The 144,179-nt window shown below is 40.7% G+C and overlaps 6 protein-coding genes across 7 annotated transcripts; all 6 read left to right on the forward strand.

Moving 5' to 3' along the window:
* The first annotated feature begins 325 nt into the window (after nt 1-325).
* LOC119397655 (uncharacterized) lies at nt 326-10,501 on the forward strand. Its single transcript, XM_049416643.1, has 13 exons — nt 326-412; nt 1,803-1,940; nt 4,197-4,307; nt 5,422-5,563; nt 5,926-6,054; nt 6,909-7,031; nt 7,124-7,341; nt 7,962-8,059; nt 8,178-8,286; nt 8,551-8,697; nt 8,820-8,933; nt 10,045-10,186; nt 10,494-10,501. Exons 1-13 carry the CDS (start codon nt 326-328, stop codon nt 10,499-10,501), a joined length of 1,566 nt encoding a protein of 521 aa, XP_049272600.1.
* A 6,892-nt stretch (nt 10,502-17,393) lies between these two features.
* Nucleotides 17,394-48,348, forward strand: LOC119396849 (uncharacterized). The gene is made up of 27 exons (XM_049416644.1): nt 17,394-17,578; nt 17,663-17,766; nt 17,964-18,066; nt 19,001-19,140; nt 19,667-19,780; nt 20,081-20,222; nt 20,375-20,434; nt 22,170-22,295; nt 23,315-23,535; nt 23,995-24,092; nt 25,438-25,546; nt 26,082-26,222; nt 27,112-27,225; nt 27,593-27,734; nt 28,386-28,865; nt 34,006-34,131; nt 34,586-34,821; nt 36,715-36,818; nt 36,890-36,998; nt 37,165-37,296; nt 38,185-38,292; nt 40,688-40,826; nt 40,935-40,964; nt 42,724-42,852; nt 44,080-44,300; nt 48,120-48,247; nt 48,342-48,348. The coding sequence occupies exons 5-27, from the start codon at nt 19,745-19,747 to the stop codon at nt 48,346-48,348; spliced, it is 3,138 nt and encodes a 1,045-aa protein (XP_049272601.1). The 5' UTR covers nt 17,394-17,578; nt 17,663-17,766; nt 17,964-18,066; nt 19,001-19,140; nt 19,667-19,744.
* Nucleotides 42,723-52,305, forward strand: LOC125756268 (threonine-rich protein-like). The gene is made up of 13 exons (XM_049416645.1): nt 42,723-42,852; nt 44,080-44,300; nt 46,596-46,699; nt 47,472-47,583; nt 48,120-48,247; nt 49,156-49,257; nt 49,994-50,129; nt 50,769-50,822; nt 51,508-51,555; nt 51,661-51,714; nt 51,965-52,012; nt 52,118-52,171; nt 52,286-52,305. Exons 7-13 carry the CDS (start codon nt 50,024-50,026, stop codon nt 52,303-52,305), a joined length of 384 nt encoding a protein of 127 aa, XP_049272602.1. The 5' UTR covers nt 42,723-42,852; nt 44,080-44,300; nt 46,596-46,699; nt 47,472-47,583; nt 48,120-48,247; nt 49,156-49,257; nt 49,994-50,023.
* A 1,694-nt stretch (nt 52,306-53,999) lies between these two features.
* LOC119397656 (uncharacterized) lies at nt 54,000-67,814 on the forward strand. The gene is made up of 12 exons (XM_049416646.1): nt 54,000-54,003; nt 54,074-54,115; nt 59,019-59,057; nt 59,329-59,361; nt 59,914-59,949; nt 60,667-60,702; nt 60,998-61,036; nt 63,209-63,241; nt 64,615-64,650; nt 65,088-65,153; nt 65,575-65,634; nt 67,789-67,814. The coding sequence occupies exons 1-12, from the start codon at nt 54,000-54,002 to the stop codon at nt 67,812-67,814; spliced, it is 450 nt and encodes a 149-aa protein (XP_049272603.1).
* Nucleotides 67,815-70,369: 2,555 nt separating this feature from the next.
* Nucleotides 70,370-93,268, forward strand: LOC119396850 (uncharacterized). The gene is made up of 28 exons (XM_037664192.2): nt 70,370-70,576; nt 73,119-73,225; nt 73,738-73,846; nt 74,235-74,372; nt 75,122-75,229; nt 75,837-75,975; nt 77,332-77,364; nt 77,464-77,502; nt 77,793-77,921; nt 78,798-79,015; nt 81,556-81,659; nt 81,722-81,827; nt 82,255-82,389; nt 83,947-84,063; nt 84,154-84,307; nt 84,685-84,750; nt 84,875-85,000; nt 85,655-85,875; nt 86,797-86,900; nt 87,380-87,485; nt 87,649-87,786; nt 88,490-88,597; nt 88,999-89,143; nt 89,443-89,511; nt 89,918-89,980; nt 92,185-92,253; nt 92,325-92,450; nt 93,047-93,268. The coding sequence occupies exons 1-28, from the start codon at nt 70,442-70,444 to the stop codon at nt 93,142-93,144; spliced, it is 3,210 nt and encodes a 1,069-aa protein (XP_037520120.1). The 5' UTR covers nt 70,370-70,441; the 3' UTR covers nt 93,145-93,268.
* Nucleotides 93,269-103,737: 10,469 nt separating this feature from the next.
* Nucleotides 103,738-116,286, forward strand: LOC119396851 (uncharacterized). 2 transcript variants are annotated; one of them, XM_037664194.2, is made up of 11 exons: nt 103,738-103,851; nt 105,154-105,303; nt 106,754-106,780; nt 106,843-106,872; nt 108,909-109,037; nt 109,704-109,927; nt 110,239-110,448; nt 110,950-111,087; nt 115,212-115,325; nt 115,815-115,953; nt 116,012-116,286. In XM_037664194.2, exons 2-11 carry the CDS (start codon nt 105,279-105,281, stop codon nt 116,029-116,031), a joined length of 1,056 nt encoding a protein of 351 aa, XP_037520122.1. In that variant the 5' UTR covers nt 103,738-103,851; nt 105,154-105,278; the 3' UTR covers nt 116,032-116,286. The 2 variants fall into 2 exon arrangements, with proteins under 2 accessions (XP_037520122.1, XP_037520123.1); XM_037664195.2 differs by lacking the exons at nt 103,738-103,851; nt 106,754-106,780 and having other exon boundaries at nt 105,243-105,303; nt 116,012-116,147.
* Nucleotides 116,287-144,179: the final 27,893 nt, after the last annotated feature.

The following is a 144,179-nucleotide window of genomic DNA, read 5'->3' on the forward strand; positions in this document are numbered from 1 at the left end:
CATGGCATTATTTTCTACAGCACAGACTCAAATGGAGCTTCTCGTTAAGTTTTTCACTGTAAGTCACGTCTGTATGGCACTGTGGTACATGATATGTTTTACTGAAGACATTTACACACTTACACACTTGTTTTCTTTTTATAATAGGACGTGAAGGCAGATCTGCATAAAAATAATATTAAGAAAATTCTCCTGGCGGGGCTTTCATATAGCCATGCTGCAGCTTACTTCAGCCGCTTACAGGGGTAGGGACTGCCACATTTCTTATTGATGATGGGTTTCTCACTGAATTTTATCTTTCAGAACATGCGAGATCATTGTCTTTATGACGCACCAATACACAATTCCAGAGAATTGTCAGATTTCTGAACCAAATCCATACATGCTCACTTCCAACGACATCTTGCAAATGGTAAGAATTTTGTCTTTATTTGAGCAGTTCTTAAAGACACTGATTTAGTGCGCCTTTAGGGTGTCCTTTCAGCACAAAGCAGTCATGGGCAGCAACTAGTTACTAGTGGCACATTACTGATAATTATTTCTTAGGGTAACTTTTAACTGTAACTTGTTACTTCTTTACTCAGGCAACTTGTAACCTTTAACACGGTCACTTTTTACATGATAATGGCAATTTTGTTCTGTAAAAATTACTAAAACACGTATGTTCTAGTAGTTATATGTTTAATAATCACATTACAAATAATCGCATTTCAGGGATGACAAAAAGTCCATAACTTTCAGACCGCTTTTCTCATTCTCTTTCAATTGTGCTTCATCTTGCGTTCTTAACATACATAATTGTACCCATCATCTGTCCTGTACCCATCTACCCATCTTCTTAATTGTTGATCAAATAAAATATATCATTGACATTTATGACATTTCTATTGCTTTTCTTACAGTAATACAGATATCATGGCATTACTTGTTCACTGTAACTGAAATAAGTTACCTTGTTGAAACCTTAAACATTACAGGGCTACTTTTCTGCTCCAGGTATCTCTAACGTTAATGCTGATACATTTTGCTGGTAGTAATGTGCATGACTGCCGCTAAGATGCAATAAATGGACATATGTAAGTCCTAATTGTGATAATGCGGTAATCATGGCAATAATGGTGGCAATATGGTAATGTTTGGCAGTAATAACGATGGCAGTATGGTAACATTGGAGGTTGTTTCCAAGACTTTTCACTAGAAAGCCAGTGAGATGCACTCTCATGACTCAGCTGTTTCATATTAGGTTGTTGATGTGATATGAAGGGAGTGCTACATGTACTGATGACACTGGTAGATACTGTAATGAACAAATTATTAATCATTAGTAAAGGTATCAACAGTTTTGTGGGTGTGCTTGCAAGTGTTGTGATGAAGCGGTTTCACCTGCTTTCAAACTTGGGATGTATAAATAGTTTTGAAACTGATGCTTTAACTGTCAGAGCAATTAATAGGCAGGGGCATGAGCACTAGTTGTCTGGATTGAATTGTATAACTAAGGGAGTGAGATAAGGGTGAGCAAAGATATGCATACATGAAATTATCGATCTGCAGCTATTAAGAAACATAATATGGGGGTAGTTCGAAAGAGGCTTCATGGGTCATACTTCCGCATCTTCAGTGAAGTCAACCTTTTTTATAATATGAAATAGCAGGCAGACTCTGTAAGGACAATGTTCATTTCCACTATTCACTTTGTGACCTTGCACCTTATCGCTCACAAACACTTTGGCAATTGGGACCATGAACAATTTGAGAAAAACAGTCTACTAATATCTTTTTTTGTGTTCAATTACTGCTTGCAGAAAAATTCAGCTGAGCCAGCCAATGGTATGACAACGACGTGTGTTTCAATCAGCCTAGCAGTGCGGTCATTCAAAATAGCAGACAAGAATGAAGTAGGCGATGCTTGCAAACGGGAAACATGGTCCAACTATGCTCAGGTAATTGGTGCAGTGAAAGAATTGGGGCATTTCACTGTTGAACATTCTTCTGGGGGCTAAACATCGTGACAACATTGCATTATAACATAGAGATTCTCATTTCAGTGCCTTAATTTTACACTTGTTGTCACTGTAAAATAAAGAAAAAAAGGTAATAGTAATAGCATTAAGTTGTTGAAAAGCAGATAAGTATACTTATGGTACATTGTTTGCCTTCTGTACCTGGATTCCACCCATCATCCTGATGTGTATTATTCCTGCACTTTTCATTTATTTATTTATTTATTTATTTATTTATTTATTTATTTATTTATTTATGACACCTTACAGGGCGATATTGGGACCAATTAGGCCCTGTAACATAGAGATTCTCATTTCTCTGAAACTTTCATCTACCTCATCACAAAGGTCTGGCCAGGCTGTACACTCAAGTCAACTCTCATTAGTAACCCTGTGCAGTGTGTGCATTGTAAAAAATTCGTGATGCCCTGAAAGCTTCTCAGCTCTTAAGTGTTCCTGTGCAAAGAGCATTACCTTGCAATAAAAATAAATAAAGGTGTAATATTGTGGCATAATTTTTACTATAACATTGTTGCAGAGTTAGTGTAACAAGTCCTACTGCTCTATTTTATGCAATCCATAAATATTAAATCACGAATGCTTACTTTGCATATGGTTGGCACTATATGAAAAGCGAGAATTCATTTTTGAAATAAGTACCTAAACTGCATTGAATTCATTTGAGCTCAAGTGCAGGGTCCCTTCTAGATTTGCATCACTAAATATATCTCCTGTTAAGGAGATATATACGTGCGGCCGCTGTATGGCGCAAAAACTGTTGCCAAATGCAAGGAACATTCAGTGTGCCGGAGTCTCTCCAAAGGTCTCTAGGCATGAACATGGCGAGACTTGCCCAAGTGCACGTGCTGTTGTGTGTGTTGGCATATTGTGTTTGTGAACAATGTGGAACCTGGTCGCCTTAAAGGGAAGCTGAAGCACTTTTTTTTTTCATATGACCTTAGTGTGGATATTCAGTTCGATTGCTGCTGAATTTGAAAACCGATGTCGGGGTTCTCAAAAGTTAACGCAAATAGCATTTTTCGGCAAAAAACATCGGCTGCAGATGCAAGGCTGCTTGAGATGCTGAGCAAAATCAGTGACGTTGTCCTCAGCATGACACGTCATCTGCAAAAGCAGCATTGTTAAAGTGTGGCCTCCGTCAATGGCGCACAAGCAGAGTTAGTCACAGAGGCCATGGTTGAAGGTACAAGACGAGACGCTTGTACACATTGTGCTCGGTTGTTTGTCGTTATGGCAAATATTGTAATCCAGCTGCAGAGCTTTCAGTGGCTCTATACTTACTTGACACTCGGGTACATAATTATGTAGTGCACTCACAGTTCAGATCAGTGAGTGGCGGGAACTTTCCGTCGGAGTGCAGCACGGCTCTGCCAAAGGTACCGAACATGACGTAGTTTGTTTCCACGCTCACATTTTCGGTGCACTCGCATGGGCAGAGCAAGACAAACTTTTCTTTCGCGTATTCCTGCTGCAACAACCGTGCAAAAAATTACAACATCGTCGACATTAATATCCGTTTTTGTTAACCACGAAGTTTTACTGAATTCTAAAACCACTTCAGCTTCCCTTTAAGACGCTCGCCCCTCACTCAAGGGCGAATGATAGCGGTGCCAGTGTGGCATGGACAAGTTGGTGCGAGTGTCACCAAGAAGGCAAGAAGACAACATGTAATCCAGCAGATGGACCTCCTTGCCCTTAATGTGGCTGCCTTTCTGGAGGCTATTTAAGGCAAGGCACTTCGCCACTGTAGATCACCCTTACTTGCTTTTGCATCATGTTAGAAGCTTGCAAATGCTCTTATGTAACTCATTGGAGCTCACCACTCTGCCACAGTTGTGTATTAAATTTCTGTTGTTTGTCCTACGATGTCATCTTCCTGCTGTGCCATTTGCACTGATCTGTTCGACCAAGCTCGCAGTGTGGCTGCGTGTGTTTATTCACCTCATGACACCATCTGAACTCATAACCTCAACGTTACTCCCACATTCATCAGCTGCCACTTTTGTAAATGGCAAACTAGTTGTACTCTTCCAGGTGCCAAGTTTATGCAAGTGTAGCCATACCGCAGCTTAGTGTGTATGCCTTCGATTTCAATGCATGGAGAGGTAACCTTTTTTTATCCACACACTATATTCTGCTAATACTAATGACCTCGGTGTTCTCTGTTAATTGTAGGTCTGCCCGGCAAAGGACACTACCTTTCACAACTTGGGAAACATGTCTGTCTCTTGGAGAAACAACACTTACATGTTTACATTCGAGAATGAAGGCACTTTGACTGAAAAGGTATGTACACACTTTTTTTATTTTGCATAAATAAGCTGATTCAGCTGGTTGCTTGCCAACCGATTCAGTTACTGTACATTTGTAGTGTTTGCACTATATCCATTCAAATCTAGGCCATCCTCAATTCTAAGTCAATTCTCAGAGAAAAAAAATAGCAACAAAAACGCAAAGATCTTTAAATATATGCTGGCTAAAAAGAGTATGATTAGTACAAATCTTTGAGAGCACCAAGCGTATAGGTAAACCTGTGAGCTCCGATTGGTTTCCTCATCTTTAACACTTAACTATATATGTTGGCAGACTAGCTTGAATTGCCAACTAATTGTATCACTTTTCAGTGACCCTATTGGGAGTGCCTTCTCTGAGACATAAATATTTGCTGTTCACTTCATAGAGGATCCAGACATGAGTAATCACAGCCGTGTAACGATATCTTGTATGCAAGATGTTCTTCAACATTATAACGTTGCCCTACTCCCCAGCACACAAATTCAGCTAGTTTTCAGCATTGCTGCGAATGTTTCCTAAATAATCAGTGTAAGTTGAGCAAGAGAATTCAAAAAGCACTTGTCAGAGTATACATAAACATGGTGTGAAGCGCAGCAGAGGACACAGTAAAATAGCCAGGCCTGTGTGTTTTATTTCCTGTATTTCTATAATGTAAATACAAGTTGGGAGGAAAGTAATGGAGCAGCAACTTATTTCTCTTTTTCAGTAATTTCCCAATTACTTTCTTAGGGCAGTAATTGTTAACTAAACAATTACATTTTAATGAATTTCTAATTATTTTTTCTGCAACATGTGCACGCCTGGTTTGTGTGCAATGCATGGGTGTGCACGCACACACGTATGTGTATGCGCATGCGTGTGTGTTGTTTTATATGCAGTCTATGTGAAATATCACATTTAGTGAAGATTCATGGGTAGGATTTATTCTAATGCAACTTGGTGGACATTTTTAGACAATATGACATGGAATAAATGACCACACATACAAGGCACAGGAGTGCTTGGCCCATGTCTCACATGTGGGGATCATCTGTTCTGAGCTAAACTTATTCTTAATGTATGAAAACGGATGTATACAGTGCTGTTTCCTTTTAAAATGCCCCAGGTCTCTCACTTTTTGGCCTTGCATCCTGAAGGCTGTGTGCTTCTGTTCGAGGCTGACAAAGATGATATTGATGGACAATGTTCCTCATGGGAACCTGCTCCACGAATCAAGGTTGTCAGCCGGCTGCTTTTCTATGTGCCAAGTGAGCAACCATTTCAAAGTGTACATTGTATAGTCAGAACATTTGAACTACTCCTTAATGCCATAATTCTTGCTGTAATTGTATGGTGACAATAACAAAGAAAGTCCAAACATTTGTCAGAATGCCACAATTGTTACTGTAATCGTATGGTGGCAATAACAAAGAAACTAAGAACTGTGAGCTTCTAGGTGTTAGCGCTGCATGACATAAGCTTTTTTTTTCAATTTTGCTTGCTGCTTGAGACCTTAATTTTTTAGAATATCTAGATTTTTTTTTTGTTTTAAACAAAAACACTAGCTTAACCGTTATATGTTTGGGATTAGCAAAATAAGTTGCCTTGTTTTTTTTGCCCATTTTTCAAGCAGCGTCAAGAGAGAAAACCAACCATTCTGTGGTGGCAGTGGAGGATGGGACAGGACCAAGTGGATCGGAAGGCCCCAAAGAACGTAGTGGAAGGTTCCGCAAACATTTCGCAAAGTCTGCTACTGAAGGTAGGTTTGCGAGATCACCTTGCTCATTGCGCTGCTCTGCACATTATACTACACTCAAACCTGATTATAACAAAGTCACATCTGCCACGAAAATAACTTCGTTATCTCCGAAAATTTGTTACAAAAGGTTATTTGTAACACTGTATCTATGACAACAATATTATTCATTTATGTCTTTATAATCAATAATTCATTATATCAGTGTTCGTTATATTGAGGTTTGAGTCTAATACTGTCAATTGTGTTTTGAATGACTCATATGGTGATGCATATTGTAGAACTTCAGGGGAAGATAAAAGCTTGAAGAGATGAAAAATTCTGCAGCAACACCCGTGTTCAAGAATTTTTCATCCCGTATGGTGATGAGTGTTCACGTCCTTTCTGGTTCTGCCATAATACTTCTAAAATTTTGCTACCATATATACCATGGTTTGTTGGGGGTTTCTCCAGCATGCTTTCACGAGCATGCATTTGCTCCTCTTTCTACATTTACGATGAAGTTGTATAATTGTTTATTGCAGTGGCTTGAGTGTTTGTGCAGTCTTCGTTTTGATTAAGTACATTTTAGTGGTTGTTTTTTCAATCAAACATTTAATGAAGTAATGTCTTCGCTTCTAAGGTGGCTTATTGACGATGACATTCCACTGCTGAGCGCTAGATTCCGGCCTTGGTTCCCAGTGGCTGCATTGCATTGAGAATGAAATGCAAACAAAGAACCCCAGCCGTCCAAAGTTTGGGGCTTTCTATACTATTGTGTCTCTCACTTGTGCTGCCTTGGGATGCTAAGCACAATAAGATATAGTTATTTAACGTAGTGGTGTGCATGCATGCATAAAACTCGTCTGTTCTTGCAGCTGTGCTTATCTGCGCATTCAAGTCGGATCTAGTAGCCCTAAAGGTTGCACAGGAGCAATGCACGCACTTGGTGTACATGGATGTTGAGTATAATGATCAAGGTCAACTGTCTGTAAAGAACCGTAAGTTAGACCACGCCTTTCCTCTTGTAAATCGGGCTTCATATAACATATGAGCCATTTTAGCGACTAAAAACCTTCATTTATTCAAACAGGTACATCATTTGAAGACTTCCTTTTGTCTAAGTCGACCATGAGGCAGCTGCTTTTTGTAGGCCTGCCTCCAGTTTTGATTGATAGTCTTAACACGGAGGACAAAATTAATTCATTTGTTGCACATGGGACAGCATTCCTCGATGACAATGCACTTGATGGCATTATGCTATTCACTTCTGCATCCACAGAGCCTGCAATGCTGCAGCAAGTGGCACAAGTAAGTGAAACTCTTACAGAGCTGTATTGCAGGGCCGGTATTTAGTAGCAATGCATTATGCTTTGTTCTATGCTATTCTTATAATTTGCCGCTCATGGCCGGCTGATCCCGTTGAGAACGCAGGCAAACTGTCACTCTGACCAAGGGTCAAGTGCGAAGAGCATGAAAAAGCGTTAGCAGCGGAATGGCATCGCTACAAAATATTGGCCCAGGAGTGTCCATTGTAAGTGCTTTTACAGCAAAGCAGTGCAGGGGAACTTGACTGCAGTTTTCATGCATTGATGGTGGGGAAGGCTCTGTATGGCCTCTTTAGTGGTTGTACATAACCAGGGCATTGGCAAGAATATATTGCCTAATAATGCAAGGATTAGTGATTAGCTCTGTGATGCAGGCTGCCAATAATGAAAATTCAAAGATTTTATCAGAATTCTGTGTCACCTCTGTGGCATGTGCTACACAGCTTCGCTGGTCATTCACCTTCACAGAGTGGAATGGCTCATGAATTTTTAAAATTTTGTATGATTCAGGCTGTCTTAGTGTGTGTGGAACAATTGATGCAGTTACATAACGCAACCATACCAACTTGAACGATCTGAATGTTTTCACTCACATGTCTACAGGCTACAGTGAAACAGTTCAGGGAGCACAGCCGTCCTCCGCACCTCTTGCTCCTCGCTGTACATGTTGGGATTGCCGTAGACTTCGAGCGCCTTAGGAAGTGAGTTCGTCAATCAATATTTTGTTTCAGATTGCATGCATTTTGTTTCTTTTTGCTGATAAGTTGATAACAACTTATTGGGATGGTAATAGTGTTTTTTCGTGACTGAATTTTGTAGGGTTTCGGACATCCTGGTTTTGTTAGCACACACGTACGAGCCTCCAAAGGACTGCACAGTCGAGTACCCCTCTGAGACTACGTCAACTGAAAAAATGTTTCAGCTTCTGGTAAGGTGCCTTGGTTAAACCATAATGTAATAGGACTTTTTGGAGGCCTAGCTGGTGCATATTGACAAAAGTTACTTAGTGCAATACAAACACGGCACACAAGGAAGGTACACATGAGACAAGTGCTTGTCCCTTGTGTACCTTCCTTGTGTGCCGTTTTTGTATTGCGCTAAGTAATTTTTGTTTTTGTAAACTATAATGGTTTCTTTTATCATTGCACATTTAGATACTTGGTCGCGTTAATTCAATTTAAATCATTTTCAGGAAAAATTGTTGGCAGGGGCCAAAGAAAAGCATACATTAGCAGCCTGTATGTCAATCAACTTGGCTGTGCGATACTTTGAACTAGAGCCTGGGAATGAAGCGCCAGGCAGCAAGTGCAAATTGGAACGCTGGGAGAATTATGCTCAGGTTTGTGCTTTATAATCATCCTCCATATATATAATTCACACTATCACATTAAAGCATATGTTGAATTATTCCCTGGACTGCAAAATGATAGTATGCCTTATCTTTTCTTCAACTTTCTGCAGACCTGCCCAAACTTGAAAATTTACACTCAGAGAGGCAGCCAAAATGTTGCTGCATACCGAAAAAATGGTTCTAGTTTTCTGACGTTTGAAGATGAAGAAACGGTTTCAATAAAGGTAAGGTCAATTCCTTTTTAAAGGGAGTACAGGCAGCCAGTTAAGGCAGGTTTCAATATTTCCAGGTAAATAAGGGAGTAGTATAAGCAGCTGTTAAATTAATGTTGTTTTCTTGGTACATTAGCAGATAATTATGTATATCAAATACCTGTATGAATGTGACCTATAAAATCTAATATTATCACATGTTCACTTAAATTAGGCAGCCTACAAGCATACATATAGTAAACACATAATCACCAAAGTGAAACAGAAGTTTTTGGAGCAGCCTTTCAAAATAGTTATGCACAATCTGTCAAGTTTTTAAGACCACATCAACAGAATTTGTCGATGGCACCAATGTGACAAATTTATGCACAACACAACAGAGATGTTATCCTCATGAACCACTGTGTTGTTGTAAGCTGAGAAAGAAACCTAACATTGATGTGCCATTATTATGGTGATACGCAAGTATGCATAACACTACTATTGTGCGTGCTGCCAGTGCTTATACACATGGTCTGCACTTAAACTCTCAGTACACAACCTCTGGATCATGCCAGTGCCTTTTATTCCATAGGTTTCACTCTCTTGTGGAATTACATACAGTACTGAATGGGAAGGTGCCGTCTACTGGCCCTATTCGGGAATATTTGTAGTAATATTTGTAGTAAAAATATATAACCTTTAGCCTCATGAAATCCCCAGTTTAACAAAGCTGTTACTGCCAATACAACTTCATTGCATCCCTATTCAGCTGTATAACATTTCTTAGTTTCTATTACTCTACATTCCTTATTTTTCTGTTGCATTTATTTTTTTGCACACTGTTGTGAAAAAAGGGGCATATCGTAATCTGTGAAAGATGGTCAAGCAGTATGCAATGACTGAATGTTTAATAAAAAAATTGGAATTACAAATTAACCTCCGTGTATTCCACTGTGATCCTTATTTATCACGCCATAATAATGGAGTTTGTACTAAGACTTGGATGGATAGGAATGGATAGTGGATATTATGTGGTAGTTTGTATGTATAGCATTCCGTTTAGATGTAGTACACATGGGCCCTTTCCTTTTATTCATACATACATTTGTTTAAGGTCACCGAGTGAAGGTAAACTGCGCAGGTGCTTCGCTACTTGCATGGCAACCCAGCACCCTGCATAGTTGCTTTCCGAGTGGATGCTGAAGACTCGTGTGGAGCATGTGCAGCACGTGAAAAGGCTTCACGGCTCATGGCAATTTCAAGGCTTCTCTCTCCTTCTGCTGGTAAGCTGTTCAGTTCATCCGAGCATTATGTGCAAATGTTCATTATATGCAATTAAATCGACTGCTCTTTTTAACAGAGTGCACGTCAACCACCAATGGGATGCATACAGGTATGCACACTGGTTTTTATATTTGACCATTTTTTTACTGATACACAGTTCAAAATTGCCTTGGGTAAATTTGTTACGAGTGAGCAGTACATAGCAATGAAGCTCCAAGATGTTTCAGCGCCCCCTTATCTCAGTTGTCATGCTGAAGTGCCATGCATTTTATGATATGGGTGACTCTTGTCATGTGTCACACCCAGAAACATAGTGACAGTATATCTTTTTCTAATTTTGATATCAAAACAGTTGCGTACTGCAAGCTTTTTGTAATGCATCTGTTCATAGTTCAAAAGCAAGATTTTGCTTGGTGGCTGCTTTATGTCTATACTACCTAAAATACCTCTTATGCAGTTTAAAATATTGCTGTGGTTGGTCTTTAATAATGGTGTTATAACAGCAACCTAGAGTTGGGAAAATGTCTTTTTTGCTCTTGTAAGTGGGGTATGTGAAACATCAATGAGGTTATGGGTTTACTTTAAGAGCTGGAGCAGCTCTTAAATGGGCACAGTCAAGAAGCTGAGGTTGTCAGAACATGGCTAATCACCCTCAGCATAGTTTATCAATGTAAAACTCTCATCAGTTATTTTTGTTATTTCATTATAATCAATATTTGTTGCATTTCTGGTGTCTAGAGCTGACAGATAATTGAATATATCTGCTGTGTCTGCACTGAGTAGCTGACAAAGATACAAGTACTGGCAAAACTCTCAGATATTTCAAAATTATATCTCTTGCTTGCTTGCTCTCTCGTATTTTTGTACACTGCTTTGCCATATCACTTGCATGCTTAGTCATTTCAATGAAATCATTTGATCACAAAACTGGGTTATCAGTGGCATTGCCTATGCAATGAGCCCATTTAAACTTGATTGTTGAGCAAGGCACTGTGACGAGTCATGAAAGGAAAGTGCTGAGAAGCATGAAAGCGCAAGATTGGATGTTCAACAGAGAGCCCTTGGACATATTAGTCACAGGAAGTGAGTTTTCATTTTCGTGTTTAGAATTTGGGCACCCTCTCAATTCAAGAAAAAAATATTGAGTTTACTCTCTATGTGCAATAAAATTAAGATGTAAAAGGCGACTACAAAGAATAAAAATAGTAGCAAACGTGTCCATAAGATGCAGGCAAGAATACATTTGATGTTGAAGCTTGTCAGTCATGCAACTCACTATGTTACATTCCTTCTAGTATAGCTCTTCCATCTGTCGCAACCAAATCAGATCAAACAGCTGAGAGTAAACGCTCGTCAGTAAGTCCTATGGATACTTCACCATAGGACTTACTGCACCACAGGTGAGCTTTCGTCATAGAGATAAGAATTTCCAAAAGATTCATAAGTTTGGCGCCACAGTATCTAGTGCAGAAAATGAACTTTAAGAAACTAGAGAAAAGAACAGTGGAAGTGCACAGACTGTTCATTCAAGATAAAAAGAATTAGTGACCAAAAAAACTATCACACAATTATCAATAATTCTAATAGGCACATTGCCTATTACAAGTAATCTTTTGTTCTTGGACTTACCGTTTGTCATTATCCCGACACAAGAGAAATAAAAGAAAAATTTTTAAGTTGTATGCTGAGTTCAGATGATTGAGATTACAAAGAAAAGATGAACTTTAAAAAAACATCAGGCCTATGTGGAACATGCAGCACAGTCGCAGCGAAAGCTGTAGGAGCAGCCTTTCTAGAGCCCGTTGTAAACTTTCTTTTAAGAAACTACTGCAAGTACACTTGCAAGGTACCCACTACGCTATAAATCATCACAGTTTTTGCGAAGTAGGGAAGCGTGCACTTTACCATTATTCATTCATTCTGCAGAAAAGGGAAGTACCCACTACACATCTGTAAAGCATTATGTGCACTTTGTTGATGCTGTGGCTCATGACGATGAATTATGGCTGAGCCCTCTGTAATGAGTGGGAAGCTTTAAACAACTACTTGTTATGCTGTTTGCATTGTGTGATGCCTAGTTGTTATTTTACTCTTCTACCACACTATATTACATCTGTTAACGCGATTCCTTGCCCAACATGACGCCTGCATAGGGTCTTTTTGCAAAGGAGTTTCAAGCACCGACATGGCGCTGCATTAGAATACTCATCTGGCACACAGAGGGCCTGATGAAATATCCATGATTAAGTTCAGATTGCACTCAATGATGGATATTTTTTTCACATTTCGCGCGATAGCGGTTGCGGACACCTGCAGCAGCAGTGGACAATTACGCCACCAAAATTGCCTATTGTGAGCTCATAACAGCTTTCCCTGTAAAATGCAAGCAGATGTATTGTCACGGGTTCAAGCTTCTCAGCCATGTGCATAAATGTTATTTCTCTTCAACAGGGCCACCTTCTGCAGCAACCAAATCGGATAAAACATCTAACAATGGAGGTTCATCCACAAGTGTTGTGGTAACTTCGGCCACAGCAGGTGAGTGTAGAATCACATATAGGTGGGCGAGTTGGTCTGGATTCATAATGAAGGGAAGAGGGGGCAGCGCTAGAACTAATACAAAGGACGAGATGGAAGACAGGACATTTGCTGTACTCACAACTGGAGTTTTTTTTATTGAAAATCGTCCCATATATGCAACCAGCGTCGTCGCACAAATTGTCACAAAAGGTGCAAAGCGAACAACATCATGACAACAGCAGGGACACAGCCTCTTTGAAAAACATATACAGCAAAAAACTACATGTGATATGTCACTGTACTGTACACGTGTAAATGAGGTAGTCAAACTCTTTAAATCAGAGGGTGACAGAGGGCTGGCTGAGGCATTTGTCTTTTAATCTGGTGATGTGAAATGCTTCAGTTAATTCTCTTGTTGTTTTATTATGATGTTGTGACAGGATGGCGGTGTCAATAAAATGGGGATTACAGATGGTAGGAGGTGGGATTAGATGAGGAGAGCGAGCGTCGGTGTTCTTGCAACCTTGTGTTGGAGGCACCTCCCACTCTGTCGTAGGTATACTTTACGTCACAATAAAGGAATTGTACAAATGCAGCTTAGCTTACAAGGTACATACTTATTGGCATGATTAGCTTTGCATCCAGATTTTACAGACGGACCCGATTTTTTTAAGATAAGGGGGCAAATCCTTCCAAATTTCTGAGGGGCTACAAACTTTCTTTAAAAACAGTGTTCAGTTTTGTCCTGCAATCTTGAATTTAACAATTTATATCACTCACATAACATACATGTGGTTAATGAAACTTGTATGCGTGTAGTACATAGAATATTAGGTGCAGTAGTCCCTTCAGTAGAAAAGATGTAGTGCAGCCTACAGAAAACACCCATTTTCTCTGCGGGACGGAAAGAGTTAATGCCATTGGCATGCACAGAAATGTAGAAAAAGTGATTGCGTTAGCTGAATAATGTTGTGCTCAATTAGAGCCGAACAAAGGGAACACTTACATTGGCATATGCTGAGACTTCTCTGGTCACTAGGAATAAAATTAACTTAATTTTTGAGTGAGGGAGTACAAACTTATGGAAGGAGCAACATTTAGCATTGATGCCCAGTGCAAACTTGACTTCTAGGTTGTTGGGTGTAGCTCACTGGAAAAATAAATTGTGTGCTATGTTTATTGTAGTAGAAGCAGTAAGAAATTGTTATGCTGTTCCATTAATAAGTCCCATGTGCCTTGTTTCAGACCACACTACCACAGTGAAAAAGCCCAGCCCATCTTCACAAGGCCCCACATTAATCACTCACGGGCCTTCATTTCATCGTCGAGAAAGTAAGAACGCCCGTAGAAGTGCTTCTTGTGGATCTAGTTGAGGCAATGTAGCTATAAAATGAAGGGCACCAATTCAGACATATGCAGGCAAAGGAGACTAGCAGCCAATGGCTGTTGGGCCCATCTTGTGCACCTCATTTAAAGCTGAGCGAACACAGTTTATCACAGCAGAGGTAGTTAGGACAGTAATGTAAACTGAAGGAACAAAGAATTTCAAATAATTAATACACATGTGTCTTGACATCGGTTTAACTTCACTTGTAATGTTCTGCTGCTTACCAAAACCTTAGTCGCTTCTTCCTGTGCCATAGCAGCTGTACCACTGATGTTGATCTATCTCTGGAACATGTGTCCTTGTCAGTTGTTAAATTAATGTTATAGTACTGCTACGAACTTCTACAGTTGTGGCAGGTTACAGGTGAAACTGCATGCTTTGAATTCGCTGAAGCATTATTGTAATCACTTCGATTTCATCAGTATGAGCATGGCATGCAAGTCACAGGAATAGAGCTTAAAATAAAGAGCACTTGAGGGCAACTGAGTGCACCAGAATATAAAAACAATTTGTTTTGTTGATGTGATTTCATTTTTAGTAACTGCAAATTCGTATAGCCTGATAGTTGCTTGTTAAAACTCATAACCTTGCTTCTTGTAGCGACTGATAACTTAGTGGCCCTGCTTGTATATATATAATGAAAGGCTTCAAAGAAAAATTTTTCTACTTATCATCTTTAGGGGCTCTTCTGTGCATTTCTGCAACACCACCATCCAACAGTGAGCTCCTTGTACGTCTCTGTACTCACATTGTTGTGGTGCAACCAGACAAGCTTTTGATGAAGGCAGCCCGCAGCTTGAGAGATGGTAAGCATTTTTTATCATCATCATGTGCAAGTAAAATAATGCCTGTAAATTATTTGATGTGTGCTTAATGTATATATGAATACTATACTTGCTTGATCTTCACCGTGTAGCACGTGCAAAGCATATTTGTAGACTGCAGCTGTTGCGTTTGGAAATGGCTTCTTAGACTTTGGCTTGATGGTGCCAATTTCCAAGCTGTCTGGTGGTCGGTGACTGCGAGCCCAGCTATAAATTAATGTTCTTGGGGAAATGTGCAGTCATGTTTTTCCTGTTTAAAGTACAGTTACTAATGCCCACAAATTCACTAATCATGTATTTCACTGAAATTGGCAAACAGCCCCTTTCGACAAGCCATATAGCAAGCTTATTGAACAATTTAGTTCACAGCAATATATGTATAGGCTGTTGCTTCGCATGCTGGCGTCATTCTATGTATATGTTTTCGTTGACTAAAATGTAAGTTTTTAACAGCTACAATCGCTGCAAGGTACTATGCAGTTTGATTTCACCAATGCCATCTGAATGCTGGGGGGGAAAAAAAGCTCTAAAGACTGTGTCTAGGTTGTTGCCTTTGCAAAATTTTCTAATGAGCAATGCTTCATGAACATTGTCAGTTCACTTGCACAAGTAAAAGAACACTCCCAAGTTTAAATGCACATATATATATACTAGAGCTGTGCGAATAGCAAAAATTTGGGTGCGAAGCGAATTCGAATATTGAAGTGTGAGTGCGAATCGAATCGAATATTTTTCGAATATTTCTCGAATATTTCTAGAGTGTTTCTCGAATACTTCGAAGTGGAATTGCAGAAAAAAAGTTGGAGAGGATTCCTAAGCATATTCTTATGAGATAGCAACATGAAAGTGTTTCTTTTTGCTAGGTTGATGAAGCACTGGTGGGGTGGTGTTTCATAGCTGTCTTATCAAGAATGAGGCAATGTAGAGGCCGAATTGTATTTATGTGCATGACTTGGTGCAACCAAAGTGTTGCTGACAACACTTTACACGTGATAGGCAAAGATGCCATTTCCTCAGCCTGTCCTCCTCTTTCAACTTCTGTGGAAGCCCAACTGATGTGGCGGACAAGGGTGTGCTCCCTTCAAGCCCAGATTTCCGAATCTGCCTCATAGACGTCGAATATAAGAACCTCTAAAATTTTGGATACTAAAAAGCTTCGGCGTCCGATTTTTCGGACTTCCTGCCCAAATTTCAGGTCCAAAACAGCATTAATTGAGCCCCCACCCACCTCTGCCACATCTTTCATCTTCATGTTGGAACCAGTGTTTTTCTGAGTTAATACATTTGCGACCGTAGCAGAGCTTGAAAGGCAGCTTTCCCGCAATAGCGGGTTGTGGTGAGGTGAAGCATATTCAAAATCTAGGGACCACTTCCAATCGGACGTTGACTGTCTCTTGGCAAAGTTCGACCGTAACAGAGCTTGAAAGGCAGCTTTGCCGCAACACCGGGGTGTGATGAGGTGAAGCATATTGACAATCTAGGAGCCAATTCCAATCGGACGTTGACAGTGTCTTGGCAAAGTTCAACCATAACGGAGCCTGAGAGGTAGCTTCGCCGCAATACAAGAGTGTACTGAGGTGAAGCATACTGAAAATCTGAAGGGGTCACTTTCAATCTGACAATGGCAGTATTTGTTTTTGGGAAGTTCGAATAGTTCGAATAGTAAAATTCCAGTGCGAATCGAATTGAATAGCAAACACTATTCGAAAAATATTCGAAATTTCGAATATTCGTTCACCCCTAATATATACCCCATAAAGTGGACGGGAGGATGACCACCGCCGTAGCTCAGTTGGTAGAGCATCGGACGCGTTATTCGAAGGTCGCAGGTTTGGTCTCTGCCGGCGGCAAGTTATCTTTTTGTCCACTTTACTTTATTCACATTTACATCATAATTACTAGAAATAACATCTCCTATGCTTTCCTTGGCTTTCTTGTCTGTTAGTTCTAATTGATGTTGTGTCTAGCAAAAGAAAAACAAGCCCTTAAAGTTCCCCTTCTCTCGTTACTTTCGGTCTGTAGCATTCATAGAAAGAAACGCTTAGGGTTGTTGTTTTTCTGCTTTTCTCGAAGATTTAAGTTGTTGACTAGCTGGGAAACCAGTCTATATTTCTGCAGTAGCTTGCTTACTAATGACAAGGTGGATGTATTGTGTTGGTCTCTTTTTTGTGAGTGAACTGTGTTAACAAGAATGCTTGAAGTTTTATAGAATATTTTTTTCCTGCTAAATTTAGCTGAAACCAAAGGAATGATAAGCTCAAAGCTTTATACCAGCCACTGTATAAGTTTTGAGCATTAGAGTGGCAAGAATGATATGTGGTTTTTCATTGAAGTGCATCTTCATTTTTCTGCATTAACAACAGCATCTAATCAATATCTTGTATGTTTCATTTGTTTACTTCTGGCTGATTTTTATTTATTTATTTATTACTTGTTCAAAATAAAGTTGACTTGAATCGTTGCCTTTGGCAGGTGATCAAGGCTTTCCTTCTGGCAATACCGAGCTGCTGCTTTCAAGAGGTGTGGCTCATAGCATTTCCAGATATGACTCTGGTTTTAGCAAAGTGGTGCTGAGGGCACTCACCACCATGAATATGGATGGTTATGCACTGTTTGTCAGCCCAAATACAAGTGCTGATATTCTGTTGAAGACTGCAATGGTATGCATAATATCCATCTGCTGTAAATAAAATTTCTGGCTATATTTAGGGAGGTTTCTATACATGAATGGTATCTCCACACAGGAAATGTGGAAGTTGTTCAAAGAGAATGACAAGCGAAAGAAATTTACTTTGGTAACTGGAGCACAGCACTCAACACTGAACAAAGTTATATCTGAGCTTGGAAAGTGAGTTGATTTGCCTGTACTTCTCTCATTTTTCTAGCGATTTGATCAATGATGGCTTTTACATTAGGATTGAAATAGTTCCCAAACATAACGTAAAACTGAATTGCAAATCAATTCAAATCAAATGTGGATGTAGCAAGTTTTAGTTGAAACATTGTATTGGGAAGGTGATTCGAATATTGCCTTTCTTATTGCAGGTGCTCGGACTATGTGGTTGTTCTTCCCGACAGTCTTGAAAAACACTCCAAGTGCTTGATTAACAGTTCGTTGTACTTCAAGTACGATAATCCCATGTTGCTGGTAAGCAGTGAATATACTCCACAGTAAACTTAACTCTTCCAGAGAAGTTTACATTAAACCGTTATTTTTCCAACTCTTTCCGACAGTGTAGAAAAACAATGCAGAGCTTTATAGAATACTATATAACATTCAAACACCAGTAGTAACCGCTGGTATCACGAACGGAGCAAGTTGGTGCACATTATAGTGCAATTTGTGCAGCACTCGTGAAAATGGGGAAACAAAGGAAAGGCAATACACAGGACAGTGCTCCTTGATTTGCAACTGTGTGGTAGACACATAAAAGTTGACATGATTTAATTGAGAGCACAGAAGGACACAGAACAGCAGGAAAAGGAGTAGCCATGGGACAAACACTTGCCTTTTGTTAACCCTCTTTCTTTCATGTTGTGTCTTCATTTTGCATACCTAAATCATGTCATACGTGCACCAAGAAGGCCTTAAAAAATCATTTCAAGTCGCACATGAAAGCCTACAGTAATTCCACATGGCAACTCTTTCCATGCTGCAGTGTTGCCATATTGCAATTTGAATGATACAACAGAATATTTTACTGAACAAAGTATTCCTTATGTTTCTATGGAAGGTTGATTGGGCTGTATGTTGAAAGGTTAGTTCGGTGAAGCGTGTGATGGCCTTTCATTGTAGGAACTTCTATGCAGTGCTGCTCCATGATACCAGTTCTTGCAATCTTATAGTTTTGTTCATGAAGTGCAGCCAGGCAAGTGAGTAAGAAAAAGTAATATCAAAGAGAGAAACCACCGTATATATGAATTAATATTTTTGTATTAAGCATGTGTGTACAAACACTTCACCGGGATTGTAAATAAGTTACACATTTGCAGTGTGTGTGAAGTTGTTAATTTTATGTTTTCTTTTGGGATGTAGGCGCTATGCGCACATAAATAAGCATGCAACCTTTCTTGGTCCACAGGATGAGTTAATGAAAGGCAGTGGGGCCACTGCAATGCTGGCTGTATCAGTGTTTCTTCCTGTGATCACTTATGACATTTCCAAAGGCACAGTGATCCTGGTGATTCCTGCATTGAAGAAGACTGGCATGGCTATGCAGTGGTTTGTGTAGATTTTTCTGCTTTTTTATGTTAGCTTTAGCGACATTGAAACTTATACTTTGTTAGTATTTATGTGCGACTTAACATTGTATGCATTTTATGGTTTAATACAGGTTTCACAGTTTACCAATATGTGGATTTCTGTATGTGTTCTATGGAAAACACCAGTGCTCTGTCACCTCTTGTGTAGCAGGTACACATAACGTACTTGGCACACGCAGTTTTCACTGCAGCCATGAGCCAGTAATTGAATTGTTTCTGTTGTGAGCATTTCGTATACTCAAGGACTCCTCCTGTGCCACAATTTGACACGGTCGTACTATCGACTAGTGCACCTACTTTTACTCTTGCATTCGAAATCGAAAATCAAGCTTACTCTTAAACGTGTCTTATAGCATTGAGTGGCCAATGGTCCTTGGTCTCCTTTACCTCATTTAATTTCACAGATCTTTTCCTACCATCTGCCTTTATCTTACTCTTGGGCCTTTTTATTACTGTTATTTCTGTTCTCTTATTCTCTAAACAAGACATGCTTTGGCTATGGATTCAGCAAAGAAGAAAGGGCATTACATGGACCTGTTAGCCTCTATAACCCCACCGAGCTCATGGTATATGAAGATGAAATGACCATTGCAGAACGTGTAAGTGCAAACCTTACTTGTGTTCTATTTTTACTACAAAGAACTGAATATTTCATAGTCAAAAGGCACATTGTAAAACTTAAATTGGTTTCTATGTTCCTGACTTCTGTGTTTGTTGATATTTTGCATTATAAGTGCTCCAGCTTTTCATGAAAAGAACATGGGGTCTCTGTGTTCTAAAAATGCTTCCGATAGTGATTCTACTGTCGAAGCCAATGTGCATACATAGGAAGTTAGCTTGACTATACCTTTTCTTTTTCTGCAGCACAGCAAGTGATGATTCTAAATTTTTTTTTCCAGATCTCTAGCATCTCAATAACAAACCCATACATTTCTGTAGCGGCATTTTATGTTGACGCTGAGGACCAGGTTGGGAGTTGTGCGAACAGGGCACCAGCATCCAGATTGGCTCATCTCTCTCAACTCATCACCAACAAATCTGGTCTGTACAAGTCATGGGCTCATTTTTCAATTTGCAAAACTATATAGCATGAGTAATCTGTTTTGTCAAATGTCTAGGACAGAAAAAAGTTTTTTTACCAGTTGTTTTTTTACATTTATAATAAAACTCTTTTGCTATGTTTTACTGCTCAGCAAATGTGCCATCCACAACACGCAGTCCACGAGTCAAGCATAGGACAACGGGTCCTCCAGGTATGTGCAAAGAAATGATTCTCTTGAGGGTAAATATGTGCATAAGCAATGTATACAAAGGACTGGGATAATGTAACTATTGTATTCCAATGTTACCATTCATTTTCATGCTTTTCCAGTTGTCATAGTGGTGTTTTGGCAGCATTGCCGTGTGGGTTAGCTTAGCAAATGATGAGTAACATGGAACTGAGTGAAAGGAATCTCAATTCCTAGTGTTACTTCTTCGTTTCTCTTATGGTGAGGCTAGGCATAGTGTTGCTTTTGTATTGGTGGATGACACGATGATTGGTTACACACCTTTGTCTGATATTCTCAAGGACCGCTGTGACTTTAGTTACCAATTCAAGTGTGTCAGCAGAACAATAAGTAACCACTCCCCTTTCCTAGCTTCATTCCTTCAACCACTGAGCACTTCTGACGCCCATTGGGGTCCTTGCGTAGTTATAGCTATGGGCAGAAATGACACCCAATTGAAATGAATGCCCATTGCGAGAGTGTTCACTGTGCAGTAATATCCAATTGTTGGTCCTTATCGCATGTGTTTATATGTTGTTGAAGAGGTGTAATTTTATTGCTTAAAAGCAAATAAACAGATAAATAAAAGTGTAACTAATGATCAAATTAAGGCCTAGTCCTCAGGAAACCAGCACTATGTTTAATGCTGTGGCTGATTTTGGGTCTGTCACTTGTTTACAGAAGCTCAGAGCGATCAGTAAACTTAATATTTTTATCCCATGGTAGAATGAATTATTTAGTCTGTTCATTCCAGCCATGCCCACTGGTGGATGTGGCTAAAATGAATTTGCAGGTGACATCAACCATCTGTCATAGCACACGTTATGGGCCTGGCTAATGAGAAAGTTGTTTTTCACGTAGGCCAGCTTTTCAAGAGTTGGCGACCAAAGCAACATGAGGGAGCTGGGGGAAACGTGGACGCCATGGGGGCATAGTTATCTCTTCTGCATGACAAATACGAAAGAAGGGGAATTGTTCGAGGAGCTAGTTTCTTTGTTAGACACAACTAATGAAACCAACAGACAATTAAGCCAAGGAAAGTATAATTGGTAGAGCATTGGACAAGTAATTCGAAAGTTGTGGGTTCAGATCCCACCGACGGAAAGGGTTATTTTTTGTGCTCTCTAATTCCTTTCAATTGAGGTCAAAATCATTACACTAAAGTTAAAAAAAAAAAAAACAAATAATGTTCCCTATATTTTCCTTGGCTGAATTGTCTGTCGGTTTCATTAGCTCTGCATGACAAATAGTTCATATTACCAGACCAAAATCCTAAATCTCTCCATGTGCCTCCACACTGGAAAGTCAATTTTGCTACTGAAAATAGTAATTATGATGCAGTTGGTAGACGCTGAAGATACCATGCAACTACAGCAATAAAGATGAGGTTTCTGGGCTCTTGGTGTACGAGTATGGCCGATGGGCCTGCTTTTGTAAGTACCCCCCACAAAACAAAATCCTGGCTACACCCCCTCATGCAGTATGTATGCTTGTAATGAATATCTAATGATGACAGACATTTTTGTGTCATGTGTGACTTTCTCACAACACAATTCAGATTGGTATGCTGTAGAAGCATACTTAGATCAGAAATTAGGTGTACACACCCCACCAATGACTTTTTCAGGCCATGTATGCGTTTGCAATGTTTTGTTAACTAAAGTAGAAAACTGGGGATGTGGTGAGCTACTAAATAATACAGATTTTTTTTTATTTGCAGACTCTCTGATCTGCGTTTATACAAGGGAAATCAGGTTTCCAGATCTTTTGACCCAAATGTGCGATTATGTTGTCTACATGAACATTGCACTGACTGAAGATACCAAAGAAGTGCAAGTTCGGCTTGGTGAGTCTGTTTTGTTATTTGTTTTTCTTTTAAAGAGTGCTTGATGCGTGCTTGTGCATAACAGGTACTGTCACTTCCAAAAAATAAGTATTCCACTGAAATTCTGGCAGCAGCATCTGTCATCCTTTCAATGGCACTGAAGTAATCGAACCCGGCCTGCTCTCATATTAAGAAAATTGAGTAGGCTCTACAGGAATCTACTGCTTGAAATGAGGTGCAGTTGCAGCAATGTCACAATAGCATGCACCTTGTTGTACCACTTTCATAATCAGCAAAATTTTCAGGGAAGATTGTATACATACAGGATTTCACCTGAGCTGGCTTGTGCAATACACAGCTCATCACAGCCACACGATGTATGCATGTTTTTATTGTATATGACTGCTAACTGAGCAAATTATTTCATTACTTTTGCCCAGCAACAAGGGTAACATTGTGCATTTTACTAAGGTGTGTTTTACTGAGTGATTGTGTTGATTTATTTGTGAGCTTTACTGCACTGTACATACACTTTGGCGTGAATATTTGGCAACTTTCTTGAGAGGTTTATACTTACTCATCGTGGGAGAAAAAAAAAAGGTTGATCCTTCTTTCATTGGAATCTGCAACAACATGAAAGTTTCGTGCAATGCTCTGGTGTGCCCGACACGACACATCTTACTAGGCCTGTTATACCTACTTTATGTGACGGGGTATGATGTCCTCAACATCTATGCTCCTTTCTGACCGAACTTGTCTAAGAGGCATTCAAATGCACATTGCAAGTGAACGAAGACGCTGGAAGTGGAAATAGACATCTTGTGCTGATGCTAGAAAACCAGCATGCTCTTTTGTTGTCATCACATGTGATGTTTGAGGAGCACATAGTAAAACTCTTGCATTTTAAAATTACGATTATGGCAGTGAAGCACACTGCAATATTCAACCTGGCAATGTGCTCATAATGTGGTGTCGAACCAGCAGTTGCAACTGGCTGAATAAATAATGCCTCACCTACTATACCGCTTTCTTACCTTTAGATCTGGGTTATGACCAGCTTGTGGCTCTGGACAGAGACTGGGTGAAAGGATTACTGCTGGCACCAGAGCCTCGTGTTGTCGAGACCCTTATGCACTTTGAAGATTCTAAACTCAAAGATCACCTTCAGTTATGGGGAAACAAAATAAAGTTGGCCAAAATATCTGGGCTGGCCTTCTTCTTCACCGATGTCCCAATGAAAGACGCTTATGGTCTGCATGAGGTAAGAGATTTATTTGCGGAAAAATTTTTAATATTGGCTACAAGACATTTTTTTACCCTTAGACATAATACGTTCTTGCTTATACAACATAAGTATTTAAGTGTGTACAACATGTGCAGCAGTCTGCACACTATTTTTTTAGAATTTTTTTACCCAAATACATTATAAATTATGTAACAACGAGCTCTCTATTATATTTCCTTCGAAACTCTTGATGCCTATTTTGAGTGTTTCCATTCTTTCTTGTATCTTATTCTTCATAATTATTTGTTTAATAAGACCCATGTTAAATTGGAGCATAGTCAAGGTTATATACTATGTATACTGCATTCTGACATTTTATTTAGTGCTGAATTGTACATTCATTGACATATTGTCTAATGTACCTAGTTAAACTTATTGTAACTTCAGTATATTTTCTAGAAATTAAGGTATTCCTGTCTCCCTTCTTTTACGCAGAAAGTATGGCAGTTCTTCAGTCAAGCTGAGGATCAAGTCGTTCTCCTTGTCGGGTTGACAAGTGTGAGTGACTTGCAGCAGCTGCTGAAATTCGCAGGGTGAGTTTTCGTACATGTGCTCTTGCTCACCTAAGCAAAAAAGTGTTGTGGGTCTGCCTGTCCTTCTATCAATTCTGTTTTCACATGTACAGTACAGTCCACTGTTAAAGGGAACACTCAAATGAGCACCCTTCATATTGCTGGCCCCCTAAAGGCAAGTGGATAGGGAAACTTTCTTCGTGCATGGCACTGTTCTGTCAAAAGGAGTCGCAACTGTCAACCACCAGTAGTCTTATGCAAATCTAAGCCACTGTGCTTTTGCAAGAGAGCAAAATTTGAACATGCCCTGCACACAAGTGTTCCCTTTAACAGTGGACCCGTCTGTACCTTTGTGTTGTAACAAAAGTATGGCTTTGTCAGCAAACAGGGGACATATTCTCAGTCAATCATTTCTGGTGGCACTTACACTTTTGTGTGACTCAGTGTCCAGTATCATGCCTCATAGGAGTGATCAGCATCGTGTTTCCTGTCTTATTTAACAAAAGCACACTGAAAGGGATCTCTCGTACATGTTCTCGTAAGAATGTAGCACCTGACCTGGTAGCTTCGTCTTGCATGACATCAGTGTGAAAAAAATATATAGCCTGCCAGAAAAATAATAACATGAAGCATGAAGTACTTTACAAAAATATGCATTCATGCAGCTTTGAAATAAGCCAGAGCCAGGAATATTGCAAGACAAGAACATCGAAGGTGTTTAGTGGAGTCTTATGAAGAGTACAGTAAGATGTTGCTACTGCACCAAGCTTGTTGTGACGGCTTATCATGCGATGTGCTCTCACTTGTTCTGAATTATGGAATGCCTGCAGACTCTTCATACAGAAAGCTAAGCCAGTTGGAACTAGCTGGAACTTGAGGCATTCTTGTGCATAGGGGGAAGAGGAACACTGTAGTAGACACAACATGGGGACTGGAGATGGACTATGAAGTGCTTTCAACTTTGTGCCCATGAGCCACAGTTGCTCATAATCCCTTTTTATTATTTTTAGTATTATCACCTTCATTATCAGTCTGTCTCCCAGCAATGTACAATTACTCTTATCTTTGCCAGCTGACTCCATCTTACACCTGCAACCTTCTTTATTTCATCACACCATCTAGTTATCTGCCATCCTCAGCTGTATTTTTTACTGCTAGTCCTGGCACATACAAACAAACTGGAAGTATTTGGCCACTATCTTTATGATGGGTCTTGTAATTAAACCCTGGTTGCCTGTACCAACTAACAATTTAATGCCGTACTTATGCGCATGTAACCTGGAATTGTACAGTGAAGTGAGATGTTCTCTTATCAAGTTCTATACTACTTGGACATTTATGTTCTCCTCATTTCTCTCTATTTAAGGAAATGTGATATACTGGTCCTTGTGAAGCACCATTACTCTATGCCATCGAAATGTGTCATCACAGATCCCTTTTTGACACCAGTGGTAGAACAAGATTACAAAAATTTGGTAAGCTATGGCTACTGAACCAGAGTACTCATTCTCTTCTGTGAATGAATCTTTCATTAGCTTTAATTTTTCAAGGCTGAGTGGCTAAATGCTGACAAATCTGCTGCTACAATGCTGTTGTAGTATAACAATTGGTTACTAAATTTTTTTCTTAATAATAGCATTTCATTCTTTATTCAAAAAATCAAGTTCTACGCCTAATACTTTTTAGGAATTATGAAGAGTCTGAGCGAGAATTTCCTTTTATGGAAAATATTATCTTTGGTTATTGCGTTTTCTTTTTCCCCTTACAGAATGTAAAATGTTTCGCTTGATGCTGTCTTAATTTTTGGTCACAGTGATGCATCATAGTGAAAAGCTATTCGTTTACATCTTCAAAAGCCAAAAATTTAATTATTCTTTGTGTATGTGTAAACCCTCACCTGAGCGCCTAATTAAACTGGCAGAAATGTAAGCTGACTTGTAAATACTGCAAATTTCTTGGCATGTGAAATCTGAAATAGTTGCGTGCATTGGAACTTGAACTGCATTGCAGGCAGCGCTGGTGCAGGAATCTGGCTTTAAGACTGCAGTAGGTCTGTCTCTGCCTATGGTTGTGACTGAGTACCACCTGAGCAGCACTGAATACACCAACAGTTCTTCTTGTGACAAGGAACACTGGGTCAACTATGTCGATGTGAGTGCCTTTTTTTTTTCCTATCTTTTTCTCATCTAAAGCTTCATCCCTGTTATAACAAAGTGCTCAAGGTCTTCAAAATACTTGGTTATTCTGGTCACTTCACTGTATAAATCATGCACTGAAATGTTAGCAGTACGGCCAATACGTAAAGACGTTCATTATTCAAGTCATTTCTTTGTAGAGGCATTCGGCTGCACAGTAAAACCTTTCATAAGTGAACATCGCTTGAATGAACCTACAGTTCAATGAGGTCGTGGAAATTGGCTGTGTGTGGTTTGGCAGTATGTAAATAAACTTATTAAACATTAAACTACAAGCTTTTTCACAACCTGGCAGTACATACCTGTATGTACCTATTCGCCACATTTGTTTATAAAGTTGTGTGCATTGGCAGTCCTTTGAACTCAGTGATGGAACAACAGGCCAATCGTTACTTATTAGCTTGCATGAAGAACCTATGTCGCTGTTAACATGCCAGTCTTGATACTACAATATTGTTTGCCCAAACCTAGGTATATATACATAAATATATTCTCTCTTCTCATGGGCTATTAATAATAGCATTGCCAAAGCCACTTGTAACAAATGAACATGATTACCCATCTTCTAGATCACAACTGCTGTTCACATGAAGGAAAGCCATTTCACAACTTTTAACATTTTATGGAGTCAGTCTTCTGCATGCCCTTTCTACATCTTGCGATCATAGCAGTACAACGTACAGGCTGTAACGTGCCTGTGTTTTGGCACTAACTCTGCTTTTTCTTGCTTATTGTGCTGTGCAAGCATTCAACAGCCTTTTTTTTTCTTTTTAATAGTTTTAAAATTGAAGAGCTGTTGACTGTTCCTGAATTATCTTCATTCCAAGTGGCTTACTCCTTTCCAGACGTGTCCAAATCCAAAAAGACAGACAGAATATGACGACAACCTGACAAAATCAGTACAGAAAAATGGCTCTATAATATACTCATTTCAAGATGAAAGAGTCATGCACCAACAGGTAAGTTAATTGCTGTACCATTTTAAATATTGTTTGCACATAGTTAAAAACTTTTTTAAAGGCTCAATCTGTGGTGTCGAGTGTACAAGGCAGTCTGCATTCAAAAGTAAACTTTGTATATTACAGTATTTGCCCTCTTATGTGGTAAAGTACATACCTTGTTAACTAAATGTGTTTTGGCCACACTAATAAACTGAACTCTGTTTTATTTGGAGCTCATGTTTAGTCCTGTATGCATGAAGCGAAGAATATTGAGTTATCTTGTATTGAAGAGTAATTTATATAAGGTACAAAAAAGAAAAAATTGAGCCTAATCCACCTTTTGCAGCTGCAAAGCAATGTATTCAATGTTCTTTCCGATATTTAGATGTCCCTGTTTATCAGTAAACTCAAGCGGGGCTGCATCACTGCTTTCTATGTGGAGTATGAAGACTGGATGGGAGACTGCAACGCAAGACAGTCTATCACAAGACTTAAAATGATATCTTCACAGCTCAACAGGACAGAAGGTGATTTTTGTTTGTTAGCATACCAACCTTTTCTGGATTGCCTTTGCATAATATGGTATATTTCAAAATAAGCTGTTTTTGCTAACAGAAAATTTAGTAACGCTTACCCGAAACCATATAAACGAAGAATAAAACGGTGCTTAAGACGGGACGAGATGAAGACACAGACACGGCGCTGAGCTAACAACCTGGTGGTAACAACATGGTTGTTAGTTCAGCGCCGTGTCTGTGTATTCATCTCGTCCAGTCTTAAGCGCTGTTTTATCCTTCTTCTACTATGCATCAACCAGCCCAATCAAGCACACTGACCATATAAGCATTGTCTGGACAAATTTGTGTCAAGCAAGGTGTGTCTTTCCTTCAGTGAGTCTGTAAAATCTATTATGAAAGGTGTAGAGCATAATATTCAAGTGTTATCAGGACACTTTTCCCACATACAATAAGTTTATGGATGCCCCTTTTTATCACAGACTAATTGGCATTCAAATGCTGCCGATTCAACAGGCTCATGGCCTTCCCCTCATTTGCATTATGTATAATACACCCATATCTGTGCACTGTACCAGCATGAATGAGGCCCTCTATTTTCCACCAATGATTCTACTCTGCAAGCTGTATGAATGAAGCAACTTTCTCTTTCCTCATGTGTAGATATCACAGAGCCTGCCAGAACCACACCAGTCCATGTGGAAAGTACAACCACACCAGTCCATGTGCAGAGCACAACCACACCATTCCACATGAAGAGCACAACCACACCAGTCCACGTGAAGAGCACAACCGCACCAGTCCACGTGAAGAGCACGACCACGCCAGTCCATGTGAAGAGCACGACAACACCAGTCCATGTAACAAGCACAACCACACCAGTCCATGTAGCAAGCACAACCACACCAGCGCACGTGAAGAGCACAACCACACCAGTCCCCGTGAAGAGCACGACCACGACAGTCCATGTGAAGAGCACAACCACACCAGTCCATGTAACAAGCACAAGCACACCAGTCCATGTAACAAGCACAACCACACCAGTGCACGTGAAGAGCACAACCACACCAGTCCACGTGGAGAGCACAACCACACCAGTCCATGTGGAGAGCACAACCTCACCAGCGCCAGTGGAGCACACAGGTAGCTCTCATTTTTGCTATCACTACTGCTGTTAGTTAGGAAAGCTATAGTTGAAGGGACCATTGTCACTGTATCTTTTTCTTTTCATGTTTCGAACGAATGAAGCTTTATTTCTCATTGAGCAAAGGAGGAAGGTGAGAAAAAAAGCTATAGAGAGATGGCTTGAGGCCTTTTACACCCCCTTACAAGATATCGCTATGAGACAAGTTGGAAAAACATGCAATAGTGAATCTTGGGGACATGAACATGAAAAATGTACTTTTCTTGCTGAGTAACCTACATTGCATAGATCTTATATTACACTTAAGTTCCACTGATATTGTGACAGCTAATGACACTGAACTACATTTGCTAAGCAGTAACATTAAAAAATTACATTTTCTTAGCTAAAACTATTTAGATTGCCTTGATATCTATGGAAGCTCATGCTGGCTTATAACATTAAGTGAAAAGCTTCTATCTACCTTCACAAAAGGTTCATAAAAAAAATGGCTGGCTCTCCCATAATCGAGAGTAGCTGTAAGCATGAAATGTCTACTGGCAAAGCAGATTGGTTGGAGATTATACTAGCCATAATCTTTTGCATGTTCGCAAGTGCAAACCCTTGCGAACATGCATAAACTACACCACAGTGAACTGTGCACTCGTCCATATCAATACCATTATTTGCTGTAACTTCACGAGATAAATCTTGGGCTTTGCCTAGCTTATGCGGCCGTTGAGGAGGTCACAATGTGACAGCAGGCTGGCACTCCACACACACTATGGTGCCATCTATCAAAGAATGCGAGAACTCGCGTCGTGAAACTGCCATCTCTGGCAGTGCGCTGTACTTACCCACCACTGGCATTCAAAAGAGCAGAGGCTGGACGCTGGTATTCAATGCACTATCTGCCTTTGGAGCATCACTGTTGTAATAGGTAAATAAGGGTTCAGCGTACTAGAAGTTACAGATTCAGTAGTAGTGTGAACAAACACTATAAGAAGAACTGGTAAAGCAGTATATTTTCTAACTTGTTTGGACCACTACCAGGGCATGTAATGCGGTCCTGTAAGTGAAAGGGTGACTGCCAAAGACCGCACTTTTTAAAAGTTTTAGGCTGATTGTTGGATGTCTCATTGACGATACCTGGACGACCTCGTCTGAATGTCGGTATGTTCTTGTTGAGAACCCTGGATGTCTTGTTTGAAGTGCCCGGATAACGGCACTGGCATTTGGCTCAAGGTCACTTGAAGGCCACCAACAACGGGAGCTAAAAGCATTTCATGCTTGAAGTTGACCAACTCTCTTCCACATCTTACAGGTGTGTGAACTAAAACCAGTAGGTTTGAATAAATTTCTAAGCAATAGCACAGGCTTTAAAAAGGAGCAGTGGGAGTCGCATCTTGCCAGCTTGGACCCGGAGACTCAATTCATGCTTCTAGGCCATGTCCGTTGGGCTGCGAAAGCCAGTGGAGCCCTGAGCCTGGGGCACCACCGAGTTAGCTCTTGAATTCCCCTTTATCCCCCATCACTAAAATAGTTTTGTTCTTTTTCTCCATAAAAAAAAAAAGTAAAGAAGTGTTCCAAAGTATCCAAATTTATTTTCATTTCTTAGATATAGAAGTAGTATGAAGAGGGGCATGTACGCACACAAACATACACCTGCATGAGTACGCATGAAATGCATGCAGCATAATGGTATCAAATTTAGTGAGAAATGTGAGGGCAAGAACAGTTACTGTAGGCTTGTGTGAATAGTAAATTTTAGTTTCAAAGTTAATTCGAAGCTAATAGTGATTTGGTTGAATAATTTCGAATCTAATTCGAATTGTATATATCACATATTATAAAGAAAAATGAGCATATTTGTCATGACCTAACTAACCTGCACAATATTGTTTTTTTTAAATTGAAACAAGGCATGTGCAAATGCCATTCTTTTTGGTTCAAAGGAAGTGGAAGCAACCGAATAGTAGCAGGATTTGACTTTCGGTAGAATGCAAGTGATAACCTGTAAAATATGTTACGTTTAAAGTTTAATGTACTTGGAGCATGTAAGCTGGTATAACAAGCTTTTAAACTTCAAAAATGATGAATCGATGTGAGGGTAATATGTTCATGGGAGTCTTCACCTGAAAGCTTTTTAAAAATGCTTTACCAATTATAATGAAACTTGCTGAGTTTATGCATATTTGCATGCGGATTTAAAATGTGCAATTTTTTTCCTAGTGCAGTGTGCAGTTTTTAAATTCCAAGTGCCATTTTGAGAGCCATAGTCTGCCTAAACTGAGAGTTTCAAAGTAATTAAGCACATTAGAATGACCTGGAATGAATACGGAGTGCAAGAAAACAGGAATGGATGTTCTAAGCCCATTTGAACAAAAGTTGTGGTATGTTAAATACTTGTGGCTGAAATCCCAGCTCGGCGTAGGCTCGTTTGGAATGTTCATCTCATAACATTTGTTCAGATGGGTTTAGAACATCCATTCTTGTTTTCTTGCATTCTGTACTCATTCCTGGTCATTGTGATGTGCTTAATTACTTTGCAACTCTGTTTAGGCAAACTGGGGCTCCCAAAAAGCATATTAAATGTTTGATATTTTAAAAAGCACATGCTATACTAAACAAATAATTGCATATTTGAAATCTGCAGGCAAATATACATAAACTCGGCAAGTTTCATCTTAATAGATAAAGAATTTTTAAAAAATCACACCATCTCCCGCTAAAGGGGACCATGAGGCGATGCGAAGCAGCGTTTCGGCATGTCGAGCCCGCGTTTCAGAGTGTAAGGGAAGAGAGGGAAGGGGGAAAAAGGAAGTGGAGAGGGGAAGGGGAGAGAGGGGAGTGGAGAGGTTTTGTGCATGCGCAGTAAGGGTAGTCACGCCACACACCACCAATTTGAACTCCGCCATAAGATGCTTCGCATCTAAAAAATTCAGGACTGTCCCCTCTTAACTTTGAAGAGGGGCTTCGCGGCAGTGCGGATTTTCCCTGGAAAAATGTATTCATGGTATAGCACTCCTCTGCTGCAGTGAAACCGCCGTTACAGGGGGTTACATGCGGACTGATATATGCCTATTCATTCATTTCGAATACGAAATTTCCGATAATTTAAATTCGAATTGAAGCGAATTCGAATATTCGAAGTGCTCGAATATGCACAAACCTAGTTTACAGTATTGCACTTGACGTATTACCCGCACTTATGTGGGGCAGAAACTTGGAGGATAACAAAGAAACTTGATGGGAAGTTGAGGACCACACAGCATGCAATGGAACAGAAAATTATAGGCCTAACATTATTAAGAAATAGGAACAGAACAGAGGGGACCATAGAACAAACAGGGGGAGGACATTGGCATGCTACATTATGCATCAGACTACTAACCAGTGGTCAGTTATAGCAGCGGAATGGTTATCAAGGTACATGCGGCCGAGCACAGCAGAGTGTTAGATGGAGTGATAAAATTGAGAAATTCACAGGCATGTAATGGGATTGGCTCACACAAGGCAGGGTAAATTGGAGATCATTGAGAGAGGCTGGCCTTCATCTGCAGTGGATTTAGGTTGATGATGATAATTGTGAGGTAAAGGGAAATGAAAGTGGGCTGAAAAGCAGCTTGCCACCATTGAGAGCCAACCCACAACCTCTGCATTATGTGTCTGGTGCTTATTGAGTACTGCTTTCGTAGCAACTGCTTCCCTGTTTGCTTTCTAGGGTACCTGTGTAACCCTGCGAATGTTAGCCAATGTTACTAATGGCCACGCTCGTGAACGTCTGATGGCATCATATAGCAAGTAAACTTTATGAGCAGGCAGCTAACAGACTCTCGTATGCTGGAATCGAGAAGCCATGGTGGTTTCCAACAATAATGGGCCCTACAATTAATTGCTGTTTATAAGTATTTTCATGATGGATGCAGCTTTGTTATGATGAGGTTTGACTGTATAACATGTGTTAGGAATACAGTAAAAGCTCGTTAATTCGACCCCCGTTAATTTGGAAAATTGGATAATTCGGACGTGTTCTCTAGTTCTGGAGATCAAACTCTCGTTAATTTGGTCATATTTGGCCACAACTTAGTTAATTCGGATTACCTTTGGAGCACGCCAAGCACGAAGCGTCACAAATGTGCAAAGCACAGGAGCAAAAATGGTGTTTGTGAACAACCGAAACTGCTGCTGCCCTTCAGAAAGGCATAGTCGCCATCCACAATCTTACCACAATTACTTTGTTGGCGACCGAGGCTTCATCGGCTGCGGCAAACTTGTTTCGTTTTCTATTTTACTCAGCCCACACAAACTGCGTAGGTGCTATATGATAACATCGATAGCGACGGGGGTCAAAGCTGCGACAAGCAGTAGTTTCATTTCTGCTGCATGCCTTCAGAATTGCATAGTCGCTATCCATGATTGTGCATTAGCTAGCCAGGTTTATTCAGCAGCAGATGCAGTGCTCAGCAGTTTGGTTTCTAATCTGGAAGCATGCTGCACGCGCACCTTCAGAACTGCGTGGATGTTATGATTGTCTCTTTAGCGTCCATAGTTTCGTCCATAGCGGATGCGACACTCAGTAGCTTTGTTTTGATTTCGGGCAATGTGCGCACAATGTCACGAAGCTCAAACATAGTGGAAGCTGTTGAAGAGGAAGAGCTTCAGCTGCAGTCCGCGTGCTGCAATAAAACTCGCCTGCTATATATATTGTGATGGATGAACGATCAGTTGGCAGCCAATTTTCTGGCGAAAAAAATTATTGTCATGTGTGCGTGGTGGTGGTGCATTAGAAGGGAGGAGTGCAGAGCACGTTTCCGGCTAATTAAGACACTGGGCTGTCTTCCGCCACTGTCACATTGTAAATGAAGTTGCGAATGACAAATTGTGGCTTTTACACTGCTCTTATGCAAAATAAGTACTGAATTTATGTATTCATTAAGAAAATTGAAGTACACTGATGCAAGAGACACTTTGTTTATTCTTTTCTTGATACTTTCGATAATTTGGCATTCGGTTAATTTAGACATTTTTTCCAGTCCCGTGAAATCCAAATTAACGAGGTTTTACTGTATTTTCCATCCATGTAATTTCTTGTTCAAATTATCGAGCAGCAAATGCTAAAGAATAGTAACCTAACATCAGTCTTCCTGTCCTTTTCAGCACCTGTCATCTGTCTGTTCTCTCGTCGGCTCCCCAACTTGCCCCTTGCAGCTCAACTGTGCCCCTACATGGCTTACATGGGCCTCATGCATCATGCCAGCAATGATCGCTTCTACATAAATGATGGTAACCATGACATATCGGTGTACCATTTTCTGCAATGTTTAAGATTAATTATACATAATGTTTTTACTTGAAGTGCTAATGAGGAAAGATAAGGTCATATTTAATCATAAATTTCACCTACGCTATTTTCATTAAAGACATGGAGGTGTACTAACATGCATGTGCTTAGACTGTTAAGTGTATCTAATTTGTGGTGTGGTTACATGTACATTGTCTCTAATAAAGAGCTGTATTTTTAGATGGCAGCATGGTTGGATTCCTTAATTTTTTTTAATACCTTAGCGGCATTACGGGCAGATTGCACTGCTATGGCAGGCAGATTGCATTAAAGTGGCATTGCAGTGTGGTGCCTATAGATATGCTAGGGATTTGTGTTGTGTTTTCATGCTGAAACTGTTTTTTTACATTTGCATAGCCACGGACCTTAATGCAGCTTGCCGCTTTCTTTACTTAGACGCTGGCCTGTACCAGTTCCTGGCTCTCAGGCAGCACAATGTCCAGCACCTCATTATTGCAACTGCACCCATGCACTCACACTTGCTGACACAGCTGCGCGAGACCTTTTTACATGATGGTGTGTCTCGCCTGATGTACAGCATCTCAAGGGATCAGCCCCTTGAGACCCTTCATGGAGTGATGGTGCTTGCCACATCAGTGGTCGACTTGGATAATCTGCATAAAGTATCATCAGTAAGTTGTCATTGAGGGTCAGCATTCGTCAGTTAGTGGGGTTTTTTTGAGGAGGTACACTGCTTTTTAATGTTCCTTAAAAATTCTTGATTGATTTTGATGAAGCTTTCTGAGTTTGTATATGTTACGTAGTTTTTAAAATATGAAACATTCCACATGCTTTTTTGTGAGAAAAATTTTTCCTAAACATAGGGAGTTGCAAAGTATATCAGCCTATCACATTAGTCGAGAATTAAAACTATATAATATAACAAGAGTGGATGTTCTAAACCCATTTGAACAGTAGTTAAGGGTGTGTTGAACATTCGCAAGTGAGTGATTGTCGAGCTGGGATTTTGGCTGTGAAAGTTCAATACACCATAACTTCTGTTCAAGTGGGTCTAGAACACGTATTCTTGTTTCGCTACATGAACAAAAGAAGGGAATTTCAAGGGCTCATTTCCTTGTTTGATACAACCTTAATGAAGACCAACAGATAATGGAGCTAAGGAAGATATAGGTGACGTTAATTGTACAGTTTAAACTGTATTATAGTAATTATGATATAAATGTGAAGAAAGTAAAGTGGATGAAAAGAAAACATGCCGCTGGCAGAAACCGAACCTGCAACCTTCGGAAATGCGCCCAATGCTCTACCAATTCAGCTACGGCGGTGGTCGTCCTCTTTACACTATATCGCGTATTTATGTGCATGCAAACCTGGGAGTGTTTGCACCGCTCGTGGCCATGACAGTAAATGTCGAACACTTTTTTAGGAGCGAAGCTCCTTAGCTCACACCCCGCTGTCGCCGTTGAAGCTCTCTTCTCTTAAGCATTGCTTCGGGTTGCAGTGGCCAGTGATTTAAGAGGAAATGTTTAGGCCTTGAGTGGTTTGGTTCTAGCGCACCATAAATTCGAGGTTAAAAGAAATAAGCTCTGTACACAACTGGTTATAATGGTCGCCTTCACTTTCACCACCTTTATCGTGGATTGGGAAATGAGAACCATCATTCTAGCGCACTACGGGTGCTTTGTCGAAGGTAGTGGCAGGCACTCTCCCCACCTGGTGCCAGTGCAAAAAGACAATGAGCGCGCACGGCGTACCATATTAACAAAAATGGAGCGAAGTGCATCATCCAGCTTTCTATCTCATTAAGCGATAAAGAAATTGAATTCTTGAATGTCACGCACAGGCGGTAAATAGGTTGGGGTACCTCTCGTGTTCTTCTCTTTTGCTCGTAATCAATTTTCTTTGCGCATGCGAGTGCATGTTTACGCCTGTATTGTTTGCAATAAACCTTCAGTTGAGAGTCAGCGCTGTCCGTGCATGCTTCTTCGTCTTTCGTCTTGTATTCTGCGCTGTACGATTCACTTCGTTATGAATCAAGACCAACTAGCCTGGCTGTCCGTTCTGCGTTACTTTTTTCCCACATTTATCATAATTACTACAATACAGTTAAAACTGTACAATTAACATCCCCTATACCTTCCTTGGTTTTAATATCTGTTGTTTTACTACATACAGTTCTTTTTCCAGATTTTTATGATATGCCGATTTATTTTCTAATTTCCTCAGTTGAGGAAAAATAATGCTCTCTAAAAGGTGCATCAAATGTTTCCTATTTTAAAAACTATGTATTTTACTAGAAAAATAATTGCATATTTGAAATCAGCACAGAAATATACATAAGCTCAGCAAGTTTTATCAAACTCTATCGAGAATTTTTTTTTTTAATTTTAAAGTGCAGTATACCGTACTTAAAGGGCATGCCTACATCCTATATGTAGTTGTACGTTACCTGCAAAATTGTTACTTTGACATGTGCTATGAAGCATACGAAATTGAAGTGATGAAGCAGAAACCAGCTAAGTGCAGATGCCGGTTAAGCTGATGATGGACATACTGCATTGCAGGACATTCGAAGCTACCTTCACACAAAGATGCGTTTGAAACTATATCTTGCTGTCCAGACTGTGGGATATAACACAAGCTTTCATCCACTGCTCAAGTTGAAAAGGTATGTCAATGTTTCTTTCCCAGTGATCATCAAATAACTAAGTAACTTGCTGAAAAACTTTTTTTTTTCAGCTCATGTGACCAGCTAATACTATACACCAATCCTTTTGTACCTTCTCCTCACTGCAAAATAATGCCAATCATCTATCAAGATCTGGATGTACTAGACAAGACAATCTTTGTGAGTGCAATTTTGAACAGTTGCCCAAAATCATACCTTTTTACTAGCTAAGTACATTTTTTTAATATATATTGTGATACTAGAAACATTCAGCGAACTTGAGACTTTGATGCAATACTTTGAAACCAAATGGTGATGGTATTCTTTTTTTCTCTATCTGATATAGAAAAGTGAAAAGAAGGGGGAGTCTGTTCCGTGCATTACACTTAATTTGGCTGTTCGCCGATATCAGCTAGCGGACGGGAAATCAGATTTTAATGAAGACTGTGCCAAGGAATACTGGGAAAAGTATTCAGCAGTAAGTAATGTTTTGTTTAGTTCTGTTTTTGCAGAGCGATAATGTTTTCCACATTCTGAGCATAAACAGTTTCAATTTAATTTGATTTTTATGTAATTTAATTTATCCAGGAATTATTGCAATGTAAAGAGGAAGGGAAAAACAAAAAATAAACACTAAAATCCTACCAGAGCATTTAGAAAAACTGAAGATACAGAAAATTCATAAATCTTACAACTACGGTCATTTTGAAATACAAGTCATTGTTCTACATATGCGTCAAATCAAATGGACTAGGTTAAGGCCTCACAGGATGTGTCAGGGTTTGTAATACTAGTGGTTGATATGGACAGGTGATTCCATTCATTGCATGTTTTCAGAGGGAAGGATTGGGAAAAGGTTAAGGCGTTACTTGGAGGAATATGTACTTCGTTGCAACAATCTAGGTGAGATTCTATGAAAGATGCGGGCTGTATTAAATGAAATCTTGGTACATGATTGTGATTATGTATTTTTTTTTAAAGATGCAGAGGTGAGCTAATTTTCCTGGGCACGGCGGGCGAAGTGAGGATAAGGCTATCTTTCATGACAGTTGCACTGCATGTTCGATGCATTTTTTCATTCTAGTGTGCCTGATTCCTTGAGGTAAAATGTAAAACAGATTTATGCAAAGGAGTATCATTTGGACATTAAAAATTTTTTTTATTAGTTGAACATTCAAACCGTCCTTGGCAGTCTTCCATGATACCATTTTCTTTCTGACAGGCTATTGCCGACGAAAGTGAACCTTATTAAAAACAACTGCCAGCGAAATTGAACTTCCCAAGTTCGATAATTCTACATGTTCCAGCTTAGGAATGTTTGCATTGCCCTTCTGTATTCCACTGTTTCATTGTTTTTCTCTTGCAGACCTGCCCTGATAAACCTGGTGTGAGGGGATCTACTACAACATCAGCGTACTTGAAGACTAGCGAGAATATGCTTGTTTTTGAAAATGAAGCAAGCATAGAAAAAAAGGTACGGGACTACAAATTTGCTGCCATTAGTCACTGGGCAGCACTTTACAGAGTAATGTCTATTTACCAAGGAATAAGCCTTTGTACCAGTACAGAGGCCTCCAACTAAACAGTTTTGGCCAGACCCAACATTAGGAGCTTCTAAGCTGCATTTACACCAGTGCTATACACGTCACTGCATTCTGTCGTCGTCGTGTCTACCAAACCAAGTAATAAACATCCTCATGTTTTCATGCATAAGATAAAATTTAAGGATTGATGAAAAGGAAAACATCACTTATATCGCTAAACTCTTCCAGCACCTGTTGCTGAAATTGACTGCATCAATTAGCTCAAGCACTAAGAACAGTATTGCCTCATCAGACAGTAATTTTGTGTGCCACAATGCAGGTCACAATAGTGATCTCAGTCTCAAGGTGAAAAAAAAAAGTGATGCTAGGAGCGAGAGAGGGTATAGAAAAGTGTGAAGCGGAGAAGTCTGTACTCCAGCAAGGCATTTTGTTAATTTGCTGGTGCAAATGCTTTTCCACAGCTGATAATGCAAAAAATGGTGGGAGTCCTGCATTGCTCGGTAATGGCTAATTTGCTGTACTGCTTTTAACAGATTTCATGAAACCGATCTCTTCGATACTCGTGTGTAGCTAGTTTTAATGCACTGTGCAAGTTTGTTGGGTATATGATATGATATGGCCTTAAAAAAATATATTGTAGCTTTTCCAAATTAAGAGAGGTGTATATCTCCGAGTATGTGTTTCAGAGCAGGCAAACATTATAATAAACAAAGTGTGCATATTCAAGATACAGAGGTCTGCTCTTTAATAGCTCTTACAGCTTCGAATGAGGAAGAACCAGGGCATTGGCTGCATTATTTGTATTTAAGTTGTTGTGCTATGCAAATTGTACATTTACCACACATACCACAACCAACTGCCAGTTTCCCACAAGAAATGAACGAGAAATACCAATTTCCTGTGCAATTCTTTACATCACATTTATGCTTATTCAGTTGTAATAAACTTAGTATAAGTTTGTTTGCAATCCTTGTATAACTGCTGATTAATACTGTTACTTATTAGACCGTGCCCACCTGTGCAACTAGGCTGCTGTCATCTGCTGAGAGCATAGGTTGGCAAAAAAGTTTGAGCTCACTGAGACTCACTCAACAAATATATTCTGCTCTGCGGGCTCACTCAGACTCGGACTCACCAAAATTTTCCTCAACTGGACTCACTCGGACTCAGACTCGCTAAACTTTTTCTCAACTGGACTCACTCGGACTCAAGCTCACCAACATATTACTCAGCCGGACTCACTCAGATTCACGGCTTGATTTGAGTCTGAGTGCGCCTGAGTGAGTCGACTCATGAGTCTGTGAGCGTAAAACTTCCTTTCTTCGTTCTTGGTGTCAATGCTCTTTAATGCCAATATCCCACATAATCGGTGCTCTACAATAAGCCTTTTGATCTTATACCTTCTCATACGAGTTATCAGTAATACAGTAATCCAGTAAGAACATTTTTATGAAATACCCGACTCACACGAGATATTTTTATCAAGTACTTTCCGTGAAAGAGTTTGCCAGGAGAGGTCATGGCACCCCTCCCAATTCACGTCTCTGATCAATAAATATTGGGGTGGCGTGTGAACGTGGGTGCGTTGAGGTATATGTGAATAAAATTGAGTATAAATGTAAGGTGATATAACGCTGACAGTAATGCTGAAGATGAGTAGATAGGGCCATAGGTCGGCAGTAAAAGATGGAGCTCACTCAGAATCACTCAAGAAATATATTTTGTGCTTAGGGCTCACTCGGAATCAGACTCACCATTATTTTCCTCAATCGGACTCGCACAGACTCACTAAAAATTTCCTCGACGGGGCTCGCTCGGACACAAACTCACCAAAATATTACTCACCAGGACTCACTCAGACTCACTCACGGGCCGATCTGAGTCTGAGTGAGTCGTCTCATGAGTGAGTTTGCCGACCTATGGCTGAGAGTGATGGCACAGGTCCATTGTCCAGCCACTACAATCGCATGTCATTATTCACTAGTGCATCATTGCAAAGAAACTGCGGGCTGTGATTTGAGCACCATAGGTCACAAAGTGACCTTGGTGAAGCCCAAATGGTAAAACTCTAGGTTAATTCTGTCTTTCCTATAGTCGAACGTAGGCATAGCTTGACCACGTGGATATCGTAATTCTGCGCAGATGTTTACAAGAGTGCAATGCATCTTTGTTACAGAATACCAAATGTGCATTACTTCACTTGTGGCTGCTCCTTATGGGAGAGGGCAGTCCAGTTCTCCATTTAGCCTTTCTTCTAATTTTGTGGCTGGATTGTTGTGTTGTCTATAGTTCACATTTGACTAAGCATGTGATGTTTCTTTCTAGCTTTCTAAGCTCATGCAAATCAACCCTAGCATATGTGTGATGGCCACTGCTATTGAAAAGGAGGACTGGAATCACGAGTGCTCTGCTCGCCCAGTTGCGGCCTCCAGGATGCTTGCTATTGCCAAGTATGGAGGTTCAGGTAAGGTCTGCGTTGTCATTATAAGACTTCTACACCTCACTGACAAGACTCTTTTGTACCTACCTTTCTTTTTTACCACCCTTTTTACTTCACATTCTCTTTTTACAGAGACTTTGCCCCCTCCTTCGCAGACAAACGGTAAGCTTGGAGAAGGAGTTAGTGAAACTTTGCAGATTTTGCCAATAAAAGTAAATGACCCATTTATACAGTTATCACTGTATGCTTTTTTTGCTGGAGCTCGTTACCTCACCATTGGAAGCATTGAGGTAGTTTTGGCCACCAAAGCAGTACTGGTTACAGCAGCACCAGGCCACCTTTTTCTTTTTTCTTCTTCTTCTTCTTTTTTGTTCTTTTTTTTTTACAGTCGTTATGTTTATTCCACTCTGCAACAGATACGAACCAGAAAAATTTTTAAATAAGCAACCAGCTTGTGCAAAAAGCTTAAAATAATAGATCTTAACCACGTGAAGCTTCAGTGCCAACACTGTACAAACAGAATTAAGCCTTGTCATGTGTCATGTATCGGTTTTTTTTTTCTTTTTTTTTGCAAGCCCTTCATGATCCTGCCTCCATGTATTTTCTTTAATGAGGGCCACATTTATTTTATTTCGTTATTCCATGAAAGAGAAAAATGATTGTTGCAGTATTACATGATGTAGAAGCGCCATTTTCAGCTCAGTGTGTGTCCTTTATGTTCTTGTATATTTCCATTGTTAATAAGAATAAGCCCTTATGGGTTTGAAACAGCACGAAAAAAACAAGGGCACAGAAAGGAGCAGACAGGACCAGGCGCTGAACTACCAACAATGCTTTTTATTTGTGCGAACACGAATAAATAGGCTTTTCACGTGAGAGGGAAAAAAGGCATGACCCTACCTTATACAAATAAAAAGCATTGTTGGTAGTTCAGCACCTGGTCCTGTCTGCTCCTTTCTGTGTCCTCATTTTTTTCGTGCTGTTTCAAACCCATGAAGCCTTAGCAACAAGCTCAGACCCATACTTTTTTAAAGAATAAGCCATATTTTTTGAGGAATTGCACAAATATTCCCGATGCTGTTCCTTCCAAAGCCTCTAGGTCTTGAGTTTTGTGTTAAGTTGCTTTATGCACTTTTGTACTTGATGACACCAAACCACGCGTTGATATTTATGGCAATATTATCACACGAATAAATGGCACAAGGTTGCCATTGTGGGTCAACATTTTCTTGTTTATAGTGTCATGTTGGTAACGAAAATAGCTAGGAAAAATGAAATATACATAATACTGATACTAAATGTAAGCCTGCAGAAAATGATGGCAAATGGCAAACTCATTACCTTGAAAGGAACGAAGGCCAAGTTCCATCACAGCTTTCAACGTGGGCCATCTCTGAAAAAAAAAAAGGCACACACAAAATTGTCCTTCTAAATGAGTGGAGAGGTCTTCCATAGTGAAGAATTAAGAGGTCTGCCAGGTTGCACGTTTGAAGTGTAAAATTCAAATAGAGGTATGTAGGTGATTCCAAAAGTTAATTCATATTTCCAGAAACTATTATTTGTATGTTTCCTCCTACAGTGTCCGACATCCGCACCCAGTATGCACTTTATCAATATAGGTGAACTTTTTCTAGCATTCATACTTAACAGCTGATACACCGATAGTCTCCTCATGCCAGAGTAATAGAATACATTTTCCATGTCTTCATGTCAAGTTTTCATTGTCTACCTGACAGTCCAATGCACTTTACATATTCTTAATAGAACCACACAATATAAAGAATACCATAAAGCACATAAAAGCTGTTGAGATGCAGCATGTGCAAGAATGTTTTAGTGAGTAGGCTTCTTTTGTATAATTAAAGCTTGGCATATACATCTTCTTGTTTAAACATCTGAACTGTGCGTCCTTGTTTTGCAGGTGTCCTAATATGTGTGGTGGAAAAGACAACACTTATCGTGATGTTGCCTGGAGGCCTGTGCACTCACCTAGTGTACTCGAGTGTACATTACCGTCTTGGCTCTGAACATACTTACATAGCTGACGATGGTAAGCCGGTTGTCTTGTTTAGGTACTCTTGCCATGTAGTAGTTTGACCATGCCTCGATTCTTCAAAGATGCATGGCCAGTCAGAAGCAAAATTTATTTTTGTTGTCTAACATCTTTAGTGTTTTGGTGAACCACGGCTTATTTTGATTCATGTGCATAGTTGTGGGCTTGCTGAAAAAATCACTTCATTTTTTAGTAATTATCAAAAATTAAGCATAAATTGATCTCTTCCTCATTTTGCATGCCATGTGCTACAGCTTCCAGATGAGGACTCAGCGTTAACCTGCAGCTGTTTATAATCTTCATACTCCCACCTCAGCGCATCTCAGTGTGTATCACCGTAATAAGGTGGGAATTTCATGATGTTGCACTAAGCCGTTCATTCATCCTGCATATCGGAAATGGAACCACCTTCCTTTGAGTGTCACAGCCATCACCAATAGCATACTTTTTTCACGAAACATGAGCTAACATTGTATAAATCAGGAGAATCATTGTGTTACCTGAACTTACTGCACTTGTATGTTAGTTTGTTTTGTTAATCATCCTTTAATAACTCTCCCCTTTAAGGCAGTTTGGCTTTGAGTGTACTATGAGTAAATAAGTAAATAAATAAATAAATAAATCTTGTGGGCTAGCCTGACATTAGCAGCTGATATTCACCGAGCTTGATTGAACATTGCAGTAAACATAAATACTGTGATAAAGTCCTTCATCCTACCTGGAACTGTGCTAATGCCGGGAGTGGCAATGCAACTGCTATTATTCCTTATTCAGGCATTACAAAATGAAAGAAAAAGACCGTGAACTATATAATGCCATAATATAGCTCTTTGAAGGTGTATTGGCACAAGTTCGTTTCATTTGAGCCAGGTTTGCAAAACCATGCCTTGCCAAGCTATTGCTGCAAAGAATATTAAGGTGCATGGTGGCTGCACATAGCTTGGCACCACTTACATCAGGTGGCAAGGGTATGCCTCGCCTCGTACATATGATGTAAGCATGATGTAGCGTGCATTGCTGCAAATGCGTCTATGTTGCTTCTAACAGATGACCACACTGTACACCTCTGTATTGGTACCATCAGCTAATCTTGTCTTATGCTATTTATGAAGTCCTGAGGTAAACTAGGGCACTTTGCTGGAGATATTATACTTGATGATGAGTTAAGTTGTGTTGATGAGTTAAGATGATTCGTGTTGAAGAGTGGAATTATTTTTTCTTTAGGTACAGCATTTTATGCAGCTTCCGACCTTGCCATGAAGAGTGGTATGCATTTCCTTAGTGAGATAGACCTGACCAGTTTCTTGAATATTAATGTGGATCACGCTTTTACTGGGTTTCTGACATCAAGCACTAAATGGATCCAGGAAACACATCAGGATGGCCTGGCTTTTATAAATGTTCCCAACAAAACTGACAACGTGAAGTTTGAATCAATAATCAAGGTAAGCTATAAATGCATACCTTTTGGGCGTGAATTATGATGGACTCTTGATGAATGTGTCAGATTTGCAGTAATTTATCCTATAGTGATGGCCACGTAATTGCAAGAAAGTTAATTTTGACATATTGTAGTGGTCCATGAGGATCAGAGTATCATTAAATCCATGTATTGCAGTTTACATTTTTGTGCTAATAATAATTTTTATTTATATATATATTTTTTTTGCTATAAAGTTTTTTTGTGCTATAAAGTTTATCACCAACTCTATGTATATGCACAAGTTATTTGGGGCAAATGATAACAAGCAATGAAAAAAAAATTTTTTCTCATTGCTCTCGTTAGCAGCATGTCGACCATTCTGCAAAATATGGCAGTGCCTTTGGCAAAGTGGAGTGGAAAGGTGGGCTAGTTGGTTTTCACTCATTACAGGAAAAGGTGCAAAAAAGGCCGTTTCACGTCATTTGGCAAAGTGGTTATCTATAAAAGTCCTCAGCACACTGCTAGTTAAATTAATACAAATTCAGTATTGCGGAGGATGAATTCAATTAACATTAAGTGTCCTTTGCTTTAATGAACATTATAACTGTGTCCCAGAATGGTTTTCATTTTGTGGTTTTCTCTGTGCAATGGCACAGCTGTGAGAGTAAATAGTGTAAATAAATCATTTGGGCTAAGAAACTAGTTAAAGTAAATGAACAAATGTCAAGGGCTGACTCATGGCTGCCTTTATTGATAGCATTACCAATGCCGATCACAATGCATGGCCAACACCAACTGACACAGTCGCAACAGGGACCCTCAAGACACTGTGGAGTCATACCACTACGCTCACTGGTGCCAGTGGCTATCTTTTGCCCTACACATGTCCTTGTTCTCACATGTGCCAATTAACAATGTATTGTTATAAAATAGAAGTGTTATTTAAGTTGAAAATACCACTTTATGCTGGTTTATTTCTTGGCTTCTGAAGAATGTTAGATAGGTTTTGCCAAAATTGGTGCATTAAACTATAAAATCATGTTTCTTGTTAACATTTTCATGCCTTCTTTTCTTTAGATTTGTATTCCACACCCTGCATCCAGTGCACCATTGCCCAGGACACTTTCACACCGTGAAAAACAAACAAAGAGCTTTTATTTTTCGAGTATGTTGGTGTGAGCTTAGCACTTAATATTAGAGCTGTGCGAATAGCAAAATTTTGGGCGCGAAGCGAATTTGAATATTGAAGTGTGAGTGCGAATCGAATCGAATATTTTTCAAATATTTATCGAATATTTCTAGAATATTTTTCGAATACTTCGAAGCGAAATTGCGAAAGAAAAAGTTTGAGAGGATTCCTAAGCATATTCTTATAAGATAGCAACATGAAAGTGTTTCTTTTCGCTAGGTTGATGAAGCACTGGCAGGGTGGTGTTTCATAGTTGTCTTATCAAGAATGAGGAAATGTAGAGGCCGAATTCTATTTATGTACATGATTTGGTGCAACCAAGGTGTTGCCGACAACACCTTACACATGATAGGCAAAGATGCAGCCTCTCCTCCTCTCTCAACTTCTGTGGAAGCCCAACTGATGTGGCGGACAAGGGTGTGCTACCTTCAAGTCCGGAGTCCCAAATCTGCCTCGTAGACGTCGATATACAAGAACATCTGAAATTTTGGATGCTAAAAAGTTTCGACTTCCGATTTTTCGGATTTCCTGCCCAAATTTCAGGTCCAAAACAGCATTAATTGAGCCCCTACCTCTGCCACATCTTTCATCTCCATGTTGGAACCAGCGTTTTCTTGAGTTAGTACATTTGCGACCGTAACGGAGATTGAAAGACAGCTTTGTCGCAAGGCCGGGGTGTGGTGAGGTGAAGCATATTGAAAATCTAGGGACCACTTTTAATCGGACGTTGACTGTGTCTTGGCAAAGTTCGACCGTAACGGAGCTTGAAAGGCAGCTTTGCCACAATTCCGGAGTGTAATGAGGTGAAGCATATCGAAAATCTAGGGACTACTTTCAATCGAACGTTGACTGTATTGGCAAAGTTTGACCGTAACGGAGCTTGAAAGGCAGCTTTGCCGCAATATCGGGGTGTGATGAGGTGAAGCATATTGAAAATCTGAAGGGGTCACTTTCAATCTGACGTTGACTGTATTTGTTTTTGGGAAGTTCGTATCGAATCAAATTACAAACACTATTCGAAAGATATTCGAAATTTCGAATATTTGCACACCCCTACTTAATATGTACACCTAGTTTACTTTGTGCTTTTATGCTGTTATTTTGCTCTTATCCCGTATTTCTTTGCAGAAAACATGGGAACATATCTCAACCCATAAATTGAAGCAGATGCTCCTTGTTGGCATAGATTACAGAGATCGAGGTAGCGCTGACCTGGCGAAATCACTTTCTGGGTAAGCACACAGAGGCTGTTAACTGCTGCTGCAAGTGTCTACCGCATCTCGCATCATATTTCTTTCTATGCATCTCCACTGCACTTCCCACTCATCCCATATGGAAGAGGTAATGGTGGGGACCACTCATGTGTGTGAAAACAGTTTGGAAAAAATAAAGCAATAGAAAAAATGGAAACCTTGGCAGAAGGAAACATATTACATGTGGAACTTAGTAGGTGATTTGATGGCATGTGCAGTCACTCCAAGAAAAAAAAAATGAGAAACACTTCTGGTGCAAGGATGTGAGGTGCATGATTACCTCAAAAAGAGGAAGTATTGTTGGCTTGTATGGCTGATTGTTGTAGATCGTTGAAGTATGTAATTTTGTTTCTGGATTTTGGAGGGAAAATAAATATTTTCCTGCTACAGTTTCTTTTCTGAAAAGTTCTATTACAAAAAGCTCACTTTCCAAACAAGCAGTGATGAAATAGTTCTATTTCAATGACCTTTCTGATAAACTTCCTGCGATTTCTTTTTCTAATTCGTCTGTTTGATTTCATCAGAATTTTTATCAAGTTTTAAGTAATCAGCTTTTACGGCACGCATATATTTTTTGAGGTCGGAATCTTGTTCTACCTTTTAATCAAGTGCGTGTTTTGATTCCTCTAAAACTGCGACATTATACTAACCACTAATAGGACTGCATGATGTGTACCCTGGATTGCGTTAATCATGATGCACGTGTTGGGGGGCCTAATATGCATACTGCATGTTTTGTTTTGTTTTGCAGAAAATGCACACTGATGATGTTCATCACACATCCTAGACAAAGTTGTTGTGAAGGGCCTTGCAAAGTGGCATATCCTTCAAGGCCCCAAACGGATGAAGACAGCGCTCTCATGGTACATATTCTGCCTCATATCGATGCTATTCAAGAATGCAAAAGTTACAGTATGGTAAAGCCTATGGCAGCAAACTTGTAAGGCATTGCTCTAGAAGGACACAAGTGCACACATCAGTATAGATCATTATGGCTTTCTTATTGTATACAATATGAGCTAGCCGCTGCAGTGTTACAGTGGTTACTGTGCTCGGCTGCTGACCCAAAGGTCACGGGTTCAATCTTGGCCACGGCGGTCACATTTGGATGGAGGTGAAATGCTAGAGGCCCGTTTACCTAGATTTAGGTGCACATTAAAAAACCCCCGGTGGTTAAAATTTCCAGAGCTCCCCACTACGGCATGTCTCATACTCATATTGTGGTTTTGGCACATGAAACCTCAGAAATTATTGTATTATTATATAATATGAACGTACACTCACATTGGAAAAGTCCTCTTAGAGATGTGAAAATGAATTATCACTGAATAGCAACTGCTTTAGCAATGATTTTTTTTATTCTGTTCCTTTCAATTTTGTGCTGCCTTTGCCATTTCAGCAAAAGGTTGAACTTAACTCTGGCTCGGCAACTACTCCATGTGTATCATTCAACATGGCTGTCAGAGTATTTCACTGGCGTAAACAACACTTCAGTGTCGTCAGGAAGAATGGGCAAGTTACAGCCAGGTAGGTCTCACAACATAAGTATATTTTATTCTGTTATCATGAAATAGTTGCAGGGGCATATAGGTATGGGCTTTTTGTATTTCTGTGTATGCAGCCAATAATCTCTTTATTTCTAACTCCTAACGGCAGTTGACTCTTAATTCAGCTGCTAACTACTACCCACTCATTCTAATGCCACTGGTAAGTAACTGTCATGTAAAATGCACTGTTCAGGGAAGAGGAAAGTTGACAACTGTTACTTAGCTCCGGGGGATACCTGACAATGCAGCTTCATTCAAAATCACTGGAAATCATGATTGAAGAGATGAGACTCACTTGAATAAAGCTTTAGTTTTTTTCATGACCATAAACTTCTAAGAGGTCCATGAAATAGTTTTCAGACATATTTAAGGCTCTTAGATGCTAGGCAAGTGTGTCATGAACATCTAAGTCATATGTTATTGCTATATATGCTGGAGAAAACCTGTAAGTTGTTCCTGAAATCTTCAATACTCTGTGTATTTTGCCATGCAAACAAATGCAACACAAGCTTTTTTTTTTTTTTTTTCGTGCAGCAAACTTCAAGGACATGTGCCTAAAGTTGTGAGAAATGACAAAACAGCGTAGGAAATGCAGATTCATATTTTTGGGAGCAAATAACACAAAAGTATGAAATTGTTTTTAGTATCTCTAGGCATCAGTATTTTTTATGCCTTTGTTGCATACAGTTACGCTTTCCCATATTGAAAAGAATAGTAAATAAGGATGTTCTAATCAACTTCTGATGGTATTAACACATGTACAATGTTGTCATTACCACTGGTTATTTTTTACTATGGTTACATAACAAGGGTGCTAATTATTGTGGCAATGAAGATGCTTTCAATTAGGGTATACCTAAGAGTTTGTTTCACTTGTGGTAATTACAGGTGTGCAGACTAGATGCAGTATCAGAGCAAGAAAAATTCGGCATTTACTCCAGTGATGGAAATGTTTTCACGTTTGAGACCACTGCATCCATCAAAGACCGGGTATGTTCCTCCTATAGTAGATCTCGCTAACTGGTTTGGCAAATTCATAACTGATGCATTGCTCAGAGGCTCCCCATTGTGAGCAGCTCGACTTGATAGCTGTACTTAGTGGACTTTTTAAGGTGCACTGGTGATGAACAGTAGTGTCAAATATATCCGAATGCTGCTTCTTTCCTAGCAATATATGCAGTCTAGAAGGTTTACTTAATTATTGTTCTTTAGAATCTCTACAATGGAGGATTAGGCTCGAGGGTGTGGGCTTGATCCCTGGCCACAGTGGCCACACTTCGATGCAGGCGAAATGCAGAGAACACCAGTGTGCTTACATTTGGGTGAACATCAAGGAATCCCAGGTGGTCGAAATTAATTCGGTGCCCCTCACTGCGGTGTGCCTCTAATATCATATTGTGGTTTTGGCACGTAAAAACCCTAGCAATGCAAATGTTATGAAGAAGTCTTATGAAGAGGTCTATTGTTCCTTATGCAGTCAAATAAGGATATATCGATCTGTCTGCATTGTGGAATATTTTTTCATGTTCAGCTATCGATATCCATGCATTCTGAAACATGTCATGCATAGCTGCCTTGAGTGTAATGCTTTACTGAGCCCTGAATGACATATTCGGGAAAGCAACTATAAGCAGACCAGCATACGTGTAAAAGTACATACACAAAGTAATAAACATGCGAGGTCGCACTTTGTGTTGCGTAGTTATAGGTGCTCCTTTGTGTGCAGATCTCAAAAGTGTCTTCCAAGGTGAAAGCAATGTGTGCAGCTGTCTTCGAACTTGACTTCGAGGACACCAATGGCTCCTGTGCCTCTGACGGTGTTGCCTTTCCTAGGGTGCGATACATTCAACAAGAGATGACTGGTATGTGGAACACCTTTACGTAGTGCAAAATAATGTAACTGTACTACTCTGCCCAGTCATTCTTCTGCCCTGTTAGGTAGTTGTTGGATATTGCCATCACATGATCCTCTGGAGAGAGAGATAAGTTTTCACAGGATTTAGGGCACCTCGTGAAAGTGATTTGCATATTGTGTGTGATTAGTGCATATTTGTGAATGTGATTTGCATATTTTGTGTATATTGAACTTTCGTTTCACCTGCAATGCATGACTTGGATAAAAGATTTGTATGGGATAAAAAATTGTATGATTGGTGTGAATAAAAAGATTGCATGCATGTAGTAAAAATTTTGCATCCACAGCCATTGCATTTTGCTCCATCAGATTAGACTAGTTTATATGAGAGAAACTCTGTAAAACAGCACAAATCCTGGACTAAAGAAAAGCCAGGCTTATAGCCAGAAACATTAGTGCAGCAGTTGACTGTCTCTTGACCTCCTGCCCTGTTTTTTCACTGTTATATTCAGCGCAGTTCATGCACTTCGTTAGATCAATAATCATCTAAGATTAACATGGCTGCAATGCTGGTTATTTCAATTAACTTCTTTTGTGTCTAGTTTACAAAATGAAAATGCATTGTTTTGTTTTTAACATCTTGAAGCTGTGACAAAGATCCCTGACACCACCACTGAGATGGAGCCAACAGCTTCGCAGAGTAAGCTTAATATTCTGTCTTTTTACACTGATACTAATTAGCATAATTCAAGCTCAACCTAGCCACACCAAGCTTCACTTCGATATAGCCAAGTTCTACTGAGTTCAATCAACCTAGCTACAACCATGTTCTGCCTAGCTACAACTAGAATAAGCAGCCCGTAGATCTATGAGAGGTGCAAATGCTTGGTTTCAGCACGAGGGTCTGTCTCTGGAATTTGGACATCTGTGTCCTGTATGTGACTGTCTGTGGTTTAACTCAAACCTCTATGCACTGAGAATCAACGTAGAAACAACCTAGCATCACCTAGCTAAAGCCTAGCAACGACCTATAAGCAACCTAGATCACCTAGCTAAGGCCTAGAAACAACCTAGAAGCAACCAGATTAAGTCTTCAGATTTCGTCCAGTTTCGCTGTTTCAAGCCTTGCGCAGCTTAGTGCAAGCTTCGCCAATTTTTTTACACTGATAATTAACATAATTGCATAATCAAGCTGGCAAAATGAAACTACACCGTGTTGCTATATACTCAAGCTGCTGTAAAGACCTCCGACATGAGCACTGAGATGAAATCAACAGTATCAGAGAGTAAGCTTAATATTCTCGCTTTTTACACTGATACTTTCATAATTGCATAATCAAACTGGCAAAATGAATCTGCTTTTTGTTTTTTTTTATGTCCTCTAGCCGTTACCTCCGACACGAGCACTGAGACAGAACCAACAGTAACGGAGAGTAAGCCTAATATTTTCTCTTTTTACACTGATACTAATAAATTGCATAATTGCGTAACCAATCTGGAAAAGTGAAACTGCATTGCATTGCTTCTATATCCTCAAGCTGCCATAAAGACCACTGACACCAGCACTAAGATCAAACCAACAATAACAGAGAGTAAGTTTAATGTTCTCTCTTTTTACACATATACTAATTATCGTAATTGTGTTATCAAGCTGGAAAAATGAAACTGCATTGCATTGCTTTTTATATCCTCAAGCTGCTCTAAAGACCTCCGACATGAGCACTGAGATGAAATCAACAGTATCAGAGAATAATATTATCGCTTTTTATACTGATACTGTCATAATTGCATAATCAAACTGGCAAAATGAATCTGCTTTTTGTTTTTTTTTATGTCCTCTAGCCGTTACCTCTGACACGAGCACTGAGACAAAGCCAACAGTAACGGAGAGTAAGCCTAATATTTTCTCTTTTTACACTGATACTAATAAATTGCATAATTGCGTAACCAATCTGGAAAAGTGAAACTGCATTGCATTGCTTCTATATCCTCAAGCTGCCATAAAGACCACTGACACCAGCACTAAGATCAAACCAACAATAACAGAGAGTAAGTTTAATGTTCTCTCTTTTTACACATATACTTATTATCGTAATTGTGTTATCAAGCTGGAAAAATGAAACTGCATTGCATTACTTTTTATGTCCTCAAGCTGCTGTAAAGACCTCGGACATGAGCACTGAGATGAAATCAACAGTATCAGAGAATAATATTATCGCTTTTTATACTGATACTGTCATAATTGCATAATCAAACTGGCAAGATGTATCTGCTTTTTGTTTATTTTTATGTCCTCTAGCCGTTACCTCCGACACAAGCACTGCGACAAAACCAACAGTAACGGAAAGTAAGCCTAATATTTTTCTCTTTTTACACTGATACTAATAAATAGCGTAATTGCATAATCAGTCTGGAAAAATGAAACTGCATTGCATTGCTTCTATATCCTCAAGCTGTCATAAAGACCACTGACACCAGCACTAAGGTGAAACCAACAATAACAGAGAGTAAGTTTAATATTCTCTCTTTTTACGCTTATACTAATTATCGTAATTGTGTTATCAAGCTGGAAAAAGGAAACTGCATTGCGTTGCTTTTTATGTCCTCGAGCTGTTACCTCTGACACCACCACTGGGAAGCGTCCGCCATTATCAGAGTAAGATTAAAAAACTTGCAGGACACTTGAGCTTCACCTTCAAGAGTATCTATAACACGATAGCGTAATGAGACCCTCTTCACATTGCCATCTCAATTGCTAGCCTGGCTTCGCTTCTTGGACACTTCAACTGTGTCTCAAGGATACGAACGTCTGTATTCCTGTAAATCGGCCCTTTCCTAGAACTATCCTAGAATGCCAACTGCAAGTACAGTTGCGAAGTGCCCACTATGATATAAATTTTGCTTTTGCGAGCTGGCAAAGTACCCACTACAGCTCCGTAAGGCAACACGCACCGCTGCACAGTGATACTAATTGCAATAAACTCTCAGTAAATGGAAATCTCTTAATTAAATGGAACTGCTGCCTAAACGGAACAAATGTTTCTAATATGATTGGTTTCGTACTCTAAGTCTCTAACCCTGTTGATCTCTCGGTAAACGGAACTCCTGTTAAATGGAACATATTTTCCTGGTCCCTTCAGGTTCCATTTAAAGCAGTGTCTACTGTAGTGCAATTGCAATGAAATGAAACAGAAGTCAGATCTAAGTCGATCATCATTAACCGAGATTTATCACGTGTTTCTTGCCTAGTTTGATTCTTTACGGACTAGTGTAACTCTTAAAGTGACTGCCGAAAAGTGGCTTGTACAAGGTTAATGATATTCTTCAGGTTTTTAGAGGTGTGCAAAAACTAATTTGAAGGGAAGAAGGGAAGATCCAAGGTGTTTGGCTGGTTTGGCTAGTTAAACTTCAAGAAATGGAGTTGCTTGGGCAATTATTGGACAACTTGACTGGAGTCTGACTCATAAAAAAGAAGTAATGTCATCTACTACAAGTGAAACTATCGAAGGTGAAACTTGCCCCACAGAGGTCTTCAACTGAGCATTCTCTTTTACTCTGGACCACTACTCTGAGCATTTTACACAATTACAGTAACAGGCTACATGAAACTGCATTCACATATCACTGCTTATCCCTGAAATGGTCGTACATTTATATTGTTTAGTTCACCTGTAATATATATATTCTTTTTTTTCTCCAAAGTTCCAGACCACTGAGAAGTCCACTTCAGGTCAAATTAGCTTTCTTAATTACTTCATACTGACTACATCAGCTTCTTATTCGTGCCATAGACTCGTGCTATTGCTCTAAGCATTTTACGAAATTACAGTAACGGGCTACATAAAATTTCATTCGCATATCACTATTTATCCCGGAAATGGGCATGCATTCGTATTGTTTATTTCACCTGTAATATATTTTGCAGTTATCTTTTCTTTTTTCTTTTTACAGCTACTTCTTCAAGGTTCCAGACAACTGACGAGTCCACTTCAGGTCAAATTAGCCTTCTTAATTTTGTCATACTGACTGCATCAGCTTCTCATGCATGCCACAGATTTGCACTATTGCTCTATTTTATGTTGTTATGATGCATTGCTGCAGCTGCAACATGTGTCAAGTGACAGCGCCGTTTTGTGGCAATGCCATAACAGCTACTTCGAACTTATTATGGACAAAGCTCGTAAATGATGCTTACAAGCATGGTATTACATTAAACTTCATGTGAAATGGCACCTCTCTGCATAACTTCAGGAGCGGTCAACCAGCAGTTTGGCATGCAATGTCATGTACATGTAGTGCTCCTATTTATGCAACATTCTGAACAATTTACATGCTGGCGTACTTTACAGGTTTATTGTAACTTAACTAATAAAATGTTTGCCATGTTTACAGGCTCGAAGGAAACAAGTAAGCATATTCGTAAGCAGTATCATATATATATGTATGTTTGTAAACAGCACTTTCTATGCATAACATAACTTTTTTTTTTGCAACTCACAGAAAGTGAAGTGAGATAGTTTAACAAAATGCTTTGCTGGCAAGTTGGTTCATAGTCTGGAATAGATTTGAGCACAAATTTTTTCCTGCAAATAAACAATGTTCAATGTTCAATAGAAGGGACACAACAAGACGAGGCGACTGAACGAGCGCTCGTTTGGTCTTCTCTTTTTGTGCCCATCTATTTGCGTTCGAATCTATTCCAGAAACAGTGATTCCACTCATGTGCCAACTGCGCCAAAGTGCACCAAATTGGATTTACTGTACCATCCCTATAAAATCGATGTAAATGACACCAAACTGTGCCAGAGTCTCAGGTTTGACGGTGTTTATCACCAGCAATTGCATCACAGGAGCATCTATGTACATGAAGCTTAATCTTGAGGCCACCAAACTTCACAGCCACGGACCAAGGATTATTCTGCAGACAAAACAACACTCACGTGCAGCATTTATAGGATACTATACTACATGCAGCCGTACATCAGATGTAGCGTTTATAGATGCTGTAAACGTTGCTCGCGCTTGTGTACCAATTAGGCCACGATGCCATGCACAGTGCCGATGCAGCTTCTCTTGCGTAGTGCTTAAAATCGGGGGGTCTCGGGGGGTTTCTCAGGCCCCCCACCAATATTGCTGAGGGATCTGAGACCACCCTTGCTAGAATCTAGAGTTGTGTGTTTCCAAATGTACGGGCTGCCAGGTGCACCTTACACTGATGTTATAAAGTCTGCCCACTCAAAAAGAGTGCAGACAGCTTGCTCATCTTTACTCGGTGTGGATGGCTTCCTGCTTGATGTGTCTAGCGCTACTGAGGTTGGCTTTGAGATTGCCTTTGAGGGCACCATCCGAAAAACGTTCGGGACTCCTGCACGTGCCATCCTTGCACTTGAATCATCCTGTTCAAGTCTGTTTCACCAGACCGTTGAGGCTGAAGTAAAGTGTGGGATTGGGCTAGTTGGTATCTATTATTAAACTGCTCAGCGCAAAAAATTTGATATGGTACACATAGAAAAAGATAAGGACCAGTGCGGACTTCCAACTGATTTTTATTCTTGCCTTTTAGTTTTTTTTGGTTTTTGAGTTCTGGGATAAGCATGCGATCTCATCTTTGTCTGTAGCCTATATATTTGTGCATCCTTGTAATAAAAATCAGTTGGAAGTCTGCGCTGGTCCTCGTCTTTTTCTATGTGTACCGTGTCAAATTTTTTGTGCTGAGCAGTTTATTAACGTTCAGGCTGTTCAGAAAAGCTACATTTGTCCTTGATGCCCTGATTACAATAAAATAGTGGTTTCGTGAACAATACTCCAAACATAAGAAGCGCCAATGCTTTGTTTCACTTTGAGCTCTTTTATGTCGGATACCGCCGAGCACCATAACAGAGCTTGGGGATCATTTGTTTCGTGTTTGTGTCATAAATTGAGCAAAAAAAAAAAAAAAACATTTAAAAACTATTTCACGTGTTTGTATAAAATGATGTGTAAAACAGTCTAATAGCTGTATTTTCCTTTCTCCCTCTTTATTTCCCTCTTCATTTTTTCTCGAATAAATAAAGCACCGCACTGCACGCAATTAAGACAATATTCAGTAATAAATAAAAAGGATCAATACAATTGACTGAAGAGAAAAGAAGCTGCTTTCGCCTTCGAGTCATCTTATGGGAATGCATAAAAAGGGACTGTGTGGCTTTAGTATTGAGGCACTGCTGTATTTCGCGGTATTTCTCTGCCACTTTTGCTGATTTAATGTAACATTTTATTAATATCGGGAGTATCTGAATATAAATGCAACTTGCTTCTCCGATGTACTCGAGAATGTGAAATTAGCTGCTCCAGAGTTCTCCTAGATGCAAAATTACCTGCTCCAAAGTGTGCCAAAATGACAATTTTGCTGCTCCAGAAATCGCTCCAAATCGGAAGTCCTGGTAGCATCACTGCAGAAAGTGTAGTGACTCCCCCTGAGCCTATGACTGGTAAACTTTTATAGAAATGTTTATAGAAAAGCATTACAGATTGTTAAAATGCAAATTAATATCTGCTTATGTGTCTTGGAAATATGGTAATTGTTTTCATAATCACTGGCTAGTCACCTAATTTTGCATTTTTTGTGTGTCTGAACAAACACCTTTGTGTGAGTACATTCTTGAAAACATGATTGTTAGTTTAAATGTGTCAGGATATTGCTATGCAGACTTAATGAGAAAACTACCCATCCGTCCCTCTGTCACGCAAGAGGATCACGTAAGAGGATGTATGAAACAAAATAAATTTGCGGTGCTTGCTTTTGATGCTAGGCCCCAATTCTCTGAAAGCGAGTGTCTTAATTAACCGCTGGGCTACACACCCCTGCTCGCAAAGTGCGAACATATCTGAACCATATGAATGCATTGTGCCCTTAGAGCGATCGAAAGTTGTGCTAGTTGGTATGGATTCATAATAAAATTAGGTAGGTGTGCAAGCAAGGACACACGAGAAGAGATCAAGACAAACACAAATGCCATCTATCTACTGAAAATGCGCCTTGTGGTAGAAGAGATAGTAGACATAAAAACCTCTCTGCGCATTCGCAGGCATGCATTGCTACCTTGTCAATGTGGCACAGGTGGGGAGGTCTATGCGAGAGATGACTAGTCAGGCATTTCAATTCTTTATGCAAGTTAATCGATGGCTGGCTAATGCATGCGCTGCCACTACTATCAGTGTGCTACGCCTTGACCATTAGATGCAATTCTTCATTCTTGTGCCTATACAATAATGCACATTCATCAAATTTAAGCAAGCTTTTACATTCTCAACAATGTAAAGATAGATTACATCATAAGCTTCTCTTTAACGACCCCTTATCCTTCATTAATCTCTCATTAACACAGCAGCTTGCTGCCCTGTAGAAGTGGCCACAGCTTACAGGAACATTATATGCAACACCTGTGTGGCAATCAGTAAATTTCTTCAAGTGGCTTACAAAACAAATGTCAGTCCACCTTTTGTCTTCTATTTGCTAATTCTTTTTCTGCATGCTGGCACATAGCTTATGTATTATTGGCAGCCGTAAAAACAACATGAACACCGTACATACCTTCCACTTTCTTAAGCCTGTGAGGTAAGAAATGGATTTGAGGAATAGCAACAATATGCTTGTTTCTTATGCTTTCTATAACGATGTTCGAGCTCGACAAAATCAACTTCTTTAAGCGTACAGCTACAGTGGCTATTGCAACTTGATAACCTACTTCTAAAAGACAACGTAACCTGCACGTTAACGCTGGCACTCATTTTGTACACACACGATTTAGTGAGAAAGGACTTAAGGCATGACATGGCGATTCAGTTTTTTTCAACCTTAGAGTGCTTCGACGCGAAGTTCAACATTGGTTTAGAAGATCTGGAAGAATGCTGCCAGCATATGTGCTGCTCCTGTAACGTTAAGAAATGTTGGAAATTGTATTGCACCCTTCTGAAGTAATTCTGTAGTAAACTATAGCCCTCATTCATTTAATTCAAACTGTTTGCTCACTGAGGTAACCACAGATTCAGATTCGTCGCTACAAAAAAATGAGGTAATCGTCCGCGTCATGAAATACCTTAATGATACAATTGCCCAAGTCCTATAAGCATTTGTCAAACTTGCTAAGCTAAAGATTACCAAGAATTGGTGCAACCGTAGGACCTATGCAAATTCGTACTGTATTGCCATCTCTGCATGTCCGTTTGACTTAAAATGGGTGTTTTTTGTGTAGGGCAAGAAATTCAAGATCGACAGTGTGGCTTGGTATTCAGTATGTGTAGCATTGTGTGAATCAGATAACATGTTTTGTGAAAATGAGGCCATCATGTCCATTACAATTATCTTTGCAACAGGGTCACATATCAGAATAAAACAAATGTTGAGAGTTTTTATATACACATATATGTGATAATCTAAATAGTCTGCAACATATTAACGATGGCCTTTAAAAGATTTTAAAGGCACCTGATTGCAGCAGCATGTTCCGTACATTACGTTAATGCATACATTGATAAATCAATTCTGTTTTTTTTACAATGGTACCACATGACTATTTCAGAGAGTCCGAAAGAGCATCAAACAGGTAGAGATGCTACTAGTAGCATCTCTACCCACCCCCTTTTTTTTTGTTGATACAGCGTGAAGTGATCATGCTTGTTTATATAGGACTGATTTCTTTCAGAAATTCTCAAGAGCTTTTAGCGCTTCTTTGAGAGCACTGTATAAACTGCACGACAGTTTCTGAAAATTACTTTTATAATGTAGTTTTATAGATAGTTGAATATCAGTGTAACATTGTGACACTTAGTATAAGTTACAATGCTATGCTTTTCTATCTTAACATTTGCACACTTCACACTTTCTGATGCTTAGTTCCAATTCATGCTTTTTCAGAGACACCGTGGTGGTGGCAGACTCCTGAAACACGGCCAGGTACTCCACATTTGTAATTATGTTTGACAGAAAGAGTTACTTCATTTAAGCTGATTTCCAAGTTCATGCTGGCTTCAGACAACTGCCAAAATAATAGAGACAAAAATGCAGGTGAACTAGACGAAGCACTTGTCAACTGTTTTACTTGTCAGGGCAGCAGCTTTGATTTTGTGGAAAGAGAATATCGTTCAGCTTACTGAAAAATTTTTCATCTCTGTGATTATGAGAAAGTTTGTTTTAGATGAAAAAACATATTTCATCTTTTTCTCAGGTGGTTCCTCAAAGTCAACACCTTGGTGGGAAAGTGAGAACTTGTTAATGCTTTATTATATCTTTCTCAATTCTCTAGCAGTAGTAGTTTTTAATGCTCACAAGTATCTTTTCGCCCTTTAAAGTTTAATGCCATCCTTGCTCTCAAAGCCTGCTTACAGAACAGAGTCTGCATTAGGGCTGTGTTCCCATGGCAGCGCCTTTCATACTTTTTTATAGTCATTGCATATCTTTATCTCTGAAGACGTACTGTTCACATATACAGGTGTTTTTCCTAATAACTGTTGCATAATGATTTGCTTTCTATGTTTTTAGAACCAAATAGAACAAGTATGCACAGGGATAAGCATTATATATGTTTGCATAATGTGGAGTTATCTTTATGCGTAATTACAACTTCAGTCCATAGTTGCTCTAAGTATACACCACACATGTATCAAGAAAGAGAAGACAGGACATTGAGTGCAATCCCTTCCTGTCTTCTGTTTTTTATCTGTGTAGTGTATACCTAGTGCAACTTTAACTACAAACGAACATTGACTATCCCACCTTGTAGCTTTACAACAGTTTTTTTTTTAATCTACAGAAAGTGAGGAAGTGACACACACTAAACATGTGACTGGTAAGCATTTTTTATATACTCATCAATTATAACACACACATCTCATGATGCCTTATTGACTATGATGTACTGCTAAGAATGAGGGCATGGGTTCGGTTGTTAGCCACAGCAGCGCCACAGCAGCAGATAATTGATGGTGGTGAAATTCATAAGTTCCCATGTGCTTAGACTTATTTGTGTGCTAAAGAACCCTAGATGTTCTAAATTAATGCAGAGTCTCCGCTGTGGCTTATGATCCTAATAAGGTTCTGTCACGTAAAATGCCTGAGCTTGACATACATTGCTGTAATACTCATTGTTCAAATGTAAATTGAGAGCTGTTGTTCCTTGGGGACAGGATGAATGCAGTCAAGATCACAGGCTAACAGGATCATCTAATTTACATTTCACGCATGTCTAACAAGCTTCGTGGCTTTTATTTAACACCTGAATCACAGCTGCACACATTAGTTGTCAAGCTTCTAGAAGTTGTTTATTTTTTGCAGAAAGTTCCACAACAGAAGTGACACTTAGTCATAGTGGTAAGTATAAAATAGTACTTTCCATGAATGGGTATCTGTTCTATAAATGGTCATTCAACATTTTTCTCTTTTCAGAATAATTCTCAAGGGCTTCTAGTGACCCTAGTGTCCATTATTTTTTTAGTGCTTAAATCACAGCCACACACATTAGTTGTCAAGCTTCTAGAAGTTGATTTGTTGGCTTATTTTTTTGCAGAAAGTTCCAAAACAGAAGTGACACTTAGTCATAGCGGTAAGCATAAAATAGTACTTTCTGTGACTGGGCATCTGTTCTCTGAATGGTCATTCAACATTGTTTTATTTTCGGAATAATTCTCAAGTGCTTCTAGTACTTCTTTCAAAACTCTATATCAACTTCATGATAGTGTCTGCAAAATTACTTTTGTAAGGTCATTTAATAGGTACTATTAGCATGTCAGTGTAACATCGTCAGACACATAGTGTAAGTTACAACGTTATGCTTTCCTGCCTTAACGTTTGCACACTTCACAGTTTCTGAAATTTAATTCCAATTCATGCTTCTTCAGGGACACCGTGGTGGTGGCAGACTCCTGAAACACGGCCAGGTACTCCACATTTTTTATTACATTTGAAAGAAAATGTTACTTCATTGAAGCTGATTTCCGAGTTCATGCTGATTTAAGACAACCCCACGAATAATGGTACAAAAACAGAGATGAACTAGATGAAGTGCTTGCCAACTCTTTTATTTTTCGTATGTATCCTACTACATATCTGTAAAATGTAGGTTGTTACAAACATGATAAAGCACAATCCTCCAATACACAGTCATAATTTCATGCACCAGCGATCTAGTCAATTTCACAAAGTGACACAGAAAAACGGTGCACCAACATTTTTCAATGCCCAGCAAATCCACGACTGCCAACTAATATATCAATTTATTATCTATTATGTTTTGTTCACTATGAGGTTCTTGTTTTTGTGGACAATTAGGTCGTTTCAGGGGCAGGGGTTATAACACCCCCACCCCTGCGGCGCCAGTGTGCAGGAGCATTGGTTGCATCTGCATTGCAAAATTTCTGGGATTGGTTGAAAGGTTACAATTGTTTTCAGTGTTTCCTAAGCCTTGTGTCATGATACATCATGACATTTGCCCGAAATACTTTCTTTACACTCATTGAACTTTTGTGCATGTTGGACAGTGCACCTGTTATCTTGGGTTTTTTTCTTCTATTTAGCTTGTTACATACGGTTATCAATTTTTTTGGTTTGGGGAATGCATTGGGTATGTTATACTTGCTAGCTACCTTTTCAAGCTTATGCACTACGGTGTGAACATATGGAAGGATCACCAACCAAATCTTTCTTCCACTGTTATTCATGTGGTGATCTTAAATTAGTGCTTACTCCGAGATCAACAAGGACCAATTATAGTCACAATTGTTGCTCTGCTGTCTTCATCAACAAATGCATTAGAGAAGTATTACTTTCACCCTGATGTACAGTGCTGTCCACGTCTCTGTAGAGCATGCGAGCAGCCAGCTTTGCGCTGTGGCGCGACATCTTGCTGTAGTTGTGGGGTCTTACGTAGTGTGTCCAAGGGCATGCACGGCCTAACAGACATTCAGACCTACTTTGCATGAGTGGAAAATTTAAAATGTGTCTTTGTTTAATCGAATTGGAACTCGGCTTCAGGACACTTGCAGCATCTCGATGCCAAAGAATGACACGTTTGGACTGATAGCCCGAGCCCGACTCATTCACAACAAACAGTGCACTCTTTCTGGCTGTTTCGAGGCACACGGTCACATGACAAAGCGATAACCTCGGGTAATGTGCACAGCTCACAAAACAGAAGCTCTTACCAACATCATTTCTAGACTAAAGCAACGTGTGAAGATCTGCACATCTACTGGGCGGCACGTGCTACTGGGCACACAATGTCGGATCGTGCAACTGTAGCAAGGTATCGCCCCCCAAAGCAGAGCCGGCCGCTTGCACACTCTACACAGACGTGGACAGTACTGTACACAAAAACGTGCTTTACACAGATTTTAACCCTCTCGCGACCGTGTTGATGAGTATAGTCATCATGAGATTTCCTAACGAAACGACCGATGATGACTATACTTGTCATCAACAAAAATTGGTCCCACACGGAACCAATGAAGACTATAGTCATCGTACTCGTGTTTCTTGACGCTGGATGGCGGCACCTGTCTGTGTTGGGACATTTGTGTGTTGGCTTTCATTTTATTGCCATTTTTCATTGTATTGCTATGAGGTGAAGCCACCTTCAAGTCCTCTTTTTCTATGCATTGGTGAAATAAAGGAACCCATTGAATTGAAAGAACGGTACCATTTTATTCAAAAAAAGAACTCTACAAGCTGAGCGAAAAAAAATTGTGTGATAATTTTGCATGTTTTTCTTCTTTTCTTTCGGTCGCGAAAGGGTTAAAAGGCATAATGATTTTCTGGTTAGAATATTGTTTTTGGGGTGATGTGTCAGTGAAGGGTGCTTTAAAGCAACTGTTTCATCATTCAGTCATTTTCTTCTATCTCATCCCACTTAAGCATAAGTACAATCAGTAGAAATGGATGCATGAACAAGACGGAAGGGGTCGGAATGCCTTGGTGGTACCAAAGGGCAGCAGCTTTGATTCTGTGGGAAGAGATAATATTGTACTGCTTACTGAAAAATGTACAATTTTCTTCTGTATGATTATGAGAAGGTATGTTTTATATGACAAGAACATACTTCATCTTTTTCTCAGGTGGTTCCTCAAAGCCGACACCTTGGTGGGAAGGTGAGCTCTTTTTTAATGCTTTATTATATCTCAACTATAGTTCTCTAGCAGTTGTAATTTTCAACACACACAATTGGCTTTCCCCCCTTTAAAGGTTCAGTGCTAGAATCATTCTGAAAGCCTGCTTGCAGAAGAGAGTCTGCATTAACTGTCACCACGACAGTGCCTTTCATGCATTTTTTAGTAGGCTTGTGTGAATAGTAAATTTTAGGTTCAAAGCGAATTTGATGCAAACATTGATTTGGTCAAATAATTTTGAATCGAATTCGAATAGTATGTATCGTATATTATAAAGAAAAATGAGCATATTTGTCATGACCCAACTAACCTGCACAATACTTTCTTAAGTTGAAACAAGGCATGTGCAAATGTCATTCTTTGTGGTTCAAAATGAACTGGAAGCAACTTTGAATAGTAGCAGGATTTGACTTTCAGTAGAATGCAAATGATAACCTGTAAACTACGTTACGTTTTGAAATTTACTTTACTTAGAGCATATAAGCCGGTATAACGAGCTTTTAAAATTTAAAAAATGATTAATTGATGTGAGGGTAATTTGTTCATTTAACCTTAAAGTGGAGCTTCGCGGCAGTGCGGATTCCCCTTAGATAGGTGTGTTCACGGCATGACACCCCTCCACTGCAGTGAAACCACCTTTACAGGGGGGGGGGGTTACATGCAGTTAATATATGTCCATTCGTTTATTTCGAATACTTCGAAATTTAGAATAATTCAAATTTGTTTCGAAGCGAATTCGAATACTGAAATATTCGTTCGAATATTCGAACTGCTCGAATATTCGCACAAGCCTATTTTTCAGTCATTGCTTACTTTGATCTCTGATGACTTACTTGTGCACCTATGCAGGTCTTTTTCCTAACAACTGTTGCATAATGATTTGCATTCTATGTTTGTAGAACCAAATGCAACAAGTAAGCACGGGGATAAGCATTATATATGTTTGCATAACATGGAGTTATCTTTACACATAATTACAACTTCAATTCATAGTTAGCCGCGGCGGCTGCATTTTCAATGGAGGACGAATGAGGCCCGTGTACTTAGATTTAGGTGCACAGTTAAGGAACCCCAGGTGGTCGAAATTTCCAGAGCCCTTCCACTACGGCATCTCTCATAATCATATGGTGGCTTTGGGACATTAAACCCCACATATTATTATTATCAATCCATAGTTCAAGTCGCGCTGAGTAATATACTACAGATATCAGGAAAGAGAACACAGGACAATGGGTGCAGTGCCTTCCTGTCTTCCGTTTCTTTATTTTCATGTATGTCTAGCAAGCTTCGTGGTTGTTTTTTTTTTTAAACGCTTCTTGTCGAGTTTCTAGAAGTCAACTTATTTTTTTTTGCAGGAAGTTCCAAAACAGAAGAGACGCCTAGTCATAGTGGTAAGCATAATATTGTACTTTCAGTGAATGGGCATCTGTTCTCTGAATGCTCATTCGACATTGTTTTATTTACAGAAGTCAAAACAATGATGCACATTGATGAGATTACTGTCAAGTCATTATACACTTTTATAAATCAGTGGATGCAAAATTTAATTAGTACTAGAGGCACTTAAAACAATGATGGGGGATTCTGATCAGTGAAATCTCACTTAATGTATATATGAACAAATGTCATCAAACTTCTGCTTTGTATGCGTACTTTGCATTTGACATGCTTGCTTTAATAGGCTGCTATGTGAATATGCTAATCACCATTTCCACTATGGTTATGACAGACATATTTTGAGTAAATGAAGGTCTGACTATTGTCCTCTGAATGCTGCCCAATTTTTTGTGATGTAAATGACTGAAGCGTGCTTCCCCATCTTTGACAGAGACAACTCATGAAATCAAATCCACATCATCTGAACCTAATGTGACAATGACGACAGCATCAAGTGGTTGGTATTGTTTTGTCATTAAAGCCTCTTTTTGTAGCACCGCTTCACTGACATTTCATTCTAGAGCATTGTTCTAGTCTCCAGGCTTTTAAGCGTAGAGTGCAGAGTAGCAAATGACATCCTCTCATTTGCTTAGCTAATCAAAAGCCCTGTGCTATTGGAAAAGCTGTTTTGCCGCATATCGTCCTTTCTCTTATTTGTAGTTTACCTTAATTTATTTTCTTTAAACCTTCCACTGTTCATTCATTTCAGTAGCCGCATAGAAAAACATTACAACTAATAATCAATCTTAATGAAATCATCATATTTAGGTGAACATTCTGCTGCAGTGCTGATAAATAAATCTTAAAGCATAGTGAATTAAAACTCCTTTTTTTGTCCAAGTTAAAGAAATGATTGTGTTATGCTCTATTTCTGGCAGAAAAGCATTATACAACCCCCAAAACTGAAACTGAACCCACAGTTACAGTAACATCTACACGTAAGTATTGGGCCACGATTCCCAGTATGTTTACCCTTTTGTTTCCCAAGCCCTATGCTGTTGCTGAAATGAATTTTTTTTTCACATATATGCGATAACGGTACACACAAAAGAAGAAATACGCTAAAAAACGAGAATTTAGCTTTATTTATAGAATAAGACTAGTGTCCACATATGTGGACACCAGAAACCTGAGTTGCACTTGGTTCACCGTCATTCATCATCATTCATGGGGCCATTGCAGGCAGGCGGCTCAGCTTCAATGCATTCGTTGTTTATCACCATCCATGGGGCCTTTGCTTGCCGACGGGTCAGCTTCAACGCATTTGTGATCATCATCATTCTTGGGGACTTTGCTTTCTGGTAGCTATGCTTAAATGCATCCATCATCCTTACCATTCATGGGGCCTTTGCCGATGGCTCAGATTGGACGCATTTATTATTCAAACTCTTCATGTCGGAACATTCACATCCACTAGGCCACTTGAACATTATGGCATGTATGTCTTTACAATTAGTGCACGCATGGAATAAAGTAATTAATGTCTAGGCACATCTTCCAAAATACTTAGTTAGCCATAATACAGATAAATTTTTGTGCAAAGCGGCTAGGCAGTGATGGCAGGACCTACAGCATGCAGCATCCTATCAACTTCTCACATGAATCCGTAAGCCTGACGTCCACAATTGTGGACACCACAGTGACTACTCACCTTAAAGGTGGACGAGGGTCTTAAAATAGCAAAAAATCGTAAAAATTGTCAACTTTTGTAAATTACTATTTCAAGTATTTGTAGTCCAAATTGTGCTCTGAAAAAATACTATGTTATGGCAAAATGGCCTTTCTTTTTTTTACATGCTCAAAAGATTAAATTTAAAATGTTTTTAAATCTTGAAACGCGATTTGCTCAGCTTTGTTATTTTGTAAAGTGAATCTGCCTTACGGAAGTTTTGAGGAGGTTTCTATGAACATATTTAAACAAACTTGGTATCATTTTTTTCAGCAGCACCTGAACTACAGGCTAAAGCATTTCTTTTTTTCTGAACATTGATGCAATTGTAATTATTTGATAAGTACCAGCTAATTACTGGAAGCTAACTTTTACCTTCCAAATTTGAAAATTATTTGTGATCAAAGAAACAGCTGTTTTGACATATAATTTGCTTTAGCCTGTGAGGTGGACCTTTTAGAAGAACCGCGTGGTCCTGAAAAGTAACTTTTTGCATTCTAAGTTACCATAACGACCCATAAGGAATTACCTAATTACAATGAGGAAATTTGTCATAACTTCCTTTCTAAATGAAATATTTGAAATATGTTTGCAGATTTGAAATCTACATTCAATGGTACATATGCATGCCAGTTTTCATTAAGATAGGATAATAAATAAAAAAAAAACATTTTCGAGACCCTCATTCCCCCTTAAAGAAATTTCTCCACTTGCATTGCTACAAGTGTTACATAAAAACAAATAATTTGGAGAATTCTTGTACATTTAAGGCAAGCTGATCAAAAAATGGTGAACACCCACCTTGAGGTGCCAATTGAGGACCATGCCATGGTTCTCTGTGCAGTCACCACTGTTATCTGTCAGCTCTTGTCATCAGGTGGGGCTTTTACGAAATCCTGGAATATGCCAACATTTAACTTTGATTTTCGGGCATGGCATTGGCTAGCATAATTGCACTTTGCTAATATGTTTTGGCTGCATACGTGGATGCTGGAATACCATCTCCTTTATTGTTCGAAATTCATGATATGATAACGTTTTATGCTCTATTTCCAGCAAAAAAACATAACACAACTGAAACTGAACCTGACAACTGCTGCGACATCTACCCGTACGTACAATGCTGTCATTCCCAGAATGACTGCCACTGTAATGGAAGTCAGTAATTCCAATCCATTGTGTTTTGATACTGGCCGGCTATATTGATACTGACACATCATTCTTTAAATTTGTAGCATTTAATTTTGAATGAAACTTTTGGAGATGTGGGCTTTAGCATACATTAAGTGGTATTCTATAATCTAGGACGAGTAGTAATGTGAAAAGGAAATTGTCAAATAGCTATAGTCTGCAGCGCATAGAGCGGCATATTATTATAAATGATGGCATCTAATCTATACCTTCTGCTGCTACTTACTCGCAGGGGGAAACCTTGGAGGATTACAATGAGACTTGCAAAACTATACCATCAAACCATGTGTAAAATAATGGAACAGAAAATTATAGCATGGCATTAGTATGGATTACAGGAAAAATGCATTTAGCTGAACTCTAGATGAGGTCAAAAAATCAGCAGGTCATGTGGTGTGCAACACCGTTAATTGGTGATCTATAAATCTGTAAGAGATTTTAAAAAGAAAACAGTCAATGATGACAGAAAACAGGTTGTGATGATATTTAGGACATTATGAAACAAACACTCTTGCTGCTACATGGAAATATTCTTTCTTAAAAGTTTATAACTTAGTCTGCAAGGGAAATATATTGCTAGACCCTTTCATAGTGCTTCTGTAGCATTCTTGACCCTGCAAAGCTTGGAATATGCCAACATTTAACTTTGATTTATTTAGCTTTGATTTTCAGGAATGGCATTGGCTAGCATAATCGCACTTTGCTAATGTGTTTTGGCTGCATATGGGGATGCTGGAATACAAACTCCTTTATTGTTCGAAATTCATGATATGATAACATTTTATGCTCTATTTCCAGCAGAAAAACATAACACAACTGAAACTGAACCGACAACTGCAGCGACATCTACCCGTACGTACAATGCTGTCATTCCCAGAACGTTTAATACTGCCACTGTAGTGGAAGTCAGTAGTTGCAATCCATTGTGTTTTGATACTGGCCTGCTATATTGATACTGATACATCATTCTTTAAATTTGTTGCATTTAATTTTGAATCAAAGTATTGGAGATGTGGGTTTTAGCATATATTAAGTGGTATTCTATAATCTAGGACGAGTAGTAATGTGAAAAGGAAATTGTCAAATAACTATAATCAGCAGCGCATAGAATGGCATATTATTATAAATGATGGCATCTAATCTATACCTTCTGCTGCTACTTACTCGCAGGGGCAAACCCTGAAGGATTACAATGAAACTTGCAGGACTATACCTTCAAACCATGTGTAAAGTAATGGAACAGAAAATTATAGCATGGCACTAGTATGGATTACAGGAAAAATGCATGTAGCTGAACTCTAGATGAGATCAAAAAAGAAATGGTAATCAGCAGGTCATGTGGTGTGCAATACTGTTAACTGGTGATCTATAAATCTGTAAGAGATTTTAAAAAGAAAGCAGTCAATGATATCAGAAAACAGGTTGAATGATGATATTTAGGACATTATGAAACAAACACTCTTGCTACATGGAGGTATTCTTTCTCAAAAGTGTATAACTCAGTCTGCAAGGGAAATAGTATGTTGCTAGACCTTTTCATAGTGCTCCTGTAGCATTCTTGACCCTGCAAGTCTTAGGAAGTAAGAAGCACATTATGTTGATAAGTTTACTTTTGTTTTTAACAAGGAATGGCACGTACAGACTTTAGTTCATGGCTTGGTTGTATAGTTGTGATATTAGTGGCTTCAAAACTTTTGACAGTCTTCATGCGAATGCAGACAGGGGCTTAGTGAAATGAATGATGACATTGGCATGCCCCACATTTTATGCTTTGTCCTATTTCTCTATGCAGGTGTTCTGCTGTGTATGACAGCTTCAGTAAACATTGGAAATCTTTTGCAACTTGGCCTTTGTACTGGGCTTGTCTATTCTGCAGTCAGCTATGACATAGAAATGCAGAAGTTTGACCTGAAAAATGGCAAGTGCTTGCATCAGTATACACCATGTAGACCAGATTTATTATCCTGCTGATGCTGTGTGCAGAGTCCTGAATTCTTGGCTATAACTTATCACTTAGCTTACTTTCTTTCAAATGGTGTTTATACACTTCTAATATAGCTGCCTGCATCTTAAAAGGCGATTTACTTTTATCCATTATTAAGTCTTTGTTGCTCCGTTTAGAACCATTGCTCTTGAGGTGCCCCCACTGGCTTTTTCCACAATGACTGAGGGCCTTTTTGCATTATGAAAGACCGCTTTTAGTATAGCAGATAATTCATGGAACCAGGAGAGCTGGCTGTGTGTGTTAGTGCTTCAGTGTGTTTTAAGTTTTGTGACTGCCACTATACAAGCGTCTACAGTAGATTGCATTAAATTGTGTCCACACAAGTAGCACAATGTGATGTAAAATGGCTGTAAATGGAGTTAAAAAATGTAATTTATAGGTTTCAATCATTTGTTATGGCATATGTATTGGTTATTTTTCTTGAGTAGACAACTCAACCTTCTAGTGAGCTTTATGTGGCTGTTATAAATAGAATGCTCGATTTTTTTTGTGGCTACTTATGTTGCCTAAGACAATAGTTTTGGTGAGTTTTTTCTTGCTGTCGGTGTCCTGCTCATTATTATGGAAAATTGAGCACATGCAAAAGTCTTGTGTGGATAACAAAATAATCTCCACAGTAGCTTTGTAGCTATGGCATTTTTTGTGTTTTTTTCTGTGTCACTCTTTATGCCTTTAATTTTCATGTGTTAGTTTTTACTGACAATACAAAAATGAGTGATGACACATTTCCTTGATATGGCACTTTCTTTGGTCTTGACACTTAATAGTATGAGTTTTCCGCATTAAAAAAAATTTTTTTTCAGATGACATTGGAGAACTGCAAAAGCTGCGGAAAGGAAGTGTTCCATTTATAGCAGCTGAAGTGGACACACGTGGAATTATGACATCCAAGGTCCGACGTGTTGTGACTGACTTCTTTGCCAAAACTGAAGAGTTCCTTGCAACAAACAACCTTGATGGCATTGCATTTTCGGCAACCCATCAAGATGCTATAGATGTCGAACCATTTGCAACGGTGTGTATTTGGTTTATTTCTGCTGTTTTAACCTGAAGTACTGGCAAATTAGCCTCGACTTGACTATGCTTTATGGCATAGACTGCCCGCCCTCTTCTGCATTTCAGACCTCCTCACCTCAACATTACACCTCGCTTTGACATAGGTCATGTCATCTCCTGGATGTAGAGAGTAATGACTTTATTGAGTGCTGTTATACTCCATATCTGATTTTCATGTTTCATTGCACGGTATTGAAGCAGAGGAGGCGGTATATTTTGGAAATTTATTTACAGCAATTGCAAAAAAAAAAAAAGTCACAATGTCCCTTATGCATTCGCCTAAGACAACTTGAAGGCAAAAGCCATCTTCTTCTTCTCAGTCGGTTGTATTGGTCCTCCCCCTCCGGAATCTTTCTGCACCTAACTTGGTTTTGCACTAACTCCAGGGTCGGCCCACCTTCGACCAAGCGACGATGTCATGTGATAATGTCATCATATCCCTTTCCAACCCCGTGACCAGTGTATTTGACATAAGAAAAAGAGCGGTGCATAAAAGCAACTGAACCCACAATTGGAACCGAAAACACTTTTGCAGCTTCTCTACGAAGCGAGCAATATCTTTTTTAATTTAGTTCCTCTCTCAGCTGCATTTTCTTATAGAGAAGGCTCAGAGTAAAGGCGATGGGCACGAGGAAACTCACGCGCGCGATGTGCTCAAGTGGGCAAAATTATTTTAGGAGCTATCTTCGCACAGTTCAAATAATTTAAATTATGAGAGCTAAGTTATGTCCTCTTAAAACAATGTTGTGAAAAGGAAGCCTTTGTAATCAAAAGTCTGCTCACAATGTGAGAATGTATTTATGTCCAGTACACTGGACACTAGGATGCAATTGCCGTGCATCATGCTAGGCATGCAGGAAAAAAAGCATCTAGGAGGGAGCGTCACGTGACATTCTTGAAGCCCAGTCATAAAACATGAAACAAGAGCATGTCAGGAATTTTGTAACAAGCACGAGTAGGTAGCGGCTTTGGAGGAGGTTGGCTTGTGGACGGTAAGCACGCTCCCTCCTAAGTTTCTTTTTTCCTCCATGGTGCTAAATGCCGTGAGTGACAGTAATCCATGCCAAACTTTGTTCTTTTTCTCACATCAAAACGAATCGTTGTTGTTTCTCTAAGACAATAAACCTTGTGACTGGACCAAAAGCAACATTCTTTCAAGAAGGAAAGTAGAATGTAGGTACCCACAAGTGCAACGAATCCCTGTGTCCAGTATAATGGACATGGTCCTCCCGTGAAAACCATTGGACTTTGTGGGAATTCTCTCTGCAGTATTTATTGGCACTCAGTGCGATACTGTCCCAAACATGGCGTACATATCGAACACTTCAAAACCCAGTTCAGCCTCTCCTCCACTACCCCTCTTCTTCGTCTTTCTGTCCGCGCCGCGTGCGATTTCCAACATTCTCTGCCCTGACACTTTCACTAATCTTTCCCTAAAGTTCTCCTGGGGTAGTTTTCAATCGTCTGTGTTGTCCTTTTCCAAAAACATCCCTGCAACAAATCACGTTCAGCTATAACATTCAACCCAGAGGCTGACTCTGGGTTCGCATGCCACGCTTGGAAAACTAACTGCATCAGCCAATGGTTTGCCTTCTCCGACGATGACTGCATGAAATTTGTTCGTTTTTGGAGCTTCAATTATGTCGTCGCAGATGAAAGGAACGACGACAGCTACCATCTGTACTGAAGTGTTGTCGTGTTGGCTCCGAAGCGTAACATTGACAATCTTTGTGCTCCAAGTAAGTTGAGATCGCCCTCGTTTAATCACGGGTTCGAGTATCTGTAAACTCTGAAGCCGTGCACTGTGTGGTTCTCTCTCAGCATTCTACTTCTACCCGAAGAAGCTTAAGCAAATGCCCCATCTCCCACTCTGAAGACTCTGTACTGGTGGCGGCAATCGATACTGAACCTGACTGCAGGCTCTCCCATTTATGGTAGTCAACGACTATGTCCCCGGGTATAACTTTGTGCAGTATCTCGCTCAGCGTAGCAGCGTACGATATCGCGCTCACTCGAAGGCTCGAGAGTCCTCTCTGGTTGACTTGCACTTCGTCGTAAAGCTTCCGCAAGGCTGATACGTCACCCAACCACCTTACAGGTTCTAATGTGCGGAGCCTTTCCAGATGCTTCTGCTTGATTACCTTTGTGTTTCCATATCATTGTTTTAACATTTCAGCCTTTTCCTACTCCAACCCATAAAAGGGTTGGAGTAGGAAAAGGCTGATAAAATGACAATGCTAAGAAACATTAAAGCACATTGTGACGGTACAAGCTCTGGAGCTAGCTAGTTGTGCATGTGGTCATTGCACAACAGCTTCTGTAGAACACACAACACGCAGACACTCGTTTGTTTTTTCCTGTTGCCTTATTTGTGTGTTCATTGAGTTTGTCATTAGTTAACCCAAAAACATTGTGCGGGTGTTGATGTACTCTTTGAAAAATTTAATCATTCAATGACCTGGAGGCAGTCCTAGAGCCTAAAAGGTTTACTTTGTCTGCAGGAATTTTGGAACCGCTCAACGAAATTCAAGAAACAACCACTGGTGATCATAATACTTGAATTTGAAAAAGTCCGCGACTCCCAGGCTTTAGCATATGCTTTAACAGGGTGAGTTCTCAAGTTTCTCGCATCACATAAGTTCTCTGTTCTACTGCTATCAAGCAAAATTTTTTGTATCGTCTGACGAGAAGCAATGCTTGTGTCAATGCGAATGTCTGATAACTGGAAATATCAAACACTGCCAACGAAATACCTTGGTTACTAATCCACTTTTATTTTAATGAAGAAACACAATAGTGCATAACAACCTTGGCGTGAGGGCAGCAGTAAAAAATTATAGCTAATCACGGTGATGGATCAGTATATGTACTTTAGTTTTTTTAGTTAGTTGCTATTTACAAATCTTTATTGAAATAGCACAGGTGATCATGCCAGTGGTACATTACCTATTAGTAGCACTAAATTTTGGAAAGCATGTTTGCGCACAAAATTCAAGAGACGTAAGTCATTTGGCTAATTGCCATCAGCTGTTGTTATTGCTACCACTAAACGGTTTCACCCCTGCACTTTCAAATAAACTACTTTCGACTTCATGTCATGCCTTTCTTTTTCCTTTTCAGAAAATGCCAGTACTTGGTTCTCAGAAAGCAAGATCCAAGGCCACCAAGCAGCACTTGTGCTCCCAGATTTCCTAACAGGCCTCTAGAAGCAAACGAAGAGATAGAAATGGTGTGTTTCAAAGAAGTGCTTCATTTTATTGCAATTAGAATTGCAATATTTCGGAGGTATTTGTTCAGTGGTAGCAGTATGTTTCTGTCAACTTGCTTTTAACACATGGGAAGCTATTAAATTACTTTTATGTAGCACGAACATCTGGAACAGTTGTTACTGAGGGGAAATGGGGAAAAGGCATTGTTTGCACATTTAATGATTGGACAGCGGTGGAAATGTGGGCTTGTTAGTACATCATGAATGTTTCAATAAATGAAAGGAACAGTATTGGTAAGAAGGCAATGAAACGTTGTGCACTGAATATTCAGTCATTATTTCTCGCCACACAAGATTTATCTTAACATTTGTTTTCATTAAGACTGTCCTGGTTTTTTTTTTTTTTCAGAAATATCTCGAGCAGCGATCAAGAAATAGGACCAGCGTTTGTCTGTCATTTACACTTGCTGTGCTCAACTTTCATGGCGTCAAAAAACAGGGTCATAGGAAAGTTTGTGAAAAGGAGCTCTGGGTAGGATATGACAAGGTACGTTAAGATTACAAGACTTGACTGCCTTTGCTTTCTTATGTGATGTAGGTATAAGTGGGTTCGAACTGCAATTGGCTCTACCACAACAACAACAATGAAAAACATGTTGAAATATAGAATTTGGAAGATGCACTGATACTCGCAAAATTCAAAAGCTGCAATGGGAATGCAAGAAAAGGAATTCATGACGACATTGAAGTGTACCAGTGCAGACAAAAAGTGTTTACAGAAAAGCAGACAGGACAGCCCTTCTCTTGAATTGTGTTATGTATTATGATACCATGACATTGTCTCCTCCCCCCTTGTTCACATCTTTTAAAAAAATGTAGTGGATTACATCAAGTAGGTGAGCTTTTTTTTATGTGAAAGCCAACTACTGAATCAGAGGAAAAGATGGAAGGCGCTTAAAGAGGCATAACACATTTCATTTATGGTCACGTTATCTACAAATAAGATCTGAATGATAAAGCAAGCATTTTGTGCATGTTTATTTTACACTGCAGTTATTTCGTATCGAGTTCACTCTGTATCCGGCGGATAAACAAGTAAAGTCTTTTCACGCACCCACTCACTCACTCACTCTCACTCACTCACTCTCACTCACTCACTCACTCTGTATCCTCTGACCTCGGCTTCTTTTTTCGGCACTGTGAGCTCTCTGCACACTTACATAAGTCTGATTACCAGCCGTGGAATAACCCTGACAAGAGGTGATCCTGTTCTCATTTCTCCCAATTGCAATGCAGGTTTGTCACTTGAAGAATATGCCCTCGGCCTCTGCCTATGAGCTGAAAGAGAAGGACAATGGGACTGAGATGTTCAGCTACGAAGCAGAGCGAGCAATGCGGGAAAAGGTTAGGCTGTAAATTAGATTATGAATTAGATTGTGAGCATGTTTATTCGTAAAAAAATGTGACAGCGTGCTTTACCACCACACATGATGCAATGATTTCCAATCTGTCTCTATGCAGATAGTGTTTGCAGAGCTTGTGTATATGTCGCATTTCCCCCCAACAAACCTGTGGATGTTAGTTAAGCGCCTCATCTACCATTCTGTCATTGTCCTGTCTCTAGCACTGTTTTTTCCAAGTTCTAATAAGAACTTTTCTTCTGGCTAGCACTAGGGAATAGCATTTGCCCAATTTTCAGCTTGATTAAGTATTCCCATTCCTGACGGAGTCCTTGAATACCGAAGTGTTCTGCTGTCATATAGAAAAAGGTGACTTGGCCTTTGGCAATGCATATATAAAGGAATGTTTGTAAAATTTAACTGTCTTCAATTGATTTTCCGGGGCACTTTTGCATGTTCCATCGTCCAAGTACGAGGTAGTGGCCAATTTGAAGGCTCATGATATTGCATCTCATAGGGGACATGAAAGCATTGACTGTTATTCTCATTTAAGTTGCAAAGAACATTCCCAGAGTATGAAAATATAAACCATCGCAGCTCTTTTTTTACAGGTATCAAAAGTGACTGGGCAAGTTCACACGATGTGTGCTGCAGCGTTTGATGTTGAATTTGAAGATGTGGAAGGGAAGTGCCCAGCATTGGGGGAGCCATTTTCGAGGCTTCACACTCTGAAAGTTGTACTCGAAAAAGGTAAGTGCAGTGCGTGGCTTTTCTGTATATACTTTGTGCTGTCTATGGGCAGTGTTTTTAGCAATGAAATATGCCAATTTTGAAAGGAAATTAATGAAGGTTGGGGAAATTAAGTTATTAGCCAGAAGCATTGCGTTCCCTTAGTTTCTTTGCCGATGCATTAGCTGTCCCAGACGTAGCCTGAGTGATTCTCTACTTTGCCAATTGCTGCTGGCATCTGAAATCGAAGTGAATTGTTTCCATCATTTAGTCTTTGAAATACTTTGCCACCATGATGTATAATTTAAAATGTTACTGTTTGATTTTTAAGATATTTGTTAAAGGCTACAAATCATCAGTTATGTACAAGCTTTTCCAATTTTCATTTTCCTGCAGTTTAATGTTTGTTTCTGGAGGCATTTATAATGTTGCCTTTAATTAATGTTACGATTTTGAACTGGCACAATTTGTGAATAGGCCCTGCATCCAAGAACTATGAGAACTATACTTATTATATTAAAGGACGTCATTGCAGCATAATCTGCTGAAAAGGTTTTTTTTTGAAATCTGGCAAAATTGACTAGATGCCTGGAATCACCAGAAGCCATTCATCCAACATCCCCCAGCTGCATGATGCCTTCCTTTTGTACACATGTGCACCTTTGTACACTCAGACACTTCTGATAAAGTGTTATAACAAATGTTAAAAAGTGGTTTAAAATACCATGCAAGCAGCTGAATTCAAAATGCAACCCCCTGCAATTTGGACCACAACTTGGCCTAAGAGTCGACCACTTATTGAATTTAGTGCTGCTTCAAATGCTGCTTCACATTCCCAAGCCACAAAGGATAAACTGCTTTATCACTGCGAGTGTTTGCTTGCACTGATCAAGCAGTGTACCTATTTTGACTGGACTTTTTGCCCATTAAATTTATTGAGTATTTTTACTGGAGGGCTTAACGAAAAAAAAAAGAAAAAACACTGGTTTGTTTGACAGCTACCAAGTATATCAATGGTTTCTCATATCATATAACCACCCACTATGTACATTGCAGGGACCAATACAGTTTCATTGGGGCTCAGTAGTTTTGAAGGTCAAAGTATAGACTAGCCATGGGGATAAAAGGTGCTGCTGGTTATTCGTTGCTCATTGCAGTAAATGAGGGGGAAATAAAGATGGCTGTAACGCTTCTGTCAATATGCAAGGTTTAGTGGTATTTCAGTGAAACAATTACAATGTTGCATAAATTCTATGGTGAGGCTAGCCTTGTCTATTACGAATATATAATTAGCAGACTTGCTAGAAGTTAACTGTGCAGTGATTTTCGCATTAATCCAATTAACAGTACTGCATTTTATTTTTTTTTTCCTTTCAGAACTTCCCGCTACACAGTCTCCTACAACTCATGGTAAAGTGATCAGCTGGACACAGAATGCACAATATTTGAAGCATAAAAAACAATAAGCACTTTTTGATGAACTGATCTTTCTTTCTTTTTCTTTTTCAGGTTCAAAAACAACAACACCACCATTTCATGGTGCCACTCGTAAGAGCACAGTTGTTGTTTTTTTTTTTTAATTCACTTACTTTTAGTAATTTATTGAATTTGACTGGCCAAGGCATATCACACAGAAGTTTTGCATCTGCATGTGCAAAATATGATTAAGCAAGTTATACATTGACATTGCCGTGGAGTTAAGTGTTTGCATGTGTGTTAATGAGACATGTTATTTTTTTTTTTATTTAGACAACCATGCAGCATTCACACATTCAATCACTACATTGGTTTTCCTGGACTGTTCCATGTGATTTATTTGTCTTCACTTAATTTTTCAGGTAGCCTCATCTGTCTTACCTATAAGGCACGTGGTGTTGTAAATTATCTCACAAGAAATCTCTGTGACTATGTCATCTATAGCTTTGTCAAGTACAGCGATGCTGGGCATGAGTTTGTGCCCACAGATGGTTAGTATTTTAGTTTACTTGTCAATCCAATGTGGACTTAATGCACTTAATTGAGTTATATGCACATGAGGGAGAAAAATAAAGTACGCAGAGGGAAGGGGGTAAGGGGATCATTGTGCCATGTTTACAATGCACTCCAACACAATTGATTTTTTTCTGGTGGTGTGGTGGTGTTGGCCAAACTATTTAGTTTTATTGCAGCAATATCAGTGAAAGGCTTAAGTCTGTTAGCAGGCACGAGAATATTATTACTACTTCAGATCTGGGCAAGCTTTTGCCGGTTGGTGAACTTGGGCATCAAGGACTTGCAGAATCATAATCGATGAAACTGACTGTTTTATAAGTGAAAAACAAGTGTGATTATTATCACAGGCAAGAACAAGTGTAGTTATGTGTTTGATTTTGTTTTTGCTGCTTTAGCTGCTTCTTTCAGTTAGGAAAAACATGGAACTATGCAACCTGAACTCCTGCAGAATGTTGTGAAGATGCATGCAGCCAATCATGCACATAAAAAATTTCCTTTAATGTCAATCATCGTATCATTGGCTTAGTGCACATAACATTTGACTAAAGATAAGAACAAAAAGCTTCTGCTAATCTGATGAAGCCATGCACAGCTCTAAAGATCAGTGAGGCTGATTAAGTGGTCTCAATTTAAGAGAAGTGAACTGTACATGCAGTGGTGCCTCTTGCATGATTAGACTGAAGGCAAAACCTGAAATTGCAATTAAAATGTAAAACACCGGTGAAAAAACAGGAATACGTAGGCTGACTTTTTTTTTGTATATAAATTTAGAACAATGAATGTACATTTCATTTCAGTGTGTGTTCTCTGCAGTCATTTATACGTGCTCTTTTTTGTGTCATTCTTTCCAGACCAAGATTTTCAGAATTTCATTTCGCATAACAATGACCGAGCACCTTATTTTATTGTCGAGGTGGACTCGCTCGGCATTGATATGCTGCACGGTGCCGATATTGAGCATTTTATGAAAAGCTTGGATGCATGGATTGGTGCGAATGAACTGAAAGGAATTGCTCTGTTTGCTCAAAATCGCCAGAATGACGTGAGCAACCTAATCACCACAGTTCAGGTAATTCATGTAGCCTTACTCATAACATACAGTAAAACCTCGTGAATTCGAACTCGGTTATTTCGAAATCTCGCTTAATTCGAAGGGTTTCTGCGGTCCCGTATTTCGCAATGTAAATCTGAGTGGATAATTTGAAGCGGCGGTCATCGCCAGCTTGGTTAATTCGAAAACTTTGGGTGCCATGTGCCAATTCCCGATCCCGATTTCGCCGCAAATCTGCGGAAGCGACGGCCCTTAGGAGCCACAGGGCAATGCACTGTAGCGATATTAATGAGTGACAGTTGAAGCAACCCAGCCTCGCTGCTGCTAGCGCAAAAAAAATAAAGAAAAAAAAGAAAACACGGTCTCGTGGTCAGCTAAAACGTGCGCCTGCGGAAAAGAAGACGTGCTTCACTGCAGCACAGCGGTGACACGCGGGCAGCATGTCGCATGCTTCTCGCAACGTCGGCGCGTCATGATTTACCCATTCTTTTTGGAAAAGAAAAGATAATAAAGGACGGTCTGACGGAATTCATTATGTATGCGAACCTCCGATTGGCGGTTGCTCCGGCAATTTGCGCACTTGCACTGCTGGCGGAGTTCTCGCCTGTAACGCCTACTTCGAAAACTCAGTTCGAAAACTTAGTGATCATGTTTTTCAGCCAGAACACATTGCGGATTCTGTCACACTGGCCATTATCACATTCTTTATTTTACCAGAAAGAATGGGCGAATGGTCGCATCATGATGCGCTGAGGCTGCGAGCAGCAGGTGACATGCTGCCCGCGTGTCACCACTGTGCTGCAGTGAAGCACGCCTTCTTTTCCGCAGGCACGCATTTCAGCTGACCACGAGGCTACTTTTTTTTTAGGGGCGAAGCTCCTTAAGGCGGCACCCGTTCGTCCCTCGTAGTCGTAGTCGTAGTGCGTAACCAGTCTTACGCTTTGACCTCCAAGGTGGTGCCGGTGGGAGATTTTTCCTGTGGGTTGTTGAACAATAAAAAATTCGCAGCGTTAGCTAAAAGCCGACTTCTTCTGTCTCTCATTCCCATTAGCAGCCATTCTTTACCTCCAAGGTAGTGCCTGGTGAGATTTCTCCTGTGCGTGATTAAACAATAAAAATTTTGTTCAAAACGCCGTTGATTGATGAAATAAAGCAACGAAAGACGCCAGATGTTTTGCAAAAGCAAAATGAAAGAACGCCAGATGTTTGTAAAGCAAAACGAAAAGATGCCAGCTGCTTAACGAAAGACGCCAGATGTTTTCTAAAGCAATGTTTTTCTAAGCAATGAAAATTCACAGCGTTCATGTAAAATTAAAGTGAGCTGCAAGTCGTCATAACTCATCGAACCTTTAGTATAAACGCGCCCGATCTCACGTCGGTGATGATGTACTGGGCAGAATTCACGGAAGATTCACGGTTTACCGATGAACCTCCGCAGCTTCGCCCAATCATCATTCACTCCGTGGATATGCTGTGATTTTTTTTCGCTGACAGCAGCAAGGCCTGCTGTTTTCCCGGGTTTGCGGCAAAAATGGGACCGGGTATTGCTAGAAAACAACCCTTGGAGCCTCAAACTAGAAGGCCAAACGACCACCTCTGATTACTTTCAGTAATTCAAAGTTCCTTGCATCCCGCTTTTTGTATGTTTCGTTAATTCGAAAACCCGCTTAATTCGAAAGTTTTTCACAGTCCCAGTGACTTTGAATTAACGAGGTTTTACTGTATGTCAGTCTGGAAACCCAGTAGAGGGGGAAGAGGCACCCGGAAATATATGTGAGGTTCAGAAACCAGTAGGAACAGGGGCAGCATTGAACTCGGTTCATAGCATAAAGAATTCTGTACGCAGGAAGGCAAACCTTGCTGCTGAATGAAAGCAGAAGACAGTCACGTACTGATAACTGAGTTTCTTACTGCATAAGATATATTGTTCTAATCGTAGACTTGATTACAAAGAGCTTATGTTTAATGCTATGTGTTCAGCTTCCTCAGAAAATATGTTTAACAGATACAATGTAGAAATGAAATGAATAATTCTGCTGAGCTATATAGGTCTTTTAATAGTTTGCTATGTTAATTTACAAGGCGTTAAGATCAAGGCTTTAAGTATGATCTGGTGTGAAAGGGCAGTAAACATAAAGGATACTCCTGTCCTACACTAGCTTTCTGCATTTGTTTTGCTGTTTAAGAGGACAGACTTTTGGGCTAGTTGGTTCGTTACGTTCATTGAAGCCATAGCGCTGATAAGACAGGGACCACAGAAAGAGCGCACGTCCTGTCCTCTTTCTGTGGTCCCTGTCTTATCAGCGCTATGGCTTCAATGAACGTTTTGCTGTTGTTCACAGTGCTAAAAGCATATGCATGCAAAAGCTTAAGTTCTTAGCATGTTTTTGAAGATAGAAAAAAAAAATGGATAGATAATTTATCTACTTAAGCACAACTTTAAGGGGGCCTACTGGTAAATTTAGACTGCTTTAAAATTGAGGAATCCAGTAGAAGCCAAATGTAACCACTTTGTAGTACCCTAAAGTCCTAACAATTTTGCATTTCTGTTTGTGCAGGATATATACACGCACTTTCAGAACACCGATGAAAGCCGCAAACTGATAGTCGGTGTCGACCATATTAACCCATTTGAGGTGCGCATTCCTCGTGAATTTGCTGGGTGAGTACAAAAGTCGTGTAGCAGGAAGTAGGAAAGGCATGCTACAGTGAAATGATTTCCAGGTACTGTGACTTCCTGATTTTGATGGCACATCTACGAGAGCCACCTGCAGTTTGTGCTGTGGACTTCCCATCCCGGGTTTATGAGGAAGCAGACTACAAATTTGCTGTGAGTAATGTCTTTTACTGTGCCTTGCATTTACGGTGTGATCTGCCAACTATCAGTTCTCTTCTGTACTCGGGGCAGTTTCATAGGCAGTGCAAAGCAAAACGTCTGCAGTTTCTTATATGTAAGATGGAGCTGCTCTTATATAATGTAATATGTATATAGTCTCCCTAAAGTCATCATCCTAATTCTTGCCAGAATGTTGATAGAAGACACCTGAAAGGTATTGCATATTTTGCTGCTGTTGCTAACACCCATTCCTTTTTACAACATTCTAATATTTAACCAGACGATCTCCCAACTTGCATACTTCTATAATCCTATTATAGAAACAAGAAATTATCAATTTAGCATTCTCACTACTGGTAATCAAGACTTAAGTTACACATGATTATTATTACTTTAAAATAAATGTAATGCGTGTTTGTAGTTCCAGCTGTGGTGGGAATCAAGAGGCCAAACCACTGCCTGCTTTTCTGTCAACTTGGCTGTTCGGTCATTTCTCGTAGCTGAGAGGAGAGAGACTGAAATCTGCACCAAAGAATCTCTGCAGAATTATGCTATGGTAATGTACTTACTCTGCTTAGTGCTTTCACTTTTCTAAAATTGCGTTGATATGTCACCTTGATGAAAACATTCTGACACAAACGCTGCTGTGGATTTTTATACCATTTGCCAATTGTTTAGTTTAGACTAAAAATGAAAGACCGAAGGATCTACGACTACACTAAAATGCGGTGTTTACCTTGATCGAGAAAATCTTTGTCTCAGCCTCAGAAAACTCAACCAGGTTTCAAAAATACTTAAGGAACTGTAGTGTGTTTTTCTTTCTATTTGTGTGCAGGTATAGAAGTTATGCTTGCCCCTTCAGTCTGCCTGTCCTCATTTGTATGTAACTTTGTCCTGTGTATCCTGCATTTACACTGCTACCCAAGGGTCACTGAAAGTTGCTAAGTCGAGCCATCATTTTTCAGTGAAGCCCCACAAACATCTCTGAAATGGTTTTGAAGGTTCCGCAATGCACAGTTAGTGCTGAAGCGGAAAATTATGGATGCAGTGTTGTGAAACAGGAAGCTGACAGCATGGCTTAACTTCACTAGTACATGCAACTGATGTCCTATATGAAGTCAAGTTGAAGTAAAGTGGATCAAGATGTACTGTGTAGGGGCACATAATCGGTTGTCTATTAGTGTAACAGGGTGAGTGCCAAGGAAAGAAATGCACTTTCATCTGTATGCTATGTGCACGAAAAAGTTTAGTTCGACTGTGGATGGCAGTGGGTTCAGTGTTGTAATAAGTTTTTATGCATGAGATTAGGTTAGTTGATTTGTTATATTACATGGTTTCTGATTCTAAAACCTGCTTTCAAAACTTTTAGTGGTCCTGGTATTTATTTTGTATAGGCCACTAATAGAAGTATTTGCTTTGAAGCATATGTTGTGATAAATAAAATCAGCTTGATTTTGCATTTAATGTATGACATCTTGAAACCTGTAGGAGGCCGCATAATATAGAAAATACTGCCTTTTAACAATGTTGCTTCTGATTTTGCCTCTTCGAAATGGCTGCAACAGATTATTGCTGCTGTCGTTCTAGGTACATGTATTAGCAAATGATTGTGATTACAGATTCTTGAAAATACTGAAACCACCTGATGCTAGTATAGCGCAAGCTTCAGAGACGAGGGATGAAAGAACCAACATAAGCGTGCGCAGGGTTCCCCTTCAGGGGGGGCGAAGGTTCGTCGCAGCGCCCCCCTCCCTATTATGTCAATGTATGGGGCTGCCTTTGCGCCCCTCTTCTCGCCCCCCCTACAATGTATAGGGCTGACTTTGCGCCCCCTCTTCTTGCCCCCTTGCCCACCCCCCCCCCCTGCAGACAGCCTATGAGAACCAACACACAAGCGCTAACTTCCAACTTAATGGAAGTCGGAAGTTCAGTTGGAAGTTAGCGCTTGTGTGCGTTGTGTTCTTTCATCCCTCGTCTCTGAAGTTCATGCTATAGTAGCATCAATTAATTACCAACTAGCCCAAACATGCACATTCCTAAGTTAAACCACCTACCAATGTTACTGATTTGACCTTATGTTTATTCGTGTTGCAATATTGCATTCTTTTTCAAGGCTTGCAATGCTACAATTGATCATCCACTGAGCAATAGCACTCTGACTGAAATCAAGTACATGCCTGGAAAGCATCAGGTTGTGTCTTATGAAGGAGCAGTGTCATTAGAACACACGGTGAGCTTTCCACACACTGCTGCATTGCATTTGTAACCCAGTGAGCAAGAGTAATTTTTGTGATTATTTTTAATGTATTTTTTTTTACAGATGTCAATCTTGGACAAAAAAGTGGATGACCTCTGTGTCGCAGCCTTTCGTGTGGACCTCGATGACCCTAATAAAGAATGTGCAACAACTGAAGAGCCTTTGCCACGGCTGTCACTGATCAGAAGTCTTTTGCACCCAAAAAATGTCACTGTTGGTGAGTGCTACAAAGCTTTTTCTTTAAGCTTGCCATAAAAGCATGCCACATTTGCTAGGGTTTCTTTATTTATTTTTCACCAGGACAGCTTTCCCACTTTGGTTGCTTTTCAGCATGTAATAAAGGATATTATAAAGAGTATAACTACAACTGGCCATTTTCCCCTTCTAAAGGGGCAACTTAAACTGGCTGTTCATATACATTCTAAACCATGAAATGTTCTGATTAAACCATAGTAGTATGTCATCGTCGTTGTGCATTGTATTTAAAGAATTTCTGCATGAGGCAGCCTGTTGAATCCCTGGAAGAACTTTAGATTTTTTACAATTTCAATGAAGCACTAGTTCAACGCTTTCAGCATACATGCTTTTCTACAGGGAGTACAGAGGCTTCTACAGAAGCTTCAGTGCCTGCAAGCCGAACGCATCACAGCACAAATAAACGTAAGTAGTATAGGCATCGTAAAACTGAAATAATAGTAAGTAATGCACATGCCACATTTTATTTCTGTGCTTTGCTGTACATCAGTAGCAAGCTTCGAATGTTTTTTTTTTTCTATTTTTTCAGATGCCCTAATTTGTGTGACAACATCTGCAGATACACTGCCCTTCCTAAGTAATTCTCTCTGCACTCATCTTGTCTATTCATCAGTGTCCTATGACAAGGAAGGTCATTCATACGTTCCTGCAAGTGGTAAGAGTTAACTATCATGGTTAGCCAAGCATTAAGGCTGTCCAATTGCAATTGTTCACTTTGAAGCAGCATATGGGAACAGCTTCGTGTTACGTATATAAATAGTGTCGGAGTCCTTGCCGCATGTCTAGGCATCAGAGCTTTCAGGATCTATTCTTCAAAATTTACCTGTGGTACCCGTTTCTTATTTCTAAACGTCTGTCAGGAATAATTTTAAGAAAGCAGTGGGCTTGTAAAACAAACTAGAGCATTTAACGTAACAAACTAGGTCACAAGAGCATTTAACATAATGCTTTTACAATTGTGACTAGGGACACAGGGGCTCACAAAACTGAAACAACAAATGCATTTACGAGGTAATTCAGTGCAAGAAACATGCAGCAGGAACAAAAATTACACGAGCGCTGAACTTGCAACAACTTTTATTGGGAAAACCGCACACATATATATGCTGTCCGACACAGATGTCATCAACTGCAGCACATTCATAAATATGCCATCTCTCTGGCTGAAAGTTGCATGGATGGCACACTCACACACCCCTACCCGAGATAGAAAATAGTTGACTGTATGCCATGTCACTGTGCTCAATGTAGTGTCAAACTTGGGCTTACAATAAAAAAAATTTTGACTGTAAACTTTTTTTGTTTGCAGAAAAAGCTTTCCGGAACTTTTTGGCAACTAAAAAGGAAGGGAGTCCTCTACTTTTGGCTGAAGTTGATAGCTGCATCACCGATCCATCAAGCAAAGGCACCGTACATAAGAATGCTTCTCAGGAACTGGCTCACTGGGTTCACAACTATGATCTGAATGGAATTGCAATTTTTATGAAGGCTGACGTGAATGAGTCTGATGAGTGGCCTGACTTTGCAGATGTGAGGAAGCACCAAGTTTGCTTGTTCATATTCGCCATGAAAAGTCTAATGTTGTGTATTGCCAGTGTAAAGCTATCCAAATTACTTAAACATATATAATTTGAAACAAGCAACTGCTTGCTCTCAATTTATGGTATACATTAAGTTGTGTGAAGTTTCTAGTCTCTCCCAAGCTTGAATCCCTTTGTGTATAGGGAGGAATGCTATGCAAGCAACGTCAACAGTGTGCACCATGGATGCAAGTATCAAGCAGCATCAACACCAGAATAAAATGCAGTTGGTTTGTACAAGCCAACATACTCAGATAGGGTTTCATTGGCAAGCTTATCTTTGTAGCACCTTATTGAAGAAGCGATGTGAGATGTGACATGCTGTTTCAAAATTTGTTTGGTATAACTCTTCTGTTTAGAGTTATTTATTGAATGTTGATAACAGCAGCATGTTAAAGCACATTTTATTTGGTCCCGTAGGCCTAATGGCAGTTTTGACATCTGGATTAGCAAGTGGAGGACAGTATTTTTTGACAACCACGTTGTAGACCATATTAAGTGCTAACACTTTATTTACCTAGGAAGTACGATGTTCATCCACAGACAAACTGTGTAGCAAATAAACCAAAGATTACTATAAAGTTGTGTTACTGCTCCTTAGTACATCTGGCCTGTGGAAAAATTCTAGTGTTTGCATGTATATACATCGCACTAGGATGTGTCCAACCAGACCCACATCCACTTAGCATCCTGCTTGGTTTAAGTGATGATAGTATGACAATGACAATATAGTACGTCTGACTGGTCAAGCCGAGACTGGTATTAATGTTTGCAATAGGCCCCTGTAAAACGATTTTGCTTGTGTTATCCATTTAGTCTCATAAACATTAAATAAATGATGCATGGCTTCCTTTCTCACTTCGTGTTTCAGAGACTGTCGAAACAGTTTCACACAGACCAAGCAGGGCTCGTGCTTATTATTGGCATAGATATGAAGAGTCGATACAGCACTGCCTTGCGCGAGGCATTCACTGGGTAAGTGTATCTGTGGCAGTATTCTAGTGTATTTTTTATTATGGGATACTAATATATGACAGTATCAAAAGCACTTCATAAATTACGGTTTTGTGATTTTTTGGTGTATGAAGCAAATGTCATGTGCTGACATGTATTTTTGTGTTTACTATCGAACTTTCTCAGCCCACTTTGTTTTAGCATTATGAGACATGTCTGGTAGCTCATTACACTACATGCCTATGGAATGCAGTAATCTGAGTGGCTGTACTAATGTGAGCCATTCACTTGATTCAATGTATTTACACTTCTAATAGTGGTTGTGTACCTGCTATCCAGGCCATTCTGGTTTTATTTAAAGCCAATTTCTTATATAAAACTGTTTCTCTCCTGAAAAATTGACTGTCTCCTTTAAGCATCATTATTAACATTCCTTCAGTGTGCTACCATATGGTTACATCTGTAACTTGTTGCTGACTAAATGGTTCATCCTCTTTCAGGAAGGCAGACTACTTAGTTCTTATTACCAATATTAGGCAGCCCGAGACACCCTGCAAAGTGGGCTTTCCCTCCAGGCCTCACAAGGAAAGCGACACTGCAAAGATGGTTCGTACATTGAGTGTCTCTTGTGTTAAATTGCAGTGGTTGTCATTACATCCCTTTCTGTAGTATTTATTCAAGAACAAGAAAGATTTTGCTTTAAACTAAAAGTGCAGTATTGCTTGTGCTAGGCCCGTGTCACATGGTTTTCTTTTTTTTTTTATTCCAGAGCAAAATTGTGCAGCTGTCGAAAAATGTGACTGTCCCCTGTGTCACATTTAACCTTGCAGTTCGAAAATTCCATTTGGTGCAGCCAGGCTACATTGGAGATTCGTGTGATGAAGAGCACTGGGTCGACTACTCAGAGGTTTCCTTTCTTTTCGATTCATTTTGTCGGAGAACTTGCCGTATCAGTGCTTTCTTTCACTGCACTGAAAGCAGTTATTTAAGCTTTTTTTGAGTGTCAGAGTGGGTGGTTGAATGCTTGCTTTTGATTGCTCAGCAGTGTTCTGCTAAAATTGCCGTTAGCTAAGTGCACTGCCATCCTTCCGTATTGAAAGGATACGTTCAGATATTTTTACCTTCAAATAAGGCTAGTTGATTTAAATTCACATGTTTGATGTAATTGCAGTGACAGTCACCCTTTGAAGCTACAAAGATGTGCCTGGACAAAACTTCCCTTTGAATGTAAAACGGTGTATGGAAACTTGAAACTATAACAGAGTGAAAATTGCCTGACTCTTTAGTAAGCTAGGCTGTCATATGGGATCACTATGACGCTAGTGCCTACCTGTTTTACAGCACTTTATTTACATAGGTATCCAGGATGCAAACATATATGCTTCTTTGCCTACTCTCTGTTCATTCCTTTTTATTGGTCTGTACTCATTGCATTATGGTGTTTATGGAAAATAAGCATAGGGTGCATTTTTGCATTGCAAGCTGCATAACTGGTAACACTTACCCTATAAGAAAATTAATGACAAATTTGTAAGCACCAGTTGAAACTCTGCCAGCAGCTTAAAGTTGGTACAAGCACTACATTATTATGTGCATCTGCTTTCTTCAAGACTTGCCGAACAACACCAAAGAATGGCAACAATCTCTATGAAACCCGCTACACTTCCGGTGATTCTGATATATTGACGTATGAAGGAAAGGTTTTCATTCAGCAAAAGGTAAGAAAAATTGAGGCCTACTATTACAGCTTTTATAGGTATTTCGGATCTATGCACCCACCACAATGCTTCAATTAATGGGAATTTTAAAAATCTTAGGAAAACATTGTGTTTAAGCACCTTTAGTTATGTATCTTTCTTTCGTGTGTCTGTGTTTCTGCATGTGCACATATGGAGGGACAATTCTGTAGCTGAAGAAACACATCTTTTGTTTACCTACAGCTCTCATGTGCTGTCCAAATGCAATAAATAAACACTAAGTGTTTTATTATTGTGAGAATCGTGCCATCTTGTTACTCACTCACTAGCATGTTAGTTGAAATGAAACGGCTTCTTTGAGCTCGCAAATTCTTCTCCAAGTGTTTCATGGTTGTCGACTTTTTCTTATCAACTTTTTTCAGATGTCTTATCTGACTGGCTTCGAGCATGACTTTTGTGTGACAGTATTTGAAGTGGACCGTGAGAATCCTACAGACAATTGTCCATCCGAAGGAGGACCCTTCTGGCGGCTACGCCTCATCAGTGAATACCTCTTGGACATAGAAAGTAGGTTTTTTGGAAGCAGTCTAGCAACTTTCAATCGAATCTCACTTACTGAAATCACCAGATGGGTATCTTCGAATATCTAGTTTCACACATCTGTATATCTAACATATCTCTCACTTTATAACCGACCTGCTTGCTTTGATAGACTGTTCTATGAATAACAGTAATTGTCATTTCCACCATAGTTATGACAGGCATGTTTTGAGTAAATGGAGTTTCACTATTGTCCTTTAAATGTTGAATAATTTTTCATGAAATAAATTACTGAAACGCGCTTTCTCATGCTCTACTTTTGACAGAGACTGATCGTGAAATGAGGTCCACATCATCTACACCCAATGATGTGACTGTGAAGACAGTGTCAAAAGGTTGGTATTGTATTGCCTTTAAAGCCTTTTCACAGCTCCACTGCACTGGCATGTCATTGTTCCATGCACTAAAGTTCTGAGCATGACATTTCAGTGTAAAAATGGCATTCTCTCATTTGCTTAGCCAATCAGTAGCCCTGTATAAGGGGAAGAGCTGCATTGCCAGACAATTTTGTACTTCCTCTTACTTGCAGTTTCAGCTTAATTCCGTCTCTAAACCTTTCACTTTTATGTCATTTAGCACATAGAAAAACATTGTAAAGGACTAATAATCGCTTAAAATGATGTACTGAAGCAAACATTCTGCCGCAGTGCTGATAGGTAAAGCTTAAAGCATAGTAAATTTAAACTTCTTTTGTGTCCCAAGATCATGAAATGATTGTGTTTTATGCTCTATTTCTGGCAGGAAAACGACGTGACCCAACCCCCCAAACTGAAACTGAACCCACAGTTCCAGTGACATCTACTTGTAAGTACTGGGCTACCATTCCCAGAATGTTTAACTCTGCAACTGTAGGGATAGTTTTCTTAAGATGCAGACTGCACTCATGTCTAAAGTTTGCAAGGGTATAATTGCAGTCCATTGTGCTCTGATAATGGCCTGTTCACCTTGTTCTTTTCATTTACAGGATTTAATCTTGAATGCACCGGGTTTGAGGTTGTTGGCTATAATGTACACTAATCAATATTGTAAAATGTAGGACAAGTAGTCATGTGAAAATAAAATTTTTAGGGGTGTGCGAATATTCGAAATTTCGAATATTTTTCGAATAGTGTTTGCTATTCGATTCGATTCGCACTTAAATTTTACTATTCGAACTATTCGAACTTCCCAAAGACAAATGCAGTCAACGTCCGGTTGAAAGTGACCCCTTCAGATTTTTAATATGCTTCACCTCATTACACTCTCGTACTGCGGCAAAGCTGCTTTTCAATCTTCGTTACGGTCGAACTTAGCCAAGAGACAAAATCCGGTTGGAAGTGGTCCCGAGATTTTCAATATGCTTCACCTCATCACACCCCCGTATTGCAGCAAAGCTGCCTTTCAAGCTCCGTTACGGTCGAACTGAGGCAAGAGACAACGTCTGATTGGAAGTGGTCCCTAGATTTTCAATATGCTTCACCTCCTCACACTCGCGTATTGCGGCAAAGCTGCCTTTCAAGGTCCGTTACGGTTGAACTTAGCCAAGAGACAGTCAACGTCCGTTTGGAAGTGGTCCCTAGATTTTCAATATGCTTCACCTCATCACAACCCCGTATTGCGGCAAAGCTGCCTTTCAAGCTCCGCTACGGTCGCAAATGTATTAACTCAAGAAAACCCTGGTTCCAATATGGAGATGAAAGATGTGGCAGAGGTGGGGGCTCAGTTAATGCTGTTTTGGACCTGAAATTTGGGCAGGAAGTCCGGAAAATCGGAAGCCGAAGCTTTTTAGCATCCAAAATTTCAGATCTTCTTGTATATCGACGTCTACGAGGCAGATTTGGAACTCCGGACTTTAAGAGAGCGCCCCCTTGTCCGCCACATCAGTTGGGCTTCCACAGCACTTGAAAGAGGAGGAGAGGCTGAGGAAATGGCATCTCTGCCTATCACGTGTAAAGTGTTGTCGGCAACACTTTGGTTGCACCAAATCATGTACATAAATACAATTCGGCCTCTACATTGCCTCATTCTTGATAAGAAAGACAACTATGAAATATGACCCCACCAGCGCTTCATCAACCTAGCGAAAAGAAACACTTTCATGTTGCTATCTCACAAGAACATACTTAGGGATTCTCTGCAACTTTTTCTGTAATTTCACTTCGAATTATTCGAAAAATGTTTGAGAAATATTCGAAAATTATTCGAAATTATTCGATTCGATTCGCACTCAATCTTTATTATTCGAATTCGCTTCGCATCCAAAATTTTGCTATTCGCACAGCTCTAAAAATTTTCAAATAGCTGTAGTTTGGAGCATATATGGAAGGCATTCTTAGGCTGTGAATAGCAGCATACCAATACTGTTAAAAATGAGTGCATGTAATCAGTGCCTCATCCTACTACATGCCCGTTGGGGCAAAACTTGGAGGGTTACAACGAAACTTGCAAACTTACCTATTGTCCATGTGTTGACCATGTGCCGACTGGTGGAATGGAAAATTATATGCATGACGTTAGTATGGCTTACAGAAAAAGTTTACATAGGTCAACTGTGTTCATGCTGTGCATCTCTGTCCTCATTCCTCACACTGTTTCCACTGTTAATGATCTTATGATTATCAGATTTTTTTTATTTCAACCACTCTTAAATTCTTGTCTAGCATTGTCTTATTTTGAATTGCCTTCTTAACAATTAGAGGCAATCATAATTAAAATATGCTATATACAAAAAGGTATAAAGTAGCTGTGGCAGGTACTGTAAATTATATATACATTTGGCTTTGCTGAAGACATCTTACTGGGTTTGTGCTAAGGCTTATCTTATTTGCCTATTCATCAATTCAAGCTTCTGTTTTTCTGAGACCCTTCATTCTGTTCGGCATAAGGTGAAGTTATTTCAATTGACTAGTGGCAAGAAATGTTTAACTTGTCTTCACTTTTTTTTTAGTGTGTGCCATCTCACCTTGTGTTGCAGTAAAGGCATGTTCAGACTGAATTCTCGCTGATTCTTCTTCTGGTTTTCCACTTAGCACAAACAGAGACAAAGGAGCCATTTGTTTCAACAAGTGGGGACTATGTCCACAAGAAGGCTCCAAAGTGTAAGCTTATGTTCATATTACACTTTATTAGTTTAGTTAGGTGATTTAATTAAACGTTTTTTATATTTCAGTCAGCCTAATCTGTGTAGCCAGCATGGTTGATACATTGCACTACCTTCTGGACAAAGTCTGCGACTACGTTGTTTACTCCAGCGTTGCCTACAAAGATGTGGGTCATAAATTCGTTGCAGCAAATGGTAAGCCCACCCCACATACTATGGCTGGTTAATTACGTTGGTGAATGTCTAGCTAGGCACACACCAAACTGACAAGTGGACAATATCTCTGCTAATATTGAGACAGTTTAATACAGTACCAGTTAGCATCTCACATTGGGAATGAGTGCCAAATCACTGACAAATAGCATACACTATATGACAGTCTGTACAGTTCATGGTGGCTCTAATTGTCTTATAGCTACTATAAACAGTAAGAAGTTTTGCTAGCGTAATTCCGTAGAAGTGTCAAGATGCAGGCTTGTTGGTATACATTCATTTTTATAGCGCAAAAATCGACAGGACAAAAGTGAAGCTACAAGACAAGCACTGAACTGCAAGTGGCCATCAACCAACTAGCCTGCATCTCTGCGCTTCTATAGTTCATTACCAAGTTCAGCACATTGTTTTTGGGCTGAAGTACATCACTGGAACATTGCATACATATACATGTATAGATTGCTATATTCTTGTCACATTTATTTTGCAGAAACTGATTTGTGACATTATTTTCTATGTATTAAAACTAATTTTAAAAATTTCTCATTAGGTGATACAAATTTGTGGTTTCATTCCAGCGCGAGCTTTTCACAGCTTTCTGGCCCTTAAAAAGGACAACATTTCCTCGGCATTATTGACCGAAGTGAATGCCCTAAAATCAGGCAGGCACACTTGAGGAGGAACACAAGGCTGAGAGCTTCATCCGTGCCCTTCTTACTTGGATGCGAAAGAAGGAACTAGACGGTGTCATGCTGTCTTATGATACATTTGTGACTAATGCAGAAACCTTCAAGAATGTGGCTAAGGTGTGTCCCATTTTTATGGTTTTGTTCATAAGGGCATGTGATTGTCAAAGACGGGAATGAAAACACCACTGTCTACACATGTCACATACTTTAAATAATGCTTGGCATATTCAGTTAGAGTATTTTTAGCAAAAGAAGGTGTGTGGCAGCTAACTCATGTGTAGTTTGAATTTTTCGTGCAGAAAGTGTGGCATCGTTTTCAAAAAACGCCTGTAAAGCCTGTACTTGTCATCGGTATTAACTACATGAAGAGCCATGACACAAGTTTATCAGATGAACTCACTGGGTGAGTATGCCGTATTGTGTTTTTGTTTTTTCCACCTAAACTTTGTATTGCTTTTTGCACTGTGTTGAACATTGATAAGCTGGTCTTGCCTTTATTTCAGTAACTGCGACTTTTTAATACTGATGACACATGCAAGAAAACCCGAGCATCATTGTAAAGTTGGCCTTCCATCCAAGCTGCATACCATGGAAGATAGCGATTATATGGTGAGACCAATTTTTTTTTTACTAATTATATGCACTGTGTGCAAATTAGTGCACACAGTGCGTGCTGTTACCCGTGAAGCTCTAATATGCCAGTGTAGTTATGCAATTTTTAAAAATGCATAAATTTATGAGGAATGATTATTGGCCTTAGGTTTAGGGCATACTTCTGAAATGTGAAGTTTATTTATTTTTTATTTAACAATACTGCCAATTCTTCAGAGATTATAGCAGGGAAGGCACAAGTAAAATATTACTTGTTTATACAAAATCATACATGATTAATATTAGACATTACTGTTAGAAGAACACAATGTTAAAACAATTTGAGTAACAACAAAATCATAAACGAGATTATCACTGAAAACAACTACAAAAAGATAAGGTACATTTATAACATGGTGTAGGATAAGCAATTACGCATTACTATTATAAGAACACATTATAAAAACAATTTTTAGAACAACAAAGTAATCGAACAACATGTCACTTAAAATAATAAAATCATAAAAATAGAAGAAAAAAGCTGTGCATTAGTAACATGACAGACTCATCGCTTAGCGGGTTTGTTAGTTTTGCAATGTTGTTAGGGCTCTTTGTGAAGCAAGCAATTCATTTTCAATCGCAGTTGTAAAACAATTTATGGATGATTCTTTGCTTACAGTAGGTTTCAATCAATTCCAGTATTTAATGGTTAAAAAGAAAAATGAACATTCGAAACAATTAGTTTTGGAAGAGTATTCGGTAAGTGTATGGGAGTGCTTATTATGGGTTGGTCTGCCATGTGAAATAGATATATATCTTGAAGTATCAATTTTTATTATGTTGTGTAGTAGGTGAAACATTAGTTTTAGTCGTGTTCAGTTTCGTTCTGTTTTCTAGTGTTAGGATGCCAGCGTTATTAAGTAGATGTGTCGGTGAGTCTGTCTGTCTATACTTGTTGAAAATAAACCTTATCACTTGTTTCTGGTGTGACCGGATGATGCGCTTAATGTGAAATTCTGCACTGTACGGTCAAGATAAATCACGGAACATTGTCTAATGATCAGTGTAGCAATTCTATTATTGGAAACTCTAGTGGTATGTATGTATAATTTCATGATGGGATACTACATGCAGCATTGTAACGGTGGTGGGATTTACTGCCTGTTATCTATCAAGTGAAACCATAATTGCCCATGTACTAGTATAGCATGGTAAAGTGTGATAGTAAAGCAATCTATTTTTCAGGTTCGACTTTTGGAAGCATCCAGAAACATGACATCTCCTTGTATTTCAATTAACATGGCAGTTCGTGATTTCTTTATTGGCAAAGCAGCTGAAGAGAAAGAAAACTGCAGGTCTGAGAGTTGGATACAGTATAATGCGGTAAGTTCATGAATGCTGTATTTGTATGCATAAACAGCGACTTAATAGTCATCCCATCTTTTAAGCCATCTCAAATGGGGAAGCTTATTTTTTAGATGTTGAAAAAATAAAAAAGTTTAGGTCACCAATATCTATGTGAATCATGGCTAATGAGTAGGCTTATTACAGTATTCGAATTCACTTCGATTCGAATTTAAATTATTGTAAATTTCGAAGTATTCAAAATTAACTAATAGGTGCATATTAGTCTGGAATCCCCTTGTAAAGGTGGTTTCACTGCAGTAAAGGGGTGCTGTACCGTGAATACACTTTCCAGGAAAAAATTCGCACTGCTGTAAAGCCCCACTTCAAGGTCAAATGAACATATTACAGTCACATTGATTCATCATTTTTTTAAGTTTAAAAGCTTGTTATACTGACATATATGCTCTAAGTATAGTAAATTTTAAAACGTAGCATATTTTACAGGTTAGCACTTGCATTCTACCGAAAGTGAAATCCTGCTACTATTCAAAGTTGCTTTGACTTCCTTTGAACCAAAAAGAATGGCATTTGCACATGCCTTATTTCAATTAAAAAAATATTGTGCAGGCTAGTTGGGTCATGACAAGTATGCTAATTTTTCTTTCTAATATGTGATATATACTATTCAAATTCTATTTGAAATTATTCAACCAAATCACTATTCACTTCAAATTTGCTTTGAACCTAAAATTTACTATTCGCACAAGCCTACTAATGAGCATGCTGTACATAGTATAAAGTTATTACACGAACAGTGTTGGTGTTAGGGAACTTGTTTGACTAACCTTTTACTTTCTTGCCTAACCTTATTAAGACTGGACTGCAGACCAGCAAATGTGTGCTTACAAGGCACTGAAGCACCACCTGCAAATAAAAACTAGCCATTAGTTGTACATTTAGCAACTCTTAAATACTAGCAGCATCAAAGAATTTCCAGAACAACACTTATGTTAGGTCTCAGCTTTTTTTACAACAAAGTATGGTAATTGCCAGCAGTTCATATTTATACTCAGCACTCTTAAAATCTATCATGGTGACATTTATTGGGTTATTTCAGTGCTGATGTGGTGATCACTAGCATTTCAAATGATTTCTGCTTTTGAAAAATGTGTGCTATGCTCAATTGTGTATTGGACCAGCAGTGTGTAAGGTATTCTAGTCCGTAAAGACTCTTTTACCATAAAAAAGCCAACATTGAAATACCTGCACTTAATAAATGCACGGAATTGTATTTTGTTACTTTAAGGTCTGTGGAATTGATACCGAAAGGACTGATGGCATGTTTGAAGTTGCTCGTACGAAGAATAACACAAATATTCTTACCTTTGAAAGCAAAGTATCCATCCAGCACAGGGTGAGTGAAATTTGTTGACATTTATGCATGGTCATCAAGAGAAAGTTGATTAGTGTCTCGTTAATAAAGCTTAGGAATTAGCATCGTGTTATAACGCTTCATCAACAAGTGCCTGCCCCTTTCATGAAGCAAGTCTATTTACTTGTGTAGCAAAACGGAAAAACGAGCTAGTTGGTACTGGTTCATACTGACATATTAAAAGCGCTAAGACGACAGGGACAGGAAAGGGCACAACACGAGCGCTTGTGTAGCTGCTTGTCAGATAATCCTTACTGAGTTACTGTAAATTCCGTAAAAGTTTCTATATTACAATCTGAGTATAACTTTGAAATAGCCTTCATGTGTCAGTCACTGTCCTGAAATAAAGTCTTAGTTCTAATGTATTTCTTGTACTTTCAACATCGTGAAAAACAAGCAGCAGCAGAAGATTGTAATCACTTTGTAAAAATTCTGATTCCATCAACTAATGTTCTTACAGTCATTGACTGTCTGAATTCTAGAGGATAATTGGCACAAAATAACGAATTGGCATTTAATGTGCACTGTGCTTGAAAAGTATTAAACTCATTTTGAAGTTTCCTTAAGGCAAAAAACAAGATGAAGGAGAGCCTGCTACATGACTAAGTACTGGTCTCAATAATGTGTTCCTGGATGTCCATCATCTACCACTTTATCTAGATGTACTTGACATGCATGACTCATTTTTACAGAAAGGTAATCAGAAGTGGCCTGTAATAAATGCAAAAGCATCTTTATTTGTCTTCAGCATCTTTATTTTTGTTTGTGCACATGCTCAGGCATCGCATTGGTGTTCACAGTTGTGTGAATAGTTAATTCATGGCTATTGCATGAGCGTACGTTGAGACATTTGCCTTGCTGTTGACATTATTTTTCCCGTATTGCTAAATAGAAACACTTGCTGCAAAAGAAACAAATTAAAGGGGGGTGGGGTGTTGAGTGGAATGGACCTACAATTGAAGACACATTGATTACACAGGAGGTTCAATCCATACAAACCTCAGTATAGTAACTTGCACTTTCTTAGCCCCTAGTTGACGCAGCTAGCAAAAACAAGCCATGTACCCATGTGTACAAAGCATCTCAAAGGGTTAAGGGTGCTCAATAAAGACTGCACTTGTGGTATGAATATCCTATTATAGCTTTCCCATCTGTGCTATTGGAAAAATATATGCAGATGTCTATGCTACTGGGTGAAGTGCCAAATTTCTGCGTGGCTGCTTTCGGAGTGGAGATGGAAGATGCACAGAATGATTGCCCAAGTCTCGGGAAGCCATTTTCAAGGCTGCTACAAATAAAGAGTCTGCTGAGCACAGCCAAAGGTACTCTTTGTCATTTTTCAGTACTATAAACTGAGAAGATCATTGATCTACATTAGATATGTTTTATAATTATTTCAGAAGCCTATAAACTACGACGACGTGTTCCACTTAGTAAGTACAGTACCAACTGCTAATGGGCTGTAAGGCTGTTCGTTGTGTGGAAACGATTCTTACAACTAGATTTTGTTTGGTTTGTGTGCAGAGGGAAAACGAAAACCTGAGCATGACACCCCACGTAAGCTGTTAAATATTTTTGTTTCATGCATGTGTATTCAAATACATGTTTATGCATGCATGTTATAGTATGCCCATACGTACCTATGTCATACATGGAAGAAATGGGGGCACAAAACGAAACAGATCACACTGTGGCAGGTCATAAAACAAATGTTTCAATTTATTATATAGCTAGAGATACCTTTTATTCATTATATAGTGAGAGATGCCTTTTATTGGTGCCAAATTACAGCTGCATTTCTTGCCAATTTATTGCATGCTTTATAATAAAGTTTAAAGACAATGTGCTAGAAACTGCATATGTCTTTCTGGTTACAGGGAATATCATCTGTGTACACGATTCTTCGGGACCTTCTCTGAGAAAAGCAGTGGTGACATTGTGTGACTACATTGTGTTTGCATTTGTTCGTCTTGATGTGTCCGGTGTACCGGTTTCAGGTACCTGTACTTTTATGCATTTTCTTTTGCGCTTACTCTTGTTGGTCATTGTGGTGCTTCAGAGGTTGGTGATAGTAGTTTTCGTAAGAGCACTAATAGAGCAATTTTCAGTACTCCTTCTCACAAAACAATGGGCTATTATTTAATGGCAATGTGTACTATGTTGTCGTTTAAGTTGTACATAGCCATAGACTACAAAGAAACTGCGAAGTCTTTGTTCTTGAATCGACTCAGTCAATCCAAATTGTCATACTTCTTTCTATTTTTTTGCACTTTGTCTTTTTTAGGGAAGCTTCTTGAAGACTTCCTTGCTGTTACACGAGAAGGAAAAAGTCGGGCAGTTGCAGCTGTTGACCCTTCCTTTATTGATGCTTTAAACACTGGAGACACAGGGTTTTTGCGATCACTGTCCACAAAACTAAAGCGCTGGACAAGTAAAAAAAAGTTGGATGGCCTAGCTTTGATTCCTCTGACTTCAACAGACATAAGTGCAGTCGCAGAACTTTCGAATGTAAGTGCAAAGGATGCCTCTGTTTCTTCTTTAGAGTGCATTGGTCCCCTCTTTATGCTGCAAAAAACTGCCTCTCCCACTGTAATAATCGCTACTCACATTGAGAGAAATGCCATTAGTGCCAAGCTTTGGGAGGTTGTGAATGTTTGAAGCTTTTTAACAAGGCAAACAATTAATATTCATAAATTGGGATTTGTAAATTAACATAAATCTGATTGAAGGAAATAACCATAGTCACAACCGCGCTTTTCCAGCTGGCAACACTTCGCATAAACGATCACAGGGTCAGTAATGTAGTCGCCTAGCACTGCAGAGTCATCTTGCTGGGAGTATCCATTTTTCGACTATTGTTCTAGATGTGGATGCTAGCATTCTTTAGTTATCGAAGCTACAGTAGATCCAGATTTTTAAATCATGCTAAAACTTTCGAACACATCTGTTCCTAAATTGTAATTTGTTCTGGGCACACTTTTGGTGTTATTGTGTGTGAACTGACTGATGCTAATTTCGCTTTGATGACACACAGAATGACAATTACTACTTAAGGAAAGGTGTTTATTGGAAATAGATGTTTACTTGGTTTTGCTCACAGTGCTACTGTGCTGTTGTGCTCAGTAGAGGGACTACAGTCAGTTTGGTTGCTCATAAGTAAGATAACAGCAGATTCTCATACCAGCAGCACCTGGGATCAGCAGCCTCAATTTGGCTCCATCAATGCTTCATGTCAATTTATTTTCTTCAGAAAATTTTATATGGACTAGATGTATTGCATTCCAGATGAAGTTTATTGAATTTTATTTATCCTATGTGAACTTATTGCATATGGCATGGTAACTACAACTATGCAGGAACAATGAGAGATGCAGTTGTTGAAAGCACCAGATTAATCTCGACATTGGGGTAAGGGGCATAGCCAGAGAGAGAGAGAATAAACGTTTATTTTGAGCAAGCGCGCTGTGCGCCCAAGGTGGGCGGCCTCCTTATTCCAGGTAGCCGCGGGCCTTCGCCATCTCTCGTGCCCGTTGAATCAGGCTTTGCTGATTCTTCAGGTCTGGGTCCGATAACTTGGCCTCCCACTGCTCTTCGGTCAGTGTAGCGGTGCTAGGGTTTTGTTTGCATCCCCATAGCATATGGCATAGAGTGTCCGGGACATCACAGTACTTGCAGATGTACGAGTGCTCAGTCGGTGCGATACGGTGAAGTAATATACCGTGAACATAAGTGTTTGTTTGCAGCTTCCTGAGGGTTACTGCCTCTTCCCTAGTTAGGCTGGGGTGAGCTGGCGGATAAGTTCTTCGGCCTAGCCTGTAGTGCTGTAAGATGTCGCTGTACTTTTTGGGTACATCATCTTTCCTCCTAAGTGAGTCCTGTGGGAAGGCCCGGTGAACATGAGCTCGGGCGGAAGCGTCGGCTGCCTCATTTCCCATCAGGGACTCGTGACCCGGAGTCCAAACGATGTACGTTTCTGGTAGGTTCTTCTTTGCTGTAGCTGTGAGTATTTGTAAGGCTTGCCTGGAAATTCTTCCTTTCTGAAAATTTCGACAAGCTGCTTGTGAATCGGTTAGTATGATTGCTTCCTCAGCACAGGTTGAGATGGCCAGCGCTATGGCTGTTTCTTCAGCCGTATCGATTTCCGTAGTTAAGATGCTAGCTGCCGTTCTCTCTTTTCCTTTACTGTCGACTACGCTCACGGCATGGGCTGGGATTCCTGAATATTTTGCTGCATCAGTGTATCTTGTGTCCGGATTTCGGCCGTAGTCTTGTCGCAGTTTCTCTATTCTGGATTTTCTTCTTCCTAGATGGTAGGTAGGATGCATATTTCGTGGGATGCGGCTTACCGAGATGTACTGTCGAATTGTTGCTGGGATAGGCCTTTTCTCATCACATTGTTGTATGGCTTCAGGATAGCCTAATCTTCGAAGTGTAGCCCGTCCTGTTTCAGTAAGTCTAAGTCGCTCGAGTTGGTTCACTTTGTGTGCTTCCACGAGCTCCTCCCAGGTGTTGTGGAGACCTAAGCGTAGTAGTCGCTGTGTGGAAGCACGTTCAGAGATCCCTATGGCAGTCTTGATGGCCTTTCGTATGAGGGTATTCAGTTTTTCAATTTCTGCATTCTTGAGGTCTAAATAAGGGGTCCCATAAGTAATTCTACTAATGATGAGCGCTTGGATGATTTTGATTGTGTCTTCTTCTTTCAAGCCATGCCTTTTGCTGGATACCCGTCGTACCAAGTGCGCGACTTGCGTGACGGTTGCTTGCAGTTTTGGTAAGGTGGCTGCGCCCGATCCGTCTTTGTGGATGTGCAGACCAAGGACTCTAAGCGAGTCTACTTTAGGTATTTGTACTCCATTCATCCAAAGCTCTGGTTCTGGGATTTCACCTATTGGTGGTCGTCCTCTTGTTCTAGCTTTTAGTATAAGAAACTCGGATTTTTCGGGAGCGCATGTGAGCCCACAAGTATTGAGGTAGTTTTCTGTGCGATCCAACGCCTCTTGAAGTGCGTCCTGTTGCATTCCTGGAGAGCCACCGGTTGTCCAGATGGTTAGGTCATCTGCATATAGGGCGTGTCTTATCCCCTCTATTTCTTTCAATATGTTCGGCAGTTTCATCATGGCAATGTTAAAAAGGAGTGGCGAGATAACGGAGCCTTGAGGCGTTGCATAGCCAGAAAATCTTTTTTTTTCGGAGGCACAGAGTGGGTCAAGCACCCTTTAAATATGTTCATGCATATGTTTGTGTGTGTGTGCATATATACACATGCAAAATCGAAAAATTTTTAGGGGAAGGGTTAGCCTGACCCCCTACCCCCTTTTGGATACTCCAACGAATGGTGTGTACTCGGACGTTCACCTAATGCAATGCATGAGCATTACTGCATCATTGAAATGATGCTGGTGTAGTGAGGAATTAGGCATATGACATTATGGAGTTTTAACACCCATGCCACTGAGGTTACTGTTGCACATGAATTTACCTCAGATTTCTATCACATTGTAGAGTTCAGCTATGCAGCTGCTTGAAATTGGGGGTGAAAAGTGCATCATGCCTAAAATACAAACAATATTTGTCAAAAATATGTTATTAGTTGTCAGTGATAAGTGCATGTCATAAGTTTGCATGTATATCTTCTGTGGTAGGCAGCAGACAAATTCAACAGCAGTGATTGATTGTTTGTTTGTCCTTAGGCAATGTGGTCTACTTTTCAACACTCAGTGGAAGACCATAAGGTGTTAATAGTTGGTGTTCATGCCTTTGAAGCTGGTGAAGATGTCTTGCAACGCCTGAGTCAGTATGTATTTCCTTCAAATAATGGGGTTTAGAAACACTTCAGGCCATCAGCCAATTGTCTTTTTCATATCTCACCTCTTTTCACATTGTAATGTGAGAAACGAAATAATTAAAACCTTGCACGTCCCTCTATTTCTTTCTCTTGCAGCACTTGTGATTTTCTTGTCTTCATTAATCAAGAAGTGAAACCTGGTCCAGTATGTCGCATGCACTATCCAGCTATGAGAAGGCTTGTATACCAGGACTTTGTGCACATGGTACGCAACAGTTTCATCCATTCATTCGACACACTGTCTTTGTGAATGTACCAAAATCTGTAAGAGCTGAACTCTGAACATACCAGTTCCATTTATTAACTAGTGTGTATGCACTGCTGAGGCTAAACTGCTCAGGGCAAACAATAAAAAACATGTGGTGCTCCTTACCCCCATTTCTTGTCCTTACCCCTCTGTCATGTCTGGGAGCAATTTTACAAACTTAAGTTCACTGGCTGCAAGGCATGCTAGGTATTTGCTACTGAGATACACAAACCTGTAAGATGAGGCATTGAGGTATGAACGTGCTTTCAGAGAGCTTTAGCAGCAGCTTAGCCCCGTTTCTTGCAGGAGAAATCTTCAGTATCTGCACCATTTATTGTCACATTTACCTTTGACGTTCATGACACAATCTGTAATAAGTCGTAATGATTAAAATCTTCAATATCTGCAGCATTTCTTGTCACATTTAGCTTTGATGTTCATGACACAATCTAATAAGTTGCAATAATTTTGTAAAGATTAATTTTTATGTGCCATGTCTATGCTTGCAGAAAAACATTTCCAGTGCAGTTTCACGTAGCTGCCTTTCAGTCAACCTGGCTGTGCTGGGCTTCCGTATGGCACGGTCATCTGACCAACAAGTACACATTGGAGACCGCTGTGTCGAGCAGAAATGGACAAGTCTCTCCGAGGTGTGATGATTTGCATGTTCACATTGTCAAATCACAATGGTAGATGCCTTTGCCAAAAAAGTAGGGTGCTTGTTGCATTGTCGCTGTATAAATTTATCCTTCGTAACACGTTCACATTGCAGTCCACATAACTTGGTTTTATGAGGTATAGAAGAACACAGTGGCCGGCTAGTCACTGGGCAGACTTAATCATTGATGAATCGGTTAAGCAGTGACTATCGTGTTTTGAAATGAGAAACGGCTCAATAACTTTAGATGTGCTTGAGTAATATAAGTAGAGCTAAACTTGTTTACAAATGAACACACCACATTTATTCCAACTGTTTACAAAATGTTTATTCCTGCTTAGTTGCTCCTAGTATTTTTTCATCATAATTCTTAGTCATTCACAATATTTTGCTTGCTTTCTTCACCTTGTTGCGCTTACAAGTTATAATGATTGCATGTACCTCTCTCCTTTCTTTCAAGGTGTGCCCGACAGGTAGCGAGGAAGAAACCATTGAACCAGGTCTGGAGGGCTTGGTTCAGAGCAACAGCAGCTATGTTATGATTTTTGAAACCAAGCGAACAACTTATGACAAGGTGATTAGAAATTGCAAACCTAGCTAGTTGAAGAGGGGCATTACTTACAGCCAGACCTTGTTTGTTGATTCCCATTACTGTTATATATGGAGGGGATGTGGGAAAGAGATGTCAAATTTTGATCTGTATGTGCAATTGCAGTGGAATTTTCAGGGTTTATTAATTTTATTTTAATATTCCTTAGTGCTAGTTTTTTTGCTCCGGTTATGAAACTAAAGTGGTTCACATATTGAGGAAGCTTCCTCAAGCAGCTCAAGCACTTCAAGCAGCTCAAGCAGCTTGCTACATATTTAGTATTGATGTTTTGCAAATTTTGATATTTTAAACTAAATGTAGCAGCAGTAGCAGTATGTACTCATTTTATCGTGCACCTAAAAAAAGGCTGTAGGAAAGGCCATAGATGTCACGGCTGTCTCATTTAGTGGACATGAAAAATAAAATGTTCAGTGTAATAGAATAGAAAGAAAACGTGCAACATTAGGATAAAACTGGTTGTAAACAAAATTGCAAAGTGGGAAAATGTACTTTTTAATGAATTCATTTATTTTAAGTGCACAGAATCTTAAAAATAATGATTTATGAGGTATATTGTACCTCTCTCAGTATTCTGCTGTTCTCTGGCAAAAACTCCTAGCCTTGGATATATATTTATTTTTTTGTAGGTTAACAACTATTAGACAACATTGCCTGTTTTCAGCTTTCAACACATTAAAGGGACACTAAAGAGAAACAATGAATCGGTTTAGATCAGTAAATTGTGCTCTGAGACCTCTAATGCCGTTAATTTCACCATCATAGGTTTATTAATAGAGGACAAAATTAAGTTCAAAGTTTCATTTTTAAATCTTGTGCCGAAATCTCCCCGCGTGACATCACGGATTTCAAAATGTATTTATCATATTTTGGCGCCATTGGCTCAACAAAATTACTCCAAACTTGGTATGTTAAATCAATGGCACCCTCAGAGGACAATTTACTTAATTTTTACCGATTAGAAAATACGTAGTCCCTAGTAGGCGCCGTCAAAACATGTCACGTCACGGCGAATGGTGCGGAAACTTCAAGGTGGTGTCGCCACCCACATTTTGTGTTTGCGCTTTTTCTTGCTTACTAAGCGCCTTCTCACAGCAAGCATGGTGTTTTTGGTATCGTGAAAGAGTACTTTACTAATATGAGAAAAATCATTTTGCTTTTTAGTGTCCGTTTAAACTACTTGCTGATTCTTGCGAATCACTCTCGGAACAGCTTTTTATCATCTCAGAAGGGCTGTTCACTTGCTGTTCTACCTATTCCTTCACATAGGTGGTCAAGTTTCGTCAAGCACATCCTGATGGCTGTGTGGCAGTCTTTGGGTTCAACTTTGATGACCTTGATAACCACTGTATGAATGAGCGAGCTTTCCACGTGTTCGCCTTATAGCGGATGTTATGTCCAAAAACAAGAGCTCACTGTGTAAGCATATCTTACCTTTGTAAACATGTAAATTTTCTCAAAGTTTGCATAATAAGCATTACAGGAAGGCTGCTCTCATATGTTGACAACAACCTCGCTAACTTGACTGCAGCTCATAGATTTAGTATGGGCCCTTTACTTGTGAGGACGAGATGGTGCACTACTAGTGGATTGTTGCAAGAATAGTTCTTATTAATTCAAGAGTACCTTGAAAGGTACAAAGGAAACCCACCTGGGTATTAAGAAAAATACCTTTGCAAATGAAGAAACATTTATTTTGCTCTGGGAATTAAACCCTGTACTGTAGACATTGCGGAGCAGTTTCTCTACCAAACGATCTAAATAGGATGCTAGCAAATGATTGGACAAGAATGAATAAATTGACAGCTAATAGTGCAAGAACATTGAATAAAGAAGTGAGTTCTGTCAAGATCCACAATGTGGAGCACATTATGTAAAAAGGAAAATTGTTACCCACACAAAAAAAGTAAATGTTTGTATCCTGAATTCAGTCATAAATGGACTCCCATGGGAGGTTGAAAATATGTCCTTATTAACAGTGTGTACATGGAAACATGGTTTGTGCACAAATGCAGAGGTGTTGAAAGGTTCCCACCATTTAATCACAGAGCCATTACAAGGCCACTGTATGTTTAATTATTTTATTTCGATTTAATGTCTATTCTAGCAATGATAATTACAGGACGCTGAAATGTCAAAGAAATGGATTATGTGTACGAAAACAGTGATGGCTTTGCATAGTAGAATGGGTGCTGTTAAATTGGCATGAACAGAAAGGTTTTAAACTGGCACTGAGTAACACAATAGTCAAAGTTGTAACGTGCAAAGACGAGGATGGAGCCAGGGAAACATCAAATGGCAAAGAGCATCTGTTAACTGCAATGCATACAATCATACGCGTGCGCAGGGTTCTCCTTCAGGGGGGGGGGGGAAGGTACATTCCAGTGCCCCCCCTTCCCAATTATGTCAAATATGGTGCTGACGCGCTGACATTGCCCCCAGGTGAATAGGGGGGGCGGCTGCCCCCCCACCTCCCGTGCGCACGCCTATGCATACAATTCAGTTTTCAACAGCAAGAATAAACATTTACTTGTCACAATTAGTAAAGTAGACAACAAGAGAAAGAGAGTAATTTAGTATTTATGAATGAGAGGCTAGTAAATGACTAGTCTTATGAAAAGAAACGCATGGCCTAAGAATAAGCTACTAGTGATGTACGGAGTAAGACTTAAAATAGTATATGCAATCACGAGATCATACCCCGTGATGACATGTCATCACTAATTTACTGCAGAATATGCGAGCATACACAGAGCCTCGATTAGGTCCTGTAGCTATTGTATCAGGGATACATACAGTACTGTTTACCTCAAAAGGTTGTACAGGGTGGAGCAGTTGAATTTTTAATCTCTACTTTGGACTTTTTCAGTTTCCACAGCAACAAAATATAAAGATGGTAAGGCAATCAATGCTCCTTAAAGACTCTGCGACTATATCTTGCTATTTTTGCAATTTCAGAGCATGCAAAGGAACCAGAATTCAAGCACTGTAAGTACAAGCACTCAGGCAACCCCAGTAAAAGATATGGTTTAGTGTTGGCACAACGAATGTTACGTAACTTAGGCATAAATTAGGGTGTGGAATGAGTGGTTTAAGAATGGCATAAATCTGATTTTGATGAGAAGGGTAGAAAAATACTAGTTAAGTAGCATGTCATGTGAAGAGAAATTAATTCTGTTGTTACTGCATGTCTTAAGAGGCACTGAAAGCAGTAGACCACATAAAACTGGGTTATTGTGACCAATTGGCATGCATACTTGTGAGCAGTGTCAAAGGGAACATGAAATTAGTTTTAAATTAACAATTACTTGCAAAGTGTGGGTTGAAGTGTGAAGTCTAGATATAAAGCAGTTGGTATTCCTGTTAAATTTGATCACACTGAACACTGTTGCATGGAGCATATGTTGCAAGTCACTATGGGGTCATTCCATGCCAAACGTCCCAGCCATTTCGGCAACTATCTCAAATGTACTGAAACAAATCATGCCGATATATTACGTTGAAAACAGTGAATTGCTAGAATATTTAGGAGACAAAAGATTTTTTGGTCTTGTGGGTGCCTTCCAAATTTACCAGAATGTCACCTGGGTGTTGTTTGTAAGAAAATTTATTCTGAGAGTATTGTTTCTTGTTTTAATACCAAATTTGGTTTACGTATTAAGCAAAGGTGTTTGTGTAAGCTGTTTAAAGCTCGATAATATTAGTACAATATTTCTGCAATATACGCCTCCAGGAATTTCGCCAAAATGTTCTATGTTTGCATTTTTTCCATTGCGATACTGCGCCTTGTATGAATATACGAGTAATGAATACTTACTCTACAGAAGGTATATTTTGCGATAAAAATATTTTCAGACCCCTCAAGTTTCTAAACATTACGTGAAAAAATCACGAATTTCAGAAAATCGTCGTTTTGGTCCACATTGACCCATGGCTATCTCCCCATTTGGTCACATGGCAGCTTCCTCATTGATATTCCCAATTGCCGTCAATGGGGAACATCAAAAATTATTTTCTTCCTTAAAACAAAAATTGTAATGATAAAACTTGCCGTATAAGAAGAACTCTTTAGTTGCTTTCGATTGAGGTATAAAGCCGGTTTTTAGTTGGAGCACCACGTGGTGTAAATCGCGTCTCAATGTGGACCAAAACGACGATTTTCTGAAATTCGTGATTTTTTCACGTAATGTTTAGAAACTTGAGGGGTCTGAAAATATTTTTATCGCAAAATATACCTTCTGTAGAGTAAGTATTCATTACTCGTATATTCATACAAGGCGCAATATCGCAATGGAAAAAATGCAAACATAGAACATTTTGGCGAAATTCCTGGAGGCGTATATGGCAGAAAAATTGTACTAATATTATCGAGCTTTAAACAGCTTACACAAACACCTTTGCTTAATATGTAAACCAAATTTGGTATTAAAACAAGAAACAATACTCTCAGAATAAATTTTCTTACAAACAACACCCAGGTGACATTCTGGTAAATTTAATAGGAACCCACAAGACCAAAAAATTTTTTCTCTCCTAAATATTCTAGCAATTCACTGTTTTCAACGTAATATATCGGCACGATTTTTTTTCAGTACATTTGAGATAGTTGCCGAAATGGCTGGGACGTTTGGCGTGGAATGACCCTATGCCCTTTTGCAAGCAGTTTGGGCCTTCCGTTCCACATGTGGCACAGGACAGGGTTAGTGGGAGTGCTTTGGAAAAATACTTTGGCAGTTAACTCAAATATTTAAGTTTATAATGACAATCCTATTGCTTGTGCTACTTAGTGAAGATGAATTATCTGCACTGTTGTAAGCCCATAATGAATGCTTGCACTGATGCTCTGCTTCTGCTTTTAAATGCACAGCCTTAGATATGCTGTGTACTTAGCAATGCCAGCAAATAGAGCTATTTCTTTACTGCTGTAAAAATAGTGGTGCATTTCTTATGGTTGCGATTCCCATTCTTTGAACTCATTTGTCTAGTGTTAAACCTTTCCTGTAAAATCTCCTCCTTGTTTTCAGCTTCTCTGCTGTGTGTGTTTTCGGAAGCGGCGCATCTAATGGACAACTTCCCTGGAGAACTGTGCAACTATCTTGTGTTCCAATCTGTCGAGTATATGTTAGCATTCGACAGGGTTGCCATTCACAATGGTAAGTATAGACTAGCCATTCCCCTCTTCCGCCAAGGTTAAACCTTGTACACATACATAAATACCTGAAAAAGTGGACAGAGGAGCAGCTGCCATTTCAGCACTTCTGGGCGTGCGGTGCACGGATGATGCAGAGGTTATGGTTTTGGCTCCCATGAGTGTCAAGTCTTTGCATCTATTTTCACTTTCGTTTAGGTTCGTCCATATTTTTTACAGTATTCGTTCATAGCCCGAGCTGCAGTTATAGCTTGCAAAAAATGTTCTTGTTACTTACTGCTCACATATTCCAGTGTTTTGTCCTTGCTAGGTGGGTTGCACTGTTGACAGTGCTCAAAGTGTGCTAGCAGTTCTAGATTGTGCCAAAGTCATTATGCAAAAGCCATACACCAAAGGGGAACACTCCTCAGGTCACATTGGTGTAAAAGTAAAGTTTAGCATTAAGTAACAAGGTGATGTCTTGGGACCGATGTTTCCCTGGCTCACATCTTAAACGATTAAATACGACAGAGTAAGTTTTTATCTTCTGTTGGTGACGCTACACCTTTCATAATGATAATGCCTGACCAAATTCATTTTCATTAAGCACTTGACTACAAGTGATAATTATGTGCATTAATTTGGCCAAAAGCAATTTCTTCAGGCAAATACTTTGCTTTCTCTGTTACAGAAGCCGCCTTTAGAAAGTTCAAGCACCTTCCCAGAAACTCTGGAACATGGATGCTGGCTGCAATTACCCAGTTTTCATGGCTCAAAAGAGCAGCCACACGGTCTGTCTTCACCAACCTGTTTGTGAAGGCAACAAAACGCTGGGTCCTCCAACAAAGGCTGCATGGCATAGCTATGTTCCCAGAAGCACCATTACCACCAAAAGTGTTTTTGGAGGTTACAAAGGCAAGTTATTTGTACATTAAACAGACTTTAGTCCGCTGCAGTTGTATAATAGTGCCTAAACTGCAAAGACGGTAGATTAACAAACTCTATTTCCAAGGCATGTTGGACCCTGCACAGAATAGTAAAGCTAAATAAATTTAATCATATTACTTTTTTTTAAAGAAAGTATATCTGTTCATGTATGGCTCTGTTGTAATCAAAGGTACAGTTTGCAACACTGGTCGTGTGAATTTTGAAAAGAGTACAAAAATGGAACTAATGTCAAGTGAACAAAACAATTTTGAAGCATATTGTTTGTACCCTTGTCACAGAGGACATACTGGGCATTAAAGAATAAGCCCACACCCCTGGGGCTTGTCATCGGAGTTCCCGCAAAGGAGCATCACTTAACAATATGGAAGAGGCTGAGCAGGTTCTCAGATGTCCTTGTGTTCACCATGCATCGCCCAGTGCCAAGTGACTTCTGCCAAATCACCTTTCCATCTGTAGAACCATTCAGTAGCAGGCACCTTGAAGAGATGGTAGGTACTGAAGGTATCATTTCAATCACTGTGCTTCCAAGCACTATTAGGTGACCTTCAGTCATTCCCAAATACCAATATATAATAAACTGAATCATGCCCATAGCAGAAGCGTTTGTGGAGACTTCACTGCTATGCCAAGTTCTTTTATAGGTCATGCAAATGGTCTTGTAACTTTTCTAGCAGTGTTAGTTCACAGCACTAGCTGTGACCACCATGCATTGCACATATTGCCACTCACACGATCCAGTTGTGTATGACCACTCCATTCGATTATTAATGTGGGCCACATTAGACTGGGTTTCATCAGTCTATGAAACCCGTGTCACGGCAGGCTAGTGCAAGAGAATTGTGTTTTACAGTTACATCATTTAGTAATTGTGTGCAAACGTATTTCTCTCAACCATACAATCTTGCCTACCATCTCAGGGGTCTTTCACGGCAAGTCATAACCAGAGTCTAGTTTTTTCCTTGCACCAAATGAAGTGTGTCACTTTGCAGGCGATCATATCTCGAAATGAACGACACCGTGCCGTGGTTTGTATGTCGGTGAACCTAGCTGTGCAGCATTTTCGAACAAGGAAACACGCTCTTGTTGGAGATCATTGTGTCCATGAAGAGTGGGAGGACTATTCACAGGTGAGAAATAGCAAAATGGATTGTTAACAATAGCTCGTGATGACAGCATTGTCTTTGTCTCCATACACAAAATCATATATGTATAATGAGAAGGAGCATATAATCTTCTTTTTGGTGTACAATGTCGCAGTATGGGCACACCACGCCGTTCTGGCTGACTTCCCCTTTCTCTTCATTATATGGTGCAATACACATTATTATTATTATTATTATTATTATATTATTATTATTATTATTATTATTATTATTATTATTATTATTATTATTATTATTATTATTATTGCACATGTGTTTTTACTGTTATGTATGTCTCTAATTCCAGGTAAGTTGTTTTTGCACAGCAGTAACTACAGTAAGGTCATAGACAATCGAGTTGCATTTGTAGCATCGTAGGAAGTTGTTGTCTTTGTGGATTCCCCGTAACGATCAAAGATCTTGTTATGTAACAACAAAATAGTCTGGAGAACATCAAATTCATGCTCAATCTATTAACTCCCCCCCTGGGACATTGATGAACCAACACTTGCATCGCCACACATGCTGGTGGCCTGTGCCTGAAGCAATGGTAAAGTGTCAGGGTAAGCCATGCTTGCAGCAAGAAGTAAAAAATAAAAAAGAAGGGAGGAAAAAAATCAGAAGCTGCTCTAGAAAGCTCACATTTGCTTATCACTACAAATGTTTTTTTTTCTACAAAGCTGCCCAAACAGTTAAATTCTCTCTGCTACTTGTAGTACCAGGCCGTCTTTGTCATTGGTTTCACCCTTTGGGTGGCACTGCAACTTTTTTCTCTCCACTTTTCCATTTCAAGATGGGGCAAGCGTATTGACAGTGCTGCTGAGAAACTTGAGAAAGCTAACTTAACGATCTTTAAAATACAAGTGTACTTGCTTGGGCCAGTTGGTATCTTTTCATTGTTACGTTATTGCGCACCACTTTGAGGACTTTGCTTTAAAAATGTGCAGATGTGAGGTGTGCATCCTGAGTTGAAGGTACTATAGTGCAACAATGGGGCAGCAGTTGAAGTTGGGTACATGCAGCCAGCAGCAACTCAGAACGGATCATTGGCGTAATCTGGTAAAAACGGTACAAGCCTGTTCGTCATATTAGGGCAGACCTAATTTTTATCGACATGCACTTACACATTGCCCATTCAAGTATGTTCATAGCAGTTATGTTGGACCAGAGGTACTATGTAGCATGCTGGATTAACCAGATGGTGTGGGGCTACACAGACTTGTATTGGACTGCTGTGCATGCTGAGATCAAAGCTTTCAGGTGCGACAAGGAGAACTTGTGTTTGGCCTAGTTGCGAATCAAGGTGAAGTTTGAGATGGGCACTGCAATAATATTGCAAACGTTTTAATGTAGCCAAATCTCTTAGAGGGGTCCACGTGCAAGTAAACACACACTGCTTATACAGTGAAACCTCGGTGATACAATCACAGCTCATACGAATTTCGGGGTGATACGAATTTTTCGTTGGCCCCGGCCAAGGCCCCTTGGCCTGCAGTGTAATGGAATACGGTTGTTGCGAACTGATTTTCACCCAGCGACGCTTGATACGAACGTACGCTACCTCCCAGGTACGAAGAGGTGCTGTCCGCGCTGTCGCGGACGACGCGCCAAGCACGTGCGAGCGCGAGAACGCAAGCGTGGACATGCGCCGCACCGCCAAATAGTCAGAATCACGGTCTAAGAAAAACACTTTTCTTACGGTCAGAATAAACCTTCAGAGACGCGTCACGGCTTCCGAGTGTCGCGGGTTACAACGCACCTGGTTCATTAATTAAATGCGCGCGTACGGGCCGCATATTTACGAGTGCTGGTATGATTGCAGACATCTAAAAACTTCACTGGCAATCATTCAGGATTCTTCGCGACGGTGCCGCAGCCCCGACAAACAATAAATGAAATTGTACGGCAGCTTTCTTTTGTCGCATGCTAATTTTCCATGCTTTCTGGTGATACGAATTTCGGATGATACGAATATTTTTGGTGGTCCCGTGAGATTCGTATCACCGAGGTTGCACTGTATGCCAAGCCAATGGCAGAGTAGCCATTCTTGTACTACACACCTAGAAGTAGTTTGCCTGCCTTATGATGTGGAAAATGTTGACATAGCTCCCAAGATTAAGCATTGCACAACAGTGTATTACACGCGAGTGTCGTGTCCTTTCTGTTTCTTTTGTCCCCGTCGAAAGTGCGCTACCTAACCATAGAGGCATAATGATCAGTGTATTACACCGTAGTATACGTACTTGACACATTGGGTTCACTTCCATAACCAGTGCCACCGTTAGGCAAATGTACAATGCAAAGAAGTGCGCTACGAATTTTTTAAAAATGATATCGTGACTTGTGACTGCAGTATACAGCCATAAGAGTATGTTAAAAAGCAAGAGGAGGAGAAGCCAAGAATTGATTAAATGGCACAATTTACTACTATGTTGCTTGTCTGCTCAGCCTCATGCCTAAGGACAAGACGCCTCGGTGCTTTCATTCTTTCAATCACAATTTTTATAAAAAAGTGCCTGTGACTTTACAGGAGCACAGCTTTGACCACAGTGTTTATGTGGGTTTTCATCAGGCCTCTCAATACCACCGATTGTGTTCTTGCACGATGTTAACAGCATAGCAAGTTGCACAAACCGTTACCTCGATGGGTACTCACACGCATCGCAAGGGGCACATATGCCAGTGTTACCAATGGTGGCTACTTTTCGCCAAATTGGCGAATTTGAGAGGCCCGTGGCGACCTAAAATTATGAATGGCGACATGGCGAATTTTTGGCGATTTTCAGCTTAGGTCTCCACTGAGTTATGCATCCTAAGCTCAGCGCCTTCCCAACGAATGAGCGGCACTATTCTCTGTATTTTTCTGGGTTTTGAGGTGCACATTACGCGCCGTTCTGTATGTCCGTCCTGTAACTCGTGTGTATCTCCTCAATTCATCTAGATGCTTCTAACTCAATTCATCTAGATTCATCTAGATGCTAGAGAGCTTCGCTAAAGTTTCGCTTCTGAAGGGGCTAGATGACGGGTTGGTCGTGTGTTCCGGCCATTTGTTCCGCCAAAGCTCCAACTATTCTGAATAGCTTGGCGACCTATTCACCACTGCAGTATCCCCTAATCGAGCTCGTATAGCGAAGATGGGCGGATACGCCGGTGTTCGTGCAATAAAAAAATTATTTATTCGGGCATTTTCTACTGTTCTCGGTGAGCGTGTGCAATGAAAACAATTGCTATCTAACATTTTACAATGTCTACCTGTTCAATTACAACGCACTGGATTGACGCGAGTAGATATAAGTGATTATATATGAAAGGGACAGTGGCGTCCGGTGTCATATTAGTTCTCACTGAAAGGTATAAGACTCACTAATGAACGATACCTGTAAGAATTCTGTCTTACTACTTTCAATAAACCTGTTAATCCTTTTTTTCATATGAGGGGATGTAAAGCTGTTTACAAACAATGCCTTCGCGGCTTTCGCCCAAGGTTTACCACACTTTTACCTTTGAAACGAGCGGACAGGGATGGAAGGATATCATGAGCGTTTTATTCTTTCATACTTGCGCCTCCGCGCACATCTTACGGCTAGTCGGAGAACCAGGTGCACCAAGCACTCCCATGGTGAAGGGGCGATGCGCCTGGCATTGAGAAATGTCAAGATACTTTAAGGGCTTTGAATGGCACTGTATTCTACGGCGATTTACATCAGTGAAAATTCCTATTACTAGGATATGCCGCACACATCTAGAATAGCGACTTTTTTGGCGAAATTTCTAAAAAAAATGGCGACTTTTGGCGACTTTCTGCTCGTTGTTTGGCGACATTTACTCGAAAGTCAGTGGCAACCCTGACATATGCAGTCAATTCTGAGCAGTCAGGCAGGCCAAGGCACTGTAATAAAACACTGTTCTGTTTTGTAGTACTGCTTAAGAAGCCACAATAACAGTGCCGTAACAGCCAACACATGTAAAATAGTAGAGCTCACTTCCTCTGCAACGTTGCATTTACAAATGAGTTTTCTTTCGTACTCGCATAGAGATTCTATGCTACTCCACAACATGTAGTTTGCTATTATTGTCATAAATATGAAATACTTAAATGTATTTTCCAGGCCTGTGAAAATGATGGCTCTAAAGCAATTGTAAACTGGGAGTGGTTGTCTGCAATCTCTTCTAATGTTAGCGTTACACGTACATTTGAAGTACCAAGGACACTTACAATGAAGGTGAGTTTACAAAATGTTTGACACTGCATGATAGGATTAAAATTTCATAATATAAAAGGAAAACCTGGTGAAAGTGGCAATTTCTAAACTACAACCACTTTTCTGCAGCCCCACCACCTGATAATGAGCAGTGGCATTAGTATATTGGTTTGTGCATGTCATGTTTTGTTGACCATCAGTACACCACACCATGTCATTTGGTGTATTGCATCACATTGGATGCCTTACAGCCGGAAATGTTGCGGGGCACTGCCACTGTCTGCATGCACGTTTATAGATAAGAAACAATGTTTGTTCAAGTATTTCACTTCCATTTAAGGACATGTTAAAGATATGCCCACAAACTGTCAGTGCATATGTTGTGGATAATAACTGATGCAATTCAGCTGTATGCATTCTAGGTTATCTTTAGTTTTCAAGAATCGAAATGATTGACATTTTCATGTGCTACCACCTAATTTGCATGTCCTTGCATCTGTTCTCCTGTAGGCCAACCAGTTCTTGCAACTGAATCCCAAGGGATGCTTAGCAGCGTTCAATGTGGATTATGATGATCCACATGGCACCTGCCCAGAAAAGCGGCCGTTTCCTCGCATTAGTACACTGGCCAATTTGAGGCATGCTTCTGGTAATCTATAGTTATTTCCCATTTGCTGTTGTGCTAACCTTGTGCTATTCTCTTTTAGGCTCAAGGCACAGTGACTGAGCTGTGGGCAGTGGGTCTCCTGAAGTTAATAAACTTGATTTTGTTGTTGAATAAAAGTGCTTGTTGTACCAAATAGCCTTTATCTGTTTAGCACTTCACCACAGATAACCAAGTGGCATTTGTTGTGTGTCTATGTGTGCTCATCATGCGCTGCTACAGATGTGCAATCTCAACTTTCACAGTGCAGGACTCTCATGTGCACAGATGTTTGTCATTGGTACACTTACACTGGGCATTCCGTGGTAATATGCTCACTACTTGAAAAATAAAATCAATTCTAGTAAATATGCTTGATCTGGAGACTCCTTTCTCCCAAACATTTCTCGACACCCATTGTATCTATGGTAGCACACACACACACACACATGCATGCATGCATTTGATGGACAACCCCCTTCCCTCTTAACTTCACCCACCCCCCTTACTGAAGTACTTCAGCAGAATATAATGTCGGACGAGTTGGTGCATGGAATAACGAAAAATTTGTGGTGCAAACTGAGAGCAAGAAAAAGCAAGTAGGAGACAGGATAGGACGCCAGTCTTATCCTGTCTAGCGTCTGTCCAGTCTTCATTTTTCCTTATTCTCAGTTTGCACCTCAAATCTTTCATTTGACATTCAAAATGCCATCCAGGAGTGGGCCAAGAGGGTAGAGGCGACCTACTTCAAGTTGTTCCTCCCTGCCAGCCCTTGTCTCATTGCCCCCTTCCCTTTAGACACGGAAAAATAAAGTAGTTCATTCATTCGTTAGACAAAATCTTCTCTACGCCCTTGTATACAAGGTTTCAAGAAATGTGTCCGAAAATCTTCAAAAATAAGGGAAAGGGAATATTTGCTCGCTCCCTTCATAATTACTTTTTCTGCAGTGGCAGACATTTTAACTCTTTCAGGCCCTGCGATTTCAAGTGGAATCAATTGTGTAGGCCAGTCAGAGACTACCTGGTACATAAAATGGGTTCTTGTTCCGCTAGAACTCGTATTTAGCATCTGCTCTACATATGCTGCCAATCTGGTACGCACAAGAAAGTGCGGTCAAGTGTGAACAAAGAAATTACAGTATAGGTCGTGCTGTTACACAGTACGACCTCTACATTACAGTGGAGGCAGCTTCTTCACCGTGCGGAGGTAAGTAATTTATTTTCGTTCTGTATCGAAAATATGAATTTTTTGTTGTTTTCCTCTGAGCATGGCTCGTACCCAATTTTGTCTATGGGGTGTCGTGCTAGTCCATCGAAATAATTTTTAAGTAATAAATGAATAAAAAATGGCGTAATATTAAATAATTCATAAATTAATTCGGTCACTAATTACTCTTGAGTGCAGATTTTTTCATATTTTTGGACTACCATGATCATGAGCATCTCAAATTGTAAAAACCACTTGCTTGCTTTGAAAAGAAATAATTTGGGCCTTAAATAGGGTTGCCACCTGTCCGACTTTAGACCGGCCCGACCGGTATCTTAGATAGCGGGCCCGTTGCCGGTCCGCACCTAGGATTTTTATTTTTTTTAAGCATCAGTTCAACAACTACGATGGTAAATATTTACCGTCAATCCCTTTTAAAAATTTCTTAGTAGCAGTATGTGAATATCCGATATTTTTGTGGCATATGCACTGTATACATTTCAACGTTGGTTCATGTTTATGTCACTGGCCTGATGCATTCAGACGCAAAGAAGAGCTTTTTATGGACGAAGTATGTGCGGATACTTTTCAAACAGCAACCAAAACGTCACTTTTAGTAGAATCACCATTGTAATTACGGGCATTTTTATGCCACCATTTTGGTTAGCTGAGTGTTGTGTTTTTGTGCACATGTAAATTAATTTTACTTCGCTCAAGGAAAGCAATGTTACATTAAAGGGACACTAAAGAGCAAAACAATTTTTCTCATATGAGTAAAGTACTCTTTCACGATGCCAAAAACACCACGCTTGCTGCGAGAAGACGCGCAAAAACAAAATATGGGTGGCGACGCGACCTAGAAGTTTCGGCACCATTCGCCGTGACGTCACACGTTTTGACGGTGCCTACTAGGGACTACGTAGCTCCTAATCGGTAAAAATGAAGTACATTGTCCTCTGATAGGGCCATAGACTTAACATACCAACTTTGGGGTAATTTTGTTCAGCCAATGGCGCCAAAATACGATAAGTACACTTTGAAATCCGTGACGTCACGCGGGGAAATTTCGCGCGAAATTAAAAAAAAAAAAGACTGAACTTGATTTTATCCTTTATTAATAAACTTATCATGACGAAATTAACGACATTAGAGTTCTCAGAGCACAATTTATATGTCTAAACCGATTCATAGTTTCTCTTTAGTGTAGACTTTATATGGCGTCTATTGTTCACCGTCGACCTCCTGTAGCCCCCCCCCCCCCCCCCCCCCCCAGGGCCGTTTCTTTTTTTTTTTCAAGGAAAGGTGGCAACCCTAGCCAGATGGCTAGATGGTTAAGATAGCTAGTCACATCAACTACTACGTACGGTAGTATTTTTTAAAAAATGAAATTTTTGATTAGTGGAGACAGGTGGTCGGTTCAAGTGTGAGAATTGGAGCCCGTCCTGCGAAGGGCCCATTGCCACTTTGCGATTTCCAAAAAGCGGTCGCTGCTAATATTAGCAGAGTGATGAAACCTGACCAATTTCGTCGCCGAAACCGAAATGCGGAAGAGCGCAACTGCCATACCCTACCAGAATGAGCCAGCGTCGTTATGTCAACCATTGATCGAGTTAGCTTGTGTGCGGGCTACGCTTGGGAATGTAGCACGCAGGGCGCACGTACAGTACATGATATCGTTGTATACATAGTTTGCACGTGACGTCACAGATAGGTTCTCTGCGCGGGGACCCCAACATGTGGGACTCGCAGTCGTTCGGTCCCCGCGTTCTTTTGTTCTCTCCCTGCTTTGTTTTGTTCGCCAGCCGCGCCAAGGGGGAACACAAAGGAACGCGAGGGGTATGAAAGATGCTTGGGGGCAAGGGCACTAATATAACGGCAAGCCTCACCGTTTCTTGCTCGGCGCGTGCGAGCTAAAGTTTACGCAGCGTCTACACCCGCTGGTACCCCATGATGTCGGCCACGGTGACGTCAATGTCATTCTGGTCGTCTGCTAGTCGCGCTCATTGGCGCTTCACTTTCGGTATTCGCCGGTAAGTTTGTTCTAATCTCATTACGCCGCAATAATTACTAGAGACTGTTTTTTTTTTTTTTTTCAATCTCTCAAAGCGGCGATGGGCTCTTCGCAGGAAGTACTTATATTCTCCCATTTCCCGACTCTCTCCGCTAACTAAAGAGTTAACTTAATTTCTCCAATTACAGCTGTAAAAGATCTTAAGGTGTCTGCCGCTTCAGGAAAAGTAATTGTGAAGGCAGCAAACAAATATTCAAATTCTCTTAATTTTGATAGTTTTCGAACAAGTCTCTTGAAACCCCTTCCATAGCTGGCACTTCAGCTATGCAACAATGAAGATTATACTAAAAATTGCCTAACTGAAAACAATACACCAAATACGAAAAAATACATCGGAAGTCATGACGTCAATACAATCTATTGAGCAGAAAGAAAAGAAGATAGAGAAAAGAGGGTGGCAATTTCGCCTTCGTGTTACTCGCAAAAACATAAGGAAACGGACTAGGATGAATAAACTTTATTGACAGAAACCAGCAAGTTTAGGTGGCCGCTCCCCTGAGGGGACGTAGGGCTTGCCTCGACCATGCGAGCTTTTTTTGTTGTTTTTTTCTCTCTCCATATTCACATTTCTAGCATATCATTCGCACGCTAAGGCCAAGTAACGCGAACGTCGCTTTTAAGGCGAAAGCCTTATATGCATCATCAAACACGAAAATTGTCCGTCGGCGTCGATACGAGAGTGATGCAAAAGATCATCACGTGATGACGTCACAGATCACCAAAACTGCATGACATCTCGTTCTGTGGCGTCCCATGATGACATCATCACATGACATCTTCGCTTGGATCAAGGTGGGCCGATCACGGAGGCAGTGCAAAAACACGTTAGAAGGGGCGGGGGGGGGGGGGGGGTAGAGATAGAGGAGGACCGATACATCGACTGAGAAGAAAAAGAAGAGCAAGATGGCTTTCGCCCTCGAGTCATCTTAGGCGAATGAATAAGGGACCCTGCGAGTTTTTACAGTGAAGCTACTTATGGTTAGGGCACTGGCGTAGCCTGGAGATGGGGGTTGGGGGTTCGAACACCTTTCTTCAACAAAATTTTCGATTTTGCATGTTTATATATACGCGCGCACATACGAATGCACGCACGGACATACATGGACATACATAAAGGGTGTCTGAACACGCCCCCCCCCCCCCTTCTTTTAGAAAAAAGAAACTTCTGGCTACAACCCTGCGAACTTTGGTTGGTTAGAGAGTTGGTGTCACTCCAACTAAAAAGCGTTTCACGTGTGTGAGTGGCGCCCGGTTCTTGCTTTCATTTAACATGCATGCCTGCTTCTCGCCTCTTTTTCCGCTTCCGCGGAAAGCTTGTGCGCAGGGAAATTTGTTGACGGTCAGCGGTCTGTCATTTCCCCTAGTTTGTCAGTTGCCTCGCCGCCCAAGATATCACTTTCTTTCTTTCCTTCTTTCTTTCGTTCTCTTTCTCTCTCTCTTTTTCTCGTTCTCTATTTCCTTTCTCTCTCTTTCTTTCTTTCGTTCTCTCTTTCTCTCGTTCTTTCTTGCTTTCTTTCTTTCTTTTTCTTTCTTTCTTTCTTTCTTTGCCGCGCATTATTCACCAAGGACCACGGCGCCCTGAATTGAGGACGCCACCCAAATGGGGATGGCCATCTTCGTCTTATCGTGAAGTAATTAGCGTTATTCTGGACATTGTCAAATTCCGCCATTAGAACTATGATTGGCTCAGAGGGCTATACGACCTCTTTAATGATATCTGTTGGGGCTTAACGTCCCAAAACCACGGTACGATTATTAGGGACGCTGTAGGGGAGGGCTCCGGAAATTTCGACCACCTGTCTTTAACATGCACCTAAATTTAAGTACACGGGCCTCAAGCATTTACGCCTCCATCGAAACTGCGGCCGCCACGACCGGGACCTCTCTGATTGGCTTATAATGCCGCCACTACGAAATTCAACAAGATGGCGGAATTCGACAGTGTCCAGAATAGCACCCAATGTTTATTCCTTCTCCTCCTCCTCCTCTCTTTCTTCTTCAGCTTTTTTTTCTTTTTACTTTTTTTTTTGCCTGATCGAGAATACGCATTTGTCAATTAAGTTGTCAAGTTGGGGGCGCTTTATCAAAGGCCGGAGAGAAGCACGTGAACAGCGCGAGAAGAGACAGAAGAAGAAGTCCCACAGGCGGGGCAAAGAACGTAGACGCGTCGCTCGCCGCCAAAAGTCATGGATACGACCGCAGAGGCCCTCCCCGACTGCCCAGGTGCGTCTTCCCGTTTTGGCAGTGCAAAGCAGCACTTGCCCGCGCAAGCAGGGCTCGAAACACTGCTCGCGGTGGCAAATAAGCACAGCAGCTATCTGCATACTATAGGCAGTCCCAGTGTAAAACTTCATGTGTATGCCTCGAAGATCTCAGACAAACAAACAGGCGCAATGTCATGGCAAAATGCTTTGCCATGTAGTCTTCATCAGGAGATCTTGCATCTTTACACACTTGGCATGGCTGAGCAGGTTTGGCCCGCTATGTGTAGGAAAATAAAAATAACGTCTTCATCTCCTAGGGCTTTTGAATGCCTTGGGCACCTAGATCACAGTGTAAAAAAACAATAAAAATGAGCGTAAGAGGCGAGATACCTCCGACGTAAGCAGAGAAAACATGGTGCTACTCCTACAGTTAGTGATGACATTGACCAATTGCCAATATCTGAATACCGCGATGTATCCGCACGACTAAGACATTGATAATAATAATAATATAATAATAATAATAATAATAATAATAATAATAATAATAATAATAATAATAATAATAATAATAATAATAATAATTAGAAACCCAAAGTGTGTACTTATGGGTCGACCATTCCATGCCAAATCATCCAGCGTTTTTCCGACCATCACAAATATGGCTGAAAAAATTTCCACGTTTTTCTTGAAGTTAGAAACTCGTTCTGCCCGTTTATTTCTGTTGCCAAAAATTTTCCCGCCTATTTGTGAAAGTCTGTAGTTTTGTGCCGACTCATCTAAAGGGCATCAAGCAACAATTTTTTTCAAAGGACATTTATGCGATGCACTCGATAAAATGGTATTTCCGGCAAGCTAATGAAGTGATGTAAATGTAAAAATGATGACTTATTTATGTATATCGATTCTTCGAGGGCTTTTTGCACGAGCAAAATTGAATAAAATTGCAAAGTTTAATATTTTCTTCCAGGAACAAGGCAAACTCAAAGGGTAGAAATGAATTGTATACTGGTGGCCTGTTCGACATACTACAAAAGAAAAATAATTTAGTCGCTGAAGGTGTAGCAGATCGTCTGAAAAAAATTGTGAATTTCACTTTTTTTGAGAAAAGCTCTGTATTTAGCATCAAAAAACTTGCCTTGGTGGTCGGACTAAAAATGTGCACGATACTTCATTTGAAAGCTCTATGTGTTAGCTGAACGTAGGCAAAGTTACAAAAGGGTGTTATTTTTTTAACTTCAGAATTTTTTTTTTATTTTGTATCTCCAGCTATTCGCCGACGTAACTCAAGCGGCATGAAGCACTCACAACGGCAATCTTCAGCCCGTGCCCACTTACCTGGGATGCAGACGTCAAACATGGTGCTGTCTATAAAGCAACCCCATTTCATTTTCCATTGCTTTATAGACAGCACCATGTTGGACGTCTGCATCCCAGGTCAGTGGGCATGGGCTCAAGATTGCCGTTGTGAGTGCTTCATGCCGCTTGAGTTACGTCGGCGAATAGCTGGTGGAGATACAAAATTTCAAAAAAAATATTTTTCTAGTTAAAAAAATAATACCCTTTCGTAACCTTGCCTATGTTCAGCTAATACATAGAGCTTTTAAATGAAGTACAGTGCATATTTTTAGTCCGACCACCAAGGCAAGTTTTTTGATGCTGAATACAGAGCTTTTCTCAAAAAAAGTGAAATTCGCAATTTTTTTTCAGACGACCTGCTACACCTTCAGCGACTAAATTATTTTTCTTTTGTAGTATGTCGAACAGGCCACCAGTATATAATTAATTTCTACCCTTTGAGTTTGCCTTGTTCCTGGAAGAAAATATCAAACTTTGCAACTTTATTCAATTTTGCTCGTGCAAAGAGCCCTCGAAGAATGAATATACATAAATAAGTCATGATTTTTACAATTACATCACTTCATTAGCTTGCCGGAAATACCATTTTATCGAGTGCATCGCATAAACGTCCTTTGAAAAAAATTGTTGCTTGATGCCTTTTAGATGAGTCGGCACAAAACTACAGACTCTCACAAATAGGCGGGAACATTTTTGGCAACAGAAATAAACGGGCAGAACGAGTTTCTAACTTCAAGAAAAACGTGGAAAATCTTTCAGCCATATTTGTGGTGGTCGGAAAAACGCTGGATGATTTGGCATGGAATGACCCATATATAACTCTCTTGTTTGGCATTTACCTCTCGAGTTATACAACTACTAACGCGCATGCTGCAAGCATTAGCAATGTTAATCTGTGATACTGTAGATCGTATGATGACTATTGATGGCTTTTTTTTTCTATCAGAAAATGAAGGACAGAGGTAAGTAAGACAACAATTTTTTGCTTCTGTACTTCGTAGGGTGCGTGGCCGCGTACAGTATTTTATATAAACAATAGGTCCCTTCTTGCCAAAATTAATGCGTAAAATGTGCAGCTATAAAACTGTGAGGGTCTCTTATATTATATTTAAGAGGACTCGAAAGCCTTAGTGGTGAAGCGTTAAGTACCGAAGCGTAACGTTAGAATCCGACAAGCCGTTTGGCTTGTGTCTCATTTCGTGCTTTTCGAGCCTCCTCTTGCGTTGCATACTTCTTCGGCCTACCACACAATCCACTAGGCCCTGTCTTAGCGTCTTCCATTGTGCACCCTTTTCATGTTACTCCATAGACGTCAGTAAACCGAGCCACACGAGCGCCGCCTTTTTTTTTTATACTCTCCAAGCAGCCGGCGCCGCTCCGCGGAAGCTTTCCATGGCGTCTTCTGCGCCAATCTTATTCTTTATCAACTCGCCTTCACGCTTTCGCAAAGACGTCGTGAGTGTGCAGCTCGCGCCTCGAGCCACGCTTGAGAGGTCACGTATTTCTTTATTTTGGTCTGTCTGTCTGTTACGATTCAGACACCCGGTCAAAATTTCGCCGGCTGGGCGGCCAAAGTTGGACGCCCAGCCATCTTGAACTGGTAGCTGCGTTCATACTTGTGAACATTGTCGATCAAAAAGCAAATATTACGCATATGTGAGGCGCAACATCAATACATCAATGGTGGTGTGTTCCTTTACTAGAAAATACATAGATATTTAATTCTAAAGACCTTAGTGTTTCTTAGGCTGCGCCGAAAATACTAGTGTTTCTTAGGCTGCGCTGAAACGACCGGCAGAAGACTATCGTCTTTCGACGTTATTTGCAGCGAAGCACGCAGATACGCGGCCCTTTTTTTTTGTACGTTTTCCTGCTCACGCTGGCTTTTCGTTCAAGGCAGTCTTCGTATGAGACATATAAAGATTTCGCCTTAGTGATGCAGGTCATGAAACTGTCGTCTTCGCATAGCTGAACTGGTCTTCGCAGGACGCATAAGGCTTCCTATTTTCTATCGTCGTTACAGGCGCTCCAGCCGGCGCTACGTCAAGGGCCACCTAGTGAGAGCCGTTCTAGGCGTCGCAGCCGTGGTGTCATCAGTGTCAGGCTTCCGAGCACTAAAGCACGGAAAGTGGAGCAACTTTTCCGGTGAGCTTGACGTGTCTGCACCGGTGCTTACTGCTGTGCCTGCTTTAAGTCGATATCAGGAAGAGCTCTTGAAGTTTGCCTGTATGGAATTCACCCCCTGGACTGCGAATCGGAAAGTTTGAACTTATTCAGATAGCGCTGCACAGAGCATGCCTTCGACTTTCTCGTCAAGTTCTTTCATGACGTAGTCAATAGAATTATTCTTTTTTTGTGCAGGCTCGGCGGCAGCGGCGCAACGTGGCTTCATAAGCCAAGCACAATCCGAGTGTAAGCTATCGCAATGTTTTGGTTATTAATAAATATTCAGGTTTAAAAAACGTATTTCACAGTTGATTTCCTCTAGAGTAATAACTGCTGTTAAGTAACAGCTGATTTCCTTCTTGAAAAACATGACAAACCTTCGAAAATGTTTCGAAATAGTAGGCTCAAAGAAGACGACGTACGAAAAGGGAGACACACACACAGGGCGCCCTTTTCGTCCGTCGTCTTCTTTGCGCCTACAATTTCGAATCATGCAATACCAACACGCCCACTTGCTCACTCTCACTTGGAAAATGTCGTCTAATTAAAAGTTCGGGGGGATCAATAGTGTGCTGTATCTTTGAGAAACTAAACAAATGTTCCCGAACTGTCTGATGCTATATAAAACTGTCTTATAGATTCGTTAAAAGGAGCTCATTTGGTAAATAACGCATTATATGTTTTAAAAGTTTTCTATGAGTGCGTACACTCGTGGATAATAAGGGAATCGCGTACGTGTGTAGCGCCCTTTCAGTCACTGGGCTGGCTTCTCCGCAGTAATAATGATTATGCGGAAAAGACTGCTTTAGAGAGTGCCTTCGTTCAACTCCGAGCCCAAATGGATACGTTGCTCTCCTTCGTTTTGCGTGCTGAATGTAAATTTCTGGTTTACCGAAAGTGTTTGCGTAAGCGCGCGTGTCGCTATAAAGGTTATAGGGACAACGGTAAGGGTGATTATAACGAAATGTGAACTTTAGTCATCCAACTACTGCAAAACCTATATATTTATAGTTTTGAGAGTGGTGTTTATGCAGTATCGTTCATACATCTTTAGAAACAGCACTAACGGAACAAAATTCGAAAAGGTAGACCACACATGCTAAGCTGTGGATGTTCGTTACTGTTCCTATGATTGCTCTTCTCTACTTCCTCTATCGCAGCTATTACCATTGATAAAAACAACACTCATGGCGGTCAGCGCAAACAAGATACGAGACACAAGAAAGTAAGCGACACAGGCGATATCTATCAACTGAAAGTGTAATGAAAAAACGTGGCAGGAATTGCAAAAGCATTTGAAATAATAAAAGCGAAAGACAAGTGAGCCAGCCATCAGTAGCTCTTACTGATGCTGAGGGTTTGTATCTCTAAAATACATGATTAGAAGCTAAGTCGGGGGTGATAAGGTTTTGTCAGTGTGTCCTTTTCTGTACAAGTATGTCACGTTTTTTTATTAGACTATCAGTTCATAGACAGCGCCTGTATCATGTACTTTCTTGTGTTTCGTGCCCTCTTTGCGCTGAACGTCATGAGTACGTTCCAACTAGCCCAATTTGATACAAAAAGGACGCTACAATAAACAGCTTTAATGATTTCAGAGTTTGATATCTACACACACATGAACAAGAAAATCGCAACTGTGATATGTATACGATTACGGCAATGAGTCTCACAACGTTTTTGCTGAAAGAAAGATTTTTTAAATAGTATTGCCGCGAGTGTCTAATTATGATGTATTCGGCTTTGACCCGCAAAGACGGTAACAACGCTCGACGCACACCGCGCTGCAGTATTTGAGAAGCTTCGCGATTGTAGTGTATCATTTTGTTAAGATTGCGCGCAGGACGCGAATAGTCAATATTCTTCCAGAGCTTGAGCGACCACTAGTGATAAGGCTGAAAAGTTTGATGCATGATGTATAAAAGACGGCGCGGTCCCAGAGATGATCAGTTTATCGACGGCCGACGCTCTGTTCGCCGCTATCAACCTACAGCATGTATTGATTGTGGTGTGACTTTTCGTTTTCCGGGCACAGGTTCGCCCAAATAAAAAGTTTAGTCTAACACGCCGACTGCTGCCTTCGTCAACGTCACGACCACGTGACACAATAGTATGTTAACCTTTGTCGGATGGAGTAGCAGCCGCAATGCGAATAAAAATGCGCACGGTCATCCAAAATGCTACCTTAATCAAAGCTTAGCAATCAGTCACGTCGTCTGCGTATATATTCGTATTCTCACTTGGATCTAATTTTCCAAATTTACGGCTTCTAATGCTGGCGTCATGATAGCACAAGCGACCTCTAATCCTGCCAAGTTGATGCGAAAGTGTCATGCATATACAGTAAACGTACAAATTTAAAGTCAGGTTTATATGTATTAAAATGGTCCTCTAGAAGCGTTTGGCACTGCATAAGTGCGCAAACATCATTTTACCTTATGCCAAAATTAAGAAAACGTCTTTCTTAGATGAAGAGAATCTTCAAAGTGAAAGTGGAGGCTACTAGAAGCTGCTAGCTAAATTGCGATTACAAGGGCATCAGTCCTAAAGCGCAGTATCGCAAAACGCAGTTTCAAAGCGTATTCCTTCAAAAATTTCTCTTCTGTATCACGGGCGTCTGCGGTATTTTGCCTGAATGGGGGAGGTGGGGAGGGGGCAGGTGCCCCCTTTGCACCCCCTGCCGACGCCCATGTCCTGTAGCTCATAACAACGGAACAAGAGCAGTAGGTTTAACAATCCGGTCTGTGTTTGCATCAGGTACAACTAAAGCGTTTCTGATCTGCTTCTCTTCTGCAGCCTTAGCAAATGCGAGGACTTTCCTGTGCGTGGCATCTCTGAGGACATCGTACGCGGCCCAGATCCCCAGCAACTTGTGCACTTACCTGGTGTACACCGACGTCTACTTCAATCCAAGAGCAGACTCTTTCAGTCCTGTGAACGGTGAGACAGAGAGCTCTTGTCATCATGCCAATGTCAGGCGTTGCCTGTGGTTGGTGGTCTGTCAGTTCGACGCGTGGTTCGATATGTACTTCGGTATCAGTGTTGTTATTGAGTAGAAGACCCTCAATAATAACCAACCAGCGCAACTGCTCGTAATAAATTTAGTTCTTGCGAGAAACGCATCGTCTTCGAGAGATTAGTATTCGTAACAAATACTTTTTTTTTGTAATTGTGACGACTGTCTTGATGCGAACTGAATATTCTTTGTACAAGTAGAACATATTTTTCTGCCAATATTTTGCCTTTAATTCAATCAGTGTTAATCCATGAGTGACGGGGATAATGGTGAAAATTCAAACCAAACCAAATCAATTAGAACTTTATTCCAGAATCTGGGATGCTCCGGGTCGTAGTCAAAAAGCCGAAACGCAGGCTTGATTAGGATCACGACTAAGGGGAAATGACGGGAACAGGTAAATACATAGCAGTAAGAATACGCTTAGCAAAAGCAATATTATAAGAAATCACGTATACTTATAAATGAGCGAAACAATTATCCCAGATACGCATCGTGACTACAGATCCAAACGAAGCATAAACGTGACACGTGTCCAGGGGAAGCAATATATCGCTATAAACACAGTGTCTGAATTGTATACACTATACCTGGAAGACTACAAATGAAGCAAACCGAACTACCCGGTGTAGAAAAAATAACACATTAGGAGGAATCATATTTGCGCACGGTAACATTCTTAATATTCCGGTCTGGCAGAATTACTTCTGTTACATATATAAGATATGATAGCTGCATCTCTTGTCTGAGGTTGCGTGATGACGCATTCTGTATTTATCTAGTAGTAATAGTAAGTGGCTCGTGGCGCGTCCCTGCGCAGAGGCGACCCTGTCAGCGTTTGAGAATGCGTCGAGCAGCACGGGTGCACGCGTGCTGGCAGCCGTGGGGAGTCCTTCGTTGCCGGACCTCGCCCAATCGGCGTCGCTGGTTCGCCGCGTCGGCGAGGCTGCCACCCGCTGGCTGGTCGCCAGAGGATTCCGCGGGCTCGCATTCGTCAACTACCGCACCACCACGGACAAGCTCGAAGAGCTGGCTGGACCATTGGAGGTGAAGACGGCGACAAGTTTCGACGTTGATGGCTTCACCGTGTTTAGGACTAAAGATTTCATTTTAACAGAAAGCGAAGGACGCTGACATCTTCGACGTGTTGTGGAATTTAGAACATCTCTTCTGAATAACACGTAGAGTGGCAAATACTATATTAATGAACCTCGCCGAGATGAAAGCTAGGGCAGAGTGGGACCTGTAACCTCGACAGTCATTCTCAGGTGGGTTGTGACGGATTTTTTGTCCTAGTATAGTTTTCAGCCATAGTTAGAGGCAAGAGATACTGAAGTTTTATGCTACGTTCTGTGATGGGCTAGCCCGCGATTTACTCATATAAAAAGCGGTGCGCCTAATCTCGAGTTCATTTCGCATGGCCACATCTGTAAAGTGACCTTTATAAAGAGAGTCCAAAAAACGGCAGGAAGGAAAAGATGGAAGCCTGCGATGAAAAAATCCGTAAACAGAGGTTATGGCTCAAGCACACACACCCTTTTTACAGATTTTTTTTCATCTTTTTAAAGAGAGGTGTGTTTATAGTTTCAGAGTCCAAAAATTGAAGTACAATTTCTTGAGTGTAATATCCAAAGGTCGTTCAGTAGACGCAAGCTTGTCTGTGTATGCCAATCAGTCATGCTGACTGGTTGTCTGTCTTGCAGGAGCTCCAAAACATACTGAGTTCGTACAAACTGGAGATCGCGCTCTCTCTTTCACTGAGGGACTGGCTGTCACCGAGTGCCCTGGTCTCGACGAGGCTTTACTCGATAGCGCAGTAAGTAAATACCTGTTCCAAAGAAATCTGTGACGCTTGCACATATATTTTAGTCTGAATTTGCGTTTGCCACATTTGCTGCGGCCAGCGAAAAAAAAATAGGAGTAGTGTACTTTGAAAATTAATTTGGGCGTATACTTAATAAGAACTATGGAAATTTTAAGGCTACGAAAAAGAATGCGCTCATCGCATGTGCCTCATGTCTTATTAGGTGGTTTCGCGTCATTCAGTATACGTAAAGTCTGGTGTTGCGTAAGCCAAGTATTGCTATGTTTTTGACATCATTGTAGCGCATACCTCAAGGCTAGCCTAGAGGACGTCGGATTCTTAGTTCAAGTCAATGTCCATGTTCACCGCACTTCGGTCATCTGTAGTGTTAGTACTGCGCTGTTTTCATTTTTTTTTCTAGAAAAAGTATGACGCGCCGTTGATGACCAATGTGTCTTAAGAGCTGTGAGATTGATTATCTGTCGTCGTTATCATGCTAATAAACATGAGCCATGCGAATAAATAGGTTTAGTTAGTGCTAAGAAAAAAAAAAGAAACCCGGCTAGCCACAGTACATCACTATTTTCATCGTATGCTTTTTTGTGCGCAGGCACCTAAATCTGCTCGTCCTTCAAACGCACTACTACATGGAGGAGTCGAAATGCAAGACTGGCTTTCCTACCGTTTACAGCGCGAGCAGAGAAGAACCTGTGACTGTGCCCATCGTAAGCCTCTCTAAACGTCAAACGGGATCGACGAATACTCTTATCGCAATGTGGAATATATTACTTTTGGTATGCGATGCTTATAAAGTAGCGAAAATCTTACGGCGATCAGCGAAACGAATTCATGCCCATTGTTTTTCATGAATTGTGCAGAAATATCAATGAAAGTGACTCGCTTGACGCCAAGTTTCGTGGACGATTTCGAAAGCACATCTTGACTGAGATATTCTATTGGACGGGATATTATTAGATGCGAAGTATCTTAAGGCCGAGCTCAATCCGGTGGTGTGCGGCGTGACCACCCTTACTGCGCATGCGCATACCCTCTCCACAACCTCCACTCCACTCACCCTCTCCACTTTCCCTCTCCACTACCCCTCTCCACTTTCCCTCTCCACTACCCCTCTCCCATACCCCTCTCCCCTCCCCCTTTCCACTCTTCCTCTGAAACGCGGGCTAGACATGCCGAAATTCTCTCCTGCGCAACGCCGCGATGAGCTCGAGCGCATACGCGTCCCCTCCCCTTCTCTCTCCTCTCCTACGCTGCCCCCCTCTCGCCCGCCTGTCGACCGCGTTCCCCGCTCGCCCTGTGAGAATTAACGGCCAGGCTAGATGGAAGATACGACGCGCGTAGCGTCCCTCTTCGCGTTCCACGACGCGAGGTCGGTAGCATGCCCAACGAACGCCAACGGAACGCGATCGTGCAAGTGCTTCGGCTTCGCATCGCCTCATGGTCCCCTTTAGCGGGAGATGGTGTAATTTTTTATTATTATTATTATTATTATTATTATTATTATTATTATTATTATTATTATTATTATTATTATTATTATTATTATTATTATTATTGTTATTATCACTGTCATCACTTCACTGCCGACGAAATCGTTCTGATCTCTTATTTCTTTACAAGCTAGTCCACGGTATTAGAGCTGTGCACGGGCCGTATTTCCGAGCCCGAGCCCGGCCCGGGCCCGCTGACTTTGTCCAAGGCCCGCCCGAGCCCGACGGCAAAGTGCTGCGAGCCCGCCCGGCCCGGCCCGACGTACGAAAACACAATCCCGGGCCCGGCCCGGCCCGGCTTTTTGAAGGTTCTCTGCGAAAACAAAACATCGTTTTCCGGTAATTTGGCATTTTATTGAGCATATCGAATATGATCAAACGACACACGACGAACTACAAACTGTCGTGCAAAACAGCAAGCAGTCCCACGATTCCGGCTTCAAAGAAGTGCGGCGCTTTTGCTTTATGTAGCCCGCCGAACTGAAGTTGCGTTCGCGGCTTGCACTCGTCGCCGAAATTGCTAATATCTTTTTGGCCGGCCTGGCAAGCTTGGGATATCTCTGCTGCTTGTTTTTCCAAAAGACTAAAACCTCAGATGGACAGGTGGACGATTCCATAGAGATAATCGGAGAGCTCCCCTTTTGTTTAAAGTAGCGAATGGAAAGGAAAAGCGGTAAAGGGCGGTCGCGGAAAAGGCGCTGTATGCGTGCTGGAAAACAATTCCCGCTGATTTTCTATATTTCGGGCTTGAGTCGGGCTTTGCGCCGGGCCCGAGCCCGGCCCGATAAAACTCCAAGTAGCCCGAGCCCGGCCCGGGCCCGAGGTGGAAATGCGTCGGCCCGCCCGAGCCCGGCCCGCGGGCCGGGTCGGGCTCGGGCTTTCGGGCTACCCGGAGCCCGTGCACACCTCTACACGGTATCATATCCTGTCCTGTACTTCTCAATTATGTTAATTTTCGAATTCCGCGTAAGTGAACCAGAGAGAACAGACCGTTTCATGTACCCGCCTGCTTCTTCCAACACTCTACCGTTCACAGAATACAGTCTTTATAATAATTTTCTTGATCTTGACGTTTTTCATAGTCCACAATCATTGTTTTTATCCGAGCTTTGCACTGTTTTGACATAGTATGGCACAATGTACAAAGTCTTCCCTTCTCCGTCTTTCCGCATAGTTGTATATGTGCAATCTAATTTTATTCCCCTTCAATATTTCTCATATTGTCTTATTTTACTCCTCCCCTTTTGTGTTCATTTCTCTTTGTCTACGTGTTTTTGCTCTTTTTATTTCTGAAAACTGTCTGTATTGTATTGTTTATTTTTATTGTTTTTTTTTGCGTGCGCCAGCACAAAGACCTTACGGTTGTTCCTGGGCACGTTAAATAAATCATTGATTGATTGATTGATTGATTGATTATTATTATTATTATTATTATTATTATTATTATTATTATTATTATTATTATTATTATTATTATTATTATTATTATTATTATTATTATTATTATTATTATTATTATTATTATTATAGGCGTTATGTTAGATAGGGTCTTAATGCGTGCATCTCACACAGCGGCTCGTTACGTTTTGCAAGAAGGCTGGTCACCGATTTGACAAGTTAATAATTTACGAAGTGTGCAGCAGAGTTTCGCCTTCAAGAAGTTACAGAGTGTTTTAACATGCTTTTTTTTAGACGAGTGCTCTTGGCTGGATAAACACGCTGAAGGAGGACTTCAAAGTGCGTGCCAGCGTCTGCTTCTCCCTGAGCCTGGGCGTGCTTGTCTTTGCGGGAGCATCGACCATACCGTCAGAATGCAAGGGCGTACACCAAAGAGGCTACGACACGGTGCGTGCGCATGAGGCACCTCAAGCAACCCCACCACCAATGTGCTATTTGTTCATGCTACTAAGAATCGCTCTGCCTCTCGACTTCTAGCGCATATGCCCTCTTATTAAGGTGATCGACATGGCTTTACTAGCTAAGGGGAGGCATCCAGCTTGAAAGGATTAGCATTCAAACTACTTTTTACTTTCCGGATACTTTCTACTTCTTAAGGCTCGCTCACACTTGCGACTTGCACCAGTCGCACAATCAAGTTAGTCGCAAATGGTCGCTTTGGTCGCAAAGCGACTGCTTCGGCTCATTCGCTCGCTGTTCGATTTTAGGGGCGAAGCTCCTTAAGGCGGCACCCGTTCGTCTCTCGTAGTCGTAGTCGTAGTAGTCGTAGTGCGTAACCACTCTTACGCTTTGACCTCCAAGGTGGTGCCGGTGGGAGATTTTTCCTGTGCGTTGTTGAACAATAAAAAATTCGCAGCATGCGCGTTAACTAAAAGCCGAATTCTTCTGTCTCTCATTCCCCATTAGCAGCCATTGGCATGTTCCAGTAGGAAACGTTAGTAGAAGTAGAAGTGTAAGTGTTAGCTAAAAGCCGACTTCTTCTGTCTCTCATTCCCATTAGCAGCCATTGTTTACCTCCAAGGTAGTGCCTGGTGAGATTTCTCCTGTGCGTGATTAAACAATAAAAATTTTGTTCAAAACGCCGTTGATTGATGAAATAAACCAACGAAAGACGCCAGATGTTTTGTAAAAGCAAAACGAAAGAACGCCAGATGTTTCTAAAGCAAAACGAAAAGGCCAGCTGCTTAACGAAAGACGCCAGATGTTTTCTAAAGCAATGGTTTTCTAAACAATGAAAATTCACAGCGTACATGTAAAATTAAAGTGAGCTGCAAGTCGTCATAACTCATCGAATCTTTAGTATAAACGCGCCCGATCTCACGTCGGTGATGATGTACTGGGCAGAATTCACGGAAGATTCACGGTTTACCGATGAACCTCCGCAGCTTCGCCCACTCATCATCATTCACTCCGTGGATATGCTGTGATTTTTTTCAGTCGCGCGACTGCAGTCGCAAAGCTCTGAACCAATCACATGCGCGGGACGTCAGCTTTTTTTATTGGGCAATGGCAATGCGAGCTGTGTGCTAGCAGACGTTCAAGTCTCTGTGGTGACGAATGTAAGCCGCACGCAGGTGTGAACATTGGTCGTCCCGAGTCGCTTTTTGGTCGCCAGTCGCAAATCGTCGCGCGACCGGTGCTGGCCGCATGTGTGAATGAGCCTTTACTTTTCGGATAGTTAGACCCACAGAACTCTAGGCTGTGTGATCAACTAGGGGTTATAGCAACCACACTGGTACACCGCATTATCTGCTGCCTGGCACGTGCTTTGGTCTTGGAATTCGCACGGTGGAAAGTCTCTGTCTAGTCCGGTGAATCAGTGAACATCATCGCCACATTTACTGTCCAGAGAAAGCAGACGAAGGCTGTCTGCCCTCCCTAAGAAGCGGAAAGATAGTCTGACGCTCGAAATACTGTCTTATGTTGTAATTCTTGCATCATACGTGCCAGAATGCTACGTGTACGGCCGATGCAGAAATACACTTAGCGACGAACGAGGCAGCAAGCAGCTCGGCGTTCTTATCGGTCATCTTTCCTTTTACTGTTTGTTACATTGCGTCTTCGCGATTATGTTAACAGTTGAGCTGTTCTAGGGCTGGGCCAGACGACAGATGAGTGTCCATGGTAATCACGCTCCGGTTCCCAGATGCACCCATAGATGGCGTAACAGCCTCGTTCGCGGTAGAGTTACTGTATATGCTACTTTTAGGTAGCAGAGTTGCGCATCTGTCTTCCAACGCCGCTAGCAACCATGCATTGCGGAGAAGCTGCCGCTTGGGCGAATTTGTTGATTTCTCGACGCCGCCGCTGCAGCGAGCTGAATTAACACTAGCCATCGACAGCCAATGTTCATCGTCGGCCTTCGACACGCCAGACAGGTTAATCGGCGACACGGTAGGCATGTCGCCTGCAAAAACGAAGTGCGACTTCACCGCATAGCTGTGGTTGCTAGCCGGACCTATGCGCTACTCTGATACCTAAATGTAGCATATACAGTGACTCTACCGCGAACTAGAGTCACTGTATATGCTACCTTTAGGTAGCAGAGTTGCGCATAGGTCCGGCTAGCAACCACAGTTATGCGGTAAAGTCGCACTTCGTTTTTGCAGGCGACATGCCTACCGTGTCGCCGATTAACCTGTCTGGCGTGTCGAAGGCCGACGATGAACATTGGCTGTCGATGGCTAGTGTTAATTCAGCTCGCTGCAGCGGCGGCGTCGAGAAATCAACAAATTCGCCCAAGCGGCAGCTTCTCCGCAATGCATGGTTGCTAGCGGCGTTGGAAGACAGATGCGCAACTCTGCTACCTAAAGGTAGCATATACAGTAATTCTAGTTCGCGGGGTCGCGGTAAAGCCTTTTGATCTTAGGTCGCGGACGAAGCGGTATTTCTATGTGTCGTTGTCGCGAGGAAGGGAAGCGCGGTGGAAACGAGGAGACCGGCTATGGGTGTAACACCGGGGATTTATGTGCGCCGCCTCCTTTCCGAAGGTGGGCAAGACTTCTCGTACGCCCGACGAAGAAGCCACTCGTCGCGAGCGGCAACGGGAGTTGGCACAAGAGCGCTTCGCTGTTTTGACAGCTTTCACTGCGTGAAACTGGATTTATATATATTTTTTTCAGCTTCTATACGACATTAATGTAGTTCGTCCGGCACGTGGATGTCGACGCTGTTGTTGGCATTGTTTTTTTGCTCGACAAATTTATCTTTCTGCACTCCAGGTGTGCGACGGCAAGCGGTGGGAGAAGATCCTGCCCGTCAGCCCTCACGGTGGCGCCTCGATCAACAGGGAAAACGAGGAGCTAGCATCTTACGAAGACGCCACCATCGGCGCTAAAAAGGTCAGCCGCCAATGAGCAACGAGTGCTTACTCATTAAGCGAGTGAATGGAATGCAACGTGTCATCGTTCAAGGCATTGTCGTATGAGGAAATTGGCGAGGTCCCGCACTGATTAAATGGCGGCGCGCTCGATTAATTAAGTTTTCTGTTGAGTTGCTTTTGCGGTATTTGGAAAACGTTTAGTGAATCTGCGTAAATGTTTTATTTTGTTCAGTAATTACGCGCCACAGAGAGCGACGAACTATTTGTATCACTTCGCTTCATTCGTAAATACAGTGTATCTTAACTACTTAAGTCGGGTCAAGCTAGTTAAAAAAATAGGGCAGCGGGATACGAAGATGCGACGAACGGCGTTTTGTTTGTCACAGCCTGGCACATAGATGTAATTTATTGTTGTTAACGCTTAGTTAATTAGTAAGAATTACCTAAGTAATTAGTTTCTTGTATGATTCCGGAAATTTATACGTCTAGTTCTGCATCGCGTTTGAAAACATCATGCTTGAATATTTCTGGCTCGCGACATTATTCTTATAGTTCTCGTTCCACGCTTTCGAAATTGTGGCGCGAAAGGCGAATAAGAAAGTGCGAAGCGAGCGAGAATTCGCGTCTGTCGTGCGTGTGCGCGTGTTTTCTTTCTTTGTTTTTTATTTCTGCTCTGTCATAAATAAGGCTGTCGAGTCATATATAAAAAAAGGGAGTCAATTTTATTGATCCCCTATGGGCCAGATGCATTGTGAAGGCCAGTAACGATGACGTTTGATATCTTACTTATTTTTATTGTGATACAGTGTTTTATGCAACAATAATTTCTTCAACATGCATTTTTAGCCATGTCCTTCAGCCCTGGCGATGAAGTGCTCCTTCTTACACCCGTTCGCACTCCTGGCTTGTGCGACAAATTTCAGTTACGCTTTATTGGCCCGTACACGGTCTTGGAGCAAACGTCTCCCGTCAACTATCGCGTGGCACCCGTTGTTCTCCCAGCGGACCGCCGCTGCCGGGCCGCAGAGATATAGTCTACGTATCGCGCATGAAGCCTTTCACAAGGCGTTCTTCTTCGCTTTAAACTGCGGTCAGGATGACCGCTCTCACGTGGGGGGGAAGTTAGTGTGGGCGTTCATTAGACACATCTACCCTCTTCATGCATGTTCATCATCATGAGTGTTCGTCATCTTCGTCGGTGGTGGGAACGCTGCTTGATTGTGAGATCTGTGCCTCGGGTGTGATCGCTTCACCGTGCCTTCAGGGCATAATAAAGGTCGCGTTAACCGTTGCGTCACTATATATATATATATATATATATATATATATATATATATATATATATATATATATATATAACGAAAAATGTGATTGCTGGTGACGACAACTGAGAAAATCTCACTGGTCGAGCGATCTTCTGGGCGCGAAATGTTCACTTCAAGATTGTAGACGTAACAGACGGCCATTGTGGAGTAAAGAAATGTGATTAGCGTATTTCGCGAAATAGCGAGAGGTAGAAGTATTATCTACGTGTAGCAGGAGATTAGTTATGCAGTGATGTTTTCGTGGCCCTTATGCTTGCGTGGCGGTTTTAGCTCTTTTTCCCGTCTACTTTTGTGCCAACAAATAATGTTAACCGTACTCCATAAACTTACGCAAATATTTCTTTTGAATTGTTGTTATAAATTTTCATGAAATGGACACGTATAACTTGCATAATGATTTTGATCCAGCAAGGATTATTATTGTTTGCATATTCGAAACCTCACATACCTGTCCAGGTAAATACAGCAATCCAGAAGACAGCGTCGGCCTGCGTAGCTGTTTTCGACGTCGACATGGATGATTACGAAGGAGTCTGTGGCGCTCCGTTTGCGAGGCTCCATTCACTGCACCGAGGTACGAGCGCAGCGCTGCTCGAAGTTTTCCTCTCAGCGTACGTAATTTGCAATTATTTCGCGAAATTACTGAGAATGTATATTTGCTTCAAATACCAGGGTTATCGCACGACGAGGCAAGAGAAGAGCTTAATCGCAGTAAGTGTTCAGTTTCTCGGTATCGTCGCTGAGATGGTCTGTAAGGGACGTAGCTACTTAGCCGTCATATAACTGAGCAACTAAATATCGCTGGGCAATGCAACAGCGCGTGGCGGTCAATCTAGTTGCTTAAGATAGCTAGAAGCTGGTTCAAACTGCATAGCGCAGGATTGCCAGTCCTTTCTCATGTTATGTGCTACCTTCTTGATTAGGTTAGGTTAGGTCAGGTCAGGTCAGGTCAGGTCAGGTCAGGTCAGGTCAGGTCAGGTCAGGTCAGGTCTGGTCAGGTTAGATTAGTTTCTATAAATGCAGTCAAAACTTGCAACATCTCGCTTAAGGAAATTCAACATCGCCTTGTCACACTCTACTGAAAGTACTTGCGGCATGCGCCATAAAGCCCTGCGCCTACACGGGGCACAACCACGTCCTCGAGGAGAAGTTTTAAAGAAGACTATGTAGGTTCGCCACTCCATGATGTGCGGAACGACGCATATCTCGTGAGCCCATTGCGTAGTATCCTCGCTTTATGTCTTAATGCCCACATACTTTCTTCTTATCTGCTGTCGCTAATTTTGCGTCCTTTTCCATGACAATAGCAGTGTCCAACTACTCACACGATTTATTGTGTTAGCCGCTTCCCTTGCTTTTGCAACTTTCTTCAGAACCTCTCGAAATGCTCAACCGGTTGCTTCCGCGTTGGCTACCATACACCCTTTTTTAGGTCTGAACTTGCAGCGCTGCTTGCCCTGATGTACTAAGTCAGCTACTCTCAAGAGCCTTACATGAGACGTGGCCTTACTTGCCACGTCTACCACACAGCATGTCTGGCAAACGTATCTTGTCGCGACTAAACACCTTCTTTTTGTAAAGTGGTTCGCTTAGTTGTTGAATGGGTGTCCTTTTCAGCCACTACAGCACATGTTCCCGACACGAAACTTCGATCCCAGCCAAAGTGTGGTCCACGGAAGGGTAAGTGGCACGACTGGTGATGCGCTGGTTTCATCACAAATTGTGAACATGTTTCACTTGTGACGATCGATTGGCTATTGTTATGTTCAGTTTGTTAAAATACTTAATCATGGTCGAGTATTAGATATAGAATTAATTGACCTTGCCTATCATGAAAAAAACAACACACATGTTCGCACCCCAACGGTACATTTTTAGAGTACACGTTTAGGCCAACCGGGAAACATGGTGGCCTTTTCCTTTAGCTCTTTTAAAGTTATTTACCTCAGAATATCCGCTCTGCTTACTGAACACGATAACACTAACCTTTTTTTTCACACTATTTCTTACTTGTATAAGAAACACCTTACTCTTATTCTGTACCCCATGTTCATATATCTTGAAAAATTGGATTGGTATTCAAGAATTTTGTTATACAAATACGTTCATTGGAAAAACAAAAAGCAACTGTGTCACTTCTTACTTCATGTTACCAGCTCGAAAGCTTGACAGCGTACAAAAGCGTAGACACGACAGACGTTCATCTACAATTGAAAATAACACATGCCGACTCAACAGCTATAAAATACACCACTAATACCGCGCATGCGTGCCACTAATTTTCTGATTATTACATTGCCTTTATTTTTTTGTGACGCCGACAGAAGCGGATCTACAGGCGTAGTGACCTTTAATTGACGTATGGACCATGCGTGCAATTGGCAAAAAGCGAGCTGCATATAGTGACCAGCCGTGTGTCCAGAAGCACGTATTTTGAATCGCCTCGATCGATCGCTTTCACAGGCGAGAGCGAAAGGAGCGAGCTAGTAGGAAAAGGGGCGATCGTTCACAGGGGAACCTCGAGTGTATTTTGCAGCAGGAACCGGTCCGCCCAGGTGACCATCACGGTGACTGACGCGTTCGCGCACGCGATAAAAGTTCCTACTCTGTTTCTACATAATTTCAATACCTAGCTACTCCAATACCTAGCTCTGTTCGGCTACATAACTAGCTGCAGCATATATTAGCGCGACAGAGATAAGAAAGGAACCACGACACACAAGAAGAGACAGATAGGTACTAAAATTCAAGCTGTTAATTTCATGCCCTTCAAACTGCTTCTTATATACGCACGAAAAACACAACTCATCTTGCACTGTTTGAAGGGCATGAAATAAACAGTTGGAAGCTTAGCACGTATCAGTTTCTTCGTGTGTGTCGTGGCTCTTTTTTTTTTGTCTGTGTCGCGTTAATACATGCTGGAGTTATGAAACACTAACTCGCCTGAACAGCAACTCTCCTGAACTACAGAACTAGGACGGCGCTACACGCCGCCCCCTCGGTGGGTGGGTCAATAAAATCTGGAGGACGCTTGAGCTTCGCTTTCAAGAGTAGAACGCGATAGCGTCATCGGACCGTGTTTGTATCGCCTTCCCAATCGCTAGCCTGGCTTCGCTTCTCGGTGTAGACCAAAACCGTGCTGCAAGGACAGCCAAACTGCGGACGCCCTCCGAGTCTAATATCCCTGCATGCGGCGCGACGAAACACGGCCACACGGCGGGCGATGCCGTTTAAAAGCGCGGCCGTGGGCGGCCCTTTGGGCCATCTCGCGGGTGGTGTGTCAAGCCATTGAAGAACCTCCGAGATGTGCGTACTACCAACGCTGAATGGTATATATAAATAGCTCGCCGTTAGTGCACTGGAGGATGTATGCACCGCGCCACGGAGCAAGGGGTCGCAGGTTCGAATCCCCGGTCTCGCTCGAACCGAAGATTTTTTATTTCTTTATTTGCATCTACCTCGAATTTTCACTCACGGACAACGCTGATTTTTCGCTCACAACAAAAGACACCGCTGCCGACACCGGAATTTCTGCGAAACGAGTTCTTTAACGCTATCGCATTAATATGTCGCAAGCTTCTCAATTCTACGTACACATCTCCGCTGCGCGTGCCAACGGCGCTCCCTTCTTTCCTCCTCTTCGTCTCATTTCGCTCTCGCGTGTGATAGCAATGTCGGGATTTACAATATGCGCCCAAGCCCTGCCACTGCTTCTGTGTGCGTGCGGCGTTCTCTCTGGCTTATCTCAGCCTAACCGCGTGATCTTGATGGTGAAGGAGACCGGCGGCCCCTACTGTGCATTCTGTCGGAGCGGACCGACCGCAGGCGGACCGTGTCCCGAGAACACTGCACCCACTTCGTCTACTCGTTGCGACACATGGAGTACGCCGCAGCCCTGCGGGCAATTTCCTCAGGTACAGTACTGCGGCATAAATTTAGAAAATCTTGTACGTTTCAATCAAAGTTAGTTCTTACTACTCCTACCCTGGCTAGCAATTTTGTTTCTTATTAAAAACAACTAGGTTGATTTTCTAAGCTATAGTTTAGCTTTTTACAACACAATATATTTGCGTTCGAGTGGAAAGCGTTCCATTTGGAGGCCTACGTAAGTATTTCGTGTACCGTCACTAAGAGGATGCAAGTGCATCACGATGAAGTGATCCTCATGCGGAAACCACACTGAAGCTTTTTAATGATCAATCTATGGGCGAGGGAAAATAACGTCTACAATTTTAAAAACATCTGCATGAGTTTTTTACGAATTTCATTATCACTCAAGGTAAAACCCCTCTGTTCCTCTCATTATTCTCGTTCATTGCATAGCGACGACCGAAACTATGACAGTTTTGATTCTGTGAACTAACGTGCGTGAGGGCTCATCGACTAGTTTGTTCTCAGGTTCACGGCTAGTGTATTCTGCTGTAGCCGTGATAGCGCAGCCTGAGGCTCGCAGCTCTACGTGTTGGATACGCCTATAAGTATCCAACAAAGTAGATTGATTGTTGTCCTAGCTTAAATGCATTCTCACGCGTCATGAGAGGGCTACGATATTGGAACTCACTAGGGTATACGTTGTCTTTTCTTCTATTACAGTAACACACGGCATTCTTTGCCTCATAACGGTCACATTGCGGTAGGCGGACGTGATTCTGTGGCGCATCGTTTCGAGGTTATTACGCATCCGGTGGTACAATTGAATCAAGATCACCTAGCGCAAGGCTTCAATGTTCTATGTGTTAACTGGCGATTTGAGACTATTCGGTAGTGCACGCCCTTCGAAATCGGCCCACTGTAGAATACAGCAGTATGTTTACGACAGAACAACAAAAACCTCCTTTGCTCTGTGCAAGTTTATATACGTCTACTGTGTCCCAGCGTGAGTCGTTTTTTTAGGTGTTCACGTCGATGGTCTCTGTTCCGCGCAGCCGTGGTTGATGACTTCTCGGGCGCGGATGTTCCGTTGCTGGTAGCGCTGAACGAGCGCGCATTGGAGCACGTCTCCAGCCACGAGCTGGCGCAGCAGACGTCGGCGCTGTTCAACCGATACAGGATGCTCGGACTGGCCCTGCTGTACGTGTCTATGCCCTTGGCCGACGCGGCACTGTTGCCGGCACTCGTGGTAAGATTAGCATTCAATGCCATACATAGTGGAGCAGGAGAGGTGACTTCTGGCGCACGATATCGTGGTATTATTTAAAGGGCTCCTAAACAACCTCTGAAAATACAAAGAACGAGCGCGTTCCTATCTCCTGGCGTTTCCCGTCTTTTCGGCACATTTTGTGACGCCAGCAGTCTGTTCACGTGACGTCGTGAGGAAATAAGTTGGGAATTTTCTCTTATACACTGCTTTGCCATGCAGTCGCACGCCCGTTCTGCCTTGTCTCGCAGGACTATCGTGCGCGATCAACTGATTTCACTTCGTTGTGTGCGTTTTCGACTGCGCAAGCGGAGATAACAGCGTGTGGTTGAAAAGTGCGATATTCTGATAGGCTCAACGCTTAGTGCTGACATTGTCCACGTGTTTTATGAAGAAATAAGTGGCGAGGAGGAGATGGCGCCTGTAAGAAGGGTATTGAAGGCGAGTAAGAAGCCACTCTGGCCTTTGAATAAATGCGGAGTGGTTTAGACCAATTTAAACGAAGCTTATTTTCTTAGGTCCGCCGCTGTTTGCCAACCGAGTGCGTGTCTTACCGAGTGGCGGCATGTGCACATGCGTACATGCATGCGCGTGTCTATGTGTGCATGCGTGCGTGTTTTGTGTTCTAAAATTCACTTATGTTTCACTTCACAGTGTACTGTGTTGTGCCTTTTCAACACGCCCGGGCCTACACACACAAGTGTATACGCAAAAGCTTCGATATAGACAAACGCGAGCGCGCACGTTTGAGGAAAAAAAACCTTCGCGTAACTCGTATTCCAACACCTGGTTGGATCTGTCGGTTTCTATGCCGCTGCTTCTGAGCGTTCCCTGATGATGTGGTCGCTGCTGTCTCTGACGTATTAGCTTCCTACTTTATTAACGCAGAAATTGTACCTCGTGAATGTTTCTTTTTCTTCTATATGATTTAGTTATTTCTATTCTTATTGCGCACACGCACGCACTTGTTTTATTATTTCACTGTTTTTATCGAGCGCACAAACGCAGACACACCATCCGTGTAATAGACGTGTACCTTTAATATTGCGTGTGTCAATGCACGGCTCTGGTTAAGCGTCATTAGCCGGGACCGAGCTCACTTTGTCATGAATACTTTACAGAGCAACGAAATAGGATAACAACGCACTTGGCTTGTCGTTGCCCCTGTGTTTTCGTCTCCTGTCGCGCTTGAGTGAACTCGTAAGGCAGCCTGCTCGATGCAGTTGTCGTAAGGGGCGCAATCGTTCTTTGCTCCGGTGGATTAAACGTGTGGCGCTTTCAGATGAACTGAACTGACTATTCTTCTTCGTCTTTGCAGATACTGCACACTATTTACAAGCAGAACAACTTGTGTCTTCTGTTCAGCGTACAAGTGCTGACCGATGCTGACGACACTTCGCTCATTGTTCCGAGCATCAGGCAAATAGCTCGGTAGGACGCCTTATTAAAATTAGAATTATTTGATATATCAACGCTTTTCTAGATACCCGACTATAGTATCGTGTATGATGTATAAATCAGAAGTTTTCTGAATCCATGCATTTTCCTGTAAGCTGCGAACTATAAATTTGTGGGAGCAGCGTTCGTGCGTTTGGTTTCTTTCTTTCTTTCTTTCTTTCTTTCTTTCTTTCTTTCTTTCTTTCTTTCTTTCTTTC

Source organism: Rhipicephalus sanguineus, chromosome 6 (assembly GCF_013339695.2).
Source record: "Rhipicephalus sanguineus isolate Rsan-2018 chromosome 6, BIME_Rsan_1.4, whole genome shotgun sequence".
Classification (NCBI taxonomy): Eukaryota; Metazoa; Arthropoda; class Arachnida; order Ixodida; family Ixodidae; genus Rhipicephalus; species Rhipicephalus sanguineus.

Excerpts from the sequence above, each read along its gene's own strand:
- LOC119397655 (XM_049416643.1), top strand. The coding sequence starts at position 326 with ATGACGCACCAATACACAATTCCAGAGAATTGTCAGATTTCTGAACCA. Across the intron at positions 4,308-5,421 it reads AAGGCACTTTGACTGAAAAG|GTCTCTCACTTTTTGGCCTT; the intron begins GTATGTACACAC and ends AAAATGCCCCAG. Across the intron at positions 6,055-6,908 it reads CGCAAAGTCTGCTACTGAAG|CTGTGCTTATCTGCGCATTC; the intron begins GTAGGTTTGCGA and ends CTGTTCTTGCAG.
- LOC119396849 (XM_049416644.1), top strand. The coding sequence starts at position 19,745 with ATGGTATATGAAGATGAAATGACCATTGCAGAACGT. Across the intron at positions 24,093-25,437 it reads CAGCTGCTGAAATTCGCAGG|GAAATGTGATATACTGGTCC; the intron begins GTGAGTTTTCGT and ends TCTCTATTTAAG. Across the intron at positions 37,297-38,184 it reads ACTGGGAAAAGTATTCAGCA|ACCTGCCCTGATAAACCTGG; the intron begins GTAAGTAATGTT and ends TTTCTCTTGCAG.
- LOC125756268 (XM_049416645.1), top strand. The coding sequence starts at position 50,024 with ATGTGTGCAGCTGTCTTCGAACTTGACTTCGAGGACACCAATGGCTCC. Across the intron at positions 51,715-51,964 it reads CAAACCAACAATAACAGAGA|CCGTTACCTCTGACACGAGC; the intron begins GTAAGTTTAATG and ends TATGTCCTCTAG. Across the intron at positions 52,172-52,285 it reads CAAACCAACAATAACAGAGA|ACCTCGGACATGAGCACTGA; the intron begins GTAAGTTTAATG and ends GCTGCTGTAAAG.
- LOC119397656 (XM_049416646.1), top strand. Across the intron at positions 63,242-64,614 it reads GCCGACACCTTGGTGGGAAG|GAAGTTCCAAAACAGAAGAG; the intron begins GTGAGCTCTTTT and ends TTTTTTTTGCAG. Across the intron at positions 65,635-67,788 it reads AGTTACAGTAACATCTACAC|GGGGAAACCTTGGAGGATTA; the intron begins GTAAGTATTGGG and ends ACTTACTCGCAG.
- LOC119396850 (XM_037664192.2), top strand. The coding sequence starts at position 70,442 with ATGACATCCAAGGTCCGACGTGTTGTGACTGACTTCTTTGCCAAAACT. Across the intron at positions 84,751-84,874 it reads GCATCACAGCACAAATAAAC|ATGCCCTAATTTGTGTGACA; the intron begins GTAAGTAGTATA and ends CTATTTTTTCAG. Across the intron at positions 89,512-89,917 it reads TGTGAAGACAGTGTCAAAAG|GAAAACGACGTGACCCAACC; the intron begins GTTGGTATTGTA and ends TATTTCTGGCAG.
- LOC119396851 (XM_037664194.2), top strand. The coding sequence starts at position 105,279 with ATGTCCAAAAACAAGAGCTCACTGT. Across the intron at positions 106,781-106,842 it reads AGCAACAAAATATAAAGATG|AGCATGCAAAGGAACCAGAA; the intron begins GTAAGGCAATCA and ends TTGCAATTTCAG. Across the intron at positions 106,873-108,908 it reads GGAACCAGAATTCAAGCACT|CTTCTCTGCTGTGTGTGTTT; the intron begins GTAAGTACAAGC and ends CCTTGTTTTCAG.